Consider the following 144179-nt stretch of genomic DNA (forward strand, 5'->3'; position numbering starts at 1 on the left):
AACTTCACATGCCACAAATGCAAGCTTGTGTCCCTGTTGGAGGAAAAGTTGCAAAATCTCGAAGAGAGGTTAGCTACGTTGAAGATCATTAAGGAAGGTGAAGAGTTCTTGGACAGAGCACAATTATCTCTTCATGTTACAGAAAGGGAAGAAATTCGAAGTGCACCTGAAGAAACAGAGGAATGGAGACATGTGACCCAGAGAAGCAGGAGGATCAGGAGGCAGTCAGCACCCATACTGCTCAGGAACCAGTACCAGGCTCTCACGCAGGAAAACGATGAAGAAATACATCAGGATAAGACTTTGCCAACAAACAGCAACCTTGTACGCCCTCAGAGTCCTCCTGGATGGAGAAAGAAAAATGTTGTGAAGAAGAAACGGAGAGTGGTGGTCATGGGGGATTCCCTGCTGAGAGGAACAGAGGCCGCTATCTGCAGACCGGATATAACTACAAGAGAAATGTGCTGTCTTCCAGGTGCAAAAATTAAAGATGTGTCTGACAGGATATCAGGACTCTTCAGACCTACAGATGACTACCCATTCCTGCTACTACATGTGGGGACAAATGACACCGCAAGAAACGACCTGGAAACCATCTGCAGAGACTTTGAAGACTTAGGCAAGAAAGTGAAAGAACTGGGAGCGCAGGTGGTCTTCTCTTCCATCCTACCAGTGGATGGCCATGGAACAAGGAGGTGGAATAAGATTCTGCAGGTGAACAACTGGCTACGTCGATGGTGCCGTCAGCAACGATTTGGATTTCTGGATCACGGAGTGAACTACTTATACGATGGACTACTTGCTAGAGATGGGGTGCACCTTACGAAGACTGGAAAGCATGTATTTGGAAGTCGCCTTGCTACACTTGTAAGGAGAGCTTTAAACTAGAACAACATGGGAAGGGAAGCAAAAGACCAGAAAAAGCCATACACCTGACAAATGCTATTGAGAACTCTGCTATTAGAAGTGGAAAGGAAGAACAAAGACAAAAGAATCTAATTAATAAAAATATTGGAGAAAGAGAAACCAATCACAAACTAAAATGTTTCTATACTAATGCACAAAGCATGGGCTACAAACAAGGAGAATTGGAACTACTAACACAGGAACAGAAATATGATGTAATTGGAATCACTGAAACTTGGTGGGACAATACACATGATTGGAATACAAGACTAGAAGGATACAACTTATTTGCAAGAAACAGACTTGATAAACGAGGAGGGGGTGTCGCATTGTATGTTCGAAACGCGTATATCTGCACAGAGATTGAAGCTTCAGAGACTGGGAGTTCTGTGGAAACTGTTTGGGTAAGAATACAAGGACAGAACAATGGAAAGGACACCATTGTAGGCATTTACTACAGGCCGCCTGTGCAAGCCGAAGATATAGATGAACTCTTTATGCATCAGATGGCCAAGTTCTCCAAAAAATATGACATAGTTGTCATGGGAGATTTCAACTATCCAGACATTTGTTGGGAATCTCTCTCAGGCAAAACTAACAGGTCAAGGAAATTCTTATCCTCTCTTGCTGACAACTTTATCTTCCAAAAGGTAAGGGAGAAAACAAGGGGAACTGCTACCTTGGATCTAATCCTTATAAACAGGGAGGAAATGGTTGAGGAGGTAAAAGTGGCTGGGACCCTAGGAGGTAGCGACCATGCTATTTTAGAATTTTGGATTACTAGAGGTGGAAGACCTGTGAAGACTCAGACGTCAAGGTTAGATTTCAGAAAGGCAGATTTTAAGGGATTCAGAAAGAGAATTGGAGGGATCCAATGGCTGGATATCCTTAAAGACAAAAATGTCCAGGAAGGATGGGAAATCTTGAAAAATGAAATTCTCAAAGCACAGTTGTTAACAATTCCGAAAAGAGGGAAGAATAGGAAGCATTTAAGGAAACCAGGATGGATGAACACAGAACTTAAGCACATGCTAAAAAGGAAGAAAAAAATGTTTATAAAATGGAAAGAGGGAGGCATATCTAAAGAAGAATATAATGCTGTCTGCAGAACCTGCAGGGCACAAATCAGATTAGCTAAAGCTGAAAATGAACTGAGGCTTGCAAGAGATGTCAAAAGCAATAATAAAGGATTTTGGGGATATGTCAAAAGTAAAAGAAAAGTCAAAGATGCTATAGGATTTTTACAGGATGAAAATGATGAAATGGTAAGACAGGATGTTGAGAAGGCTGAACTTTTAAATTCCTATTTTGCATCTGTTTTCTCTCAGAAAGGAAATGCAACATCAACTGTTATTCACTGTCCTATTAAGGGAATAGAAGAATCCAGGATATCTATAAACAGAAAGATAGTGAGGAAACACTTAGCTAACCTAAATGAATTCAAGTCTCCAGGTCCAGATGAATTACACCCCAGAGTACTGAAGGAGATAGCAGAAGAAATTTTTGAACCCCTCTCCATAATCTTTGAAAATTCTTGGAGAACAGGAGAAGTGCCAGAAGACTGGAGAAGAGCAAATGTTGTTCCTATCTTCAAAAAGGGGAAGAAGGTGGACCCAGGCAACTATAGGCCGGTGAGTCTGACTTCTATACCAGGAAAGATCTTTGAACAAATTATTAAACAACATGTATGTCAATACCTGGATAAGAATGAAGTGATTAAACAGAGTCAGCATGGGTTTCTAACTAATAAGTCATGTCAGACTAACTTAATTTCCTTCTATGATGGTATCACTGATTGGGTGGATCAAGGAAATGCTGTAGATATAGTATATCTTGACTTCAGCAAAGCATTTGACAAAGTCTCTCATACAATCCTTATTGAAAAAATGACTAAGTATGGAATGGACAAGGCAACTGTTAGGTGGATTCATAACTGGCTTAGTGATCGGACCCAAAGAGTGGTCGTAAATGGCTGCACATCCAGTTGGAAGAATGTCTCAAGTGGGGTACCACAGGGCTCTGTCCTGGGCCCTGTATTGTTCAACATCTTTATCAACGATTTAGATGAAGGAATTGAGGGTAAACTGATTAAATTTGCTGATGACACAAAGCTAGGAGGGATAGCTAATACTAGAGAAGAGAGAGAGAGGATTCAAAAAGATTTAAATAAACTGGAGAAGTGGGCAGCAACTAACAGAATGGTTTTTAACAGGGAGAAATGCAAAGTACTACATCTGGGCAATAAAAATAAAAAAAGCATATATAGAATGGGAGGAATAGGGCTAAGTGACAGCACATGTGAAAAAGACTTGGGTATACTAATAGATCACAGACTGAATATGAGTCAACAGTGTGATGCAGCAGCAAAAAAGGCAAATGCAATTCTAGGATGTATTAACAGAAGCATACAGTCTAGATCACGTGAAGTCATTATTTCCCTCTACTCCTCTTTGGTCAGACCTCATCTGGAATATTGTGTCCAGTTTTGGGCACCACATTTTAAAAAAGACATCAACAAACTGGAGCAAGTTCAGAAAAGAGCGACCAGAATGGTGACCGGTCTGCAAACCCTGTCTTATGAGGAAAGGTTGCAGGATTTGGGAATGTTTAGTTTGCAAAAGAGAAGACTGAGAGGAGACTTAATAGCTGTCTACAAATATCTAAAGGGCTGTCACATTGTAGAAGGATCAACTTTATTCTCATTTGCACAAGGAAAGACTAGAAGCAATGGGATGAAACTGAATGGGAAGAGACACAGATTAGATATTAGAAAAAACTTTTTGACAGTTAGAGTGATCAATGAGTGGAACAGGCTGCCACGAGAAGTGGTGAGTTCTCCTTCAATGGAAGTCTTCAAACAGAGGCTGGACAGACATCTGACTGGGATGATTTAGCGAATCCTGCTTTGAGCAGGGGGTTGGACCAGATGGCCCAGGAGGTCCCTTCCAACTCTACGATTCTATGATTCTATGAAATACCGTAATGCTGCACAACAGGTATACCCCCATAAATGCTGCACAGTGAGTAATGGTGGCCCAAATACAGTAATGCTGCACAACAGGTATGCCCCCATAAATGCTGCACAGTGAGTAATGGTGGCCCAAATACCGTAATGCTGCACAACAGGTATGCCCCCATAAATGCTGCACAGTGAGTAATGGTGGCCCAAATACCGTAATGCTGCACAACAGGTATGCCCCCATAAATGCTGCACAGTGAGTAATGGTGGCCCAAATACCGTAATGCTGCACAACAGGTATGCCCCCATAAATGCTGCACAGTGAGTAATGGTGGCCCAAATACCGTAATGCTGCAGAACATATGCCCCCATAAATGCTGCACAGTGAGTAATGGTGGCCCAAATACCGTAATGCTGCACAACAGGTATGCCCCCATAAATGCTGCACAGTGAGTAATGGTGGCCCAAATACCGTAATGCTGCACAACAGGTATGCCCCCATAAATGCTGCACAATGAGTAATGGTGGCCCAAATACCGTAATGCTGCAGAACATATGCCCCCATAAATGCTGCACAGTGAGTAATGGTGGCCCAAATACCGTAATGCTGCACAACAGGTATGCCCCCATAAATGCTGCACAATGAGTAATGGTGGCCCAAATACCGTAATGCTGCAGAACATATGCCCCCATAAATGCTGCACAGTGAGTAATGGTGGCCCAAATACCGTAATGCTGCACAACAGGTATGCCCCCATAAATGCTGCACAGTGAGTAATGGTGGCCCAAATACCGTAATGCTGCACAAGGTGGCCCAAATACCGTAATGCTGCACAACAGGTATGCCCCCATAAATGCTGCATGATTTATTGGCCAAGTGATAGGATTACCGGTAATCCTATCATGTTGCTGCTGCCCCTGCTGGAATTAAAAAACAAAACAAAACACTATATACTCACCTCCGTTGCTGACAGCTGCTCCTGAGCGTTACCGGCTCTTCAGTGACTCAGGCAGAGGGCGCGTGCTATCCACGTCATCGCGCCCCCTGCACGTCACTGCCGGAGGACGGGAGAGAGCGGCGCTGGGAGAGACTTGTAACGCCACCGCCGCCGGGACACTGACAGGCTGCAGGGGACCGCAGACACATACCGGGGAACGCGGAGACGACGGGGACCAGGTAAGTTTGAACCGTGACCCGAATATAAGTCGAGGGGGGTCTTTTTCAGCCCAAAAAGGGGGCTGAAAAACTTGACTTATATTCGAGTATATACGGTATATATATACACCTACATACAGTATATATATATATATATATATATATATATATATATCAAAGCAGAAACGTCCAGCAAACGGAAACTTCAGGTAATTTAAAAAAATCCAAAAATTTATTGTAGATGAATTAAAATTTATCCAGAGTTCAGTAACAAGATGCAGACATAATGCTCAACAGACTACGCGTTTTGGCGGAAAAGAAACTGCCGCCTTCTTCACGGTCTCAAGCTCTGCATCTTGTTACTGAACTCTGGGTATATTTTAATTCATCTACAATAAATTTTTGGATTTTTTTAAATTACCTGAAGTTTCCGTTTGCTGGACATTTCTGCTTTGATTTCTACATTGTTGGACTAGTTCCCAGTCCTGGTCCGTGCAATACAGAGAGAACAGGTATTTATCATCCAGAGTTTGGAGGACAGCTGGTCCAATTTGTGTTTTGTATGTATGTATGTATATATATATATATATACATACATACATACACACACATATACGGTATATACACACACTGCCTAAAAAAAAATAAAGACTAAACTCTGAAATCCCACATCCTTGATATCACTGAATGAAATATTCTAGTTGTAAATTTTTATTTATTACATAGCGATATCCAAGCATTATCCTTTCTCCTTGCGGATATTAACGTGCTAAGCATGCAGAGATGAGGAGACTTAAAGCCACAACGCTCCACTGGGAAATATGCAACTTGTCTTTTCAGAGAGGAAGAGGACTAGAACTCTAGTGCCACCTATTGGAAGTAGCAATCCTTAAAGTCATTGTCGACCCTTTAATTGGACCAACCGGTCTCCAAGAAACAGGTTCGGGCATTTCTGGGTATTATGGGATACTATCGTCGATTTATCCTGAATTTCGCCATGATAGCCGCACCCCTGAACAACCTTCTTAAGGGCATGAAGACATCAATGGCCAAATGGTCCCACTGAAACAGAGATGGTTGAAGCTCATCCTATGTAAACAACCGATCTTGGTGGCACCTGACTTCAGTAGAGAATTTGTGGTTCAGATGCCTCAGAGGTCAGGGTGGGAGCCTTGTTCTCCCAGGAAGTAAACGGGCAGGAACATCCAGGCCTAATATCTGAGTAAGAATCTCTCATACTATGAGAAACCTATGCAATTACAGAAAAAGAGTGCTTGGTCATCAAATGGGTAATGGACACCATGAGGTACTAACTGTTAGGTCAGAAGTTCAAGCTAGTGTCAGATCATACGCCCCTGAGATGGATAAGGGAAAGGAACGATAAGAATGCCTGGGTGACTAGATGGTTTCTAGGACTACAGGGCTTCATCTTTCATGGGCAGCACAGGCCCGGGATACTACACGGTAATGCAGATGCCTGTCTAGACTCCTCTGTTTAGTGACTGATGATGCCAAAACCCCTGGTAAAATACTGGACAGGGTTATGTGTCACTTAGGATGTTGGCCTGAGTCATAGGAACCTGGAAAAACACCCCAGCACATTAAGTACTATGAGGTGTTAATCGGCCATGTTTAGGGCTAGGATGAGTGAACAGCTGTAGAGTAGGTGGGAGGCTGTACACCATATCTCCACCCCAGGGTGGGGTCCAGAGGATAAATACACAGTCTTCTTGCATTAGTGTTGTGTGTTTCTGGAGATGGGCGCTCCAAAGCTGTGTGTGAAGATGAAGAAAACTTGGAACTTTTTTCACCAATGTTTGTTTCCACAGCGGGCGGATCCGCCACAGCAACCCGGCTGTGCCATTTGTTTTGTTTTATTTTTCTGTTAGGCCATAAGGCTGTTTTTATGTTGCTAACCCGACCCTGGTTTATGCTTTACCTAAATAAACCAGTTTAAAATTTAAAGAGGCAGTGTTCCTGTGTGTACCTCTACCTCTACCAAAACACACACACACATATATACACAAGTGACGGATCTCGGCCGCTCCTCTTATAAAGCTTCAGGATGATTATAAATCAGAGGCTCGGTAAGACAGTTCTTTATTGATTGTTATCAGTCGCTGCACTTTCTGCACATCGATGTTTCGTCTTCATACACACTTTGCACTTTAATGTCATTTTTCTCATTTCTTCCACTTCTGTTACTTCATGCCATGATTTCCTCCGGCGTCTGCCACATTATGTGCAAAACGCGATGAACACAGAGCAGATGAGGATGATGAGCAGCAAGGAGCTTGTGGCCACTTTTGGTGCCGCGGAGGCATTCACCGTCCTCTTGGTGTAGATATACGGCTGAGCCTGTAATACAGAGGCGAATATCAGCGACTAATGCCGCAGTGGATGCAAATGGAGGCAAAGTTTGATGCAGTGCTATCAATTCTTCCATATAACCGCTCACATCAGCCACATGATCATCGCACCATAATCCGCCGCCGCAGTTAGACCCCCATCACCAAAATATTTTACGAAATGGAGCACAGCAGCAGCTGACTGTATGGACTACAAGTACTAGGAGGAAAAAAATTAGCCACTGCGCAGCCGCCATCACGTTACCTGGGAAGGACACAGCAGCTCCAGGTCTTCAGAGAACGTCCGCAGATGAGACTTGTTTCCTTCTCTCTGAAGCTGCAAAAATGAAGAAAAGTGAAAATGTCATCAGAGATGATGAGAGACTGATATCAGGGGCCTGTACCTTTCAGGCCAGATTTCCACTTTCATCACATAACTGGGTGTGGCCTAAAGCAAATAAAGAGTCCGGTGGGTGTCACAAGTGTGTCAGATGCTACAGACTGTCACTCTGCATCTGGCTGCAGAAGGTCTCTGCGTTTTGCACTACAGACGCCTTCTCAATCCTTCTGACTTTTGGACCCAGTAGCAACCTCCCTCCGGCTCTAGTTGACACACCTGGACTTGGGTGTTTATAGCCTCTCAGTCTGCTACAGGGAGTCACCTGTGATATTCACATTTTCCACTTGGAACTATTGTAGTCAGCTAAGTTCCTCTCTGGTGCTGTTGGAGGACGTTTCGTGTTACCTCTCTGAGTCTGCTCAAGATAAGTTGGTTCCACTTTGTTTGTCTCCCTTCTTGTCCTTAGTGTACAGTGGGGACTGACCAGTGCTCATATCCCCCTTCCCTTTTTAGAGCCTAGCTCTAGGGATATGCAGGGCTTAGGTTCATGCTCAGCGGTTGGTGTGGAACCAATATAGGGATGGTAGGGGAGGCAGGGTGCTATTAGATCTGCATAGGGGTCTCCACTCCCCCTAGCATTTGTACTTCCTTTCCCTCTTCCCCTCGTGTTGCACTTAGTCTTCCCACACTGTGCGTAACAGCGAGTCTCAGATGTTCGGTCCCCTAGTTGCCCGTTCTCTCCATACCCCATGGTGCGTGTAGGAGTACAGCTCCCAGGATGCCTGCCCCTGTGGATGCTGCTGAGGCTCAAGGCCTTGGTACAAGCAGGACATGATTGCAGCACCGCATGGTTACCATATTGTTCCACAGTCCTTTCGCCATTTGTTCGTGACCTTTGACAGTGAGATGGAAACAATCCGGAGAGAAGAAGGAGAAATCGATGAGGCCGTTCTGGAAAAGAAGAGATGAAGAATGAAGCTGGAGGAGACGGAGGACGAAGCTGGAGGAGACGGAGGACGAAGCTGGAGGAGACGGAGGACGAAGCTGGAGGAGACGGAGGACGAAGCTGGAGGAGACGGAGGATGAAGCTGGAGGAGACAGAGGTCATCATGGCCCCAGCTCTCAGGATCATCTCTGAATATGTTCATTCTCAGCTTGGCCATCGGAGGTGCTCCAGCTCCCATTTCATTCTCCTGGCAGCAGTCCTGCTATTGCAGAGTCCTGGTGATGACTGACGGGAGACGTCTGCTGTCAGTGCTATCCAGGATCCCCAAACATCGTGGAGGGACGGTTACTATTCAGGACCCCCAAATATCGTGGCCTCATGTTACTATCCAGGCCCCCCAAACACCACGACCTCATGTTACTATCTGGGACCCTAAAACATTGCAGCCTCATGTTACTATCTGGGACCCTCAAACATCGTGTCCTCATGTTAGTATCCAGGCCCCCCAAACACCATGGCCTCATGTTAATATCCGGGACCCTCAAACATTGCAGCTTCATGTTACTACCCAGGCCAACCAAACACCGCAGCCTCATGTTACTATCCAGGCCCCCCAAACACCGTGACCTCATGTTACTATCTGGGACCCTCAAACAATGCAGTCTCATGTTACTATCCAGGCCTCCGAAACACAGCGGCCTCATATTACTTTTCGGGACCCCCAAATACCGTGGCCTCATGTTACTAATGACAATCACTGTTCATTAACATCTACATAATCTTTTCCCTGAGTGCCTTGTACAGTTCATCCTGCTCTTCCTGGTTCATGAACAGTATACCGGAATTTCAGTTGAGATTGACACACAGCAGCCACAGCACCAGAGAAAGCTGATAAAATAGCCTGACAACTTTTCAGGGTCTGTAAAATGCTGAGTGACCGTAACGGCGGCCATTAGGGGTGATCCTCCATATCTGGTAGTTTAGTGGAGGACAGGGGCGCTTATCTGTAGATTTGGGGGAATGGCACTACAACTGAGTCATCGGTGTCTTTCCACAAGTTCAAATTCACCTCCGTGCATGAATTCCAGAGGGACATCTCATCGCCCCATCCTTCTCACCTGGTCCACAGCCGGTTCAATGTCCTGCAGAAATGGCTGCAGCACCACCGCAAAGTCCTTCTTCCCATCGTATCTTCCTGATGTCTGAACGAGCTGCCGCAGCCGCTCCTGGAGGTGGAGGAGACAAGATGGTGAACAACAAGGTCCAGAGATCCATGAACCAGAAAGTGGTCTGAATGCAGGAGGGGCGATACTGAGCCCGAGGAACGACCCGAAGAGTGGCCGCAGATCTATAGGACCTGGAGATAAGAGGACAAGAGGCCGTGTCACTAATAATATAGGCCTGAGAGTACGCCTAGAAGGATCAGTCACTGCTGTGATCTATGGGAAAGATACGATGCAGGACCCCTCACCTGGAGCTGAGCGCACGTCTAGAAGGATCGGTCACTACTGTGAACTATGGGAAGGATACAACACAGGACGCCCCCCCCCCCCTGGAGCTGAGCGCACGTCTAGAAGGATCGGTCACCGCTGTGCTCTATGGGAAGGATACGACGCAGGACCCCCCCCCACTCCCACCTGGAGCTGAGCGCACGTCTAGAAGGATCGGTCACCGCTGTGATCTATAGGAAGGATACAATGCAGGACCCCCCCAACTGGAGATGAGTGCACGTCTAGATGGATCGGTGAACGCTGTGAGCTATGGGAAGGATACGACGCAGGACCCCCCACCCCCACCTGGAGCTGAGTGCACGTCTAGAAGAATCGGGAACCACTGTGATCTATGGGAAGATACGACGCAGGACCCCTCCACCCCGACCTGGAGCTGAGTGCACGTCTAGAAGGATCGGGCACCGCTGTGACCTATGGGAAGGATACAACGCAGGACCCCTCACCTGGAGCTGAGCACACGTCTAGAAGGATTGATCACCGCTGTGATCTATAGGAAGGATACGATGCAGGATCCCCCCACCTGGAGCTGAGTGCACGTCTAGAAGGATCGGGTACCACTGTGATCTATGGAAAGGATACAACGCAGGACCCCTCACCTGGAGCTGAGCGCACGTCTAGAAGGATCGGGCACCGCTGTGATCTATAGGAAGGATACGATGCAGGACCCCCCACCCCGACCTGGAGCTGAGTGCATGTCTAGAAGGATCTGCACCGCTGTGACCAATGGGAAGGATACGACGCAGGACCCCTCACCCCCACCTGGAGCTGAGTGCACGTCTAGAAGGATCGGGCACCGCTGTGATCTATGGGAAGGATACGACGCAGGACCCCCCAACCCCGACCTGGAGCTGAGTGCACGTGTAGAAGGATCGGTCACCGCTGTGATCTATAGCAAGGCTACGATGCAGGACCCCCCAACTGGAGATGAGCCCACGTCTAGAAGGATCGGTGAACGCTGTGAGCTATGGGAAGGACCCCCCACCCCCACCTGGAGCTGAGTGCACGTCTAGAAGGATCGGGCACCGCTGTGATCTATGGGAAGGATACGACGCAGGACCCCCCCACCCCCACCTGGAGCTGAGCGCATGTCTAGAAGGATTGGTCACCGCTGTGATCTATGGGAAGTATACAACGCAGGACCCCTCACCTGGAGCTGAGCGCACGTCTAGAAGGATCGGTCACCGCTGTGATCTATAGGAAGGATACGATGCAGGACCCCCCACCCCCACCTGGAGCTGAGTGCACGTCTAGAAGGATCGGTCACCGCTGTGATCTATAGGAAGGATACGATGTAGGACCCCCCAACTGGAGATGAGCGCACGTCTAGAAGGATCGGTGAACGCTGTGAGCTATGGGAAGGATACGATGCAGGACCCCCCACCCCCACCTGGAGCTGAGCGCACATCTACAAGGATCGGGCACCACTGTGATCTATGGGAAGGATACAACACATGACCCCTCACCTGAAACTGTCGGTTCACCTCCAGAAGCTCCAGCAGCTCCAGGGAATCATCTTTCGGTTGCACCACACAAGGGCAGAAGAACCTGGAAAAGAAAGCAGCAAATAGAGAAGTGTCTGCAGCCACCATGATGGACAATGGAAAGTGACACACACTACAACTCCAATCATCAGCACAGACAGAAGACGATGCTCTGAGGAAGCCTGCTCTAGCATCAGGGAACTACAAGTCTCAGCATGGTCAGGGGGTTCATTCCTTGATCCTGCACTATAGACCTGGTATAATGAAAGAGGAGAGTTATCACCTCTGCAGAATGCAGCCGAGACGCGGATCCTTCACCTGCCGCAGGCGATCAATGCGGAACAGCTGCACCACATTCACGAAGCATCTAGGCAGCTGAGAAGACACAGATGAGATACCTCATCAATGATGTATCAAAGCTGCAAGACGTGTCACACAGGATAGGATTAGATACACGGCTCAGCAGACAGTATCACACAGGATAGGATTAGATACTGTACACAGCTCAGCAGACAGTATCACACAGGATATGATTAGATACACAGCTCAGCAGACAGTATCACACAGGATAGGATTAGATACACAGCTCAGCAGACAGAATCACACAGGATAGGATTAGATACACAGCTCAGCAGACAGTATCACACAGGATAGGATTAGATACACGGCTCAGCAAATAGTATCACACAGGATAGGATTAGATACACTGCTCAGCAGACAGTATCACACAGGATAGGATTAGATACACGGCTCAGCAGACAATATCACACAGGAGAGGATTAGATACACAGCTCAGCAGACAGTATCACACAGGATGAGATTAGATACACGGCTCTGCACAGTATCACACAGGATAGGATTAGATACACAGCTCAGCAGTCAGTATCACACAGGATAGGATTAGATACACAGCTCAGCAGTCAGTATCACACAGGATAGGATTAGATACACTGCTCAGCAGACAGTATTACACAGGATAGGATAAGATACACAGCTCAGCAGATTGTATCACGCAGGATAGGATTAGATACAAGGCTCAACAAATAGTATCACACAGGATAGGATTATATACACTGCTCAGCAGACAGTATCACACAGGATGAGATTAGATACATGGCTCTGCAGACAGTATCACAGAGGATAGGATTAAAGATTAAATACACGGTTCAGCATACAGTATCACACAGGATAGGATTAGATACATGGATCAGCAGTCAGCATGACACAGGAAAGGATTAGATACATGGTTCATCAAACAGTATCACACAGGATGGGATTAGATAAAGGGCGCAGCAGACAGTATCACACAGGATAAGATTAGATACATGGCTCAGAAGACAGTATCACACAGGATAGGATAGATACATGGCTCAGCAGACAGTATCACACAGGATGAGATTAGATACATGGCTCAGCAGACAGTATCACACAGGATAGGATTAGATACACGGCTCAGCAGACCGTATCACACAGGATAGGATTAGATACACGGCTCAGCAGACAATATCACACAGGATGGGATTAGATACACAGCTCAGCAGATAGTATCATACAGGAGAGGATTAGATACAGCGCAGTAGCAGGCGTGCTGAGTGACCCGCAGACTTTTCACCTCCGCCTGCAACAGATCCAGGGCTTCACTCATGTACTGGATGAAACTGTCTGCAGAGAACAGCACCTGGAGAGGACAGAGGACAGGACATTACTAATTGTGCACCACGCGGAGAATGATCACACGGCAGTCAGCCCATCAGATCTCTGTCGTCAGCAAAACCCATCCTGACCTCGGGCACAATGCAAGAGACCACCCATCAATATCAGACAACAGTCTACTGAGTATGGCAGCCTCATCATCTGCAGTGTACAGAGGAGCCTGGAGGAAGAGGATAGAGGAGCGTGGAGGGCAGAGGAGCCTGGGGGGAAGAGGACAGAGGAGCGTGGAGGGCAGAGGAGCCTGGGGGGAAGAGGACAGAGGAGCCTGGGGGAAGAGGACAGAGGAGCCTGGGGGAAGAGGACAGAGGAGCCTGGGGGAAGAGGACAGAGGAGCCTGGAAGAAGAGGACAGAGGAACCTAGAGGACAGAGGAGCCTAGAGAAACCTGGAGGACAGAGGAGCCTAGAGAAAGAGGACAGAGGAGCCTGGGGGACAGAGGAGCCTGGGGGACAGAGGAGCCTGGGGGACAGAGGAGCCTGGGGGACAGAGGAGCCTGGAGGAAGAGGACACAAGTGCTTGGTGGAGGAGGACAGAGGAGCCTGGAGGAGGTGGGCAGAGCAGTCTGGAGGAGGAGGGTCGGGGAACCTGGAGGGCAGAGGAGCCTGGAGGAAGAGGACTTGGGAGCCTGGAGGACAGAAGAGCCTGAAGGAAGAGGGCAGCGGAGCCTGGAGGAAAAGGACAGAGGAGCCTGGTGAAGGAGGACAGAGGAAACTGGAGGAAGAGAACAGAGGAGCCTCACGGAAGTGGACAGAGGAGCCTGGAGGAGGAGGGTCGGGGAGCCTGGAGGACAGAGGAGCGTGGAAGGCAGAGGAGCCTGGAGGAAGAGGACTTGGGAGCCTGGAGGAGAAGGACAGAGGAAACTGGAGGAAGAGAACAGAGGAGCCTTGCGGAAGTGGACAGAGGAGCCTGGAGGAAAAGGACAGAGGAGCCAGGAGGAGGAGGATGGAGGAATCGGCCAGTAGCTCTCTCAGAAAATACAGGAGCACTAGGTGGTGCTGAATGTTCCTGTGTATAGAGGGATTGGGGGAGAGGCGTAAGGCCGAGCAATTGTTTGGCTGAACTATCTAATGCGTAAGAGGGGCCGTTAGCCGTCATCCCACAGCTGAGGGTTTGTCACAATTAGTGCAGGCAATTTTCTGTGAGTTAAACAGACCAGCACAAATCTCTCTCCTGTTCTGAAGGGTTGTTACAAAATGTCCTTTATCACTTTTGGGCTTAACATGTTTCCTCAGCACAAGCCCATCAGCTGTGTGAGCAGGACTAAGCCAGGACAGGATGTCACCAAGTACTAACAGTAAGTAGGCAGAGATCTAGAATATGGTTTGAAGGTTGAAATGTGCAGAACTTATCACGATACGATGACAGGGACCAGAGGGTGACGATCTGTAAGGAGGAAGCACAGAGCGGTGGGTGACAAGGGGTTAATCCGCTGCGCACCTTATCCTTGCAGTAGTCGCACAGATCGTTAGAGCCGATGAATATGGTGACTACTTTCCAGTCTTCCTGGAAGTTGATTTCCTGGAAAGACACAGAGAGGTTGTGAGCAAGCGCCCTGGCCATTGCCCAGCAGAACAGCTGACAGGAGACACACGTACCGGCAGAAGCTTCAGGATGGCGATCAGACGCCGCACCTGTTCTGGGAGCAAACTGAAAGAAAGCAGAAGATAAAACTGCTTACACAGCTGAGGGTTTGTTACAATGTGTCCAGGCCCAACAGCAGAACAGTTTATTATGATGGATCATATTGAAGTTTACAGAAGATTGTGTACACTGATACAAAGTAACAAAGCTTCAGCTGTGGAAAGTAACAGGTAAGCACAGATATTTAGTCACTGGGTGTAATTAGAACTAATTACAACCGAGAACAGGCTGCACCTGCCGTACCCACCAGAGGAAGACCCACGGTAAGCAGTGCCCCCTCCACTTTGTATTTGGCCCCCCCTGCCCCTTGCGGTGCGAAGCACCCCCTCCACTTTGGATGCAGTCCCCCTCCTGCACCTCACGGTGCACAGCACCCCCTCCACTTTGTATACGGCACCCCCTGCCCCTCGTGGTGCGCAGCACCCCCTCCACTTTGTATACAGTCCCCCTCCTGCACTTCTCGGTGCACAGCACCCCCTCCTGCTCCTTGCGGTACGCGGTGCCCCCTCCATCCACTTTGTATACGCCCCTCTCCTGTGTACCCCCTCCTCTCTATATATGACCCCCTCCTGCCCCTCATGGTATATGGCCCCCCGTGATGCCCCCTCCTCTTTGTATACAGCATTCCATCCTGCTCCTCGCGGCACGCAGCACCCCCTTCTCCATGTATACAGCCCCTGCACCTCAAGGTATGTGGCGTGCCCTGTCTTGTGTATATGGCCTCTCCTCCTGCCCCTCATGGTAATCGGCTCCAGTTATATGCGGCGACCTTCCTGCTCCTTCCTTCCTCCCCCCTCAACATATGGCCCCTCTTGGTATGCAGCAACCCCTCTTCCCTAATGTATGGCCCCTTGCAGCACACAGCCTCCTCCCAAGCTCCTCGTGGTAAGCAGCACGCCCTCCTCTCCATAAACAGCCCCTCGCAGTATGCAGCCCTCCCCTCAGCTCCTCGGGGTACGCGGCCCTCCTCTCTTGCCCCTCGCAGTACGCAGCCTCCCTTCCTGCCCCCTCGCAGTACGCAGCCTCCCCCCCCTTCCTGCCCCTCGCAGTACACAGCCTCCCCCCAGCTCATCAGGGTACGTGACCCTCCCCTCCTGCCCCTCGCAGTACGCAACTGTGGGGAAGGTGACCTGACGGACGGACTTGTCAGCAAGAAAAAGAGATGGGTTGTGCACTGTGGGCGTATATTTGTAATTACACTAGGGAAACAGCTGGGAAAAGTGTAGATCAAGTGCAGTATCTTGGGTTGACCACAAGATGGCAGGGGAGAGTGAGTTCAGGACCTGACAGCAGCTTATGGCTAGAGAAACCATTGGTCATGGGGGGCGGAGTTATAGGGAACCGGGAACGTTATAAATAGGACAGAAGGGTTCCAGAAAGTTCCAGTCCCGGGAGGAGCTCTGAGGAGAAGAGTCAGTGAAGGAGTATGTGCTGTGAGGGGAGCTCAACTAGGGGACTGAGGAGAAAGCAAGTCAGGGGGGTGGCCCTGACACGAAGAACCGCAGAACAGACGAGGCCCCGGGGGAAACATACCAAATTGACGATGACCTCTGATCAGTAAAGTGCTGTTGGTGAACAGACCTAAGGCAGCCACAGTGGCCGAGCTGGGAGGAATGTCACTAAGCTAAAAGTACGGTGTATGTACCCGGGCCTGGAAACGGAAGGCTGTGGAAGAATTGCGGTGTACTGCTGAGATCATCAGGCGGACGACTAAATAAACTTGGACCTGTTGTACCGGAAATCTGCCTCCATCTTGTGTCTGTGACGTCTGCGCGGTAAATGAGGGACCATCCCCCAGTCTGGCCCACCCTACCTACACAGCCTCCCCCCCAGCTCCTCGGGGTATGCGGTTCTCCCCTCCTGCCCCTCGCAGTACGCAGCCTCCCTTCCTGCCCATCACAATACGCAGCCTCCCCCCAGCTCCTCCCCTCCTTCCCCTCGCAGTACGCAGCCTCCCCCCAGCTCCTCCCCTCCTGCCCCTCACAGTACGCGGCTTCCCCCACAGCTCCTCAGGGTACGATATCCTCCCCTCCTGCCCCACACAGTACGCGGCTTCCCCCACAGCGCCTCAGGGTACGATATCCTCCCCTCCTGCCCCTCTCAGTACGCAGACCCGCCTCCTACACTTACAGGGTGTTGGCTCCGGTCACAGCGAGGTTCAGCCCCGCGTCCTCCAGGGCGGCTGGTCTGTAGCTCACGGTGCTACTTTTCCCAAATCCAACAAGATGAGGGTTAAAAATTTTGAGAATATCTAGAAAATAAAGTAAAAGTGGTAAGGATGATCGGAAGCGACTGAACATAGCGGGTACTGCTTGGGGAGACACAGCAGAACAACGCGGTGAATGTACTCACTGGGCAGCGTAATAGTGTCGGACAGGTTGCCGTAGCCCCCGATACTGCAGGAGAGATGATAGTTACTATGATGACATGCTGCTTGACATCTTATAGCATGGTCACCCCTTTTATTGTACTATAGGGGGCACAGGGAGCATTCACCCCCAGGCCCTGAGCACTGAAGGCACCTCTGCTACACAACAGCATTACACCCGGCCCCTACCTGGCATCAGGGCACAGGAGCCTCAGCAACTGCCGATTGCACCCGGTAGATGTTGCCAGGCCGATGGCGCCCGGTAGATGGAACTTAGTAGATAGTGACCAGCCAATTGCTCCCAACAGATAGCGTTCGGCCAAGCGGTAGATGGCACCCGACAGATGTCTGCCCAGCAGATGGTGCCTGGCAGATGGCTCCTTGCAGAAGATGCCCGATAGATGTTGCCCGGCCTCCTACCTCCAGGACAGCTGCCGAAACTCCGTTGGAATCTCTAATACGTTTGTTGCATTTGCACCAATTGCTGCCTGTAACAAAAGAGAGATGAGGAAGTTTTAGGACGGGAGACCCTCATATACCCACTGTGCCGTCATACCGTCAGGGAGTCCCCCAGGGCCGCCACGATCTTCACATCTCCCGGTCTCACGCGGTCGGCTGCGGAGAATCAGACATTATCATCGTCTGCGGAGGATCCCTGAGCGCTCCCACCTCAGTATATGGGGGTCTCACTAACCTGTGGTGGGGGGTTCAGGGGAGGGCGAGGTGTCTGGACAATCAAATCCTCTGCCGTCATGGCTCCAGTCTGTGGATTTCTCAGGAAATTGCTGCAAATTGAAAGAAAAAGGAGAAATTGCCAACAGACGGATTCCGGGGACAAATTACTGCATCTCAAAGGCCAGAAAATGAGGCAAAACAACCGGGGGACTGACTGTATCCTCACAGCTGAAGGGTTGTTGCAAAGTATCAGTGGAGGCAAAACACCGCTGCTACTGACAGCCAGCAGAGAGCTTAAAAATGAGGAGCACCCGATCGCAGTGTGGAGGGAGAAGTCGTCACCAACAACGTAGGCGATGAACAAATCACGGGATCATTACCTGCAGCCCGAACTCCGACACCTGATGCTTCATCCCGTCCATGTAACTCGCCATCCAGTCCAAACCTGTGGAGCACGGACAACCAGGTCACAGGCCTGGGTGCAATAATCTGCAGAATACATCACTATGTATCTGTCAGGAGGTGGAGGAGTGATGTTCTGCAGATCTGTAGAGGTCATTGGTGTAATAATCTGCAGGATATATCACTATATATGTCAGGAGGTGGAGGAGTGATGTTCTGCAGATCTGTAGAGGTCAGTAGTGTAATAATCCGCAGGATATATCACTATGTATCTGTCAGGAGGTGGAGGAGAGATGTTCTGCAGATCTGTAGAGGTCAGCAGTGTAATAATCCGCAGGATCTATCACTATATCTGTCAGGAGGTGGAGGAGTGATGTTCTGCAGAGAGGTCAGTAGTGTAATATTCTGCAGGATATATCACTATATATGTCAGGAGGTGGAGGAGCGATGTTCTGCAGATCTGTAGAGGTCAGTAGTGTAATAATCCGCAGGATATATCACTATGTATCTGTCAGGAGGTGGAGGAGAGATGTTCTGCAGATCTGGAGAGGTTAGTAGTGTAATAATCTACAGGATATATCACTATGTATCTGTCAGGAGGTGGAGGAGCGATGTTCTGCAGATCTGTAGAGGTCAGTAGTGTAATAATCTGCAGGATATATCACTATATATCTGTCAGGAGGTGGAGGAGAGATGTTCTGCAGATCTGTAGAGGTCAGCAGTGTAATAATCCGCAGGATCTATCACTATATCTGTCAGGAGGTGGAGGAGTGATGTTCTGCAGAGAGGTCAGTAGTGTAATATTCTGCAGGATATATCACTATATATGTCAGGAGGTGGAGGAGCGATGTTCTGCAGATCTGTAGAGGTCAGTAGTGTAATAATCCGCAGGATATATCACTATGTATCTGTCAGGAGGTGGAGGAGAGATGTTCTGCAGATCTGGAGAGGTCAGTAGTGTAATAATCTACAGGATATATCACTATGTATCTGTCAGGAGGTGGAGGAGCGATGTTCTGCAGATCTGTAGAGGTCAGTAGTGTAATAATCTGCAGGATATATCACTATGTATCTGTCAGGAGGTGGAGGAGTGATGTTCTGCAGATCTGTAGAGGTCAGTGGTGTAATAATCTGCAGGATATATCACTATGTATCTGTCAGGAGGTGGAGGAGCGATGTTCTGCAGATCTGTAGAGGTCAGTGGTGTAATAATCTGCAGGATATATCACTATGTGTCTGTCAGGAGGTGGAGGAGCGATGTTCTGCAGATCTGTAGAGGTGAGCAGTGTAATAATCTGCAGGATATATCACTATATCTGTCAGGAGGTGGAGGAGCGATGTTCTGCAGATCTGTAGAGGTCAGCAGTGTAATAATCCGCAGGATCTATCACTATATCTGTCAGGAGGTGGAGGAGCAATGTTCTGCAGATCTGTAGAGGTCAGTGGTGTAAATCTGTAGGATATATCACAATGTATCTGTCAGGAGGTGGAGGAGCGATGTTCTGCAGATCTGTAGAGGTCAGTAGTGTAATAATCTGCAGGATATATCACTATGTATCTGTCAGGAGGTGGAGGAGCGATGTTCTGCAGATCTATACAGGTCAGTGTTGTAAATCTGCAGGATATATCACTATGTGTCTGTCAGGAGGTGGAGGAGCGATGTTCTGCAGATCTGTAGAGGTCAGCAGTGTAATAATCCGCAGGATATATCACTATATCTGTCAGGAGGTGGAGGAGCGATGTTCTGCAGATCTGTAGAGGTCAGCAGTGTAATAATCCGCAGGATCTATCACTATATCTGTCAGGAGGTGGAGGAGCAATGTTCTGCAGATCTGTAGAGGTCAGTGGTGTAAATCTGTAGGATATATCACAATGTATCTGTCAGGAGGTGGAGGAGTGATGTTCTGCAGATTTGTTAAGGTCAGTGTAATAATCTGCAGGATATATCACTATGTATCTGTCAGGAGATGGAGGAGCGATGTTCTGCAGATCTGTAGAGGTCAGTGGTGTAATAATCTGCAGGATATATCACTATGTGTCTGTCAGGAGGTGGAGGAGCGATGTTCTGCAGATCTGTAGAGGTCAGCAGTGTAATAATCCGCAGGATATATCACTATATCTGTCAGGAGGTGGAGGAGCGATGTTCTGCAGATCTGTAGAGGTCAGCAGTGTAATAATCCGCAGGATCTATCACTATATCTGTCAGGAGGTGGAGGAGCAATGTTCTGCAGATCTGTAGAGGTCAGTGGTGTAAATCTGTAGGATATATCACAATGTATCTGTCAGGAGGTGGAGGAGTGATGTTCTGCAGATTTGTTAAGGTCAGTGTAATAATCTGCAGGATATATCACTATGTATCTGTCAGGAGATGGAGGAGCGATGTTCTGCAGATCTGTAGAGGTCAGTGGTGTAATAATCTGCAGGATATATCACTATGTATCTGTCAGGAGGTGGAGGAGCGATGTTCTGCAGATCTATAGAGGTCAGTGTTGTAAATCTGCAGGATATATCACTATGTATCTGTCAGGAGGTTGAGGAGTGATGCTCTGCAGATCTGAGGTCAGTGGAGTAATAACCTGCAACATGCATCACCATGTACCTGTAGGTAGAGCAGCGATGCTCTGCAGACACTTACCACACACCTGGTGCAGGTACACGCAGCAGATGACCACCTCTGTCGCCCTCATCTTCTTCCCTACCTGGCAGGTGCAGTTCTGGGCAGTGGGTGATGGCCGCTCACTCACTGAATATACAAAGTCCACGGTGCTGGACGGGCGATTCGCTGTTTGGGGACTGGCACTTATTACCCACCTGGCAGGGAATCTGCAGTTATTGCCCCGTTATCAGGAGCAGGGACTAATTCTGCGGCATCAGCACAAACCCACATAATGGCAGGACGGAAACCTCCTGGAGGGGCACAGCGCACAATGGAAGCCCCTCACAACCCACCAGAAGCCTCAGAGTCCTGCAGCATCCATGCATGTGGCTGTATCAGGTCTGCAGCCATGCGGTCACGCACCTCCAGACCCTGGGTACCATCCGCACATGAAGTGCTCACTTTACGCATGGTGGACATAGCCACATGCGTAAAGTGAGTGTTTCAAAGCAATCCTATGGCGGCAGAATCGCCACGATTCTGCAGAATTAATGGACATGCTGCAGATTTTTCCACTATGCGATTCCGCAGCAGAAAAATCCGCAGCATTGGCAAAGGAACTGTGGAATCCCATAGGATTGCATGGGAATGCATTTTGTTAGCGGTTTTTTAAGCGCTTCCGCAGTGGCAAAAACGCAGCGGAAACGCTTAAAAAATGCAACATGGACACACAGCCTAACTATAGTAAAATGGTAACATCAGGCTTTTAATCATTATTATGATACAATAATCAAGCCATTTAGATAAAATATATTTATTGGAATACAACTTTAGAACAGAAACTTTTGCATATTTACAGTTTATTATACACTCTGCAGTAAGTGGAAAAAAAACAGTTTAAAAAAAACTGAATAACATTTGTGCAGTCTATGAATTTGTTCTGAGAAATAGTATCCATCAGATCCTCCTTCATAGATGACCTCAAATCTGACCTAATAATTCTAAGGCTAGAGAACAACCTCTCTACACTAACTTGGGTTGGTGACAAAGCCGTAACCACATGGGCAGCATCTCTAACAATATCCGGGTATATAGGAATTGCCTCGTGCACAGTCAGTTTTGGTGAACGGTTGAACTCTTCTACTTCTTTGAGAGCAAGTGAAAAATGTTGCTGAAACATGGTCAATCTGTTTTCTATGGGAGTGGAATCTTTTTCCCTGCGGCAACGCTTTGTCTGCTCCATGTCGTCCAAATACTTTTCGAATTCAAACTCTTCATCCGATGAGGATGAAGGAACGGCAGCAGCTCTGGCAGGACACGAGTCCTCTTGCTCTTGGCCATCCTGTAGCCCACTCATCCTAACTGCTACCTCAATCGGAGCTTCTTTTCCTTTAGTAAGCTGTTGATCATCAAGCAATATACGATGACTCGGGTCCACATAAACAGCTGCCAGAAGAATTTTATTTTCTAATAGCAGTGTCTCTCTCCATTTCATTGAAGCAGAAATACCATCTGCGATTAAACCTCCTCCTTGGGTCAGGCAAAACAACAAGTTCTTCACTCCTTTATAAAAATTCCAGGAGTTAAATCCTCAGCTTGTAACTTTTTAGTCACTGTAAATGGGTGATGAAGCAATTCCTTCAATTCAGCCACCTGTGTCCATTGACCTTCATGTAGTGTTACCTGAGGGTTGGTCATATCTACAAGGAAGGGTTTCAGCTCAAGCAATCGCTCAAACAGTAAATAGGTGCTGCCCCACCGAGTGGCTTGATCCACAATTGCCCCTTTTCCAGCATGTCTCTTCAAGATGGAATCAATTTTAGGCGTTCTGGCAGCAATAGCCAATTTCCTCACTTTGCTAATCAGAGTTCCAGCATGTCCCTCTTGCAGACTATCTCTTATTGCCAGCTGCAGCATGTGCACAACACAGCGCATGTGATGAATAGGAAAGAGGTGTGAAGCAGCTTCACCAAGATCATCTAATTGTAAAGAATAATTTTGCTGTTCTTCTGTAGTAATATCTGTTTGTTCCTGCATTATGGGAACAGGACTGTGGCCTTTCATCTCCAACATACTGAATGTGAAATGTTCTTCTAGCTGTTGTTCACCTTCATTACTCTCATTCATCAGTTTAATTGTACTTATGTTTGAAGCATTATCAGTTACAATAGAAAGAACCTGCGCTTTTTTGAGTTTGTAATCTTGCTGAACTTTTTCCACTAAGATCTGGAAAAACTGGCTGCTGTGATGAGCTTTAGTATCTTTTAGGATATGTTTCCACATAGCGGAAAAATTCAGGATTAGCTGCGGATTGAACGCTGCGTCCTGCCGCAGCATTAATCCGCAGCGGCCAGATGTTACAGCATAGTGGAGGGGATCTTATGAAATCCCATCTCCACTATGCGTCCGATTACGCGGGTGACACACCCACGAAACCGGACATGCGACGCGTCTTTTTAGACCGCAGCATGTTGGTTTACCTTGCGGAGACGCTCAGTCTCTGCAAGGTATGGCTGGGTTCACCTTGCATCAAAGGTGTGCGCGTCTATCGCATCCGTTACATAGCGGCATTAACGCTATGTAACGGATGCGCTGACGCATCCATAGACTGCTATAGACAAGCGCATCGCTAACACATGCCATAATTGGCATGCGTTAGCGATGTGCCGTCATTCTGTGACGGACCCTCGGACGTGGTTTGCAGCGTTCGAGGGTCCGTCACTTCTAGCGCAGATGAAGCATAACAGATGAAGCATAACGCGATCACAAATCAGGAGTAGCGTTAACGCAGTCCACCAACGCTATGCGTTGAGCGGACTGCATTAACACAATGTGAACCTAGCCTAAATAGCCTACTCTATGGCTACGCTGCGGCGATTCCGGATGTGTTCAATGAGCACATACGGAATCACCGCATGTACAGAAGGGGGCGGGGCTTTGGGCGGAGCGAGGTTTCCGCTCCGTCCAAAGCGCTGTGTTAACGGTACGTGGAAACATACCCTTACTGCCAGCGTCTTAGTAACAATTTTTTTGTTGTCACAAACATATCAAACGTTGATAGCAAAATAGTTCACTCTGTGACGTGTGCAGGCATCCATTTTAAGAAATACAAAGGGTCTCTTGAGTCTTTTTAGGCTGTGTTCACACGTAGCGTTTTTTTTACTGTATTTGCCAAAAAATCTGCTCAAAAAACGCTTAAAATAAGCTTCCCATTCATTTCTATGCATTTTGCACTTTTTGTGCATATTGATGCGTTTTTTCCCCGCAAAAAAACGCTTTGCGGTAAAAAGCAGCATGCTCATTAATTTCTCAGAAAATTCCGCATTTCTAGCTATTTTCTATGGGTCTGGAAACGCGCGGAAAAAACGCACATTTTTTGTGCCAAAAACGCGCAGAAAACGCGCTGAAAAAAACGTGCGTTTTCTGGGAAGGGAGTCCGGTTTTTATGCAGAAATTTCTGCATACGTGTGCACATAGCCTTAAGATTTTCCTTTTGGTTAAGGGCTTCTTCAGTCACTAATTTTCTAATACTTTTTCTTTCCAGAGAAACACCAAGTTTGCGGCCATTTCTCCATTAAGAGCTGTGAAAGCTGGTTGTGCAAATAATGATAATGGTACACCGTCCTTCACAACAAGCTGTATGTGCTGTCTTTAAGGCTGAGTTCACAAGTGGCGTTTTTTTCGCGTTTCCGCGGCGGTTTTAACCGCGAAAAATAAGCATCCCATGCATTCCTATGGGATTCCGCAATGCTGTGCTAATGCTGCGGTTTTTACCGCGGCGGAATCGCTTCGCGGTAAAAACCGCAGCATGCTCATTAATTTTGCGGAATCGCGGCGATCCCGCACCCATAGGAATGCATTGTTCCGCTTACTTCTCGCATGTGGCTGTGCACACCATGCGGAAATGCGGAAAGTAAGCAGAACATTAGCGGATGGTACCCACGGTCCGGAGGAGAGGAGACTGTCCTCCGGGCTTTGGGTACCATATCCCTGTAAAAAATAGAATTTAAAATAAAAAATATTGTTATTCTTACCTTCCGGCGTCCCGCGCAGCCTTCCCGCTTCTCTCCATGCTCTCGTTCCCAGTAATCCTTTGCGAAAATGCCCGCGATGACGTCCGTTCTCGCGGTCATCGCGAATAACCGCGAGACGTCACAATCCCGCGAGAACGGACGTCATCGCGGGCATTTTCGCAAAGGATTACTGGGAACGGCTGCGCGGGACGTCGGAAGGTAGGAATAACACCATTTTTTATTTTTTTTTACATTTTATCTTTTACTACTGATGCTGCATAGGCGGCCTCAGTAGTAAAAAGTTGGTCACACTTGTCAAACACTATGTTTGACGAGTGTGACCAACCTGTCAATCAGTTCTCCAAGCGATGCTACAGATCGCTTGGAAAACGCTAGCATTTTGCAAGCTAAATACGCTTGCAAAATGCTAGTTTTTCCACGGGAAAATCGCGGGAATTTAAAATGCGATTTTCCCGCGGAATGGAATTCCGGAACTCTCGCGGTAATCTCCGCGAGAGTTCCGGTACGTGTGAACTTAGCCTTAATGTCTTACTGCCAGCTGACGGACTAGTATGTCAGCTGGCAGTATCCCCAGCTTTGAGGTGGGCGTCGGTGGTGAGCCCACCTCAAAACCGGGACATGTCAGCTGTTTTAAACAGCTAACATGTGCCCGCAATAGGCGAGAACGGAATCGCGATCCACATGTGCCTATTAACTAGTTAAATCCCGCTGTCAAACGCCGACAGCGGGCATTTAACTAGAGCTTCCGGCGCACGGCCGGAAATACGTGCACCGACGACCCCAGTCACGTGATCGGGGGTCATTGGTGCGTTGCCATAACAACCTGAGGTCTCCTCGACCTGTGGTCGGCGTTTATAGTAATGCTGTAATTCAACTACATAGAGGTGATCTATGCATCACCTCTATGTAGCAGAGGCGATCACGCTATGGCAGCTTCTAGCCTCCTATGGAGGCTATTGAAGCATGCTAAAAGTAAAAAAAAAAAAGTGTTTAAAAATTAAAAAAAAAAAAAAAAAAGTATTAACCAGATAGCTAAACGGCGTAGCGAGAAAAAAATCTAAATGCCAGAATTACGTTTTTTTGGTCACCACAACATTGCATTAAAATGCAATAACAGGAGATCGAAAGAAAGTATCTGGACAAAAGTGTAATAATTAACCCCTTCACCCCCAAGGGTGGTTTGCACGTTCATGACCGGGCCAATTTTTACAATTCTGACCACTGTCCCTTTATGAGGTTATAACTCTGAAACGCTTTCATGGATCCCGCTGATTCTGACACTGTTTTCTCGTGACATATTGTACTTCATGTTAGTGGTAAAATTTCATTCATATAACTTGCGTTTATTTGTGAAAAAAACGGAAATTTGGCAAAAATTTTGAAATTTCGCAATTTTCCAACTTTGAATTTTTATGCCCTTAAATCACAGAGATATGGCACACAAAAAACTTAAGTAACATTTCCCACATGTTTACTTTACATCAGCACAATTTTGGAACCAACATTTTTTTTGTTAGGAAGTTATAAGGGTTAAAAGTTGACCAGCGATTTCTCATTTTTACAACACCAGTTTATTTTTAAGGACCACATCACATTTGAAGTCACTTTGAGGGATCTATATGATAGAAAATACCCAAAAGTGACACCATTCTAAATACTGCACCCCCTCAAGGTACTAAAAACCACATTCAGGCTGTGTGCCCACGATGCGATTTTTAAGCGTTTTTGCCGCAACTTTTGGCGTGAAAACGCTGCGAAAACGTTTAAAAATCTTGTACAGAACGCCCCCCATGCATTCCTATGGCATTCCGCACATGCTGTGCTTTTATCTGCGGCGGAAACGCATCGCGGAAAAAATCGCAGCATGCTCATTTTTTTGTGCGGAATCACAAAGAATTGCCGCGATTCCGCACCCATAGGAATGCATGAGAATCGCTTACTTCCCGCATGTGGCTATGCCCACCATGCGGGAATCGTCTCATGTGCGGTTGGTACCCATGGTGTGGAGGAGACGAGACTGTCCTCCAGGCCCTGGGTACCATACCCCTGTAAAAAAATAAAAAATCAGGGTATATTTACCTTCCGACGTCCCGCGCTGCATTCCCGGCCTCAGCGTTCCCAGTAATGCCTTGCGGCAAGGTCCTGTGATGACGTAGTCTCGTGAGATCGCTATAGCAACGCGAGACTACGTCATCACAGGTCTCGCAAGGCATCGCTGGGAACGCTGAGGCCCGGGATGGCAGCGCGGGACGTCGGAAGGTAAATATACACCGATTTTTTATTTTTTTATTATTTTTAACATTCTATCTTTTACTACTGATGCCGCTTAGGCAGCCTCAATAGTAAAAACCTGGTCACACTTGTGAAACACTATGTTTGACGAGCGTAACCAACCTGTCAATCACTTTCCAAGCGATGCTTCAAATAGCTTGGAAAGTGCTTGAATATCGCAGGCGAAAATCGCGGCAAAATCGTGAACATAATCGCGATGAAATCGCGGTAAAACCGCGCGATTTCTGGGAAGGAGTCCGGTTTTCAGTGTCCGGATTAAAACGCTACGTGGGCACATAGCCTCAAGAAGTTTATTAACCCTTCAGGTGCTTCACAGGAATTTTTTGAATGTTTAAAAAAAAGTGTGCAAATTGCCTCTTCAGAGAAAAAGAGGACTTGAACTCTATAGCGCCACCTGTTGGTAGTAGCGATCCTACAAGTCACAATCAACCCTTTAATGAGTCTTGTATTGGCAATAGCTCAAAACACCGTGTCTGCAAATTGAGATTATGATTTGGCTTTTATCCTAAGTCACATTACAAGACTCGTTAAAGGGTTGATTGTGACTTGTAGGATTGCTACTACCAACAGGCGGCGCTATAGAGTTCAAGTCCTCTTTTCCTCTGAAGAGGCAATTTGCATATTATTTTCCCAGAGGAGCATTGCACGGCGAATAAGCCTCCTTACCTTGACAAGCCAGAGCAGGCATGTCACTCTCCACAAGGAGAAACCTTACCCCTAAAAAAAAATGAACATTAACTTTTTTTCACACAAAAAAATTACTTCAGGTTCAATTATTTTATTTTACCAAGGGTAACAGGAGAAATTGGACTGCAAAAGTTATTGTGCAATTTGTCTTGATTACGCTGATACCTGATATGTTGGGGGGAACCACTGTTTCAGCTTCAGATCGGATGCCATGTCACGTTTGGAGAGCTCCTGATGTGCCTAAACAGTGGAAACCCCCCACAAGTGACCCCATTTTGGAAACTAGACCCCCCAAGGAACTTATCTAGATATGTGGTGAGCACTTTGATCCCACAAGGGCTTCATAGAAGTTTATAACGTACAGCCGTAAAATTAAAAAATCATTTTTTCCACAAAAATGATCTTTTCACCCCCAATTTTTATTTTTCCAAGGGTAACAGGACCCCAAAAGTTATTGTGCAATTTGTCCTGAGTACGCTGATACCCCACGTGTGGGGGTAAACCACTATTTGGGCGCATGGCAGAGCTCGGAAGGGAAGCAGCGCCATTCGACTTTTTTGGCTGGAATTGAGACCGGACGCCATGTTGCATTTGGAAAGCCCCTGATGTGCAAAAACAGTGGAAACCCCCAACAAGTGACCCCAATTTGGAAACTAGACCCCCCAAGGAACTTATCTAGATGTGTGGTGAGCACTTTGAACCCCCAAGGGCTTCACAGAAGTTTATAACGCCCGGGCGTGAAAATAAAAAAAATAATTTTTTCCACAAACATGATCTTTTAGTCCCCATTTTTTTATTTTCCCAAGGGCACAGGAGAAATTAGATCCCAAAAGTTGTCCAATTTGTCCTGAGTACGCCGATATCCCATATGATGGAGAAAACAACTGTATGGGCACACGTCAGGGCTCGGAAGGGAATTAGTGACGTTTTGGAATGCAGACTTTGATGGAATGGTCTGCGGGTGTCATGTCGCGTTTGGAGAGCCTCTGATGTGCCTTATTTAGATGTGTGGTGAGCACTTTGAACCCCCAAGTGCTTCACAGAATTTTATAACATAGAGCCATAAAAATAAAAAAATAATTTTTTTCCACAAAAATGATATTTTTGCCCCCAATTTTTTATTTTCCCAAGGGTACCTGGAGAATTTGTACCCCAAAAGTTGTTGTACAATTTGTACTGAGTATGCTGATACCCCATATGTGGGGGTAAACCACTGTTTGGGCGCATGGCAGAGCTTGGAAGGGAAGGAGCACTGTTTAACTTTTTCAATGCAGAATTGGCTGGAATTGAGATCAGACGCCATGTTGCATTTGGAGAGCACCTAATGTGCCCAAACAGTGGAAACCCCCCAATTATAACTCCAACCCTAACCCCAACACACCCCTAACCCTAGCCAGAAAATGGAAATACTTTTTTTGTATTTTATTATTTTTTCCTAACTAAGGGGGTGATAACGGGGGGTTTGATTTACTATTTATGGCAGTTTTTATGTTTTGCAGCTGTCACACGCTAAAAGACGCTTTTTATTGTAAAAATATTTTTTGTATCACCACATATTGAGAGCTATAATTTTTCCATATTTTGACCCACTGAGTCATGTGAGGTCTTATTTTTTGCGGGAAGAGTTGACGTTTTTATTTGTACCATTTTTGGGCACGTGACCTTTTTGATCGCTTTTTATTCCGATTTTTGGGACGCAGAATGAACAAAAACCAGCATTTCATGAATTTCTTTTGGAGGGTGCATTTACACCGTTGCGCGTGCGGTAAAATTGATTAGGCGGTTTTATTGTTCGGGTCAGTACGATTACAGCGATACATCATTTATGTCATTTTAATATTTTGGCGCTTTTATGCAATGAAAACAATTTTATATAAAAAATAATTATTTTTGCATCGCTTTATTCTGTGAGCTATAACTTTTTTATTTTTTCGCTGATGATGCTGTATGGTGGCTCGTTTTTTGCGGGACAAGATGACATTTTCAGCGGTACCATGGTTATTTATATCCGTCTTTTTGATCGCGCGTTATTGCACTTTTTGTTCGGTGGTATGATGATAAATCATTATTTTTTGCTTTGTTTTTTATTTTTTGAGGGGTTCAATAAAGGGGTTAACTAGTGGGACACTTTTATAGGGCAGGTCGTTACGGACGCGGCGATACCAAATATGTGTACTTTTATTGTTTTGTTATTTTTATTTCCAAAAAATGAATTAGGGAATTTTTTTTTATTTAGCGTTTTTTTATTTTAAAATAAATTTTTACACTTTTTTTTAAACTTTATTACATTGTCCCGGGGGTGGGGACACACACACACACACATCACTGTCATATGTCAGATCGCTGATCTGACACATCACACAGCGCTGTGTCAGATCGACCAAATTTCACAGTGGGTGCAAGATACTGTGGCTTGTGCTCCTCGCCAGGTCTCCGTCTAACCATTAGACGACGAGGTGTTGGGCAAAGCTGAGAATTAGACTCTTCAGAGAAGATTACTTTACTCCAGTCCTCTATGGTCCAATCCTTATGGTCTTTGGCAAACTGCAGTCTGGCTCTCCTTTGCTTCTCATTGATGAAAGGCTTTTTTCTAGCTTTACTTGACTTGAGCGATCTAAGAGCCTGTTATGAACTGTTCTTGCTATGCACTTCACCCCAGCTGCCATTTACCATTCCTTCTGTAGGTCACTTGACGTCATTCTGCGGTCGCTGAGTGACATTTGAATAAGATGATGGTCATCACGGTCAGTGGAGAGTCGTTTTCACCCTCTGCCGGACTGTAGCCTTGTTGTTCCCAATGTCTGCTGCTTGACCTTGTTGTAATGGACTGCCGTCTTATAAATTTTAAGGATGGAGGCTACATGACGCTCACTGTATCCCTCTGCTAGTAAAGTCAGAATTGAGCCTCACTCAAGACTTTTCAACTTTTTTGACATGGTTAAAAGTAAATTTTTCATTCCTATTACTTTTGGGATATTACTAGCACTTGTTTTGCCATCCAGCTTGTCCTATTGCAAGAGGATTGTGAACACCACAGCAGGGTTGTTTATACTTTCCTTCGTTAAATAAGATTTGGTTCAGGTGATCACCTAATCAGAAGCACATTAAGTAGAATGAGGTGTACTCTGGTTGGAATTCAACTGACACTGGAATGGAATGGCTGTCAGACATGTAGAGAAGCTGATTTTTATAAAACTGTGCAGTGGTCTCTTAATTTTTGCCAGAGCTGTATATTTTTGGAAGTGGAGTCCGTCCATTTTATACCGACTTCAACTCCACCAAAATGGGCTCCAACTCCACGACTCTGACTCCACAGTCCTGGCGGCTAGTGAAGTGGGCCTAGTGTAAATGTTTGGGGACTTCATGACAAGCTGCACATGGGAGAAGAGGCCCCGACATATCATAACGCATTAGGGTATGTGCACACTTTGCGGTTTCTGCTGCGTTTTTTTTCCGCAGCGTTTTTGGCTCTGCAGAAACGCAGCAGATTCTGCCGCGTTGTACAGTACTTTTATTTCCTATGGAAATAAAAAAAAGCTGTGCACATGCTGCGTTTTTTTCCGCGCGGTTTTCAAAACGCAGCATGTCAATTGTTTGGTGCAGAAACGCTGCAGTTTTACACCTCATCCATTATGAGGTGTAAAACCGCAGGGCAAAACCGCAGATAAACCACAGAAAAACCGCAGCACTTGGTCCTGCGGATTTCCTGCGGTTTTCTCTACAAAATCCGCAGAGACGAAAAACTATGTGTGCACATACCCTTACATGACTTCAAAATCTCCAGATGGCGGAGGGGCCCAGAAGGGAGGACTGACGGCCAGGGCTGTGGAGTCGGTGCTCATTTTGGTGGAGTCGGTATAAAATGGTCCAACTCCTAAAATATATAATAAATTGGGTACAGTAGTTCAATGCAGAATGTGCTGAATATTTTTTCATAGGAATTTGGGAAAGTTATGAAATGTCCTATAAATGGCTGTTCTATTCCTGATCTAAGGCTACATTCACACACAGCGTTTTTCCTGCATTTTTTGAGGATACTGTTTTCAGCTGCAAAAGCAGATCAGCTTTTTAAAAAACTGCATCATCTGAAAGGTTTTTGAGTTCATAATGTTTTCAATAGCAAAAGCAGATTAGAAATCTGCTCTATCCATTTATCCATATCTGTCTCCATATCTTATCTGTACCAAAAAGAATGAAAGCCGGGTAGCACACGCTGCGGATTCTGCTGCAGATTTGGCCCTGCGGATCCGCAGTGTACAGTATTATGTTATCCTATGGGTTTTCAAATCTGCAGTGCACATGCTGCGGATTTTTCCATGCGGAAAAGCTGCGGTTTGAAATCCGCAGCATGTCAATTCTTTCTGCGGATTCCGCTGCGGTTTGACACCTTTTCCATTGTCCAGGTGTCAAACCGCAGGGGAAAACCGCTGGCCAATACACAGGAAAACCGAAGGTCACTTTACCTGCGGTTTTACCTGCGGATCCGCATAGAAAAATCCGCAGGTGAATCTGCAGCGTGTGCACATAGCCTAACACTCCTTTTTTTTTTTTTAATTTTTTTTTAGCATCAGTCAGGTACACCTCATAGCTGCCCAAAAGGATGCCCAGGACAGGCATTGCTCGTCTTCAGTAACACATCAACATCAACTGATAGTTGGAATAAATAGACTGCATTCATCACCACATCTTCTTAAGTTGCAGGCTTTATTTTCAAGTGTAGGGGTGTGAAGTATGAGGTTCTGCAGCAGCTGAGGTGTGCAGTATGAGGTTCGGCCCCCCCCCCCCCAGGTTTGATATATTAAATATATATTAACACATGTAGAATTATTTAATTAACAAAAAAGTGTGAAACAACTGAAAATACTGTATATCTTATATTCTAGGTTCTTCAAAGTAGCCACCTTTTGCTTTGATTACTGCTTTGCACACTCTTGGCATTCTCTTGATGAGCTTCAAGAGGTAGTCACTGGAAATGGTTTTCACTTCACAAGTGTGCCCTGTCAGGTTTAATAAGTGGGATTTCTTGCCTTATAAATGGGGTTGGGACCATCAGTTGTGTTTGTGCAGAAGTCTGGTGAATACACAGCTGATAGTCTTACTGAATAGACTGTTAGAATTTGTATTATGGCAAGAAAAAAGCAGCTAAGAAAAGAAAAACGAGCGGCCATCATTACTTTAAGAAATGAAGGTCAGTCAGTCAAAAAATTGGGAACATTTTGAAAGTGTCCCCAAGTGCAGTGGCAAAAACCATCAAACGCTACAAAGAAACTGGCTCACATGAGGACCGCCCCAGGAAAGGAAGACCAAGAGTCACCTCTCCTGCGGAGGATAAGTTCATCCGGGTCACCAGCCTCAGAAATCGCAGGTTAACAGCAGCTCAGATTAGAGACCAGGTCAATGCCACACAGAGTTCTAGCAGCAGACACATCTCTACAACAACTGTTAAGAGGAGACTTTGTGCAGCAGGCCTTCATGGTAAAATAGCTGCTAGGAAACCACTGCTAAGGACAGGCAACAAGCAGAAGAGACTTGTTTGGGCTAAAGAACACAAGGAATGGACATTAGACCAGTGGAAATCTGTGGTTTGGTCTGATGAGTCCAAATTTGAGATCTTTGGTTCCAACCATCGTGTCTTTGTGCAATACAGAAAAGGTGAACGGATGGACTCTACATGCCTAGTTCCCATAGTGAAGCATGGAGGAGGAGGTGTGATGGTGCTTTACTGGTGACACTGTTGGGGATTTATTCAAAATTGAAGGCATACTGAACCAGCATGGCTACCACAGCATCTTGCAGCGGCATGCTATTTCATTCGGTTTGCGTTTAGTTGGACCATCATTTATTTTTCAACAGGACAATGACCCCAAACACACCTCCAGGCTGTGTAAGGGCTATTTGACTAAGAAGGAGAGTGATGGGGTGCTACGCCAGATGACCTGGCCTCCACAGTTACCAGACCTGAACCCAATCGAGATGATTTGGGGTGAGCTGGACCGCAGAGTGAAGGCAAAAGGGCCAACAAGTGCTAAGCATCTCTGGGAACTCGTTCAAGATTGTTGGAAGACCATTTCCAGTGACTACCTCTTGAAGCTCATCAAGAGAATGCCAAGAGTGTGCAAAGCAGTAATCAAAGCAAAAGGTGGCTACTTTGAAGAACCTAGAATATAAGACATATTTTCAGAGTGAATCTACAATTTTCATAGTCATGAAAATAAAGAAAACTCTTTGAATGAGAAGGTGTCCAAACGTTTGGTCTGTACTGTATATATGTAATCGATATTACATTTACAATTTATTACAGTTTTATGTTCTAAAGTTGTATTCTAATAGAACATAATATATTTATCTATATATCTTGATTATTGTATCATAAAAATGATTAAATGTCTGATGTTCACATTGTACAATACATTTTTCACTTAAATATAAGCAATATATGAGAGTCGGAGTCGTGGAGTCAGAGTAAGGGAAATTGAGGAGTCGGAGTTGCAGGTTTGGCTTACCGACTCCACAGCCCTGCTGACGGCGGAGGGGCCCGGGAGGGAGGACTGACGGCGGAGGGGCCCGGGAGGGAGGACTGACGGCGGAGGGGCCCGAGAGGGCGGACTGACGGCGGAGGGGCCCGGGAGGGAGGACTGACGGCGGAGGGGCCCGGGAGGGAGGACTGACGGCGGAGGGGCCCGGGAGGGAGGACTGACGGCGGAGGGGCCCGGGAGGGAGGACTGACCGGTGCGTCTGGGGACAGGGAAAATCAGTCAGGTTGTACAATACATGCAATGCAGGAAACTGCTCAGTGTAAATCAGCTTTTGCCCTAGGATAACGCTCTGTTATCAGCACCTTCTCCTGGATGGACCTTACTCCATCCCTGAACCTTGTCCGAGGCTCTGATAACATTGGGACCATGGCCCCAATACCAGGAAAACAAAAAACATTCACGTTTCTTTTCTGATTTTATTACTTAAATAAAACTCACAAGCCAAAGTGAACGATGACACCGCGAACTACAGACCACCGCGGCACCGCTCGTCCCACTGGAAAGTTCAATATATTTATCTGGGAGGATGGCCGTCACACAGAATACTCTAGCTGCTCCGCATGGCAGAGGATGTAGAGGATAGACAAGTCCTTGATGCATTACAATACGGGAGGCAGAGGAACATGGTGTCCATCATCCCCATAGCCGCTCACCGCTGCTATCAGCTGGCGTCTGTGAGCTGCAATATGATGGGAGCCTCATTTTCAGCCGACAGGGGGCAGCAGACAGAGCCCCTCACTATACAGAGTGCAAGGTACCACCCTAATGACCCTCAGCTAGTGCGGCCTGGCACAGTGCGGATCTCAGGACTCAGGAAAAATTCTGGGGTTGGTGGTCACCGAGGCTCAGACAAAAGGGGAATTTTTGTTCCACTGCATCCCATAAAATGAAGGGAAGAAAAGGGGCGATGTGAATTCATAGTGCACACACAATCTAGAAAAATAATCATTTAGAAATGGTGGCTGATGAACACAGAGGGGTCTGCCGTACAGAGGAGTCCGCCATAGAAAGGGGTCCGCCACTACCCATAGTCAGATAAACAGCTTGCGAGCGGATCGGGACACCTTGGTGAGCGGACCCTGCAGTAGTGGCATCAGCAGGACGGCCGGGGAAGCAGTGGCTGAACCGTCACCAACTGCAGATATTGGGGGGGGGGGCTTTATAAAAGCTCAGGTTTTGGCCCAATAATAAAAATAAACTCTCCCAGAACAGTCAGGTGATGATCCGAAGAGTCCGGCAGATGGATCAGTAATAAATAGTGGAATTCCTCTCGGACTACCATCCGCTGAGAGACACATTTGTACACAGCGAAGAAGACGGGGAGAACAGCAATAATCCTTTTCCTGGTGTCACTCGGAGTTGCCACGTGGTGACACGTGTCTTGAGTGGACTCTGGAGTTGGCAGCTCTCCTGGAAGCCATGGTGTGTGTTTTTCTTCACAGGCTGTGGTGATGTCACTGAGGCGGCAGCGGCTCCTGAGCGTCCTGTGGCGGGTGCTCTTGCTGTGGAGGGTCCTGCGGTGCTGCTCTTGGGGCTGGTGTCGGAGGTCTTGGAATCACCTGGGGTTGCCTTTGCCGATAAGCAATGACAGTCCCGAGCAGCAGTGCTATGATGGTCATGAGGTAGAGGTCCCACTCCGGTCCCAGCAGCTGATCCATGTCCACCTGAGACATCATCTCCTTCACCTAATCAACGGAGGGGACAGACAAATGATCACAAGAAGAGTCCACAGAACCCGATGCTGAGCTTGAGAGGTAAACCATCCCGGGGCAGGGGTTTGACACCTCAGAGACAGACGGATCAGTAGATCAGGTGGGGGCAGCCTACAGTGAGCGCGCACAGGCAGTATTCTGAATGCGGGGCAGTATAGTGAGCGCACACAGGCAGTACTCTGAATGCGGGGAAGCATTCAGGCAGTATTCTAAAAGAGGGGCAGCATACAGTGAGCGCACCGGCAGTATTCTGAATGCAGGGAAGCATACAGCGAGCACCCAAGCACTATTCTAAAAGAGGGTCAGCATACAGTGAGTGCACACAGGCAGCATTTTAAAAGCTGGGCAGCATAAAGTGAAACAGGCAGTATTCTGAACGCGAGGTGGCATACAGTGAGCACACACGGGCAGTATTCTGAATGTGGGGTAGCATACAGTGAGCGCAGAGGCGGTATTCTACATGCAAGACGGCATACAGTGAGCGCACACAGGCAGTAATCTGTATGCAGGGTAGCATACAGTGAGTGCACACAGGAAATAATTATAAAAGCGGGGCAGCATACAGTGAAACACACAGGCGGTATTCTGACTGCATCTCAGCACGGGTCTCGGCAGGTCCCCACCCAGCAGGTATTTCACCCCATGTATCGGGGGAGATGCAGGTTGTGATAAAGGATCTGAACCGTACAAGGACCCTATCTACATTGGAAGATTTCAGCAGGTGAGCCGCTGCGAACACGGGGAGGTCAAAGGGGGGTTGAACCTGCTCATCACTGTTTTCTATATACAGAATATTACACCACATGTTATTTGATTTACACTCACATTCAGCTCCTGCAGGAATTGCAGCGAATACAGCAAGCCGAGCTTACAAAGTGCGAGGAAGACCGGGACCTGGGCATCAGGACTGGCCTCAGCTGCCATGTCATAAAATCGCTTAGCGAGGTGGATGTCCTGTACAAGAGACAAGAACACGAGACTGAAGAAAACCGCTAAATCCTACAGATCACATAACCTACAGCATAGTCACCTCATAAGACATTACTGATCCAGAGCTGCACTCACTATTCTGATGGTACAGTCACTGTGTACATACATTACATTACTGATCCTGACTTACATCCTACATTATACCCCAGAGCTGCACTCACTATTCTGCTGGTGCAGTCACTGTGTACACACATTACATTACTGATCCTGAGTTACATCCTGTATTATACTCCAGAGCTGCACTCACTATTCTGCTAGTGCAGTCACTGTGTACATACATTACATTACTAATCCTGAGTTACATCCTGTATTATACTCCAGAGCTGCACTCACTCTTCTGCTGGTGCAGTCACTGTGTACACACATTACATTACTGATCCTGAGTTACATCCTACATTATACTCCAGAGCTGCACTCACTATTATGCTGGTGCAGTCACTGTGTACATACATTACTGATCCTATCCTGTATTATACTCCAGAGCTGCACTCACTCTTCTGCTGGTGCAGTCACTGTGTACACACATTACATTACTGGTCCTGAGTTACATCCTGTATTATACTCCAGAGCTGCACTCACTATTCTGCTGGTGCAGTCACTGTGTACACACATTACATTACTGATCCTGAGTTACATCCTGTATTATACTCCAGAGCTGCACTCACTATTCTGCTAGTGCAGTCACTGTGTACATACATTACATTACTAATCCTGAGTTACATCCTGTATTATACTCCAGAGCTGCACTCACTCTTCTGCTGGTGCAGTCACTGTGTACACACATTACATTACTGATCCTGAGTTACATCCTGTATTATACTCCAGAGCTGCACTCACTATTCTGCTGGTGCAGTCACTGTGTACACACATTACATTACTGATCCTGAGTTACATCTTACATTATACTCCAGAGCTGCACTCACAATTATGCTGGTGCAGTCACTGTGTACACACATTACATTACTAATCCTGAGTTACATCCTGTATTATACTCCAGAGCTGCACTCACTATTCTGCTGGTGCAGTCACTGTGTACATACATTACTGACCCTGAGTTACATCCTACATTATACCCCAGAGCTGCACTCACTATTCTGCTGGTGCAGTCACTGTGTACATACAGTGAAGGAAATAATTCTTTGATCCCTTGTTGATTCTGTAAGTTTGCCCACTGACAAAGGCATGATCAGTCTATAATTTTAAGGGTAGTTTAATTTTAACATTGAGAGATAGAATATGAAAAATAAAATCCAGAAAATCACATTGTATAAATTATATAAAATTTATTTGCATTTTACAGTGAGAATTAAGTATTTGATTCCCTACCAACCATTTAGAGTTCTGGCTAGACCAGTTATACACTGCTAATTAACTTGTTTTGGTACCCGCATTAAAGACAGCTGTCTTACATAGTCACCATTATAAAAGACTCCTGTCTACAGACTCAATTAATCAGTCAGACTCTAACCTCTACAACATGGGCAAGACCAAAGAGCTTTATAAGGATGTCAGGGACAAGATCATAGACCTGCACAAAGCTGGAATAGGCTACAAAATCATAAGTAAGACGCTGGGTGAAAAGGAGACAACTGTAGGTGCAATAGTAAGAAAATGGAAGAAATACAAAATGACTCAATCGACATCGATCTGGGGCACCATACAAAATCTCACCTCGTGCGCCATCCTTGATCATGAGGAAGGTAAGAGATCAGCCTAAAACTACTCAGGGGGAACTTGTTAATGATCTCAAGGCAGCTGGGACCACATTCACCAAGAAAACCATTGGTAACACATTATGCAAGGTCTCCCTGCACAAGAAGGCACATGTGCAGGCCCGTCTGAAGTTTGCCAATGAACACCTGGATTATTCTGTGAGTGTTTGGGAGAAGGTGCTGTGGTCAGATGAGACAAAAATTGAGCTCTTTGGCATTAACTCAACTTGCTGTGTTTGGAAGAAAAGAAATGCTGCCTATGACCCATAGAACACCTTCAGCACTGTCAAGCATGGAGGTGGAAACATTAGGTTTTTAGGGTGTTTCTCTGCTCCGGGAAAAAGGACAACTTCACCACATCAATGGAAAATGGATGGAGCCATGTACCGTAAAATCCTGAGTGACAAACTTCCCTCCGCCAGGACATTAAAAATGTGTCGTAGCTGGGTCTTCCAGCAAGACAATGACCCAAAACATACAGCCAAGGCAACAAAGGAGTGGCTCAAAAAGAAGCACATTAAGGTCATGGAGTGGCCTAAACCTTAATCACATAGAAAACTTATGGAGGGAGTTGAAGCTCCGAGTTGCCAAGCGACAGTCTCAAAATCTTAATGATTTAGACATGATCTGCAAAGAGGAGTGGACCAAAATTCCTCCTGACATGTGCACAGACCTCATCATCAACTATAAAAAAACATCTGGCTGCTGTGCTTGACAATAAGAGTTTTGCCATCAAGTATTAAGTCTTGTTTGCCAGAGGAATCAAATACTTATTTCTCACTGCAAAATGCAAATAAATTTATAAAAATTTACACTGATTTTCTGGATTTTATTTTTGATATTCTATCTCTCAATGTTTATAATTTTAAGGGTAGGTTATTTTAGACTGTTCATGTCTATGTCAGTTTGCAAACTTACAAAATCAGCAAGGGATCAAATAATTATTTCCTTCACTGTACATTACTGATCCTGAGTTACATCCTGTATTATCCTAGGTGGTCAGAGTTGGAAAGGACCTCCAGGGTCCTTGTGCCCAACCCCCCCTGCTCAATGCAGGATTCACCAAACCATCTCAGACAGATGTCTGTCCTTCCACTGAAGGAAAACTCACCACCTCTCGTGGCAGCCTGTTCCACTCATTGATCACCCTGTCAAAAAGTTTTTTCTAATATCTAATCTGTATCTTTTCTCTTTCAGTTTAATTCCATTGCGTCTCGTGGTTCCATGTGCAAATGAGAATAATGATGATCTCTCTACACTGACAACCCTTCAGATATTTGTAGACAGCTATTAGCTCTCCTCTTATCCTTTTTTTGCAGCTAAACTTTCCCAGATCCTGTAACCGTTCCTCGTAGGATATAATTTGCAGTCCGCTCACCATCCTGGTCGCTCTTCTCTGAACTTGCTCCAGTTTTCCAATGCCTTTTTTAAAATGTGGTGCCCAGAACTGGACGCAGTATTCCAGATGAGGCCTGACCAAGGAGGAGTAGAGGGGGATAATTACTTCACGTGACCTAGACTCTATGCTTCTCTTAATACATCCTAGAACCACACGTGTTTGCATTTTTTGCTGCTGCATAACACTGTTGACTCATGTGCAGTCTGTGATCTATTAGTACACCCAAGTTTTCACACTTTCTGTTGCTTAGTTCTATTCCTTCCATTCTGTATATGCAATTTTCGTTTTTCTTGCCCAGATGTAGAATTTTGCATTTCTCCCTGTTAAATACCATTCTATTAGTCGCTGCCCATTGTTCAAGCTTATCTAAATCCTTTCTCTGTCTTCTCTAGTGTTTGTTACCTCTCCTAGCTTTGCGTCATCTGCAAATTTGATTAGTTTACCTTCAGTTCCCTTATCTAAATCATTTATAAAAATGTTGAACACTGGGACCAGGACAGGGCCTTGAGGTCCCCACTTGAAATACTCTTCAAATTGGATGTCTATCCTCACTCTTTGAGTACGATCACTGAGCCAGTTATGAATTCACCTAACAGTAGCCTTGTCAAGTCCATACTTGGTCATTTTGTCTATAAGGATAGTTTGAGATACTTTATAAAATGCTTTGCTTAAGTCGAGATATACTATATCTACCACATTTCCCTGATCCACCCAGTCAGGGATTCCATCATAGAGCTTTGAGCAGGGGGTTGGACCAGATGGCCCAGGAGGTCCCTTCCAACTCTACGATTCTATGATTCTATGAGAGCGAAATTAGATTTGTCTTGCTTGACTTGTCTTCTACAAACCCATGCTGGCTCTGGTTAATTACTGTATTCTTATCGAAGTATTTACAGTGGGTATGGAAAGTATTCACACCCCTATACATTTTTCACTTTGTTTCATTGCATCTATTTGGTAAATTCAAAAAAGTTCATTTTTTTTCTCATTAATGTACTCTTTGCACCCCATCTTGACTGAAAACTCAGAAATGTAGAAATTTTTGCAAATTTATTAAAAAAGAAACTGGCCAAGGAGCTCAGAGACAATTGTGGCAAGGCACACATCTGGCCAAGGTTACAAAAGAATTTCTGCAGTACTCGTTTCCTAAGAGCACAGTGGCCTCCATAATGCTTACATGGAAGAAGTTTGTGACCACCAGAAGTTTTCCTAGACCTGGCCATCCAGCTAAACTGAGCAATCGTGGGAGAAGAGCCTTGGTGAGAGAGATATAGAAGAACCCCAAGATCACTGTGTCTGAGCTCCACAGATGCAGTAGGGAGATAGCTCCACAAAGTCAACTATCACTGTAGCCCTCCACAAGTAGGGAGTTTATGGCAGAGTGGCCCGATGGAAGACTCTCCTCAGTACCAGACATATGAAAGCCCACACAGAGTTTGCTAAAAAACACATGAAGGACTCCCAGACTATGAGAAAGAAGATTCTCCAGTCTGATAAGGCGAAGATAGAACTTTTTGGTGACAATTCTAAGCTGTATGTGTGGAGAAAACCAGGCACTGCTCATCATCTGCCCAATACAATCCCAACAGTGAAACATGGCTGTGGCAGCATCATGCTTTGGGGGTGATTTTCAGCTGCAGGGACAGGACGACTGGTTGCAATTGAAGGAAACATGAATGCGACCAAATACAGGAGATATCCTGGAAGAAAACATCTTCCATAGTGCTCTGGACCTCAAACTTGGCCAAAGGTTCACCTTTAGAGATGGGCGGACACCTGGATGTTTGGGTTCGGCCGAACAGTTACAAAAATTGCGGGCTCGGGTACCAGAACAGTACCCGGACCCCATTCACTTGAATGGGGGGCCCGAACATCCAGTGTTTGCTGCGCTGTAATGTGCATGACAGCGTGGCAAACACCGCTTCTGATGGGCGAAGAAGTCATCCCCGCCGGTCAGAGAGCTGCGGTTGCCACACTGTCAGAAGACCGCATGAGCGCTCAGCTGCGATTGGAGGTAAAAAGTTTACCTCCGGTCACTGGTGTCAGCTAATGGAACTACTGATCCCATCATCCAACACCTGCTGCTAATTACAGTGAGAGCAGGAACGGCGGATGGGAGTATTCAACAGCCACTCCCGTGCTGTAAATAATTTAAACAACAACAACAAAAAAAAACAAAAAACGGTGCGGGTTCCCTTGTGTTTTTGATAACCAGCCAGGCAAAACTCAACCCTTAGCAGTTAGCTTCAGCAAGGCTAGTTATCAAAAAAATGGCGTGGGGTCCCCCCCATTTTTGACAACCAAATTTGCTAAAGCAGACAGCTGGGGGCTGGTAGTCTCAGGCTTGTAAGGGGCCATGGATATTGCCCCCCCGCCCCAAGCCTAAAAATAGCAGCCCACAGCTGCCCAGAAACGGCACATCTATTAGAAACGCCAATTCTGGCGCTTTGCCAGGCTCTTCCCACTTGCCATGTAGCGGTGGCAACTGGGGTTCATATTTGTGGAGTTGATGTCACCTTTGTATTGTCCAGTGACATCAAGCTCCAAGGTTAGTAATGGAGAGGAGTCTATAAGACGCTCTATTACTAACACCCATGGTCACATTGTATGAAAACACAGACACAATGAATAAAGTCCTTTAATTGAAAAAAAATGACACAGACTCCTTCAATAATCTCAATTAACCCATACTTACGACCTCGCCTAATTCCTCCGAAGCCCTCGTTCTCCTGTAATGAACCAAAACTAATAAAACAATATACTACATACCTGTCTGTCATTCTGTCCCATGCCATAATCCATGTCTGGGGAAGAAATAGTTTTCAACCTGGATGGTGCTAAGATGCGACAGTCCAGGCTGAGAACCACTGGTGACTGAACTGCTGCAAGTGCAGCGTCAGTGACTAGCGGTGAGGTCACTGAGGCTGCGTTCCCAGCTGGGCTGAACTGCGGTGACATCCCCGCTAGGACCGTGAGAGTTTTGCAGAGTGTAAATTAATGAGAAAAAAAAATGAACTTTTTTGAATTTACCAAATGACTGCAATGAAGCAAAGAGTGAAAAATTTAAAAGGGGTCTGAATACTTTCCGTACCCACTGTACATACATGCGGTTTAATAATTTGTTCAGAGATCTTTCATGGTATAGAAGTACGGCTCACTGGCCTGTAATTTCCTGGCTCCATCTTCTTTCTTTTTTGAAGATCGGGACAACATTTGCCCTTCTCCGATCTTCTGAGACTTCTCCTGTTCTCCAGGATGTTTCAAAGATTCTGGCTATTAGTTCTGCAGTTTCCTTTGCGAACTCTTTCAGTACCCTAGGATGTAATTCATCTGGACCAGGAGAAGTAAATTCATGTAAATTAACTAAGTGTTCCCTCACCATCTCTCTGTTTATAGATAGTGGGGATTATTTTATTCCTTCGATGGCACCGTGACGATTAGTTGATATTATATTTGCTTTTTTTACAGTTAACTCAGGATCAGTAATGTATCTAGACAGTGAGCGCACCAGCAGAACAGTGTGTAAAGCTCTGAAGTATAATACAGGATGTAACTCAGGATCAGTAATGTATGTACAAAGTGACTACCAGCAGAATAGTGAGTGCAGCTCTGGGGTATAATACAGGATGGAATTTAGAATCAGTACCTTTCTTGCAGAGTGAGCATGATCTCAACACTCACTTGTTTGATGCCCAGGCCTTTTTCATGCATGTACCCCAGATTAAACATGGCTTGTGCGCTGTGTTGCTGCTCGGACGCCAGGCGGTAATGGATAAAAGCAGTTTCGTAATCTATCTCGGTCCCGTAGCCGTAGAAATGGTAATCGCCAAGCTTCAGCCGAGCCACAGTATAACCTAAAGACAGCGGGCAGAGAACAGGACAGAGCATCACTTAATGCAATCATGACTACTCTGATTCCCATATACAGGTATCCCGATGAGAATGTGGATGATGTGGGAGTGCAGCTGTTGTCTATTATCAACACATTATGGCTGAGGGGATCCTTCTCCATAATACAAGTCACACATGGCCAAAGACTAAAATGGAGCGGAGGCTGCCGCCTGGATTTTCTAGGTGTCATGAGAGTACCAACCTTGTGCAGCTGCCCGGTTCCAGTGCAGGAGCGCTCTCGGGTAAGTCTCGTTCTCACCAAATAGATTGGCTTCTTCTGAAGGAGAAGGGATAACAATGAAGCACAGAAGAACATGGTCCTTCTGGGGGCGGCTCCTTCATTTCACCTCTATTTACTACAGACTAAAGACTAATTGGGATTCTTTTATTCTCCTCATCACCATAAATGGGTATTTCGCATTACACAGCATATGCCATAAATGGAGGCAGCAGCACGCCCGATTAACCCACCTCATGGGCAGTCACTCACTTTGGTCCAGGATGAAGGCTGCGTTACTCTGAGCCACCTCGTATCCCTGCTCAGCCAGTAACAAGTACTGGACCACAGCGGCGTTGGAATTTCCACTCTTGTAGCCGTTGTATGCAGTCATCAGCCTTTCAGACCATCGGCCGCGTTCACACACGTTCTTAAATAGCTGGAAAAAGAGAGATTGCTCTGCTGGAGATTCACGCCAGGAGCTCGCTGTACATTTACATTATGCAGCATTTAGGGGTTCACTTACTTCCACCGCGGTCTGGCAGGATCGCAGCACTCCAGTGCCGGTGGCGTGCATCTGAGCCAGGTTGTAGAAAGCCAAGATGTGCCCGCCCTGAGATGCCAGGTTAAAATACTTCAGGGCCTGTTTGTAATCTTTCTTCACTCCGACACCATCTGCAAGAAGTCAAGATGGCAGACTTATTATTCATCTGTGCCACCACTAGGCATCACCTCCCCTGTGTTGTGCTGCTGCTCGTCTTTGCCAGCGCCTTCCATATGTTGTGCCGCCAGTCTCTGCCAGCGCCTCCCATATGTTGTGCCGCCGCCGGTCTCTGCCAGTGCCTCCCGTGTGTTGTGCCTCTGCCTGTCTCTGCCAGCGCCTCCCATGTGTTGTACCGCTGCCAGTCTCTGCCAGCGCTTCCCATCTGTTGTACCGTTGCCAGTACGTCCCGTATGTTGTGCTGCTACCCGGCTCTGCCAGCACCTCTTGTATGTTGTGCCGCTGTTCAGCAGATGTCGGACATAAAGCATCCGCCACTACCGACCGTAAATCACTGTACTGCATATATCTGGAGAACTCACAGGTCAGTGAATGGCGTAGGAGGAGCTGATGCTGCGCCATACATGGGGCACTGTCTGGGTTATACCGCCATCACCTGAGTCTGACACCAGAGACCGGTCCAATCACTGTTCATAATCACTTACATGCCGGGCTCAGTCTCTGACACACAGTTACTCCGCTCCGACGCTCCACGATACAAGTCTTAGGCTAGTTTCACACTAGCGTTTATTTCCTGCAGCGCACGGCGCCGCTAAGCCCCGCCCCCTGCTGGCTCCCTGCCCGCCCCATCCGGTCACCGGCGGCTACTAGCGCACATGGACGCTTGCGATCTGCGCACCCTATCTTTAGCATAGGGTGCGCAGATCGTGCGCTAGTAGGATTTTAGTGTGCGCTGCGCACTTTTGAAGGTACGCCGTGCGCGCCAAAATGCAACATGCTGCGTTCGGCGCGCACCTTCAAAAGTGCGCAGCGCACGCTAAAATACTACTAGTGCACGGCCAGCGCACCCTATGCTAAAGATAGGGTGCGCAGATCGCAAGCGTCCATGTGCGCTAGTAGGCGCCAATGACCGGATGTGGCGGGCAGGGAGCCGGGAGGGGGCGGGGCTTAGCGGCGCCGTGCACTGCAGGAAATAAACGCTAGTGTGAAACTAGCCTTCGATTTACCAGTTTTATGTAAAGTTTGATGAAACGGCAGTGACCAATGAAAGGGTTAATACATGTCGGCCACTTGCGCCACAGCGGGCTGCACCTGCACTTACTGTAGTACATGGACCCGAGCTGCAGCTGGCCGTCAACCCAGCCCTGCTCTGCTGCTTTCTGGAAATACTTCAGAGCCAGATCATAATTCTACAAGAAAAGAGAAGGCAGAAAGTGAGGGGCCGAAGTGGCCACAGACCAAACAATGTGCGGGCACTCACCACAGGAACGCCCCTGCCGTACAGATAAGCCATCCCCAAACCGCTCTGTCCAACCGGGTTCCCCTGACAGCGGAAAGTAAGAGAGAATGAGGTGGTGTAAGTTATCCTCATACTGCCACCTGGTGGCCGCAGGTAACACTGTCACACCACCACCTGGTAGCCCCAGTCAACATTGTCACTCACACTGCCACCTGGTGGCCGCAGGTAACCGTCTCACACTGTCACCTGGTGGCCCCAGGCAACATTGTCACTTACACTGCCACCTGGTGGCTGCAGGTAACCATCTCACACTGTCACCTGGTGGCCACAGGCAATATTGTCACTCATACCGCCACCTGGTGACCACAGGGAACATTGTCACTCATACCGCCACCGGGTGGCCACAGGGAACATGGTCACTCACACCGCCACCTGGTGGCCACAAAGAACATTGTCACTCACACCGCCACTTGGTAGCCGCAGGTAACCTTGTCACTCACACCGCCACCTGGTGGCCACAGGGAACATTGTCACTCAAACTGCCACTTGGTAGCCGCAGGTAACCTTGTCACACCGCCACCTGGTGGCTGCAGGTAACCTTGTTACACCGCCACCTGGTGGCCGCAGGTAATATTTTCATACTGTCACCTAGCGCTCGCAGATACCATAACCAGACCCTGCACTGGCACCGCATGCATCAGACACAACACATTATCATCTGTACAGTGCAGGAAACCGCAGTCTAAAATATAAGATGGTAATAAGCTCTATAAATGTGCCGCCATCATACAGACCATGCGGTCCCCGCACACACAGATGTTAGGGTGCAGAGGTCAATACACATACCATGTCTGCCGCTTTCTTGAAGTACTGCAGGGCTGTTTCATTGCTCTGCCGAACTGTGTCGCTGCCCTCCGAATACATCTGTAACAAAGTGACGCCCTGCATGAGATCCGTTATACACCAAGATGGCGACTACCCTCCGTATACAGTACTATATACACCGGGACAGAGGCTGCCCCCGTGTACAGCACCACATACACCAGGACGATGGCTCTCCACGTGTACAGAACCATATACACCAGGACGGAGGCTCCCCCCGTATACAGCACCATATACATCAGGACGGAGGCTCCCCCGTATACAGCATCATATACTGTACACCAGGACGAAGGCTCCCCCCATATACAGCACCAAATACACCAGGACGAAGGCTCCCCCATATACAGCACCAAATACACCAGGACGGAGAATCCCCCGGATACAGCACCTTATACACCAGGACGGAGGCTCCCCCCCGTATACAGCATCATATACATCAGGACGGAGGCTCCCCCGTATACAGCATCATATACTGTACACCAGGACGAAGGCTCCCCCCATATACAGCACCAAATACACCAGGACGAAGGCTCCCCCATATACAGCACCAAATACACCAGGACGGAGAATCCCCCGGATACAGCACCATATACACCAAGACGGAGGCTCCCCCAGTATGCAGCACCACATACACCAGTATGAGGGTTCTCATGATGTAGGAGGACCTCACCTTTCCAAGGAAAGCCATTGCGTGCGAATTCCCAGCGTTGGCAGCTTGATTGAAGTATTCAAATGCTCTCTGTGCAAGAATGAAAATAATAATAATAAATTTTATTTCTATAGCGCCGACATATTCCGCAGCACTTTACATTTCAGAGGGGATTTGTACAGACGATAGACATTACAGCATAACAATAATCACATAGATCATAACAGATACCAAGAGGAATGAGGGCCCTGCTCGCAAGCTTACAATCTATGAGGAAAGAGGTAAACACGAAAGGTGGGTATTAACAGTTGCCCTGATTGTAAAGAAAATCATTGCAAGGTGTTCCAGGGTCCTTGACCATCTGTGTAATGCCAGCACATGACCTCAAATGTGTAAATCGCAATATAAGCAGGCATGTGACAACCCCCACACGGGGCACATAGAGGGGTCCTGAGCCGGCAGCCGGGGGTCACACAGATACACAACTTAGTTATTTTTCCATCAATATGGCCATGTTAGGGCTTGTTTTTTGCGGGTCGAGTTGTACTTTTCAACAACACCATTGGTTTTACCATATAATGTACTGTAAAATGGGAAGAAAATTCCAAGTGCGGTAAAAGTGCAATTCCACAATTTTTTTTTTTTTTTTTACCAGGTTCACAAAATGCTAAAACTGACCTGCCATTATGATTCTCCAAGTAATTATGAGTTCGCAGACACCAAACATGCATAAGTTCGGTTTTGTTTAAATGTCGAAAAAAAAAATCCAAAAGTTTGTAAAAAAAAAAAAAAAAAAAAAGTCGCCATTTTCAGAGACGCATAGCGGCTCCATTTTTCGGATTCTGAGGCTGGGTGAGAGCTTATTTTTTGCTGACGTTTTTGATACCATTTGGGGGTGGGTACGATGTTGAGATCGACCATTATTATATTTTATTGCAATGTTGCAGAAAAAAAAACAAAAACCTGGATTTTTGGTTGCTTATCGTAAAATCTGTTTCTCGAAGCCTTCATTGGGGGACACAGGAACCATGGGTGTATGCTGCTGCTACTAGGAGGCTGACACTATGCACATAAAAAAAGTTAGCTCCTCCTCTGCAGTGTACACCCCTCCGACAGGCATTAAGTTAATCAGTTAGTGAGAAAGCAGTAGGAGAAGCAACAAGATAGAAAGGACAGACAACTCAAACTGTAACAATAGCACACAGAAGAACAAGAGATGGTGCTTCTTCGGCACTACAAACAGGTTTGAATAGAATCCTGTGGAGCGTTCTTGTTCTGGGACGGGAACGATAACCTCCGAACTGAGAAGGGAGGCGATGGACGCAATGAAACCCAGAACCAGAGCAGGATCTCTTGGAGGACGGGATTCGAAGAACCGATCTCGGGGCCGCAAACTATTTTGGATCCTGAGGATACCACCTCCCTGACCCATGCGTCCTCCACCGAGGCGAGCTAAACGTCCCTGAAAAACAGGAGACTACAACCTAGCCTGGGAGATACGCTGGGTTCTTGATACGAGTCATGCCGAGGAAGATCTGCCAAGTCTGGGTCTGGTGGACCTACTGTGTGAGCTTTGAGGACGCTAGGAAGAAGTGGGCTTGAAGGAAGCCTTTTTCCTGACCTGGCGAGTCTACAGCCTGCGCTGACCGGAAGAATCCTCAGTCGCCGCAAAACTGCCTCTTCAGGGATGGCCGGCGAGGTCTGGACTGGGGAAGAAGGGAACTCTTGCCCCCCGTGGCCTCTTTAATAATCTGGTCCAACATGGAGCCAAAAAGCCAGGCCCCCTGGAAGGGGTGGCTGGTAAGCAACTTCTTTGACAAGTCCACCTGCCATGCTTTGAGCCAAATATTCCACCGGATGGTCACCATACTGCTGGATGCCAGAGCTGCGCAGGACGCGGCATCCAGGGAGGCAGATACCAAATATTTCCCTGCATAGGAAATCTGGTCCGCAAGGTCAACTAGCTCCCCCGGACGAGCTCCCGCAAGGATGCCCTTAAAGCTTTTTGGCCCATCTAGAAATGGCCTTTGAGACCCAGGTAGAGGCAAAGGCCGGGTATAATGTAGAAGCAGCTGCTTCAAAGGCTGACTTTGCCAGCGATTCTATAATCCTATTGTTGGAATCCTTGAGGGATGCTGCATTAGAAAGCGGAAGGATCGTGCTGGAGGACAGTCTGGAGACAGGTAGGTCCACAGGTGGGGAAGCCGTCCAGGTAGCGGTGAGCTCAGGGGAGAAGGGATATAGGATGGCGATGCGCTTCCCTTTTTGAAAGTGTCTGTTAGGGTTCACCCTTTCCCTTGTGAGTACCTCCACAAATTCAGTGTGGGGCAAAGACCTTGCAAGGTGGTTTTGACAGTCTAAAGGAAACCGCCTGATCTGCGGGTTCCGTAGAGATATCCTTGATGCCTAAGGTCTGGTTGACCGCAACAATAAGGCTCTGGACCAAATCTCTCATGTTAGAGGCCTGTTCTGAATCTAGGTCCGAATCATCCTCTAAAAGCGCGTCTGAAGACGCCCCGCCTGACTTGGGAGAGGAGGATCTGGAAGAGGAATTTTGCCATGAAAGACAGGGTGGTGAGATGGACCGGGAAGAGGACCTAGAACAGTGCTCCTGTCTGGGTCTCTTGCAGCCTGTGTTGGAAGGGCCAGAGGGATAATCCTGTGACCCCCACTGGCGACTGCAGGGGCAATCTGTCAAGCACGGACACCAGGGTCTGTGATACCCTGGTGAGGTCCACCACAGACTGTGACAGAGAGGAAGCCCACCCTGGGATAAGGGTCTCTCTCGCCTGGGGTAGGAAGGTACTCCTGGGCAGTGGGATTATTGCAGCCCTGACAGAGGGGAGAGGACTGACCTGAAGGGAGTTTGGTTTTGCATGCAGAGCACGCCAAGTGTCTAACCAGAGTAGAGGAAGGAGGACGAGCAGGCTCGCCTTTGTGCTTAGGCATGATGAGTAGACCCACTAACTGATGCCAGAAGGGACAGAAAAGATGCAGAGGAGAGGGTCAGTCTGCAGAGCAGAGCTACTCACAGTATCCTGTCGTCTGCTCCCAGGCTGTAGCTGCGATGAGTACACCGAGCGCAGAACCAGGCAGGCAAAACGCTGTCCGGGTGCACCAGTCGGAAGATGGTGTCCTTAAGGAGGATACAGGGGACCCAGCCTGTGAAGGCGCGCTCTGCAGACAAGGATCCCACTCTCAGAAGCCCGAAGAGAGGCGGGACTAGTCGCAGGGTCCAGGGGGAGCAAGATGGCGGCGATTCCAGAAGACTGAGGAGGCTGGGAGTAGCGGGCGTAGCTATCCGCCACGCGCAGGAAGGGGAGAGAGAAAGAGACGGGCGGGAGAAAAGCCTGCCCCGAAAGCGGAGAGGACAGGGGGCGGATCCAGCGCTGTAACTAGGCCCGAGAGAAGACGGGACCTAGATTACAGCCAGTGGCCGCCGGAGAATGGGGGGGCAGCGCGGAGGTCACCACAGCGGCGCAAAACCAAGCGCCGGGTCCAGGCTGCAGAGTGGCACATAGACCAAGGAAGCCCCGGTGCCCCAAACATCCAGATCACACCAAAGATCCATGGTGGAGCGGCGCGGAGGCCCCGAAAACACTGCTAAGAGGTATGCCCGGAGCCCTCGGAATTAAAGGGGACATACCTCCAAATGCCCTCTTGAATCAAGGAAAAAAAGATTTATTTTTTTTTCCCCCCATCATCCTCTTCCCTGATCTTCTACACTCACTTTCCCTTGCGAGGGTCCTCCAGCACCTGGGGGGAAAAGGGACGGGAGAGAGAGGGAAAGTACCTCCCCATCCATGAAGATAGGACGTCCGAAATCCGTGTTGCGGGACGTCCGCGTCTCCTCAAACCAACAGGCTCTGGTGGGCGAGTGGGTAGGGGGATGGAGACAGGACCGGGTCCGGATCACCTGAACACGCTTCTGTGTTAGGGGTCCTGCCAAACAGACGTATGAGGATACGTGGTGGCAGTACACGCCGTACTCAGTCTCTGTGTGGGAGTACAGTAGTGACTATTCACACTGTATCCCTCTGGAAACCTGAAAAGAAACGACGCACATTAGGTAGATATGGGTCTCAAGAAATTCCCTTGTCCACCTCCTACTGACACTAAACTAAAACTGATTAACTTAGTGCCAGTGGGTGGGGTGTATACTGCAGAGGAGGAGCTAACTTTTTTTTTTTTTTTATGTGCATAGTGTCAGCCTCCTAGTGGCAGCAGCATACACCCCATGGATCCTGTGTCCCCCAATGAAGCGATAGAGAAACCTTAATTCTGGAATTAGATTTTTTTTCTCGTTACTCCGTTTACCAATCAGATTAATTATTTTAATATATCGATTGGGTGATTCTGAACATGGCAATACCAAATGTATATTTTTTAGTTTTTTTTTAAATTATTTTAAATGGGGAAAAAGGGGGGTGATTTGAACTTTTATATTTGTTTATATTTTTACATTTATTCTTTTTACTGTGTTTAATAGTCTCTTTAGGAGACTTGAAGCTGCGATCTTCTGATTGATTGTCCTACACATAGGGCTTCAGCTCTGCTATAGGTAGCAGTAATGCTCATCTGCCATGAACACCAGCCACGGGGCGGCGCTCATAGCAGATCAGCAATGACAAGTAAGGGGTATCTGCATCTATTCCCCCTCCAACCGGCTGTCATCTACCGCCCTCCAGAACTAGCCATCTCCATCTTTCTCGACCACTTCACCACCTGGCTACTCAATTTCCTTTCTGCTGACATCCCCACCATCATCATGGGCGATTTCAACATCCCCATTGACACTCCCACCCCGGCTGCCTCTAAACTTCTATCGCTCACGGCTTCCCTCGGCCTCACTCAATGGTCCTCTGCGGCCACTCACAAAGATGGTCACACACTGGACTTTATCTTCACCAGTCTCTGTTCCCTCACTAATCTCAATAACTCACCCCTCCCCCTGTCTGACCACAACCTACTGACATTCTCTTCCCTCTCCTCTCCTACTGCGCAACCACCGCTCCATAAACTCGCTCACCCTCGCAAGAAACTCAAACACCTCAATTTACAATCACTCTCTGAGTCCCTTCTTCCGCTTACCGACATAGCTTCCCTTCATGACACAGATGCTGCCGCCACTTTTTATAACACCACAATAACAGCAACACTTGATTCGGCTGCCCCCTCACGCAGAGCAAAACTCGAACATCAACAGGCAGCCCTGGCTGACCAGCCTGACCAAAGAACTGAGACGGGTTTCCAGGGCCGCTGAGCGGAAATGGAAGAGAAGCCATTCTACTGAGCACTTCAACGCATGCAAGCAGTCCCTTGCCAGCTTTAAGTTCACGCTCTCTGCCGCAAAACAAACTTACTTCGCATCTCTCATATCCTCCCTGTCTCACAACCCTAAACAGCTCTTCAACACTTTCAATTCTCTACTTTGTCCCACAGCACCTCCTCCACCTCCTCTCATTTCTGCTGAAGACTTTGCCTCATTCTTTAAGCAGAAGATCGACATGGTCAGAAAAAAACTTTGGCCCGCAGCCCCCAATGCCCCTCTTAGCCGCTCAGCCCTGTTCTGCAAAAGCCAGCCAGCTTCTCCACCATGACAGAAGATCAGCTCTCCACCCTTCTGTCAAGATCACACCTCACCACTTGTGCCCTCGACCCACTCCCGTCTCACCTCATCCCTAACTTGGCCACAGTCTTCATCCCATCTCTAACACACCTATTCAACCTTTCACTTACAAATGGTGTCTTTCCCTCATCCTTCAAACATGCCTTAATCACACCCATCCTCAAAAAGCCCTCCCTTGAACCATCCTCTGTGTCTATCGCCCAATATCTCTTCTCCCTTACGCCTCAAAACTACTGGAGCAGCATGTATATCTTGAACTGTCCTCCCACCTCTCCTCCTGTTCCCTCTTTGACCGGTTACAATTTGGCTTCCGACCGCATCACTCAACTGAAACTGCCCTAACTAAAGTCACTAACGACTTACTAACCGCCAAGAGCAAGCGACACTACTCTGTCATTCTCCTGGACCTGTCCTCTGCCTTCGACACCGTAGACCATTCCCTCCTGCTACAGACTCTCTCATCTCTTGGCATCACAGACTTGGCCCTATCCTGGATCTCATCATACCTAACAGACCGAACATTTAGTGTCTCCCTCTCACACACCACCTCCTCACCTCGCCAACTGTCTGTCGGTGTTCCTCAAGGCTCTGTCCTAGGACCCCTACTATTCTCCATCTACACCTTCGGCTTGGGACAGCTCATAGAATCCCACGGTTTGCAGTATCACCTCTATACCGATGACACGCAGATCTACCTATCTGGACCCAACCTCGCCTCCTTACTGACTGAAATCCCACAATGTCTGTCTGCTATCTCAGCCTTCTTCTCTGTTCGCTTTCTCAAACTGAACATGGACAAAACAGAATTCATCATCTTTCCCTCCCATCTCACTCTACCCCTCAATGGCTGCTCTCTTTCCCCAGTCCCGCAGGCACGGTGCCTTGGGGTGATCCTCGACTCCGCGCTCTCTTTCAAACCACATATCCAAGCCCTTGCCTCCTCCTGCCGCCTCAAACTCAAAAATATTTCCCGGATCCGCTCATTCCTCAACCACGAAACCACAAAAACACTAGTGCATGCTCTTATCTCCCACCTCGACTACTGCAACCTCCTACTCTGGCCTCCCCTCTAGCACCGCTCCAGTCCATCCTACACTCTGCTGCCCGACTAATCCACCTGTCTCCCCGCTATTCCCCAGCCTCCCCCCTATGCCAGGCCCTTCACTGGCTTCCTATTGCCCAGAGGCTCCAATTCAAAACCCTAACCATGACATACAAAGCCATCCACAACCTGTCTCCTCCATACATCTGTGACATGGTCTCTAGGTACCTACCCGCATGCAACCTTCGATCATCTCAAGATCTCCTTCTCTACTCCCACCTTATCTCTTCTTCCCACAACCACATACAAGACTTCTCCCGTGCTTCCCCCATACTCTGGAACTCTCTGCCACAACACATCAGACTCTCACCATCAACGGAAACCTTCAAGAAGAACCTGAAGACCCACCTGTTCCGACAAGCCTACTGACTGCAATGATCCTTGGTCTACTGAACCACCGCACAACCTGCTCTACCCTCTGCTACTGTATCCTCACCCATCCCTGTAGACTGTGAACCCTCGGGGGCAGGGTCCCCTCTCCTTATGTACTTGTGTGTCCCTTGTCTTACATATGTTTATTATACTTGTCTATACTTCCCCTTTTCACATGTAAAGCGCCATGGAATAAATGGCGCTATATAAATGCATAATAATAATCTCCTGCAGAACCTCGGTTATCATGCCATCCCATCAGTGCCCCGCGATCATGTGACAGGGCACCGATGAGTGGCATTTGTGAAGTGTATCCGGAATGCCGCAGATTGATAGTGGCATTCAACATGTTAAAATCAGAGGCTGTTAAGGGCATATGGTGGCAGCTTAAATCAGCTGTCATGTGAAGGAAAGATGCGGCACCAAAGAGGGGCAAGCGACCTATGACGTATCCATAAGTCATATGTCTTAAGGGAGATAACATTATCACCGGGAATAAAAGATGTCACTAGTGGAAAACCTTAATCTACGACGAAGTCAGGGGCAATAGGAGCAGTCGCCTGCAGAAGGCTCCATTCACACCAAGCAACAAATGCAGAGATGTAAATATAAGCGCTGAGCAATGGTGAGGAAGCGTCCCGATAATAGGGGCATAGGGCTGGGCCCCGATGTCAGGGGTAGGGCGAGGGGGACAGGGCCAAGCCCCAATATCAGGAAAAGGCAAGTGGACAGGGCAGGGTCCCGAAGTAAGGGGAAGGCGAGGGGGACAGAGCCGGACCCCAATGTCAGGAGTAGGCGAGGGGGACAGTTGGGCCCAAATGTCAGGGGAATGCGAGGGCGGGGACAGGGCTGGGCCCCAACGTCAGGGGAAAACAAGTAGACAGGGTCTCGAAGTCAAGGGAAAGCGAACGGGGACAGGTCCGAGCCCCGATGTCAGGAGAAAGCAAGGGGGACAGGGCCACAATGTCAGGGGAAAGCAAGGGGGACAGGTCCGGGCCCCGATGTCAGGAGAGAGCAAAAGGACAGGCCCCGATATCCAGGAAAAAGGACAAGGCTGAACTCACAGTCTATTCCTTGGGCCTGGCCATGTCCGGCCCCTGCAGTGACGTGTGGATGTCACCGTGCAGAACGTGTCCCGGCAGGAAGGAGCAGGGGGCTCATCACCTAGGTAGGAGGAACCTGGAGATATAGATGAAGGACGTACCTGATGGTTCTGCTCCACACCTCGTCCACCGTGCAGGTGAAGTTGTCCCAGTCCCACCTGGGAAAAGAAGATCTGCATTAAAATCCAGCTGCATACGACAGTCTGGAGTCACAGGACACCTCGCAGGATGTACAGCACTAAATCATGTGTTACACCCCGTGCTGAACGCCAGAGCTGCAGTCAGAATGCAGAGCTGAAATTTCCCGGCACTCCTCCAAAGGTCAGTGACTGAGCACAACCACAAAACTCTTCATTACACAAGCGCGTCTGTCTACAAGACTGCCAAAAACCAGCAGAACTGTAAATGCAGCTCCGGAGAATAACATAGCATGTAACGCATCACTGACACTGACATTTCTGCAGGAATACAGCTCTGTTCACAACATGCTAATGGCCTCCATCTAATATACATGCCAGGACGTATAGAAAGTGACCGGTCAGCAGTCAGGAGAATTTGCTCTCACTTCATTCCTGCTGCTCCCGAGTTTTCAGTTTTATTTTCTATAAATGCACCATACGGTTCTCAGGACATGGGGCCTTGATCGTTGATTCTTACTTTCATTGCAAGGGGATGGGGCTCACAGGATTCCTCAGGGGTGTATCCTTAGACTAAGCTGCATAATTACATAGTGAGCCACACCCCTTTGTCAGCCAATAAGAATCAGCACTGAATAAAAAGGCCAAAATCTCCAGAACAGTATGGCAGACGTACAAAGGAGAGAAAAAAAAACAAAAGCAGAAAAACTCCAGGAAGAAATGGGAATAAAAGAATTCTGACGCTCCCGACCTGGTGACACATTGTATAAAAAAAAAAAAAAACTTAGAAAATACTTAAATCTATGTAGTAGAAAAACTGCTTGTAGTGCACCACGATTTGTACACCGCTGACATCTACGTGTCTGGTGGAGCACAAACACGTCTCTCCCTCGTGCGGCCCTACAGATCCAGATATCAGGAGGGCACTGGTGTCGGGGGGCTGACCTGAGCCTGGACGTCCCCTTTCTCAGCCAGGAACTGGTAGTACTGGATCAGGTCCTCCTCCAGCATACCACTGGCCATCCCGGGGTTCTCCAGCTCATCAGGCAGGCGAATCCTCTGGACGACGGTCCCTCCGGTGAGCGAGATGTCACTGGCCACTGCAGAGAGAAGGTACAAGCAGATGATGACAGCAATTTCTGCCTTCTCCCTGCCTTTGTCTTCCTAATTAGTTGCAGATCATTATATTATGGACTTTGTGAAATACGATGGCTCGATGTAATGTACACACACGACAGTTATAGAATCCCCCCGAATCTCCCGACACGTGCACAGTGAGAATCTCTGCGGAGCAGGAACAACACTGTGAATATATTACCATGATTGGCGACCAGACGGTAATGAGTTAGGGCCGATTCACAGCTCTGCAGAACACCAATCCCAGCCCAGTAGCGATAACCCTGCAACAGAGAGATGGTGTGTCAGATCCTGCAGTCAGTGTGCAGTACCACAGCTCCTGGCGGGTTTATGGGGTCATTACAGCAATAAATGTCCATAGTCCACACACTCCATGTGGCAGTCATGCGTTTTCCATAGGCGCAGCACTAGATGCGCTGGGTCCTATGGTTCTACAGGAGGCATCATAGTGGAATCTCCTGTGATGTAAAGCATCAGTCTGAACTCACCAGAACCATGTGGGCAATCAGATTCCCTCCTAATGCTCCAAAGGTGTAATAGACGAGAGCCTGAAACAGAAGCCACAAGGATGTCAGACCGTGAGCAAACAGCAACCCGCCAACACAAGGGAGACATGTTGGTACCTTGGCCTGACTGGAGTTCACACCAAGACCGGAAGCATAGAGAAAGCCCAGCGCCTAAACACAGAGGAAGACGTTACTCCGGGGTCAGAAGTCACTGCAAGCAACCAGCCTGGGGAGAAAGCAGACTGCGAGCTCTGGGGACAAGGACTGAGCTCCTTCGGATTTATGTCAGCTACAGCTGGCACCAGGACAGCAGCAGTTAAGTGCAAACTTGCCCTCCTGGGTCTGACGCCAGCTCCCCGCCGCTGCTGTATTGGAACGCTGCAGCCAATACACAAAAACCAAAGTGGTGGCAATGATCTGGCACTGAATCCCAAGGAGGGAGAGTACTGTCTGATTTAATCACATCAATGGTTAATAGAGGCCAAGTACATCTAAGTGGAAAATCCCTTTAATCTCAGGATGCGGTGTCTTACCATCTGCCCTCTGGGGGACCCCTGCTCTGTCAATTTCTCCAGAAGAGCCTTGGCTGAGGGGATATCCTGCTTCAAGGGATCCCCGAATAACAGCGCATAGGCCACCTTCTCCATGGCTTTACTGTGATTCACTTCGGAGGCCCTCAAGAAGTACTGGAACGCCCTGGAGAAGGGAGGCCAGCGTTAGGCCATGGGCAGAGGCCATAGGCAGGGTATCACGCAGGGGCACAGGACTCACTCTCTCCGCTGCGACCTCTTTGTGCTCTCATTCAGTATCTTCATCCCCTGCTGGTAGAGATCGTCCGCCTCCTGCATTTGCCGTCTCTGCGTAGCATGTTCCTCTGCTAAAAAAAAAAAAAGCAAGCAGACAAGTGATGTGAAGGCTAAAGGACGGGAAGTAAGGACAGAAGAAAGCAGCAATAGTCTGCAGCTGCTGAAGGGCTCACAGGCTAGTCCGCCCACACTGCACAAGTGTTCATTCCATGTCACCTTCTTATCTCCAAGGGGCACTTACTTTCGCAGAAGCCCCATTTTAAGTCGCGCTTGTAGTCGTAGGTGGTGGCGCACCATAACCTTCCGTCTTCCCGTCCGTCTGACGTGCACTTATCGTATTTCTTCTCCATGAAGAGGAAGGGGAAGTGGCACGGCTCTCCCTCCGATGTCCCTCCGATGGCAGTAATCACTGATGGGAGAGGGGGAGAATAGTGACGTTGCCGGCAACAAAGGGATCGGGTGGCGGATCCCTCTCCTCAATCTGGGCTACAAAATGTCACTGTAGAACCAAGAGAAGATGCAAGTAAGCCACAATGGTGCAATGAGACAAAGTCTGTGCTGCGGAGACCCCACCAAGTGCAAGAGATTCAGTGATGTAGACTCTCCTGATAATGCAGAATATCTAATCTGGCACTATTCCTACAGGTGTGAGGGCTGTCCTGGTACAAGGAGGGAGAATGTCTGCACGCCGGGGGTCTCCATTCTGTGGCTGATCTCTATGACTACATACAACAATCCAGATTTCAGTCACTTCTTGTTTACATTAATCTGCCTCCTGGAACAATCAGCTCGAGGGGAAGTGGTGACGCGGCAGACACCTGCCAGGGCCCTGTACGTGACCGCTGACAGATTGAGGGTTCACACAGACATCTGGATGATGAAACTCCATACACAAGTTACGGCCCTGAACTCGAGGCTGCTGACATGGCACAAGGAGACATCATACACATACAGCCCCAGCTCTGTGGATCCAGCCACGAGAGTGGGATCAACCCTGGGCTGCACGTCAGCAGAGCTGCTCAGTCTAACAGCAAAGCTAGACCCTTCCCCATTACAGCTAATGTATATTAAGAGAAGGGGCTGGCTCTGGTATTCGTGTGAGCAGCAGCCATCCCCCTACACATATAGGTGCTTCGAACAAAATTAGAATATCATCAAAAAGTTAATCTCAGTTCTTCAATACAAAAAGTGGATCTCATATTATATATAGAGTTATTACAGACAGAGTGATCTATTTCAAGTGTTTATTTCTGTTAATGTTGATGATTATGGCTTACAACCAATGAAAACCAAAAAGTCATTATCTCAGTAAATTAGAATTAACAAAAACACCTGCAGAGGCTGCCTAAGGCCAGGGTCACACTTGCGAGTGCAATGCGAGTAACTCGCGCTCGTCTCTTGCATCATTACCCAGCACTGCCGTCAGCACTCGAGACCGGAGCATTCAGCTGCATAGAATACATGGAGCCGCACACTCCGGTCCCAAGTGCCGGTGGCAGTGCTGGGTATTGATGTGCGGGTTTCTCGCATCATACTCGCAAGTGTGACCACGGCCTAAGCGTTTAAAAGGTCCCTTAGTCCGTTTCGGTAGGCTCCACAATCATGGGGGAAGACTGGTGACTTGACAGATGTCCAGAAGGCAGTCACTGACACACTCCACAAGGAGGGTAAGCCACAAAAGGTCATTGCTAAAGAAGCTGGCTGTTTACAGAGTGCTGTATCCAAGCATTTTAATGGAAAGTTTAGTGCAAGGAAAAAAAAGTGAGGTAGAAAAAGGTGATACCTCATACCTCAACCGGGATAATCGCAGCCTTGAAAAAATTGTTAAGGAAAGGCCATTCAGAAATTTGGGGGAAATTCACAAGGAGTGGACTGCTACTGGAGTCATTGCTTCAAGAGCCACCACACACAGACATATAAAGGACATGGGCTACAAGTGTCGCATTCCTTGTGTCAAGCCACTCATGACCAATAGACAACGCCAGAAGCGTCTTACCTGAGCCAAGGAGAAAAAGAGCTGGACTGTTGCTCAGTGGTCCAAGGTGTTTTCAGATGAAAGTAAAGTTTGCATTTCATTTGAATATCAAGGTCCCAGAGTCTGGAGGAAGAGTGGGAGGCCACAATCCAAGCTTCTTGAGGTCTAGTGTGACGTTTCCACAATCAGTGATGGTTTGGGGAGCCATGTCATCTGCTGGTTTAGGTCCACTGTGTTTTATCAAGACCAAAGTCAGCGCAGCAGTCTACCAGGACATTTTAGAGCACTTCATGCTTCCCTCTGCCAAGCTTTTTGGAGATGGACATTTCATTCTCCAGCAGGACTTGGCTCCTGTCCACACTGCCAAAAGTACCAATACCTGGTTTACAAAGGACAGTATCACTGGGCTTGACTGGCAGCAAACTCGCCTGACCTTAACCCCGTAGAGAATCTATGGAGTATTGTAAAGCGGAAGATGAGAGACACCAGACCCAACAATGCAGATGAGCTGAAGGCTGCCATCAAAGCAACCTGGGTTTCCGTAACACCTCAGCAGTGCCACAGGCTGATCACCTCCATGCCACGCCGCATTGATGCAGCAATTGATGCAAAATGAGTCCCGACCAAGTATTGAGTGAAGTTACTGAACATACATTTCAGAAGGCCAACATTTCGGATCTTAAAATAATTTTTCAAGCTGGTGTAATAAAGTACTAGCTGAAGAGCCCGGCGTTTCCCGGGCATAGTATCCCCTGTATATAGTATACACCTGCATGTCATCTCCCCCCTTTATATAGCATACACCTGTATGTCATCTCCCCCCCTTATATAATACACACCTGTATGTCATCTCCCCCCTTATATAATACACACCTGTATGTCATCTCCCCCCCTTATATAATACACACCTGTATGTCATCTCCCCCTTTATATAATATACACCTGTATGTCATCTCCCCCCTGTACATAGTATACACCTGTATGTCATCTCCCCTATATATAATATATACCTGTACGTCTCGCAGGGTCCCTCCCATCTGTACACGGTGGAGGCACAGTCTCTGCTGAGACATTTCAGTGGCCCTTGAGGAAGCAGCTCTTGCCTCCCTTTCTACCATTTATGTACTCCTTTCTGTAAGTCTTGCTCATTGAGGCGTAATACAGTTTTTCTCATACAGAAAGCAGATTTCAATACCATTTACTTTGAAATTGTAAAAAAGGACTAATTAAGGCCGGTTTCACATTCGCGCTTTTGAGCGCAGCGACGGCCTGCGCACGGCCGCCGCTAAGCCCCGCCCCTGCCCCGCCTCCACCAGTATCTCCGCCTCCGGGCGCATGACGTTGCATGCGTCCCCCATCTTCATCACAGAGGGCGCAGGCCGTGCGCAGTTTGCGCACAGTCTGCGTTTGTCGGCGCATGCGTCCTTTTGACGGTGCGCCGAGCACAACCAAAATGCAACAGGTTGCGTTTGGCGCTGCTCGGCGCACCGTCAAAAGGACGCATGCGCCGCCAAACGCAGACTGTGCGCAAACTGCGCACGGCCTGCTCCCTCTGTGATGAAGATAGGGGACGCATGACGCATGCAACGTCATGCGCCCGGAGGCGGAGATACTGGTGGAGGCGGGGCAGGGGGCGGGGCTTAGCGGCGGCCGTCGCTGCGCTCAAAAGCGCGAATGTGAAACCGGCCTTAGAGTGGCATTAGTTGTAGCTGTATAAATAAGTTTAAAGCGAACGAGGCATTGTCAGGTTGATGCTGTTAAACCGATTAAAATGATACCTGGGTTGGAGAAATCCATCTTGTGTTTCTTTTTTAATTTGTATTTGAATTTTTAAGTAAATGAGATGCTTCATGCCAGACAAAGAACTTCCTGATTCTGGGCTCCCCCCTGCAGTCTGTGTTGGCACAGTAATAAATTGTGATAAGCCAGGTTCACATAGCGTTAACACAGCCCGTTCAACGCATAGAGTTGACGGGCTGCGTTGACGCTATAGCATAACGCGATATGCGCTATGCTATACCGCTAGCGCTGATGCTTCATCAGCGCTAGCAGTGACGGAGCCTCAGACGCTGCAGCCCGCGTCCGAGTATCTATCAGTGAATAAAGGCATGTCGCGAATGCGTGCCGCTTTACGGCATACGTCGCGATGCGCCACATAATGGGGGTCTATGGCGGCGCTAACGCACTGCCATAACGCAGTGTGACCCCGGCCTTATTTCCAGCTTTACAGGACGATAACACCATAGAAATTATAAGAATAATCAGTTACCACAACTGTCTACAAGGAAAACTGTTGCTCATAGCAACCAATCACAGCTCAGCTTTCATCTTTTAAACAGGTCTGGTGAAATGAAAGATGCTAAGCGATTGGTTGCTATGGGCAACAAAGGCAGTGTAACCTGTTGTGGTCAAAAAGATGTGCCTATAAAATTATATATATTTTAGATGTTTATTATACGGGGCTCGGCGTGTGGAGTGGGCGTGGCTTGATTATATATATATATATATATATTTTTTTTTTAATTTACTGAGATAATGACTTTTGGGTTTTCATTGGCTGTAAGCCATAATCATCAACATCAACAGAAATAAACATGTGGAATTGATCACTTTGTTTGTAATGACTAAATGATATGAGATTTACTTTTTGTATTGAAGAACTGAAATTAATTAAACTTTTTGACGATATTCTGATTTAGTGAGAAGCACTTGTACATCTCAGGAGCTGCTGCACTGTCAAAACCCACCCTGAAGGTGAAGAGGAAACATGAACCACACCAGTCAGGAGAACTAACCCCAAGCAGAAATTAACTCCATTTTTTTTATAACTGGAAGGATTCTTTAAAGGAAAAACACCAGCAAAAATTAAGAGTTTAGCCGTGACAGGAGTGCTGTGGTACGGATCTGAATTGTGAGGGATACATACATCCACATTACCTGGTCCCACTGCTACGGAGAAGCAAATTTTAGGAAACAAAAAAAAAAAAAAAAAAAGAGAAAAAGAGAAAAATGACGCTCTCTCTAGATATAAAGAAAAAAATATAAGGACAGAAGGATGACCGCAGCTCACAGGAGCAGGGCTAGGATTATCTGTAGGGTGGAATCTACACCAGTCTCTTCTGGCCGGTGTCACCACGCTCCGGGTCAACGATCAACTGGCTGTTTATACAAGGTCTGCCGCATGGCCGCCGCCGTGTCTTGCTCTGCGGTAAATGTGCCATAAAGCGCGACCAGTGCCAAACTCACACAGAGCTCCCTTCCACCAATAATCACAGGCCACGCCCCTGAGCTACCCCCTAATAATCACAAGCTAAGCCCCGAGTTACTGCTGCTTCAGTGGCTCTGATCATAATAAGTCCACTGCTCTGGCGTTGTATCCGTCACTCTCGTCTCACATTTCCGTTTGGTTTTGAGATGCTGTGAGACAGACGACCCTTAGATAACCCTTCCTTCTAGCATGATGGGGGTGACCTATGGGAAGTACCTGATTTTTGGGAGTCTGCTTTGTCCACCTCGTTCTTCTCCTCCTGTTCAGGCCAGGAGCCAGCGTCCGGAGCCCCCGATCCCCCCTCCAGGCTGTCTGTGTTGTCCAGGAAGGTGACCGTCTGTGTGCTCGTCTCGGCCTCGTCCTGTGGGTCTCCCCGGTCTGGAATGTGGGGTGCAGGGGTCTGGGGATCCTCTACAGTTGCAACCTCTTGGGTGTCCTGTGGGATGTCATTCTCTGTCCACCACGCTGACCTCTCAGCATCCGGCTCCTCGTACAGCACCTGCTCACCAGTGGGGTAGTGTGGCTCCAGGATCTCCTAATAATGAGGGGCCACAGTCAGGAAACTAGACATAGCAGCAGCTATGTCTCCAAACAGATGTCAGGGTGTAAAGGAAGAGACCGGCTGTCACCGCCCCAGATCTCCCCCTGCACCCCCAACTGTCCCGTCACACATTCACATATAGGACACAACAAAACGCAGAACCCAGAGAAAACTCACCGAGGTCTCATCATCCTCCCCGTCATCATCTGCAAGAGGAAAGAAGTCCATCATCAGCAACTCATGCAGCCCCTTATAGGGGTGGGTCTCTCCTATCAGTCGGGGGTCTCTCCTGTCAGGCTCGAGGTCTCTCCCATCAATCAGGGGATGTCTCCTATCAGTCGGTGGGGGTGTGTGTTTCTCCTGAGTGTGTGGGGGTCTCTCTTATAACTTGGGTGGTGGGGGTGTCTCTCCTGTCAGTCGGCGTGGGGTCTTTTTTTTTTTTTTTTTATCAGTGTTGGGGGGTGTGTGTCTCTCCTGTCATTCGGAGGGGGGGGGGGTCTTATCACTTGGGTGGCAAGGGTGTCTCTATTGTCAGCCAAGGGGTCTTTCTTATCAGTGAGTCGGGGTATCCTGTCAGTGGGGGGGTCTATTTCACATTTTTTATCAGTTGGGTGGGAGGGGTTCTCTCCCGTCAGTCTGGAGGTCTCCCAGGTTTTCTGTCACTTACCGGCCGCAGTCCGCGAAATCCCGTAGCCGAGCAGGGCCGTTATGACCCCGAAGTAGAGACCCAAGAGTAGCAGAACCCCTACACTCCGACCCCCCATTCTTCCGCGGACCTGTTCCACCTGTGAACCTGACTGACAGTCCCGGGCTCCGGCCGCGGCCTAAACCAGAAGCGAGAACCACCCAAGCAGAGAAACCAACGAATCAGCTGCCAACGCTTTTCCACCTGGACCAATGAGGATGCGGCACCCGCAGGTCAGCCAATCAGAAGAGCCGGGAGGGACCTCAGACCTGGAGAGCTCGTCATCTGCGCTCGGCTACATGGCCCTCTGTGATTGGCTGATAAGCTAGATAGTAAACAAACTACAATTCCCGTCAGCCTCTGCTTGTCACTGAAGTAAGCAAGGCTCATGGGAAATGTAGTCTTCAAGAATGAATTATCTGCATCCACGAATATACAACGGTGCAATAACAGTGAAGAGTAGTCACCAATCATGCGACGGCTGCAGAGTGAAGTACTGAGGGGTCTCTAATGTGCAGCACATAGTGTAGGGTAACTTTAAGAATGAAAGCTCATCTTCAGTTGGTTGATTTGGTAAAATGAAAGCTAAGCTGTAATTAGTTTCTGTGATAAATGTTGATCATTTGCTTTAGTCAAATGTCAGCTGCGCTTTGATAGGTCGGTATTGCCAATAAAAACTAGACTTTGGTTGCTGTGGGCAATAACGAGCATGTCACAGTGGTAGTCCTGTAGGGAGCGGTGCTGTGGCCCCAGGGACCAGAAGTCACGGTCCATAGAAGGGCAAGGACATTTTAAATACTCGACAAATGTCCAGAATGATTCTCCGGGCGCTGCTGACCGCTGCAGGCCGGGCAGACAGAGGACATAGCACCAGAACTACCCGCCGTCTACTAACCAGCGCAGTGGGGATATAGCACCAGAACAACCCGCCATCTACTGACCAGCGCAGTCCGGGCAGACAGAGGACATAGCACCAGAACAACCCGCCATCTACTGACTAGTGCAGGCCGGGCGGACAGAGGACATAGCACCAGAACAACCTGCCGTCTACTGACCAGTGCAGCCGGGCAGACAGAGGACATATCACCAGAACAACCCACCGTCTACTGACCAGCGCAGTCCGGGCAGACAGAGGACATAGCACCAGAACAACCCGCCATCTACTGACCAGTGCAGGCCGGGCAGACAGAGGACATATCACCAGAACAACCCGCCATATACTGACCAGTGCAGGCCGGGCAGACAGAGGACATAGCACCAGAACAACCCGCCATCTACTGACCAGCGCAGTCTGGGCAGACAGAGGACATAGCACCAGAACAACCTGCCGTCTACTGACCAGTGTAGGCCGGGCAGACAGAGGACATATCACCAGAACAACCCACCGTCTACTGACCAGCGCAGTCCGGGCAGACAGAAGACATAGCACCAGAACAACCCGCCATCTACTGACCAGCGCAGTCTGGGCAGACAGAGGACATAGCACCAGAACAGCCCGCCATCTACTGACCAGTGCAGGCCGGGCAGACAGAGGACATATCACCAGAACAACCCGCCATCTACTGACCAGTGCAAGCCAGGCGGACAGAGGACATAGCACCAGAACAACCCGCCATCTACTGACCAGCGCAGTCTGGGCAGACAGAGGACATAGCACCAGAACAACCCGCCATCTACTGACCAGTGCAGGCCAGGCAGACAGAGGACATAGCACCAGAACAACCTGCCATATACTGACCAGTGCAGGCCGGGCAGACAGAGGACATAGCACCAGAACAACCCGCCGTCTACTGACCAGTGCAGGCCGGGGCGAACAGAGAACATAGCACCAGAACAACCTGCCGTCTACTGACCAGTGCAAGCCGGGCGGACAGAGGACATAGCACCAGAACAACCTGCCATCTACTGACCAGTGCAAGCCGGGCGGACAGAGGACAGCACCAGAATAACCTGTCGTCTATTGACTAGTGCAGGCCGGGCAGACAGAGGACATAGCACCAGAACAACCTGTCGTCTACTGACCAGTGCAGGCTGGGCAGACTGAGGACATAGCACCAGAACAAACCACCGTCTGCTGGTCAGTGCAGGCTGGGTAGACTGAGGACAGCACCAGAACAAACCACCGTCTACTGACCAGTGCAGGCCGGGCAGACTGAGGACAGCGCCAGAACAAACCACCATCTGCTGACCAGTGAAGCCGGGCGGACAGAGGAAAGCACAAGAACAACCCACCATCTGCTGACCAGTGCAGGCTGGCGAACAGAGCACAGCACCAGAACAAACCATCGTCTACTGACCAGTGCAGGCCGGGCAGACCGAGGACATAGCACCAGAACAAACCACCGTCTGCTGACCAGTGCAGGCCGGGTAGACTGAGGACAGCACCAGAACAAACCACCGTCTGCTGACCAGTGCAGGCCAGGCAGACTGAGGACAGCACCGGAACAAACCACCATCTGCTGACCAGTAAAGGCCGGGCGGACAGAGGAAAGCACAAGAACAACCCACCATCTGCTGACCAGTGCAGGCTGGCGAACAGAGGACAGCACCAGAACAAACCATCGTCTACTGACCAGTGCTGGCCGGGTAGACTGAGGACAGCACCAGAACAAACCACCATCTGCAGGGCGGGCATACTGAGGACAGCACCAGAACAAACCACCATCTGCTGACCAGTGAAGGCCTGGTGGACAAAGGACAGCACCTGAATAACCTGCCGTCTACTGACCAGTGCAGGCTGGGCGAACAGAGGACATAGCATCAGAACAACCGTCTGCTGATCAGTGCAGGCCGGGCGAACAGAGGACATAGCAACAGAACAACCTGCTATTCATTGACCAGTGCAGGCTGGGCAAACAGAGGACCGCACCAGAACAAACCACCATCTACTGACCAGTGCAGGCCAGGCAGACTGAGGACAGCACCAGAACAAACCTGTCTGCTGACCAGTGGAGGCTGGGCGGACAGAGGATAGCGCCAGAACAACCTGCCGTCTGCTGACCAGTGCAGGCCGGGCAGACAAAGGACATAGCACCAGAACAATCTGCCGTCTGCTGACCAGTGCAGGCTCGGCGGAGAGAGGACATAGCATCAGAACAACCTGCCATCTATTGACAAGTGCAGGCTGGGCGGACAAAGGACAGCACCAGAACAATCAGCTTTCCGCTGACCAGTGCACGCCGGGCGGAAAGAGGAGAGCACCAGAACAACCCACCATCTGCTGACCAGTGCAGGCTGGGCGGACAGAGGACATAGCACCAGAACAACCTGCTGTCTACGGACCAGTGCAGGCTAGGCAAACAAAGGACATAGCACCAGAACAACCTGCCATCTGCTGACCAGTGCAGGCCGGGTGGACAGAGGACAGCACCAGAACAACCCGTCATCTACTGACCAGTGCAGGCTGGGCGGACAGAGGACATAGTACCAGAACAACCTGCCGCATGCTGACCAGTACAGGCCGGGCGAACAGAGGACATAGCACCAGAACAACTTGCCGTCTGCGGACTAGTGAAGGCCGGGTGGACAAAGGACATAGCACCAGAACAACCCGCTAACTGCTGATCAGTGCAGGCTGGGCGGACAGAGAACAGCACCAGAACAAACCACAGTCTGCTGACCAATGCTGTCCAGGTGGACAGAGGACAGAATCAGAACAAGATGACGTCTACTGACCAGTGCAGGCTGGGTGGACAGAGGACAGTACCAGAACAACCCGCCGTCTGCTGGCTAGGCGGACATGACAACCTGCCACTTGCTGACCAGTGTAGGCAAGGAGGACAGCACAGCACCAGAACAACCCGCCATCCGCTGAGCAGTGCAGTCAGGGTGGACAGAGCACAGCACCAGAAAAAACCCGCCATCTGACCAGTGATCTGATGGTGACAATATGGCAGCCACTCCGCTCCCTGAGAATCATCACCGCCAATTCTACAGCGCCCAGGAGCGGCGGACTCTGGGGGGACGCGTGGATCTGCCATGTTTGATTTTAGTTATCTGATTCTACATTGTCTCTTCATAAGTCCTGTATACGCAGAACAAGGCAGTGATGGCGCTCTAATACAGTGTGAGAGGAAAGCGGAATGTTCACCACCAATATGTGCGATCGACAAGTCTTCCCCCGTGGCGGTAATGGAGAGATGGCGATAAGGCACCAGGAGTGGGAAGATAGGAGTCATAATTTCTCCCATTAGTACAAGCTCACTGATGACTTCTCAATCACCTCATTCTGTAGCCAGGACTGGACAGTGCCACGCAGAGGCTGTAGACTGCAAATGTTTTCATGAAACCAAATTGTAAAAATGATTTTTAGCCAAAACTATAAACATTTAAGAAGAAAAAAGTGTCCCCGATGATGTCCACATCCCACAACTAACTGCACGTTGGGTAGTTATGAGGCTGTAAGGAGATGGACAGATTGCCCAACGTTCCCCCATATTGCCCGATTATGATATGCGATAATATTACAGGTGCTTCTCACAAAATTAGAATATCATCAAAAAGATAATTTATTTCAGTTCTTCAATACAAAATGAGAAGCTCATATATTATCCCCTTTACCCCCAAGGGTGGTTTGCACGTTAATGACCGGGCCATTTTTTACAATTCTGACCACTGTCCCTTTAAGAGTTCATAACTCTGGAATGTTTCAACGGATCTTGGCGATTCAGAGACTGTTTTCTCGTGACATATTGTACTTCATGATAAGGATAAAATTTCTTCGATATAACTTGCGTTTATTTATGAAAAAAAAACGGAAATATGGCGCATATTTAGAAATTCTGCAGTTTTCAAACTTTGAATTTTTATGCCCTTAAAACAGACAAATATGTGACACAAAATAGTTACTAAATAACATTTCCCACATGTCTACTTTACATCAGCACAATTTTGGAAACAAAATTTTTTTTGTTAGGAAGTTATAAGGGTTAAAAGTTGATCAGCGATTTCTCATTTTTACAACAAAATTTACAAAACCATTTTTTTAGGGACCACCTCACATTTGAAGTCACTTTGATGGGTCTATATGGCAGAAAATACCCTAAAGTGACACCATTCTAAAAACTGCACCCCTCAAGCTACTCAAAACTACATTCAAGAAGATTCTTAACCCTTCAGGTGTTTGACAGGAGCAGAAGCAACGTGGAAGGAAAATATGAACATTTAACTTTTTAGCACTGATGTGCCCAAACAGTGGAAACCCCCCACAAGTGACCCCATTTTGGAAACTAGACCCCCTAAGGAACTTATCTAGCTGGTATTCTATCTGCAATGGAGTGGCCAGCGCAGTCACCAGATCTCAACCCCATTGAGCTGTTGTGGGAGCAGCTTGACTGTATGGTATGCAAAAATTGCCCATCAAGCCACACCAACTTGAGGGAGAGGCTTCTGGAATTATGGGGTGAAATTTCTCCAGATTACCTCAGCAAATTAACTGCTAGAATGCAAAAGGTCTGCAATGCTGTAATTGCTGCAAAGTGAGCATTCTTTGCCAAAAGCAAAGTTTGAAAGAGAAAATTATTTCAAATAAAAATCTTTTTTTTCAAACCTTGTCAATGTCTGGACTAGATTTTAAATTCATTTGGCAACTCATTTGATGAATAAAAGTATGAGTTTTCATGGAAAACAGAAAATTGTCTGGGTGACCCCAAACTTTTGAATGGTAATGTATGTGGGGGGAACCACTGTTTGGGCACATGGTAGGGCTCAGAAAGGAAGGAGTTTGACTTTTTCAACCTAAAATTGGCTGGAATTGAGATCGGACGCCATGTCGCATTTGACGAGCCCCTGATGTGCCTAAACAGTGGAAACCCCCAACAAGTAACCCCATTTTGGAAACTAGACCCCCTGAGGAACTTATCTAGATGTGTGGTGAGCACTTTGAACCCCCAAGGGCTTCATAGAAGTTTAAAACACCTGGGCGTGAACATAAAAAAATATTTTTTCCCACAAAAATGATCTTTTAGTCCCCGATTTTTTATTTTCATAAAGGTAACAGGAGAAATTGGACCCCAAAAGTTGTTCTCCAATTTGTCCTGAGTAAGCTGATACCCTATATGTGGGGGAGAACCACTGTTTTGGTACACGGCAGGGCTCGGAATGGAAAGAGCGCCGTTTTACTTTTTCAACCGAAAATTGGCTGCAATTGAGATTGGACGCCATGTCGCGTTTGACGAGCCCCTGATGTGCCTAACCAGTGGAAACCCCCCACAAGTGACCCCATTTTGGAAACTAGACCCCCTAAGGAACTTATCTAGATGTGTGGTGAGAACTTTGAACCTCCAAGGGCTTCACAGAAGTTTATAATGGCCGGGCGTGAAATTAAAAAATCATTTTTTCCACAAACATGAATGTTTAGTCCCCAATTTTTTATTTTCCCAAGGGTAACAGGAGAAAATGGACTCCAGAAGTTGTTTTCCAATTTGTCCTGAGTACGCGGATACCCCATATGTGGGGGAGAACCACTGTTTGGGCACATGGCAGGGGTCGGAAGGGTAAGTGTTATGAGTGGGTCACCGAGGAGAAAAAAAGCAAAACAAGCTAAGTCACAGAAAAACAGAGAGGTTGGTGTTATGAATGAGTCACCGTAGCAGGCAAAAACAGAAATACTAGCTAAGTCCAGAAAACCAGAGAAGTTGGCAGCTATCGGACTGCAGACCCCTGAACCTATCAACAATAACTAGCAGTAGCCGTGGGGGGTTCCTACGATGCCCTAGACCCCTCGATCACAGCCGGAGAACTAAATAGCCCAAAGACAGAAAGGGAAATCTAAACTGCCCCAGAGCAGACCCCAAAGCAATAGGCAGCCCCCAACATATAATGACGGTGAAGCAAGATGAAAAAACACTAACACAGATAGAAAGATAGGCTGAGCAAATGATGGGGCCCAAGCTAACTAAATAGGACAGAATAGAAAAGCTGCTGTCTGCAATCCACAAAAACCCTATCAAAACAAGAGCCAACAGACTGATAGGGAAAAAAGCCCTGAAGACGCTAGGCTTCAAAAAGACTATATCAGTACTCAGGTATTTTCTGAAGACAGAGCAAAAAGGAATTCAGCTCACCCCAGCAGGGAATGGCAGAAATCCAGAAAAACAAGGCAAAACAAAACCAAAACACAAATGCAAAAAGCAGAGCAGAAAACTTAGCTTTTGAGGAGCAGGAATCAGACTGGTCTCCTAGAATCCCTCAGAGAAATCACCCGCAAGGCAGAAGGGCGTCGGCTGCCTTATATCCAGTCAGCAATTCCAGTCACCCAGTCATCATCATTCTGCTCAGGTGCTTGGTAATCAGCCTCACTACCTTCCTTCACCAGAAGAGGGAGTTCATCAGAGCTCAATGGTGAAGGGGAAAATGAACTCACAACAGGTTGATAACTATGCATATTGCAGATCCCTGATCCTACCACACAACTAGCAGCAGCCGTGGAGCGTACCTATGATGTTCTTAGACGTTTCATCACAGCCGGAGGACTAAATAAGCCTGAAGCATGAAAAGGGGAAAACTAACTGCCCCAGAGCAGACCCCAAAGGAATAGATAGCCCCCACACATGTATTGACGGTGAAACAAGATGAAGGCACAAACACAGGCAGGAAAATAGGCTGAGCAAACGATGGGGCCCAAACTAACTAGAAAGGAAAGGAAAGACACTGCAACCTGCAAAAAACCCTACAAAAAATAATGTCCAACACTTCTGATAGCAAAATTAACCCTGAAGTCACTAGACTTCTCCCACTATATCAGCACTCTGAACTATTCTGAGACAGAGCAAAAAGAGACCAAACTAGTAAGGGACAAAAAGCAAATTGGCAAAATACTGATAAATAAGAGTGGAAATTCAGCACAGCCCCCAGCCGGGGCTGGCTGACCACACAAAAAAATGAATAGACCAACAAAATCAAGTGTGAACATTAGCAGAAAAACTTAGCTTTAGATGACTGGAACAGAGCTGAAAACCAAGAGCTGACAAGCCAGAAGGAATCACCAGCAACTGAATAGGGCGTCGGCTGTCTTAAATCCAATCTGAGATTCCTGAGGTCCAATCGTCATCCTCATTCTCAGGGGGCAGATCTCTACCGATCAAATCAGCCTCACTACCTCCTGTTACCACCAGAGGGAGTCTGGAAGGAGAACTCACAACTGGTGAACCAGAGAATGAACTCACAACAGTACCCCCCTTGAGGAAGGGTCACCGAACCCTCATCCACGCCACCAGGCCGATCAGGATGGGCCCGGTGAAAAGCACAAACCAATCTATTGGCATGAATATCGGAGGCAGAGACCCAAGAATTATCCTCCTGACCATAACCCTTCCATTTGACCAAATACTGGAGTCTCTGTCTAACCAAACGAGAATCCAATATTTTCTCTACCTCATATTCCACATTGCCTTCAACCAACACAGGGTCAGGAGGTGCTGCCATAGGAACCACTGGCTCAACAAACCTCTTCAACAGAGATTTGTGAAATACGTTATGGATCTTGAACGTAACTGGAAGAGCCAATCGAAATGAAACAGGATTAAGAATTTTCAAAATCTTATAGGGACTAATAAATCTTGGCTTAAATTTTGGAGATGTAACCTTCATAGGAATATTCTTAGACGACAACCAAACCATATCACCCACTTTAAACCGGGGACCAATGGTCCTATGCCGGTTGGAAAATCGCTGGGCCTTTTCCTGAGAGAGTGACAACTTATCCACCACTTGGTCCCATATCTGCTGCATTCTCTTAACCACAGTGTCCACACCTGGGCAAGACGAAGATTCCACTTGCCCTGAAGAGAATCGAGGATGAAACCCAAAATTACTGAAAAAGGGTGACATCAAAGTGGCAGAACTAGCTCTATTGTTCAGTGCCAATTCGGCCAAGGGCAAAAATGACACCCAATCATCCGGATCAGCAGATATAAAACATCTCAAATAAGAATCCAAGGTCTGGTTTGTTCTCTCAGTCTGTCCATTGGTCTGGGGATGAAATGCGGAGGAGAAGGATAACAGAATTCCCAGAATGGAACAAAAGGCTTTCCAGAATCTGGAAACAAACTGGACTCCTCTGTCAGACACAATGTTCTCAGGAATCCCATGTAACCGAACCACCTGTTGTAAAAACCAGGGCACCAACTCAGCGGAAGATGGCAACTTTGGGAGTGGTACAAGATGGACCATCTTCGAAAATCTATCACAAATCACCCAGATAACAGTCATTCTCTGAGATACAGGAAGATCAGAAATAAAATCCATTGAGATATGGGTCCATGGCCTCTTGGGCACCGGCAAGGGCATCAGCAAGCCACTAGAACGAGAACAGGGTTTAGACCGAGAACAAGTCCCACAGGACTGTACAAAATTCCTGACGTCACGAGATAAGGCAGGCCACCGAAAGGACCGACTCACCAAATCTCTGGTACCAAAAATACCTGGATGACCAGCCAATGCGGAGCAATGAATTTCAGACATCAATCTCTTTCTCCACTGGTCAGGAACATACAATTTTCCCATAGGGCAACGCTCAGGTTTATCCTCCTGAAATTCCTCATGTCATGGTCACGTGTGTCGGGACGCAGATGATACCGCAAGGCGGACCCATAACACACGTGACCCTGGATACAGCGCCTCCAGTGGGGCGAATTTAAATAATAATACGTGCAGGTGGATACGCCGCCTCCACCTGGCGAATTTAGGTATTACACGTAAATAAACATTCTGGAAACCCCGCCTCCAGTATGGCGAATTTAAATAATAAGGGGGACCTGGGAAACATTAACAATGGTGGGCCCTGCTATAGGGAAAAGGGAATTGGAGACCTCCTGAGCTCCCCTGAGCCAGTGTCCCTGCACTCCTAACAATCCCTATGCCGGTTTCGCACCGGGCGCCGCACGCGTACCTTAACGCCCTTGCTCACCCTGACCCTAAACCCTCACTAGGGAATGGGTCGGTGCGGAGACTAATCCCACCACTGCACTAATAACACACATGAGGAAAGAGACAATACAGGGGAAACACCACTTAGCTTTGCTCTGTTGCGTGCGCTCCTAGCAACAGAGCCCTCCACCTGAGTGCATCTTCTCCTCCACCCGGATCCATCACCATAACAGGATCCTTCACCTTAGTGCAACCTTGGAGCAGAGTCCAACACCAGTTGTAGCTGCTTAGAACCAGAGACCCAAGGATGAGTTCAGCTGCTGACACGAAGTCGAGCATGCTGGAGTCCAGCTCAGCGGCCAAGTCCCACATGGTGAGTGCCACTCTCCATAGTCGCCACTCCACCAGCCCATGCAGACACTTCCCGCTGACACCATCACTGCGACTCCACCACGCCATGCCAGCCCTTCGTCCAGACACCATAGCTGAAACACGTCCCCCCTGGCTAAGCTGCGCAGGACTCCTCACCAGCTCCATCCTTCATCCAGGCTCTCCAAAAACAGAGTGAACACAAACTCACAATATCACAGGCAGTGATTGCACACCTCTAGCACACCTTTATAGGGTGTAACACCTAATACATGATTAAGTGCACAAAACCTAAAGTGCAATATCAAAACCACCACCGGGGACAGTCAAGACACATTGGAACTTTCCAAAGTAAAAAAAGTTCACCCAGTGATTTAAAACTGTCAGATCACTTCAGATCATGACACCTCCAGGGCGCGTCTCAAATCGGGCGAAATGCCAGTAAGAACTATCCCCTCACCTAGGATGGTAGTAGGCTCGGTCACACTAAGAGAATCGGCAAAGAAACTCCTAGAAAGGGCGTCTGCCTTAACATTCTTAGTGCCCGGAAGAAAAGAGACTACAAAATTAAAACGCGTGAAAAACAAGGCCCATCTAGCCTGTCTAGGATTCAAGCGTTTGGCCGACTCCAGATAAATCAAATTCTTGTGATCGGTGAGGACCACAACTTGATGTCTAGCTCCCTCCAACCAATGTCTCCACTCCTCAAATGCCCACTTCATGGCCAACATTTCCCGATTCCCCACGTCATAGTTGCGCTCAGATGGGGAGAACTTTCGAGAAAAGAAGGCACAGGGATTCATCTTAGAAGTCACAGGGTCTTTTTGGGACAAAACAGCTCCTGCACCAATCTCAGAAGCATCTACCTCCACCTGAAATGGAAGTGAGACATCAGGTTGCCGTAAAACTGGAGCTGAAGTAAATCTCTGCTTAAGCTCCAGAAATGCTGAGATAGCCTCAGGAGACCAATTCAGCACATCAGCGCCCTTCTTGGTCAGATCAGTCAGTGGTTTGACAATACCAGAAAAATTACCTATAAATTTACGATAGAAATTAGCAAAACCCAAAAACTTCTGGAGGGCCTTCAAAGAAGTAGGCTGAACCCAATCATAAATGGCCTGTACCTTGGCCGGGTCCATTTCAATGGTCGATGGAGATAAGATAAATCCCAAAAATGAAATCCTCTGTACACCAAAGAGGCATTTCGATCCCTTAACAAACAGGGAATTCTCCCTCAAAATCCGGAACACAGTCCGGACGTGTTCCACATGAGAATCCCAATCACTAGAAAAGATCAAAATATCATCCAGATAGATGATCAAAAACTTATCCACAAAGTCACGGAAAATATCATTCATAAAGGACTGGAAGACAGAAGGGGCATTAGTGAGCCCAAAAGGCATCACCAGGTACTCAAAATGTCCCTCCGGAGTATTAAACGCCGTCTTCCATTCATCCCCGTGCTTGATGCGAATAAGATTATACGCCCCCCTGAGGTCAAGCTTAGTAAACCAGCAGGCACTCTTAACTCTGGAGAATAAATCAGACATCAGAGGTAACGGGTACTGATAATTAACCGTCATCTTGTTAAGGGAACGATAATGCACGGTCTTAATGAACCATCTTTCTTGGCCACAAAAAAAACCCAGCATCTAAAGATGACGAGGATAGTCTAATATGACCCTTCTCCAATGACTCCTTAATATAGGATCGCATAGCATCATGTTCAGGTACTAATAAGTTGAAAAGCCGACCCTTGGGAAATTTACACCCAGGCATCAACTCAATTGCATAACTCCTATGAGGAGGCAAAGACGCAGACTTGCTCTCACTAAATACATCAGAAAAATCGGCTAGATAATCAGGAATATCATGAGATGGAGGAGAGGTGGAGAAAACAGGAGCGTCCCTTAGGACACACTGACAACCCCAACTCACCACAGACCCAGATTTCCAATCCAAAACTGGATTATGAGTTTGCAACCAAGGAAAACCCAGAACAATAGTATCATGCAAATTATGCAGCACCAAAAATTTACAATTTTCTTGGTGGTCTGGGGCAACTCGCATTGTCACCTGGGTCCAAAACTGAGGTTTATTCTCCGCCAAAGGAGTAGCATCAATACCCCTCAAAGGAACAGGCGTCTGCAGAGGCGTCATGGAAAAATCACAACGTTTAGCAAAGTCCAAATCCATCAGATTCCATGCTGCTCCTGAAGCCTTCGTGGAAAACGTGGATAAGGAGCAGATCAGAGTAATTGTCAAAAGAAACTTAGGTTGTATACTGCCCACAGCAATGTGTGTACAAAACGTTTCTCTCGTTTTGGGCACACAGAAATAATATGAGAGGCGTCTCCACAGAAAAAACACAGCTTATTACGACTTCTAAACTCCTGACGTTGCGCCCTAGACAAAACCCCATCACATTGCATAGGTTCAGACGTTTGTTCAAAAGGTGGCAGCGCCTCCTGTGTAGCTTTATGTTCACGTAAACGCCGATCAACTTGAATGGCTAATGACATAAAATCATCCACAGAGGGAACAGGAAATCCCACCATAACATTTTTTACGGTCTCTGATAAACCCTTCCGAAAGAGAGCTGCCAATGCACTATCATTCCATGTAGTAAGGACCGCCCACTTTCGGAATTTTTGACAGTATAACTCTGCAGAATCCTGACCCTGGTTTAATGCCAACAGGGTTTTCTCAGCTTGATCAACAGCATTAGGTTCATCATACAACAACCCCAAGGCTTGAAAAAATCCACATTAGTCAGAATAGGATTTTCAGGTGTCAGAGAAAAAGCCCAATCCTGGGGATCGCCGCGCAGCAAGGAGATGACAATTTTAACCTGCTGCACAGAGCTCCCTGATGAGTTAGGCTTCAAGGCCAGAAGTAATTTACAATTATTCTTAAAATTCAGACCGATCTCCAGAAAACACATCAGGAGTAGGGATCTTAGGTTCAGCAGCATGTGACCGAATGAGGTAGGTGGAAATTCCCTGCACTTCAGCAGCCAGCCGCTCCATACGATCAGACAATTGCTTAATCTCCATTAGGAAAAAGAAAAAAAAAATCCTCCTGCGGCCCCAGAGAAAAAAGAGGAAAAATATAAAAAAAAGAAAATTCTGACTTTTTTTTTTTAAACAACTTTTTCCTGCTTTTGAGTACCCTAAAATCTGCGGTACGGCTGGTGATTCTGTTATGAATGGGTCACCGAGTAGAAAAATAGCAAAACAAGCTAAGTCACAGAAAAACAGAGAGGTTGGTAACTATGCAGATTGCAGATCCCTTATCCTACCACACAACTAGCAGCAGCCTTGGAGCGTACCTACGATGTTCCTAGACGCTTCGTCACAGCTGGAGGACTAAATAAGCCTGAAGCATGAAAAGGGGAGAACTAACTGCCCCAGAGCAGACCCCAAAGGAATAGATAGCCCCCACACATGTATTGACGGTGAAACAAGATGAAGGCACAAACACAGGCAGGAAAATAGGCTGATCAAACGATGGGGCCCAAACTAACTAGAAAGGAAAGGAAAGACACTGCAACCTGCAAAAAACCCTACAAAAAATAATGTCCAACACTTCTGATAGCAAAATTAGCCTTGAAGTCTCTAGACTTCTCCCACTATATCAGCACTCTGAAATATTCTGAGACAGAGCAAAAAGAGATCAAACTAGTAAGGGACAAAAAGCAAATTGGCAAAATACTGATAAATAAGAGTGGAAATTCAGCACAGCCCCCAGCCGGGGCTGGCTGACCACATAAAAAACTGAATAGACCAACAAAATCAAGTGTGAACATTAGCAGAAAAACTTAGCTTTAGATGACTGGAACAGAGCTGAAAACCAAGAGCTGACAAGCCAGAAGGAATCACCAGCAACTGAATAGGGCGTCGGCTGTCTTAAATCCAATCTGAGATTCCTGAGGTCCAATCGTCATCCTCATTCTCAGGTGGCAGATCTCTACCGATCAAATCAGCCTCACTACCTCATTTTACCACCAGAGGGAATCTGGAAGGAGAACTCACAACTGGTGAACCAGAGAATGAACTTACAACAGGTAAGAGCGCCGTTTGACTTTTTCAACCTAAAATTGGCTGGAATTGAGATTGGACGCCATGTCGCATTTGACGAGCCCCTGATGTGCCTAAACAGTGGAAACCCCCCACAAGTGACCCCATTTTGGAATGTAGACCCCCTAAGGAACTTATCTAGATGTGTGGTGAGCACTTTGAACCCCCAAGTGTTTCACTAAAGTTTATAATGCCCGGGCGTGAAAAAAAATATATTTTTTTTTCACAAAAATGATCTTTTAGTCCCCAATTTTTTATTTTCCTAAGGGTAACAGGAGAAATTGGACCCAAAAAGTTGTTCTCAAATTTGTCCTGAGTATTCTTATACTCCACATGTAGGGGAGAACTACTGTTTGGGCACACGGCAGGGCTCGGAAGGGAAAGAGCGCCGTTTGACTTTTTCAACCTAAAATTGGCTGGAATTGAGATCGGATGCCATGTCGCGTTTGACGAGCTCCTGATGTGCCTAAACAATGGAAACCCCCAAGTGACCCCATTTTGGAAACTAGACTCCCTAAGGAACTTATCTAGATGTGTGGTGAGCACTTTGAACCCCCAAGTCTTTCACTAAAGTTTATAATGCCCGGGCGTGAAAAAAAAAAAAATTCACAAAAATTACCTTTTAGTTCCCAATTTTTTATTTTTCCAAGGGTACATGGAGAAATTGGACCCCAAAAGTTGTTGTCCAATTTGTCCTGAGTACGCTGGTACCCCATATGTGGGAAAAAACTACTGTTTGGGAACACGTCGGGGCTCGGAAGGGAAGTAGTGACGTTTTGGAATGTAGACTTTGGTGGAATGGTCTGCGGGTGTCATGTTCCGTTTGCTGAGCCCCTGATGTGCCTATACAGTAAAAAAACAAACAAACAGGTGACATCAATTTGGATACTAGACCCCCAAGGAACTTATCTAGATGTGCCCCCTTTGGAATTAATCTGTTTCCTGTAAAGTAAATTAGTAATGCATGGAGGTGTGGTACAATTTGAAGCAATCCTTCATACACAGGTCAGGTTTTTCGGGGCAGGTGTCGCATTAATAAATGGTGTCCTTGCGTATTCCCCTTTTGTAACACACTTGGCATCTTTTTTGCGGCTTACCTTTTCTTCCAGTTGGCGGGACCACCCCCGAAAATGCTGACCTGGTACGACATGAACACCTTTAGTTCAGGAAGTACTGGGGCCAGCTCTTTCCAGAGTGCCAAACATCAGGGCCTTAACCACTACCACCTGGAACTGAAGGCACGACGTATCGGTGTGGCGTGCACATCATGACAGCAGGAAAGCATTGAACATTGCCATTTGTATGATGTGCACGGCCAGCTTTTTGTACCACACCCTGGCCTTTCTGTGAGCATTGTATGGTTGGAGGAGTTGATCAAAGAGATCAATGCCCCCCATGTTTTTGTTGTACCCCACTACACAGGTCGGTTTGCTGACCTGTGTAGAGGTACCCCGTACAGTACTGAGGGCGCTGCCATCACCATTTATGGTGGTCAAGAGAAGGACATCCCTCCTGTCCTTGTACTTCATCATCAGCAGGTGGTCGCTACATGGGGCTCTGCTCTCACCTTTTCTGAGCATCTGCCCAAGTAGCATCTTCGGGAGACCTGATTTTTGCGGACAGTAACACAGGCTACAGTACATTGCGCAGAGAGGGATTTGTAGAGTGGGACACTGGTATAAAAGTTATCAGTGTAGATGTGATAACCTTTATCCAGCAGTGGGTGCACCAAATCCCACACAATTTTCCCACTCACTCCCAGGACAGGAGGACACTCAGGGGGTTCAATCCTGGTGTCCTTTCCTTCGTACACCCTAAACCTGTGAGTGTACCCTGAGTTACTCTCACAAAGTTTATAGAGTTTGATTTCGCACCTGGCCCTCTTATTGGGCAGGTATTGACGGAATGAACTAAGGACTCATCCACGCAGATGTCCCTTTGGGGCATGTACACTTCAGCAAACTTTTTGTTGAAGTGTTCGATGACCGGCCGAACTTTGAACAGATGGTCAAAGTTGGGGTCATCTCGTGCGGGACCATGTGCATTATCGGTATAATGCAGGAATTTGGGAATGGCCTCAAAACGCGTCCGGGCCATGACCATTCGGAACACTGGAGTGTTGTATAAAATATCAACAATCCAATATTGCGTAATTTCCGGCTTCTTCAGTATCCCCATGTGGAGGACCAGGCCCCAAAACTGCATAATTTCAACTGCGTCTACAGGAGACCAGTTAGAATATGATGAACGGGGGTTTTGAGCCAAAAATTGACGAGCGTCCAAATTAGTTTGCTCCACCATGAGTTTAACAAAATCCTTAGAAAAAAAGACTTTGAAAAAGTCAATTTCTGTGAGGCCGGTGGTGTCAAACTGGATTCCTGATTCTGCCACAAAATCAGGAATCAGTGTCTCGTAATTTTCGGGGGGTGAGGTCCATACAGGGTCTGCTTATTCAACTGAGGGCATGGTGGGCGCTGCCCATTTTCTGTCCTGGGGCGTCTGCGTGGCGGTTCCGCAGGACTCAAGGAGGAAGATGAGAAGGGGGAAGAGGATGAAAAATCAGAAAAATAAAGAAAAGTGGGATCTCTCTTGCTATCAGTGTCAGAGGCTAGGAAAGAATATGCCTCCTCCATTGAATAGCGCTGTTGGGACGAACGTGACAATTGGGACTTTTTTTTGTGAATATGGTGCTTGGGTGTACTTTTTATTTATAACTATGTGTATGTGTGGGGGAGGCTAGTGATTGGTGCAAACTATTCTGAAAAGAAAAAGCTAAAAGAAATAAAGCAAATGGGGAGAAAAAAATACCTGTGGAAAAAAATGGAAATCGGCAGGCACAAGCTCTGATAAGTGAACTGTGTCACTTATCAAAGTTTGGCGGCTGTGGGATGCGAATACGGAGTTGGCGCAAAGGAGGCTGAGGAAAAAATAAAAGTGAGCATGAGTGTTGATCGGTGAACTGCATCACCAATCAATGCTCGGCGGCTGCTAAATGTGCGCACGGAAGCGGCGCAAAGGGGAGGTAGAGGGGAGTAAACAGAGGGGTAAGGGGGGATTGGGGTGTATGAAGAGGGATCAAGGATTAGCACTTACGCTTGTAGTCAGGTGGCGCAAAGGGGGGGTGAAAAAAAAGGAAATCGGCAGGCACAAGCTCTGATAAGTGAACTATGTCACTTATCAAAGTTTGGCGGCTGTGGGATGTGAATACAGAGTTGGTGCAAAGGGGGCTGAGGAAAAAAAAAGCGAGCACAAGTGTTCGGTGAACTGCGTCACCAATCAACGCTCGGCGGCTGCTAAATGTGCGCATAGTGGCGGTGCAAAGGGGGGTGGAGGGGGTAAAAAGAGGGGGAAGGGAGAAGGGGGATTGGGGTGGATGATCGGACAGGGATCAGGGATTAGCACTTACGCTTGTAGTCAGGTGGCGCAAAGGAGGGGTGAAAAAAAGGAAAACGGTAGGCACAAGCTCTGATAAGTGAACTGCATCACTCATCAAAGTTTGGCGGCTGGGGGATGCGAGTACGGATTTGGTGTAAAGTGGGGTGAGGGAAAAAAGTAAGCACGAGTGTTGATCAGTGAACTGCATCACCAATCAACGCTCGGCGGCTGCTAAATGTGAGTGCGGAGGCAGTGCAAAGTGGGGTGGAGGGGGTAAAAAGAGGGGGTAGGGGGATGAAGATAGATTGGGGGGTGAATATAGATTGGGTGGTGAAGATAGATTGGGGGGCTGAAGCTAAATTGGGCAGGGATCGGGGATCAGGTAACACTTACAGTTGGTGTTTTTTCTTTCTTCTCTCTTCTTTCTTCAGCACGGATTGTGGTGCTACAGGCTGCTGTGGCACAATACCCAGCACAGCAGGAGATCCAGCAGTATGACCACTCTGTAGGGAATCCTCAGCTAGTGTGAGGACCCCTGCAGAGCAGTCATACAGGTCACAGGCAGGTCAGGGACAGGTCACAGATAGAGTTGAGCGAAACGGGTCGAAAAATTTCAAAAGTCGCCGACTTTTGGCAAAGTCGGGTTTCATGAAAAGAAACCCGACCCTAGGATGAGGTCGGCCACGAGGTCGGCGACTTACGCGCCAAAGTCGCGTTTCAAAAGTTTGTTTTGCGCTCTTTTTCAGCCAATCAGGATCCACGGACACTGTGGGCAACGTGATGACATAGGCACGGGTCACCACCATCTTTCAGAAGGGCATGCAAGTGATTGGCTTGCTTTGGTGGGCGTCACAGGGGGTATAAAAGGGCGTGCACGCCGACCGCCATCTTACTTCTGCCGATCTTAGCATAGGGAGAGGTTGCTGCTGATTCTGTAGGGAGAGTGTTAGGCAGGGAAGAAGAAAAAAAAACTGCTTCTGCTGCTAGCGATTGTGCCTGTACAACACACCAGTCACTGTGTGTGCAGTGCAAGGGGAGGCTATATTGTGGTGTATCAGTGGTGTTGGTTGTTGGGCTGCCTTCTAAGGCTTCCTGACAGCTGCATTGCTGTTTACCCACTGCTCTGCAAACTGCTTTTTTAAAAGCAATCCCAATTTTTTTTTTTGTCCTGCTGAGGTACTGAGCGTGCATTTTTTCACACCATACAGCGGTGTACGCTCCTCACACAGTACCGTGTAACGGCTGTTATCACAGCCACAGTGAAGCTATCTGTGTCACTCTGTGAGAATAAGTCGAGGACATGTTCCGTTCTTACAGACCTGCACTCTAGGGAGATTCCTACTCTGCCCAATTCTGCATACACCTTGTAGTTTGTGATACACTAGCCAATTTCTGCCTGTGACATAGCGCTGTGATATTCAGTGGGCCTCACACAATCCAAAAGTGTCCAGTGTCCACAAGTGTCTGCAGAAATTCAAAATCTCCCTTATCCTCTAGTCACTTTGGTCACAGCTGTGCCATCGAGCCTGTGACATAGCGCTCAGATATTCAGTGGGCCTCACACAATCCAAAAGTGTCCAGTGTCTGCAGAAATTCAAAATCTCACTTATCCTCTAGTCACTTTGGTCACAGCTGTGCCATCGAGCCTGTGACATAGCGCTCAGATATTCAGTGGGCCTCACACAATCCAAAAGTGTCCAGTGTCCACAAGTGTCTGCAGAAATTCAAAATCTCACTTATCCTCTAGTCACTTTGGTCACAGCTGTGCCATCGAGCCTGTGACATAGCGCTCAGATATTCAGTGGGCCTCACACAATCCAAAAGTGTCCAGTGTCCACAAGTGTCTGCAGAAATTCAAAATCTCACTTATCCTCTAGTCACTTTGGTCACAGCTGTGCCATCGAGCCTGTGACATAGCGCTCAGATATTCAGTGGGCCTCACACAATCCAAAAGTGTCCAGTGTCCACTAGTGTGAGCAGAAATTCAAAATCTCACTTATCCTCTAGTCACTTTGGTCACAGCTGTGCCATCGAGCCTGTGACATAGCGCTCAGATATTCAGTGGGCCTCACACAATCCAAAAGTGTCCAGTGTCCACAAGTGTGTGCAGAAATTCAAAATCTCACTTATCCTCTAGTCACTTTGGTCACAGCTGTGCCATCGAGCCTGTGACATAGCGCTCAGATATTCAGTGGGCCTCACACAATCCAAAAGTGTCCACAAGTGTCTGCAGAAATTCAAAATCTCACTTATCCTCTAGTCACTTTGGTCACAGCTGTGCCATCGAGCCTGTGACATAGCGCTCAGATATTCGGTGGGCCTCACACAATCCAAAAGTGTCCAGTGTCCACAAGTGTCTGCAGAAATTCAAAATCTCACTTATCCTCTAGTCACTTTGGTCACAGCTGTGCCATCGAGCCTGTGACATAGCGCTCAGATATTCAGTGGGCCTCACACAATCCAAAAGTGTCCAGTGTCCACTAGTGTGAGCAGAAATTCAAAATCTCCCCTGTCTTATAGACACCTTGTACCTTGTTTTACATTACTATATAGTTTGTTGGATTTTGTCTACATTTCTACCAAAAATGAGGAAGGCTGGTGGAAGAGGCCGTGGAATTGGGCGGGGGTTGACAGCTGGTAATGATGGTGTTGGTGGTGGATCTGATGGTAGTGGCAAGAGCAAAAGAGGACCGAATGCAGGAGGTGTTGAGCCTGCGTCATCGTCTGGCTCCATAAGGCTTCGAAGGCTTAGTTTTCTAGGAGTTGGCAAACCGCTTTTAAAGCCAGAGCATCAGGAAAAAGTTTTGTCTTACATTGCTGACTCAGCCTCCAGCTCTATCGCCTCCTCTTCTTCAGTTGTAAAAAGTAAAAGCACTGAGTCGTCATTGGAGGCTCATGTTCATGAACCACATCTTTCCTTGTGTCCTTCACCCCAACCAAGATTGAAGGATGACGCAGGCCATACTACTGATTACTCCATGGAGCTGTTTTCACATACCATGCCTGGATTATCAAGTCAAATGGTGAATTACCCAGGCCAAGATGAATCTGACATGGAGTGCACTGATGCACAGCCGCTGATGGATGATTCTGCTGGTACATTCACTCAGAGCACTACATTGTCCTCGCAGTGTACAGAGCCAGATTCTGACCCTGATGAGACTCAGGTGCCCCGTCCCGCACACTATACCACCATACACGGTGACACAGAGGAAGGTGCACATGACATTGAAGAGGAGGTGATGGATGACCCAGTTGTTGACCCAGATTGGCATCCATTGCTGCTTCCAATAGCTCAGATGAGGAGCATCCACAGCAGACATCGACATCGCAACAGCTATTATCTGGCAGGCCCGGAGCACTCCAAAGACAGGTTCCAAAAATCAAAAGAGTTGCTGGACAGCTTGTCCAGAGGGTCAAAAGATCACAGCGTGCTTGGCCGCAAAATGTCTGCCAAAGTAGGAAGAGTGCAGTGTGGCACTTTTTTGAACAAAATCCTCATGATCAGGCCAAGGTTATCTGTAAGAAGTGCGCAAAGACCTATAGCCGAGGGAAAAATCTGAAAAATTTGAATACCAGTTGCATGCTTAGACATTTAAACACCATGCACTTGCAAGCGTGGACACAACACCAAACCTCAAGTGCCACATGTGCAACTGATCACAATGAAGGTAGTCAGCAACGCTACATTGTTTCCCCCACTGTAAGCCCACCGGTTAGCACAGCAGCAAATGTTGAGGTGTCGTTGCAAGGCCACAGCAGTCAGGGAATCCCACTGTTATATCAACGAAAGACTGATTCTAGGCCATCAGAAAGAACACCAACTCCATCACCATCATCAACCCTCTCTCAGTCCGCCCTGTCCACCGCTACTTCCACCATATGCAGCTCTCAAGTCCAGTTCACCCTCCCAGACACTATGAGTAGGTCAAGAAAGTACTCAGTCTCTCATCCGCGTACACTGGGTTTGAACGCCCACATTGCCAAACTAATCTCGTTTGAGATGATGCCCTTTCGGTTGGTGGAATGCGCAGCTTTCCGCGAACTCATGGCCTATGCAGTACCACGCTATGACCTACCCAGTCGCGACTTCTTCTCTCGCAAAGCCATCCCAGCCCTCCACCATCATGTGAAAGACCGCATTGTCCATGCACTCAAGCAGTCAGTGAGCGGAAAGGTGCACCTCACAACTGATGCATGGTCCAGTCGGCATAGCCAGGCCCGTTACGTGTCCATCACTGCGCACTGGGTTAATGTGGTGGATGCAGGGTCCACAGGGGACAGCGGAGGTGGGACAGTGCTGCCTAGCCCACGGTATAGGAAACAGTTGGCTGTAGGCGTTCGACCCTCCTCCTCCTGCTCCTCCAGAAGCGAAAGCTCTTCCACAGAGCGCAGTCGTACGAACACTCCATCTGCAGCTGCCACTGTTGCACACGAGGTGTCCCCCATCGAGCAGCTAGTGGAAAGCGTCAGCAGGCTGTGTTGCAGATGATGTGTTTGGGCGACAGACACACCGCCGAGGTGCTGGCCGAGTACTTGAAGCGACAAACTGAGTCATGGCTGGGCAGTGTACATCTTGAGGCAGGCAAGGTAGTTAGTGATAACGGCCGTAATTTTGTGGCAGCCATAGCCCTTTCAAAACTCAGCCACATACCTTGCTTGGCTCACACCTTGAACCTGGTGGTGCAGTGCTTCCTCAAAAATTATCCGGAGTTAACAGCCCTGCTCCAGAAGGTGCGAAGACTGTGCGCGCACATCCGCCGGTCGCCTGTACACTCCGTTCGTATGCAGAAGCTGCAGCGATTGCTCCACCTTCCCAACCACCGCCTCATTATCGACATTGCAACAAGGTGGAACTCCACCCTGCACATGGTGGAGTGGCTGTGCGAGCAGAGGCAGGCCATAATGCATTTGTGGGAGGATACACGGCCAGGCACTTTGAGAGCAGACATGGAGTTGACAGGTGTGCAGTGGTCGAAGCTGAAAGACCTCTGTAAAGTCCTTCAGTGTTTTGAGGAATGCACACGGCTGGTAAGCGCAGACGACGCCATCCTAAGCATGAGCATCCCACTTATGCGTCTGTTCATGCAAACTTTGACGCACCTTAAGGAGCAGGCTTCTGCAGCCATTGTTGATGAGGAGGAAGAGGAGGAGGGAATCCTTGATGACATTCAGCCATTGTCTGCTCAGGGACCTCTCCTGGACGAGGTGGAGGAAGAAGAGGAGGAGGAGGAGGAGGATGATGGGGATGATTACTTAGGGGAGGAGGATGCATCTCGTGGGGCAAGTGAAAATGTTGGCGTGGCAAGGTCTGGTACAGGGTTTGTGCGTGACTGGAGGGATGTGGATTTGCCAGAAAGTGCTCCTCCAACCAGCACTCGCAGTGCATCATTGACACCGGGAACATTGGCCCACATGTCAGATTATGCCTTGCAGATCCTAAAAAGGGACCCCCGCATTGCCAAAATGATGAACGATGACGACTACTGGTTGGCCAGCATCCTGGATCCATGCTATAAAGGCAAATTACAAAACATCATGCCACAGGAGAACCTTGACCTAATATTGGCTAATAAACAAGCAACTCTGGTAAATCGGTTGCTTGAGGCATTCCCAGCACACAGCAGCGGTGATGGTTCTCACACGAGCCGTACGGGCCGGGGTCAGCTTGGCAGAAGTGTTCGTGGTGCACACAGCAGAAGTGGCGTTGGAGACAGGGGTTTCATGACAATGTTGTGGACTGATTTTTCAAGTACCGCTCACACAACTGGTAATACTGCATCGATGGAAAGTGACAGGAGACAGCAGTTGTCAACTATGGTTACAAACTACTTTTCCTCCCATATCGATGTTCTCCCACACAGGTCATTCCCCTTTGACTATTGGGCCGCTAAACTGGACACCTGGCCTGAATTGGCCCAATATGCCTTACAGGAGCTCGCTTGCCCAGCTGCAAGTGTGCTATCGGAAAGAGTCTTCAGTGCAGCTGGATCAATCCTGACAGAAAAAAGGACCCGTCTGTCAACCCAAAATGTGGATGATCTAACCTTCATTAAAATGAACCACGCATGGGTTTCCAAGGATTTTGTCCCACCTTCCCCTGATGACACATAGGGTGACAGAAAAATGGCTTGCTTTGGTCCACCTCTTCCTGGGACTTGACCTATTTCACCTTTTGCATCAGCTGAATGTCCAACATCAACATATGCCACTTTCTAAAACTCCCTAACTGTGCTGCCTCCCCCCCCCCCATGGCCGGGGTCACCACCTAGCGCACGACACCGTGCGAGTGCCGTTGCCCTGGACAGGTGGGTAGGCCGACTCTTGGGCGCGGGCACTGGCACAGGGTCCCTCATAGTGCAATCAAGTGTCTCTGACGGTGGTGGTGCACACCCGCCGTCAGACACACCGCCGTACTATGAGGGGCCCAGTGTCAGTACCGACGCCCACGAGTGGGCCCCCCTTGCTTGGGCAGGGCCCCAGCATTTGCAATCTTTACCTCTCCCTGCTCCTCCGCTGTGTAGTCTGGGCCGTCAAATCCATACTGTGCCTGACACCGTTTGAGCCTGCCTCCTGATGTATAGACATATATTTTGAATGTGTACACTATCCATACATGTTATCTGGGGATACGGTACCCTTTCTCACCTTTGTGCAATCACGTGCAATCCATACTGGGCCTAACACCGTCTGAGCCTGCCTCCTGATGTATAGACATATATTTTGAATGTGTACTCTATCCATACATGTTATCTGGGGATACGGTACCCTTTCTAACCTTTGTGCAATCACGTGCAATCCATACTGGGCCTAACACCGTCTGAGCCTGCCTCCTGATGTATAGACATATATTTTGAATGTGTACGCTATCCATACATGTTATCTGGGGATACGGTACCCTTTCTCACCTTTGTGCAATCACGTGTAATCCATAGTGGGCGTGAGAACGGCTGGCGAGCTGTTAAGCAAGCTACAGCACCTGTGGTTTGCACACGTAAGTTTTTCATTTTTTTCAGGAATGACGGTTAGGCCTAATTCCGGAACTGCGGTTGACCTGCACTTACTGGGAAATCATTGTTCGCGGGTAATAATTGTAATCAGTGATCCCCATCACTAACGTTGTTCAGCGGGTTATCTGCACCTGTAAGCGACAAACGCTGGCCTTTTCAGTGTAGCGCACATGCAGCCACGGACATGTAAGGGCATGACACACCAGTTATTGGCCAATCTCATGTGCCAGAACCTCACGTGTCCCTCTAGTAAGCCGGACTCGGACCGCGGGGCATGACGGAGTCTCGTTCGTTAACGGAATTAAGCTTGCAATGTGTGCATCTGTTCTGTAGCTGGCATGGTTGAGGTTTCCCAGGTGGAGTTGAATTTAACCGTAGGCTCCACTCCTGGTGGTGCCCTTCTGGACATTCCTTTAAGGCTCAGCTTTGCAACCATTCTGCCCACGTAAAACAAACACTTTGCCTTCATGAACGCTGTTTGGAGGGTCATGACTAGAGTTGAGCGATACCGTCCGATACTTCAAAGTATCGTATCGGATGGTATCGGCCGATCTTTAAAAAAAGTATCGGTATCGCCGATTCCGATACCGGAAGTCCCATTCAAGTCTATGGGACTTCCGGTATCGGAATAAGAAAAACCCTTTCCTGCCCTTGTACAGCCTCTCTGGGGTCTGTACGGGCCTTTCGGGGGGCTGTGCCGGCCTGCCAGGGGGTCTGTGCAGGCTCCGGTGGTCTGTGCCGGCCTGCCGGTGGTCTGTGCAGGCTCCGGGGGGCTGTGCCGGCCTGCTGGGGGGCTGTGCCGGCCTGCCGGGGGGCTGTGCAGGCTCCGGGGGGCTGTGCCGGCCTGCCGGGGGGCTGTGCAGGCTCCGGGGGTCTGTGCAGGCATCGTCCGATGGGACTACAAGTCCCATCGGGCGATGCCTGCTACCATGACAGTGATTGACACATTAGCCAATGATGGGACAGTAGTAGTCCCATCATCCGGCTAATGTGTTAAATGTAAAAAAAAAAAAAAAAAAAAAAAAATTACATGCTACATACATACAACATGCATACTACATACATGCTACATTCATACTACATACTACATACATGCTACATACATACTACATATATACTACATGCATGCTACATACATACTACATGCTACATACTACATGCATGCTACATACATACTACATGCTACATACTACATATATACTACATGCATGCTACATACATACTACATACATACTACATATATACTACATGCATGCTACATACATACTACATGCTACATACTACATATATACTACATGCATGCTACATACATACTACATACATACTACATATATACTACATGCATGCTACATACATACTACATGCTACATACTACATGCATGCTACATACATACTACATGCTACATACTACATATATACTACATGCATGCTACATACATACTACATGCTACATACATACTACATATATACTACATGCATGCTACATACATACTACATGCTACATACATACTACATATATACTACATGCATGCTACATACTACATGCTACATACATACTACATATATACTACATGCATGCTACATACTACATGCTACATACATACTACATATATACTACATTCATACTACATACTACATATATACTACATACATACTACATACATACTACATACATACTACATGCATGCTACATACATACTACATGCTACATACTACATGCATGCTACATACATACTACATGCTACATACTACATATATACTACATGCATGCTACATACATACTACATACATACTACATATATACTACATGCATGCTACATACATACTACATGCTACATACTACATATATACTACATGCATGCTACATACATACTACATACATACTACATATATACTACATGCATGCTACATACATACTACATGCTACATACTACATGCATGCTACATACATACTACATGCTACATACTACATATATACTACATGCATGCTACATACATACTACATGCTACATACATACTACATATATACTACATGCATGCTACATACATACTACATGCTACATACATACTACATATATACTACATGCATGCTACATACTACATGCTACATACATACTACATATATACTACATGCATGCTACATACTACATGCTACATACATACTACATATATACTACATTCATATTACATACTACATATATACTACATACATACTACATACATACTACATACATACTACATGCATGCTACATACATACTACATGCATGCTACATACATACTACATGCATGCTACATACATACCACATATATACTACATACATACAATACATTCATACAATACATACATAGACATACAGTACATATAACATAGAGTAACATACTTACCAATACTTGTCACATTGTTCCCCGAAGCCATTGTCTTTTCCGGGATAAATATTAACATAACAAACCACAAAAATACTCACCCACGATCCGAAGCAGTCCACGAGTGTGTCCCACGACGATCTTGGGTAGAGAACTTCAGCATCAGATGATGCTGCCGTTCTCTACGGGCTGCAGGAATCCAATGACGGAAGGTAGGTATCCTTCCGCACTGTATTCCTCCGCCACTTAAAAAAAAAAAGTCCCTAGTCTCACTTTATGCCATTGCTGTGTGGGAAATTCCCACACAGCAATGGCATAAAGTGAGACTAGGGACTTTTTTTTTTTAAGTGGCGGAGGAATACAGTGCGGAAGGATACCTACCTTCCGTCATTGGATTCCTGCAGCCCGTAGAGAACGGCAGCATCATCTGATGCTGCAGTTCTCTACCCAAGATCGTCGTGGGACACACTCGTGGACTGCTTCGGATCGTGGGTGAGTATTTTTGTGGTTTGTTATGTTAATATTTATCCCGGAATAGACAATGGCTTCGGGGAACAATGTGACAAGTATTGGTAAGTATGTTACTCTATGTTATATGTACTGTATGTCTATGTATGTATTGTATGAATGTATTGTATGTATGTAGTATATATGTGGTATGTATGTAGCATGTAGTATGTATGTAGCATGCATGTAGTATGTATGTAGCATGCATGTAGTATGTATGTAGCATGCATGTAGTATGTATGTAGTATGTATGTAGTATGTATGTAGCATGTATGTAGCATGCAGTATGTATGTAGCATGTATGTAGTATGTATGTAGTATATATGTATTATGTATGTAGCATGTAGTATGTATGTAGCATGCATGTAGTATATATGTAGTATGTATGTAGCATGCATGTAGCATGTATGTAGTATGTATGTAGTATGTATGTAGCATGCATGTAGTATGTATGTAGTATGTATGTATGTAGCATGCAGTATGTATGTAGCATGTATGTAGTATGTATGTAGTATATATGTAGTATGTATGTAGCATGCATGTAGTATGTATGTAGTATGTATGTAGCATGCAGTATGTATGTAGCATGTATGTAGTATGTATGTAGTATATATGTAGTATGTATGTAGCATGCATGTAGTATGTATGTAGCATGCATGTAGTATGTATGTAGTATTTTTTTTTTTTTTTTTTTTTTTTTTTTTAACATTTAACACATTAGCCGGATGATGGGACTACTACTGTCCCATCATTGGCTAATGTGTCAATCACTGTCATGGTAGCAGGCATCGCCCGATGGGACTTGTAGTCCCATCGGACGATGCTTGCACAGACCCCCGGACATCAGCACAGCCCCCCGGCAGGCCGGCACAGCCCCCCGGCAGGCCGGTACAGACCCCCACAGGGTGCACAGACCACCGGCAGGCCGGCACAGCCCCCCGGCAGTCCGGTACAGACCCCGGGCAGTCCACACAGCCCCCCGGCAGGCCGGCACAGCCCCCCGGCAGGCCGGCAGAGACCCCCGGAAGGCCCGAAATGACGGCGCATCATGATGCGCACACACCGCGCATCATGATGACGTCAGGCCGTCAATCAACTGAACTTCCGATTCCGATGCCGAATTCCGATATTGAAAAAATATCGGAAGTCGGTATCGGAATTCCGATACAGCAAGTATCGGCCGATACCCGATACTTGCGGTATCGGAATGCTCAACACTAGTCATGACTCGTGGGAATAACGCCGCCCAGTCCAGTGCCCATATACCCATCACACATCCTCCATCCCATAGTCCCGTGCCCATATACATATCCGCCATCCCATAGTCCCGTGCCCATATACCCGTCATACATATCCTCCATCCCATAGTCCAGTGCCATATACCCATCACACATCCTCCATCCCATAGTCCCGTTCCCATATACCCATCATACATATCCTCCATCCCATAGTCCGGTGCCCATATACTCATCACACACCCTCCATTCCATAGTCAACCATTATGACATCATAATGAGTGGCAGCAGGGCTTGCAAACTTTGATGACATCAGCGTCGCCATGGCAACCATTGTGACATCATAATGAGGGGCGGGGCTTGATACGCACACACTGCTTCCCCAGTATGCAAATAGGGGCATTATGACATCACAATGAGGGGCGGGGCTTGACGCGCGCACACTTTTTCCCCCAGTATGTAGATAGGGGCAAAATTGTTTGGTGAATTGGAACGCGCGGGGTTAAAATTTCACCTCACAACATAGCTTAGGACGTTCTCGGGGTCCAGACGTGTGACTGTGCCAAATTTTGTGGCTGTAGCTGCGACGGTGCGGATGCCTATCCCGGACATACACACATACACACACACATACATACATACACACATACATACACACTTTGAGCTTTATATATTAGATTTATTGAACATATAAATCCAAAAAAGGTGCCACAAGAAAATGGGTTCAAATTAATATAGATGAAACACCCAACGTTTCGACCCTCCCAGGTCTTAGTCATGGGGTTGCTTGGTTTCAGGTATGTATATACCTAGACAGGTCCTCCGTTAAACAGACAGCCACCAGCAACAGGAATCAAATATATGCCCAAGCACTTGGGGAATTTACAAAAAAAGAGGCTTCTCATCCCCTCTCTCTGCCTCTCGCTATATATACCTGAAACCAAGCAACCCCATGACTAAGGCCCGAGAGGGTCGAAACGATGGGTGTTTCAGCTATATTAATTTGAACCCATTTTCTTGTGGCACCTTTTTTGGATTTATCTGTTCAATAAACTCATTAGAATTTTTGCCAATTATCTAAAGAGTGTGCAGTGAATTCTAGTTCTTATCTCTGGGACTGCAATAGACAGCTCCACCAGCACATCGCAGTCTAGACCTGAGTACACACCAATTCTTGCTCAAAGAAGAATATGAGAGACACCAGACCCAAAAATCAAAGCAACCTGGGCTTTCATAACACTACATGACATGTGACATGCAGTGTCACAGGCTGATCGCCTCCATTCCACACTGCATTGATGCAGTAATTGATGCCAAAGGAGCCCTGACCAAGTATTGAGTGCATTAAATAAACATACATTTCTGTAGGCCAATGTTTCGGATTTTAAAATCATTTTTTTAAGCTGGTGTTATAAAGTATTCTAATTTACTGAGATAATGACTTTTGGGTTTTCACTGGATGTAAGCCATAATCATCAACATTAACAGAAATAAACACTTGTAGATCATCTGTTTGTAATGACTCTATCTAATATATGAGTTTCATTTTTTGTATTGAAGAACTGAAATAAATTAACTTTTTGATGATATTCTAATTTTGTGAGATGCACCTGTATGCATTGTGTGTTGCCCGACAGTAGGGAAAGTAAGAGTTTGGGAGTAGCCCAGAGTGGGTGGGTGGAGAGAAGTTAAGCTGAATGGACTGCGGGAGTTTCCTGTCAGAAATAGCCCAATATGCATAGAAAGCAGACCTAAAGTCTGATGTGAGCAGTGTCGCATGATGTGGGTGTCCCTAACAAGAGAGGAGACAGAAGATAGTGAGATCCTAGCGGAGAGCTAGAGGGAGAGTGACTGAAAGAAAAGAGTGATTGATCGGAGACAGGTCCTGGGTCAGGACGCCTAGCCGTACGGCCCAGAGTTTATAAGTCACAGAGCCAAGACGGGACATAACATAAGATGAAGAGAGTGCCCCGAGCGAGAGCGACAGACGATTAGTAAGATGAAAAGAGTGCCCCGAGCGAGAACGACAGACGATTAGTACTGGCCATACTGGCAACATGGTTCCCTAGAGGGGAGAGAAGACGCAGAACCGCGCGTTGAGAGTAAGACTCTTACTACTGACCTGGGATGTGGTACTGAGCGGGGCTGTGATACTGAGTGGGGCCTGTGGTACCTAGCGGGGCTGTTGTTACTGAGCGGGGCTGTTGTTACTGAGTGGAGCTGTGGTACTGAGCAGGGCCTGTGGTACTGAGCGGGGCTGTGCTACTGACCTGGGCTGTGTTACTTTGTGGGCTGCGCTACTGAGTGGGCTGCGGTACTGAGCTGGGCTGTGCTACTGAGCGGGCTGTGGTACTCAGCTGGGCTGTGGTACTGAGCTGGGCTATGGTACTGAGCGGGCTGTGGTACTGAGTGGGGCTGTGGTACTGAGCTGGGTTTTGGTGCTGTGGTACTGAGCAGGGCTGTGGTACTGAGCGGGGTTGTGTTACTGAGCTGGACTATGGTACTGAGCTCGGCTATGGTACTGAGTGGGGCTGTGGTACTGAGCGAGGCTGTGATACTGAGCTGGGCTGTGCTACTGAGCTGGGCCGTGGAACTGAACTGGCTCATGGAACTGAGCTGGGCTGTAGTACTGAGCAGGCTGTGGTACTGAGTGGACTGTGGTACTGAGCAGGGCTGTGATACTGAGCTGGGCTGTGCTACTGAGCTGGGCTGTAGTACTGAGCTGGATTGTGGTACTGAGCGGGGCCTGCGGTACTGAGCTGGGTTACTGAGCGGGCTGTGGTACTGAGCTGGGCTGTGGAACTGAGCTGGGCTATGGTACTGATGGGGCTGTGTTGCTGTGTTGCTGTGGTACTGAGTGGGGCTGTGGTACTGATCTGGGTTTTGGTGCTTTGGTACTGAACAGGGCTGTGGTACTGAGCGGGGCTGTGTTACTGAGCGGGGCTGTGGTACTGAGCTGGACTATGGTACTGAGCTCAGCTATGGTACTGAGTGGGGCTGTGGTACTGAGTGGGGCTGTGGTACTGAGCTGGGCTGTGCTAGTGAGCTGGGCCGTGGAACTGAACTGGCCCATGAAACAGCTGGGCGGTAGAACTGAACTGGCCCATGAAACTGAGCTGGGCGGTAGAACTGAGCAGGCTGTGATACTGAGGTGGACTGTGGTACTGAGCTGGATTTTGGTACTGAGCGAGCTGTGGTACTGAGCGGGGCTGTGGTACTGAACGGGGCTATGGTACTGAGCGGGGCTATGGTACTGTCAGGAAGATATGAATATGTTTACATTCTATGTACACTTCCATGGCTCGTGCTGCCCCTCCCCCATTATGTTTGTACCATGCAGCACTGAGCTCTCATGTGCAGGCACATAGCTGCAGCGTCCAACCCCCTCCCTCTCCCCACCCCTGTTGGAATGTCCACTCACCCCTCCCTCCAGGTACAGTTGTGGCCAAAAGTATTGACACCCCTGCAATTAATAAATAAATAAATAATCTTTATTTTTATATAGCGCTAACATATTCCGCAGCGCACATATTATCATCACTGTCCCCGATGGGGCTCACAATCTAAATTCCCTATCAGTATGCAATTCTGTCAGATAATACTCCGTTTCTTCCTGAAAATGATTGCAAACACAAATTCTTTGGTATTATTATCTTCATTTAATTTGTCTTAAATGAAATAACACAAAAAGAATTGTCCTAAAGCCAAATTGGATATAATTCCACACCAAACATAAAAAAGAGGGTGGACAAAAGTATTGGCACTGTTCGAAAAATCATGTGATGCTTCTCTAATTTGTGTAATTAACAGCACCTGTAACTTACCTGTGGCACCTAACAGGTGTTGGCAATAACTAAATCACACTTGCAGCCAGTTGACATGGATTAAAGTTGACTCAACCTCTGTCCGGTGTCCTTGTGTGTACCACATTGAGCATGGAGAAAAGAAAGAAGACCAAAGAACTGTCTGAGGACTTGAGAAACCAGATTGTGAGGAAGCATGAGCAATCTCAAGGCTACAAGTCCATCTCCAAAGACCTGAATGTTCCTGTGTCTCCCGTGCGCAGTGTCATCAAGAAGTTTAAAGCCCATGGCACTGTGGCTAACCTCCCTAGATGTGGACGGAAAAGGAAAATTGACAAGAGATTTCAACGCAAGATTGTGCGGATGTTGGATAAAGAACCTCGACTAACATCCAAACAAGTTCAAGCTGCCCTGCAGTCCGAGGGTACAACAGTGTCAACCCGTACTATCCGTCGGCGTCTGAATGAAAAGGGACTGTATGGTAGGAGACCCAGGAAGACCCCACTTCTTACCCCGAGACATAAAAAAGCCAGGCTGGAGTTTGCCAAAACTTACCTGAAAAAGCCTAAAACGTTTTGGAAGAATGTTCTCTGGTCAGATGAGACAACAGTAGAGCTTTTTGGGCAAAGGCATCAACATAGAGTTTACAGGAGAAAAAAAGAGGCATTCAAAGAAAAGAACACGATCCCTACAGTCAAACATGGCGGAGGTTCCCTGATGTTTTGGGGTTGCTTTGCTGCCTCTGGCACTGGACTGCTTGACCGTGTGCATGGAATTATGAAGTCAGAAAACTACCAGCAAATTTTGCAGCATAATGTAGGGCCCAGTGTGAGAAAGCTGGGTCTCCCTCAGAGGTCATGGGTCTTCCAGCAGGACAATGACCCAAAACATACTTCGAAAAGCACTAGAAAATGGTTTGAGAGAAAGCACTGGAGACTTCTAAGGTGGCCAGCAATGAGTCCAGACCTGAATCCCATAGAACACCTGTGGAGAGATCTAAAAATGGCAGTTTGGAGAAGGCACCCTTCAAATATCTGGGACCTGGAGCAGTTTGCCAAAGAAGAATGGTCTAAAATTCCAGCAGAGCATTGTAAGAAACTCATTGATGGTTACTGGAAGCGGTTGGTCGCAGTTATTTTGGCTAAAGGTTGTGCAACCAAGTATTAGGCTGAGGGTGCCAATACTTTTGTCTGGCCCATTTTTGGAGTTTTGTGTGAAATGATCAATGTTTTGCTTTTTGCTTCATTCTCTTTTGTGTTTTTTCATTTAAGACAAATTAAATGAAGATAATAATACCAAAGAATTTGTGTTTGCAATCATTTTCAGGAAGAAAATGAGTATTATCTGACAGAATTGCAGGGGTGTCAATACTTTTGGCCACAACTGTATGTATGTGTGTATGTCCGGGATTGGCATCCGCACCGTCGCAGCTACAGCCACAAAATTTGGAACAGTCACACGTCTGGACCCCGAGAGTGTCCTAGGCTATGTTGTGAGGCAAAATTTTAACCCCGTGCGTTCCAAATCACCAAAAATTTTTGCCCCTATCTACATAATGGGAAAAAGTGTGTGTATCAAGCCCCACCCCTCATTATGATGTCATAATGGTTGCCATGGCGACGCTGATGTCATAATAGGTTGCAGGCCCCGCCGCTCATTATGATGTCATAATGGTTGACTATGGGATGGAGGATGTGTGATGGGTATATGGGCACTGGACTATGGGATGGAGGATATGTATGACGGGTATATGGGCACGGGACTATGGGATGGAGGATGTGTGATGGGTATATGGGCACTGGACTATGGGATGGAGGATATGTATGACGGGTATATGGGTACGGGACTATGGGATGGCGGATATGTATGATGGGTATATGTCATGTCGGACGCTATTCACACCACAACGTCCGACAGGCAGCGGTAGTTCCATCTCCGTCCACTATAGCCTCAGTGGCGCCGGCTTGATTTTACTCAGGTTACCTGGGGTTAATCTAGCTGGAAATCAGGTGGGATGTTTGGTCACGCCCACGATCTTTAAATAGTCGTGCTGGCCTGTGGGCGTCGCCGATTATAGCTTGTGTTTTAGGCCAAGTGGTTCCGGTCTGGAGAGGAGGTGATGGAGAGAGAAATTCATATCTGGTGTCGTATGATCCGTTGTTACCTTTTCGCCTTCCTATATTTGTGCTTTGTTTTGCCCTGTTCACATTACAGTATTGTCCTGTGTGTTTGCGGCGCGGTGTGGTTTAAGTTCTCCCTGTCTGTCATTACTGTGTGGGGCTTTGGTGGTTTGACAACTCACTGGGTGGAGGGTGGAGGGTTCAGCTTAGGGCTGAGCAGGAGATAAGGAAAGGCTGGAGGCTCAGGCATTTGCACCATTAGCAAAAACCCTGGGTTGAGGGTCAGACAGGGTTTTCCCTAGTTTGAGGGACTCCGCAGGGGCCCCGGGTATTTCAGCCTTCTTTGACCTAAGCCCCGCATAACATTATAATCAGCCTAACATTTTTCCATGGATTCCATGACTTCCATAAACCGCCAGTTGGCGGCGCTGTCCTTACAGGTCACCGAGTTGAAGGGGGCAGTTCAGCAGCAGGGCCTGGTTGTAGCTAATGTGCAGGCGGCTTCTGCTGGTGCAGGTGCAGAGCCTAAGATTCCGCTGCCTGAACGATTTTCTGGGGAACGCAGCAAATTTGTTATCTTTCGGGAGGCCTGCAAGTTATACTTTCGCATGCGCCCGGTCTCCTCAGGTAATGAGGCTCAGCGGGTGGGTCTGGTGTTATCATTACTGAGTGGGGACCCTCAAGCATGGGCGTTTTCCTTACCAGCCGACTCTGCTACGTTTCATTCGGTTGAGAATGTTTTTTCAGCACTCGGGCTCATTTATGATGATCCCGACAGATTGGCTTTGGCGGAATCTAAAATGCGCGCCCTCCGTCAGGGGGAACGTATGGCGGAAGACTATTGTTCAGAATTCCGCCGTTGGGCAGTAGACACACAGTGGAACGACCAGCGCTGCGGAGTCAGTTTATTCATGGGGTTTCAGGAAGAGTTAAACAGGCCCTCCTGATGTATGAGACTCCTGCATCGTTAGAGTCTGCCATGAGTTTGGTTATTCGTATTGATCGCCGTTTGTGTCAAGGGGCGCAGGAGACGCTGCCCCTGGGGGAAAGCAGGGGTGCCAGTGTGGTTGCTGCAGGTGAGCCCACGGAACCTATGCAAATCGCTGGGGTATCACATGTTAAGCGTCGCGTTCCTGGGTTCAGGAAGCAAGGAGCATGTTTTTACTGTGGTAAAAGAGATCATTATGTAAATGCTTGTCCTGTGCTACCTAAGAAAGTCGCACCGGCGGAAAACTGGTAAGCTCAGAGGGTATGGAGGAGGCCCAACTGAGCGTATGCATATCCTCCATGATGGTATCTCAATGTATGCTCCCTGCCAGGGTTATTATTTCGGGCAGAGAGCTACCAATATCAGTGTTTGTGGATAGCGGTTCCACCACCAATCTCATGGATGAGGAGTTTGCACGCATGGCAGGTTTCAAGATCGAAAAACTCCCTCATCCTATTCGCGTGGTTACCATTAATGCCGCTCCCCTCCCACAGGGGGAGATTACTGAGTTTGTAGCTGAGGTTAAACTCCACATTGGGGTCCTACATTCTGAGTGGGTTACATGTAGGGTACTCAATAATCTCCCAGCACAAATGGTCGTGGGTTCCCCATGGTTGTCCAAGCACAACCCGGTGATTGACTGGAGAACCCAGGACATAGTCCAGTGGAGCAGTTTCTGTCAGGAAAATTGCTTGGCCACATGTGTGTCCGCCGTGAAGTCCAGCCTTCCGGAGGCATTGCTGGATTTTGCAGACGTATTCTCTGAGAGGGGTTGCTCAGAACTACCTCCACATCGAGCCTATGACTGTCAGATTAGGTTAAAACCCGGGGCTAAATTGCCAAAGGCGAGGATGTTTAGTATTTCTGGTCCGGAGAGACAAGCTCTTAAAGACTACATCGCGGAGAGTTTAAGTAAAGGGCACATCCGGCCTTCATCCTCACCTGTAGCAGCGGGGTTTTTCTTCATTAAGAAAAAAGATGGGGGGTTACGCCCGTGTCTGGATTTCCGGGAGTTAAACCAGATTACGGTCCGTGATCCCTACCCGATGCCTCTGATCCCTGATTTGTTCAACCAGGTGGCTGGTGCGAAGTGGTTTTCCAAACTTGACCTCAGGGGGGCATATAACCTCATAAGGGTCCGTCAGGGGGATGAGTGGAAGACGGCATTTAATACCCCTGAGGGTCATTTTGAAAGCCTAGTTATGCCATTTGGGTTGACAACCGCTCCTGCTGTGTTCCAACATTTCATAAATGATGTATTCGCTCATGTGCTGGGGAAATTTGTGATTGTGTACCTGGATGATATCCTCATTTATTCGAGCGACCAGGACACTCATTTAGAGCATGTCAGGCAGGTGTTACAGTTGCTCCGTGAGAATAAGCTCTATGCTAAGCTTGAAAGATGCGTATTTTTTGTTCAGGAGTTGCCTTTTTTGGGATATATTGTGTCCGCCGCAGGGTTTAAAATGGACGCCGCGAAGGTGCAAGCGGTGCTGCGATGGGAACGGCCTGATAATCTAAAAGCGCTCCAGCGGTTCCTTGGGTTTGCCAACTATTATAGGAAGTTTATTAAGAATTTCTCTACTATAGCCAAACCGCTCACGGACATGACGAAAAAAGGTACCAATCTCGCTATCTGGTCTGAGGATGCGGTGCGTGCATTTGAGCTTCTGAAGAACCGTTTTGCTTCAGCCCCCATTCTGGTGCAACCGGACGTATCTAAACCTTTTACGGTGGAGGTCGATGCGTCTGAGGTGGGAGTGGGGGCAGTACTGTCACAGGGCTCGTCCTTGAGCAATATGCGTCCATGCGCCTACTTCTCCAAGAAGCTGTCGCCTGCCGAACGGAATTACGACATCGGCAACAGGGAGTTGTTGGCCATCAAATTGGCTTTTGAGGAATGGCGACACTTCTTGGAGGGGGCGGCCCACCAGGTCACAGTCAATACCGACCATAAAAACCTGCTCTATCTGGAGTCGGCCAAGCGTCTGTCTCCCAGGCAGGCTCGCTGGGCATTGTTTTTTACACGTTTTAACTTTCTGGTGACTTACCGTCCTGGGGCTAAAAACACCAAGGCGGATGCCTTGTCCAGGTGTTTTCCGGGGGGAGAACCTCGGGAAGATCCGGTACCCATCCTCCAGGAAGGTGTAGTGGTTTCGGCTCTCACGACTGAGGTAGAGGCGGAGATTGCCGAGGCCCAGGAGGAGGTACCACCAGGACTTCCCGCTAATAAGTCGTTCGTACCCCTTCATCTTCGTCTTAAAGTGTTGGGGGAACACCACGATTCGGTCCTGGCCGGTCATCCAGGGGTTAGGGGCACCTTGGAACTGGTATCGCGCCGCTTCTGGTGGCCAAAAATCCGGCAGGACGTGGTTTCGTACGTGACAGCTTGCATCACGTGCGCCAGGGCCAAGTCGCCCAGAACCCGTCCTGCTGGCACTCTACAGCCTCTGGGGATACCTAGTAGGCCATGGACAGAAATCTCCATGGACTTTATCACGGACTTGCCTGCCTCGGCCGGGAACACGGTCATCCTGGTGGTGGTTGATCGATTTTCGAAGATGGCGCATTTTGTGTCATTGCCTTCCTTGCCCAACGCGAAGACGTTGGCTCAGGTCTTTGTGCAGGAGGTGGTCAGACTGCACGGAGTTCCGTCGGACATAGTGTCTGATAGGGGTACCCAGTTTGTGGCGAAGTTTTGGAAAGCTTTTTGCTCACGATTGGGGATCAAGTTGTCTCATTCGTCGGCGTTTCATCCGCAGTCAAATGGTCAAACTGAGCGCATGAACCAAAATCTGGAGCATCATTTGCGATGTTTTGTGTCTGACAACCAAGAGGAGTGGTCGACGTTCCTTCCCTTGGCTGAGTTCGCATTAAATAATCACCGCCAAGAATCATCGGGAGAGTCTCCGTTCTTTTGTGTTTATGGGCACCATCCTCAATTTTGTACCTTGCGTCAGGGGGGCTCTGGGGGCGTCCCAGAGGAGGACCGGTTAAGAGCTCAACTATCATCAGTCTGGAGGAGTGTGAAACAGCGATTGCTGAGCATGAGTGCAAGGTACAAACGTGTGGCTGACACTAGACGCGTGCCAGGTCCGGACCTGTGTGTGGGTGATTGGGTGTGGTTAGCTACTAAAAACATAAAACTCAAAATTCCATCATTGAAATTGGGTCCAAGGTTTATTGGCCCTTTTAAGATTGCTGCCATCATTAACCCGGTTGCTTATCGGTTGGAACTTCCTGCGGTATACAGGATACACAACGTGTTTCACAGGTCTTTATTGAAAAAGGTGGTAGGCTCTGTGGACACGACGCCGATGCCACCTCCAGTCATGGTGGATGCCGATTTAGAGTTTGAAGTCTCCAAGGTGGTGGACTCTCGAGTACTGCGCCGTTCTCTTCAGTATTTGGTACACTGGCGGGGGTATGGTCCGGAGGAGAGGTCTTGGGTACCAGCCTCGCACATACATGCGGATCAGCTGGTCAGTTCCTTTCACCGCCGTCATCCAGACAAGCCGGGTCCTATGAGTCTTGAGGGCCCTGGGGTCCCTCGTAGAAGACAGGGTACTTTCAGGTCGGACGCTATTCACACCACAGAGTCCGGCAGGCAGCGGTAGTTCCATCTCCGTCCACTATAGCCTCAGTGGCGCCGGCTTGATTTTACTCAGGTTACCTGGGGTTAATCTAGCTGGAAATCAGGTGGGATGTTTGGTCACGCCCACGGTCTTTAAATAGTCGTGCTGGCCTGTGGGCGTCGCCAATTATAGCTTGTGTTTTAGGCCAAGTGGTTCCGGTCTGGAGAGGAGGTGTTGGAGAGAGAAATTCATATCTGGTGTCGTATGATCCGTTGTTACCTTTTCATCTTCCTATATTTGTGCTTTGTTTTGCCCTGTTCACATTACAGTATTGTCCTGTGTGTTTGCGGCGCGGTGTGGTTTAAGTTCTCCCTGTCTGTCATTACTGTGTGGGGCTTTGGTGGTTTGACAACTCACTGGGTGGAGGGTGGAGGGTTCAGCTTAGGGCTGAGCAGGAGATAAGGAAAGGCTGGAGGCTCAGGCATTTGCACCATTAGCAAAAACCCTGGGTTGAGGGACAGACAGGGTTTTCCCTAGTTTGAGGGACTCCGTAGGGGCCCCGGGTATGTCAGCCTCCTTTGACCTAAGCCCCGCATAACAGTATATTGGCACGGGACTATGGGATGGAGGATATGTATGATGGGTATATGGGCATGGGACTATGAGATGAAGGATGTGTGATGGGTATATGGGCACTCTACTATGGGATGGCAAATATGTATGTTGGGTATATGGGCATGGGCCTATGGGATGGAGGCTGTGTGATGGGTATATGGGCACTCGACTATGGGATGGCGAATATGTATGATGGGTATATGGGCATAGGACTAAGAGATGAAGGATGTGTGATGGGTATATGGGCACTCTACTATGGGATGGAGGATGTGTGATGGGTATATGGGCATGGGCCTATGAGATGGAGGCAGTGTGATGGGTATATGGGCACTCGACTATGGGATGGCGAATATGTATGATGGGTATATGGGCATGGGACTAAGAGATGAAGGATGTGTGATGGGTATATGGGCACTCGACTATGGGATGGCGAATATGTATGATGGGTATATGGGCATGGGACTATGGGATGGAGGATGTGTGATGGGTATATGGGCATGGGCCTATTGGATGAAGGATGTGTGATGGGTATATGGGTACTCAACTATGGGATGGCGAATATGTATGACGGGTATATGGGCACAGGACTATGGGATGGTGGATATGTATGATGGGTATATGGGCACGGGACTATGGGATGGAGGCTATGTATGATGGGTATATGGGCATGGGACTATGAGATGAAGGATGTGTGATGGGTATATGGGCACTCGACTATGGGATGGCGAATATGTATGCTGGGTATATGGGCATGGGACTATGGGATGGAGGATATGTGATGGGTATATGGGCATGGGACTATGGGATGGAGGATGTGTGATGGGCATATGGGCATGGGACTATGGGATTGAGGATGTGTGATGGGTATATGGGCATGGGACTATGGGATGGAGGATGTGTGTTGGGTATATGGGCACTCGACTATGGGATGGCGAGTATGTATGATGGGTATATGGGCATGGGACTATGGGATGGAGAATATGTACATTGTGATGGGTATATGGGCATGGGACTATGGGATGGAGGAAGTGTGATGGGTATATGGGCATGGGACTATGGGATGGAGGATGTGTGATGGGTATATGGGCACTCGACTATGGGATGGAGAATATGTATGATGGGTATATGGGCATGGGCCAATGGGATGAAGGATGTGTGATGGGTATATGGGCACTCGACTATGGGATGGCGAATATGTATGATGGGTATATGGGCATGGGACTATGAGATGAAGGATGTGTGATGGGTATATGGGCATTCGACTACGGGATGACGAATATGTTTGATGGGTTTATGGGCATGGGACTATGGGATGGAGGATGTGTGATGGGTATATGGGCATGGGCCTATGGGATGAAGGATGTGTGATGGGTATATGGGTACTCAACTATGGGATGGCGAATATGTATGACGGGTATATGGGCACGGGACTATGGGATGGTGGATATGTATGATGGGTATATGGGCACGGGACTATGGGATGGAGGATATGTATGATGGTTATATGGGCATGGAACTATGCGATAAAGGATGTGTGATGGGTATATGGGCACTCGACTATGGGATGGTGAATATGTATGATGGGTATATGGGCATGGGACTATGGGCATGGGACTATGGGATGGAGGATGTGTGATGGGTATATGGGCACTCGACTATGGGATGGCGAATATGTATGATGGGTATATGGGCATGGGACTATGGGATGGAGAATATGTACATTATGATGGGTATATGGGCATGGGACTATGGGATGGAGGATGTGTGATGGGTATATGGGCATGGGACTATGGGATGAAGGATGTGTGATGGGTATATGGGCACTCGACTATGGGATGGAGAATATGTATGATGGGTATATGGGCACGGGCCTATGATATTGTGGATATGTATGATGGGTATATGGGCACGGGACTATGGGATGGAGGATACGTATGATGGGTATATTGGCATGGGACTATGAGATGAAGGATGTGTGATGGGTATAAGGGCACTCGACTATGGGATGGCGAATATGTATGATGGGTATATGGGCATGGGACTATGGGATGGAGAATATGTATGATGGGTATATGGGCATGGGACTATGGGATGGAGGATGTGTGATGGGTATATGGGCTCTCGACTATGGGATGGAGGATAGGTATGTTGGGTATATGGGCACGGGACTATGGGATGGAGGATAATTATAATTTGTTATAACTATCCACAGTTAGTTACTATGCCCGGGCAGCGCCGGGCTCTTCAGCTAGTTTTTGATAAAAGTGGAGGATAAAGGTGGGAATATTGTTATCTGGCTAGCAGAGATGCATTAAAAGGAGTTTAGGTGACAACTCTCAACATGGCCTGTTATCATAGTTTGCCCTCAGAGCCAACCCTAGTGTTTAAGGCCAAACTGGATGATATACTTATGTTGGCTTATCAACATGGCATTAACATAAAAAAAGGAGCATTATTTTCTATTACCCAGGCACGCACAATACTCACCTTTCACATGCTGCCACAAGTCCCTAGATCACCCCCTGAGCAGACCAATTGTTTTGGGTATTGACAGTCTCTATGAACATCTATGTACATATCTTGACTTTTATCTACAGCCTCTGTTTTTTTCCTTAGAGCCGTACATCAGAGACTCTTCACATTTGTGAAATTAATGTTCAGTCACATCCTGCAAATTCTCTGCTTGTTTCATTGGATGTTAAATCACTGTACACATATCACTGAACACAAACGTGAACTCCAGGCGCTATCATACTTTTTGGACAGATATTCTTCAGGAGACACAACGGTTTCCTTTTAGATCTTTTACAATTTGTACTAGAAAAGACTTTCTTTGTTTTTGACTGAAATTTCTATCTACAAGCCTCTGGCACTGCAATGGGCGCCCACTTTGCCCCATCCTTAGTCAACCTATTTTTAGATTGGTGGGAGGAGGAGCACATGCGCCCTTTTGTATCTTTCAAATCACACATCATTCGATAGTATCGATTGATCGATAATGTTTTAGATTTCTGTTCTGGCTCTTTAGTTTAATGCGAGACATTTATCTGTGAACTTAATTGCAGTAGAATATTATCAGCGATTGGGATATAAATGTACTTTTAATGATAGAAATTAAAAACAAAGCAATATTATTATTTTTTTATTATTATTATACATTTATATAGCACCATTTATTCCATGGCGCTTTACATATGAAAAGGGGAAATATAGACAAGTACAATAAACATGTGTAAGACAAGGGACACACAAGTACAGAAGGAGAGACGACCCTGCCCGCGAGGGCTCACAGTCTACAGGGATGGGTGAGGATACACTAGGAGAGGGTAGAGCTGGTTGTGCGGTGGTTCAGTAGACTGAGGTGCATTGCAGGCTGTAGGCTTGTCAGAACAGGTGGGTCTTCTGGTTCTTCTTGAAGGTTTCCGTTGCTGGTGAGAGTCTGATGTGTTGCGGCAGAGAGTTCCAGAGTATGGGGGAAGCATAGGAGAAGTCTTGTATGCAGTTGTGAGAAGAAGTGATAAGGGGGAGTAGAGAATGAGATCTTGAGAGGATCGAAGGTTGCCTGTAGGTAGGTACCGGGAGACCATGTCACAGATGTATGGAGGAGACAGATTGTGGATGGCTTTGTATGTCATGGTTAGGGCTTTGAACTGGAGCCTCTGGGCAATAGGAAGCCAGTGAAGGGCCTGGCATAGGGGGGAGGATGGGGAATAGCGGGGAGACAGGTGGATTAGTCGGGCAGCAGAATGTAGGATGGACTGGAGTGGTGCAAGAGGGGAGGCCAGAGAGTAGGAGGTTGCAGTAGTCGAGGCGGGAGATAAGGGAGTGCACTAGTGTTTTTGTGGTTTCATGGTTGAGGAATGCGTGGATCCAGGAAATATTTTTGAGTTTGAGGCGGCAGGAGGAGGCAAGGGCTTGGATATGTGGTTTGAAAGAGAGGACAGAGTCGAGGTCAAGGCACCGAGCGTGCGGTACTGGGGAAAGCGAGCAGCCATTGACATTGATGGCTAGGTCTGGTGGAGGGGTAGAGTGAGATGGGGGAAAGATGATGAATTCTGTTTTGTCCGTGTTCAGTTTGAGAAAGCGAGCAGAAAAGAAGGCTGAGATAGCAGACAGACATTGTGGGATTTTGGTCAGTAAGGAGGTGAGGTCAGGTCCAGATAGGTAGATCTACGTGTCATCGGCATAGAGGTGATACTGCAAACCGTGGGATTCTATGAGCTGTCCCAGGCCAAAGGTGTAGATGGAGAAGAATAGGGGTCCTAGGACTGAGCCTTGAGGAACACCGACAGACAGGGAGTGAGGTGGGGAGGTGGTATGTGAGAGGTAAACACTAATTGTTCGGTCTGTTAGGTATGATGAGATCCAGGATAGGGCCAAGTCTGTGATGCCAAGAGATGAGAGAATCTGTAGCAGGAGGGAATGGTTCACGGTGTCGAAGGCAGAAGACAGGTCCAGGAGGAGGACAGAGTAGTGTCGCAAACCGCAAAGTGCAAGGACTAGCATACAGTACATAGAGAAATGGTATCCACAATAAATTGTGTAGTGCTTCCACTTAAATTCCAAGTGGGACTGAAGGAAAGAAGTAATGTAACTAGTAGATACAGAGGTACACACCCCTTACAGACGGGATCTTTTAATCTATGCCTTGATGTTTAAAAAATTCAGTGGAAGATCAAACCTCTTATATAGTGACTAAATACTCCTCTAACATAAGCGAGTCTGGGTATAATACCAATCAACCGTGTGAAAAAACAAATTGTGTACAGAGCAACAGTAAACCAGCAGAATTGTTAAGAGCAACAGTAAACCAGCAGAATTGTTAATAGGAACCATTTGCAAATGTGTATAGTCACAGAGTCTGTCCGGTAGAAATAAACATGAAGTATCATAGAATCATAGAATCGTAGAGTGGGAAGGGACCTCCTGGGCCATCTGGTCCAACCCCCTGCTCAAAGCAGGATTCGCTAAATCATCCCAGTCAGATGTCTGTCCAGCCTCTGTTTGAAGACATCCATTGAAGGAGAACTCACCACTTCTCGTGGCAGCTTGTTCCACTCATTGATCACTCTAACTGTCAAAAAGTTTTTTCTAATATCTAATCTGTGTCTCCTCCCATTCAGTTTCATCCCATTGCTTCTAGTCTTTCCTTGTGCAAATGAGAATAAAGATGATCCTTCTACAATGTGACAGCCCTTGAGATATTTGTAGACAGCTATTAAGTCTCCTCTCAGTCTTCTCTTTTGCAAACTAAACAATCCCAAATCCTGCAACCTTTCCTCATAAGACAGGGTTTGCAGACCGGTCACCATTCTGGTTGCTCTTTTCTGAACTTGCTCCAGTTTGTTGATGTCTTTTTTAAAATGTGGTGCCCAAAACTGGACACAATATTCCAGATGAGGTCTGACCAAAGAGGAGTAGAGGGAAATAATGACTTCACGTGATCTAGACTGTATGCTTCTGTTAATACATCCTAGAATTGCATTTGCTTTTTTTGCTGCTGCATCACACTGTTGACTCATATTCAGTTTGTGATCTATTAGTATACCCAAGTCTTTTTCACATGTGCTGTTGCTTAGGCCTATTCCTCCCATTCTGTATATGCTTTTTTCATTTTTATTGCCCAGATGTAGTACTTTGCATTTTTCCCTGTTAAAAACCATTCTGTTAGTTGCTGCCCACTTCTCCAGTTTATTTATATCTTTTTGAATCCTCTCTCTCTCTTCTCTAGTATTAGCTATCCCTCCTAGCTTTGTGTCATCAGCAAATTTAATCAGTTTACCCTCAATTCCTTCATCTAAATCGTTGATAAAGATGTTGAACAATACAGGGCCCAGGACAGAGCCCTGTGGTACCCCACTTGAGACATTCTTCCAACTGGATGTGCAGCCATTTACGACCACTCTTTGGGTCCGATCACTAAGCCAGTTATGAATCCACCTAACAGTTGCCTTGTCCATTCCATACTTAGTCATTTTTTCAATAAGGATTGTATGAGATACTTTGTCAAATGCTTTGCTGAAGTCAAGATATACTATATCTACAGCATTTCCTTGATCCACCCAATCAGTGATTCCGTCATAGAAGGAAATTAAGTTAGTCTGACATGACTTATTAGTTACAAACCCATGCTGACTCTGTTTAATCACTTCATTCTTATCCAGGTACTGACATACATGTTGTTTAATAATTTGTTCAAAGATCTTTCCTGGTATAGAAGTCAAACTCACCGGCCTATAGTTGCCTGGGTCCACCTTCTTCCCCTTTTTGAAGATAGGAACAATATTTGCTCTTCTCCAGTCTTCTGGGACTTCTCCTGTTCTCCAAGAATTTTCAAATATTATGGAGAGGGGTTCAAAAATTTCTTCTGCTATCTCCTTCAGTACTCTGGGGTGTAATTCATCTGGACCTGGAGACTTGAATTCATTTAGGTTAGCTAAGTGTTTCCTCACTATCTTTCTGTTTATAGATATCCTGGATTCTTCTATACCCTTAATAGGACAGTGAAGAACAGTTGATGTCACATTTCCTTTCTGAGAGAAAACAGATGCAAAATAGGAATTTAAAAGTTCGGCCTTCTCAACATCCTGTCTTACCATTTCATCATTTTCATCCAGTAAAAATCCTATAGCATCTTTGACTTTTCTTTTACTTTTGACATATCCCCAAAATCCTTTATTATTGCTTTTGACATCTCTTGCAAGCCTCAATTCATTGTCAGCTTTAGATAATCTGATTTGTGCCCTGCAGGTTCTACAGACAGCATTATATTCTTCTTTAGTTATGCCTCCCTCTTTCCATTTTATAAACATTTTTTTCTTCCTTTTTAGCATGTGCTTAAGTTCTGTGTTCATCCATCCTGGCTTCCTTAAATGCTTCCTATTCTTCCCTCTTTTCGGAATTGTTAACAATTGTGCTTTGAGAATTTCATTTTTCAAGATTTCCCATCCTTCCTGGACATTTTTGTCTTTAAGGATATCCAGCCATTGGATCCCTCCAATTCTCTTTCTGAATCCCTTAAAATCTGCCTTTCTGAAATCTAACCTTGATGTCTGAGTCTTCACAGGTCTTCCTCCTCTAGTTATCCAAAATTCTAAAATAGCATGGTCGCTACCTCCTAGGGTCCCAGCCACTTTTACCTCCTCAACCATTTCCTCCCTGTTTATAAGGATTAGATCCAAGGTAGCAGTTCCCCTTGTTTTCTCCCGTACCTTTTGGAAGATAAAGTTGTCAGCAAGAGAGGATAAGAATTTCCTTGACCTGTTAGTTTTGCCTGAGAGAGATTCCCAACAAATGTCTGGATAGTTGAAATCTCCCATGACAACTATGTCATATTTTTGGGAGAACTTGGCCATTTGATGCATAAAGAGTTCATCCATATCTTCAGCTTGCACAGGCGGCCTGTAGTAAATGCCTACAATGGTGTCCTTTCCATTGTTCTGTCCTTGTATTCTTACCCAAACAGTTTCCACAGAACTCCCAGTCTCTGAAGCTTCAATCTCTGTGCAGATATACGCGTTTCTAACATACAATGTGACACCTCCTCCTCGTTTATCAAGTCTGTTTCTTGCAAATAAGTTGTATCCTTCTAGTCTTGTATTCCAATCATGTGTATTGTCCCACCAAGTTTCAGTGATTCCAATGATATCATATTTCTTTTCCTGTGTTAGTAGTTCCAATTCTCCTTGTTTGTTGCCCATGCTTTGTGCATTAGTATAGAAACATTTTAGTTTGTGATTGGTTTCTCTTTCTCCAATATTTTTATTAATTTGATTCTTTTGTCTTTGTTCTTCCTGTTCTTCCTTTCCACTTCTAATAGCAGAGTTCTCAATAGCATTTGTCAGGTGTATGGCTTTTTCTGGTCTTTTGCTTCCCTTCCCATGTTGTTCTAGTTTAAAGCTCTCCTTACAAGTGTAGCAAGACGACTTCCAAATACATGTTTTCCAGTCTTCGTAAGGTGCACCCCATCTCTAGCAAGTAGTCCATCGTAAAGGTACCTCACTCCGTGATCCAGAAATCCAAATCGTTGCTGACGGCACCATCGACGTAGCCAGTTGTTCACCTGCAGAATCTTATTCCACCTCCTTGTTCCATGGCCATCCACTGGGAGGATGGAAGAGAAGACCACCTGCGCTCCCAGTTCTTTCACTTTCTTGCCTAAGTCTTCAAAGTCTCTGCAGATGGTTTCCAAGTAGATACACATTAATATAGATATATGCACCCTAAGCAATTTGCCTTCATTATTCAAACATAACTTATAACAGTGGTATAATAGTTAGGCATACATATCAAAACTGTAGCATATGTTGATGTCTAAAACCTGTAACCACCAAATATCATCACCATATTGAGCGCTGCGGTGATCGGGTGCGGGTGTCAACTGTATGTGACAACTGACACTCTGCAGCAACTCCCACAATCGGTGCTAGCATAGAGCATAGGCATTTAACCCCTCTGATGCCGATGTCAGTACTGACAGCAGCATAGAAAACAATCGCGCAGGGAGAGGGCTCCCTGCGCTCTCCCACCAGAACGAGATGCGATTGTGTTGTTCCTGTGGTCTCCATGGAGACCCCCGGCTCCAAGAGGCCGTGGGGTCCTTCAGTGAGTTGGCTTGTCAGTGCCTGCTCTCCAGGCACCGGCAAGACTCTTAGACTGCCTGTCAGATTGCTGATCTGACACAGTGCTATGAAAAGCGTCAGATCAGCGATCTGACCTTATATAGTGATGTATCCCCAAATAAAGAAAAAATATATATATTTTACGGATAAATACATATATTTATGTAACTAAAAAAAAATAAAATCAATAAAAGTACACATATTTTGTATCGCCATGTCCGTAACGACCCAACCTATAAAACTGTCACACTAGTTAACCCCTTTAGTGAACACCGTAAAAAAAATAAACGAGACAGAAAACAATGCTTTATCATCATACCGCCGAACAAAAAGTGGAATAACACGCGATCAAAAAGATTGATATAAATAAATGTGGTACCGCTGAAAACATCATCTTGTCCCGCTAAAAACAAGCCGCCATTCAGCGTCATCCGCGAAAAAATAAAAAAGTTATAGCTCTCAGAATTAAGCGATGCAAAATAATTATTTTTTCTATAAAATAGTTTTTATTGTATAAAAGCGCCAAAACATAAAAAAATTATATAAATGAGGCATCTCTGTAATCGTACTGACCCGAGGAATAAAAATGCTTTATCAATTTTACCACACGTGGAACAGTATAAAGGCCCCCCCAAAAGAAAATCATGAATTGCTGGTTTTTGTTCATTCTGCCTCATAAAATTTGGAATAAAAAGCGATCAAAAACTGTCATGTGCCCGAAAATGGTACCAATAAAAATGTCAACTCGTCCCGAAAAAAACAAGACCTCACATGACTCTGTGGGCCAAAATATTGGAAAACTATAGCTCTTAAAATGTAGTAATGCAAAAACTATTTTTTGCAATAAAAAGCGTCTTTTAGTGTGTGACAGCTGCAAAACATAAAAACCCGCTATAAATAGTAAATCAATTAGGGTTAGGGTTGGGGCTAAAGTTAAGGTTGGGATTAGGGTTAGGTATGTGGTTTGGGTTATGGTTAGGGTTACGAGTAGGGTTAGGGGTGTGTTGGGGTTAGGGATGGAGTTAGAATTGGGGGTTTCCACTGTTTAGGCACATCAGGGGCTCTCCAAAGGCGACAAGGCGTCCGATCTCAATTCCAGACAATTTTGCATTGAAAAAGACAAACGGCGCTCCTTCCCCTCCGAGCACTGGCATGCGCCCAAACAGTGGTTTACCTGCATATATGGGGTATCAGCAGGGCTGCCACTAGGAATTTCGGGGCCCCATACTGGTAAAATTTTCGGGGCCCCCTTGAGACTCCGCCCAGGCTCCACCGCTCGAACTGTCCAAAGTCCCACCGCTCGCTCTTGGAAAAACTCCACTTCTCACCAATCACACATTAACAGTTCCCATCACCAGATCACACATATAGCCGGCAGCTTTTGTTTTGGCCAAAAGATTTTTTAAGCCGCCACCATAACAGGGTAGACTCTTTTGGCCAAGCTCTATTCTACTGTAACCTATTAAATATTTGTTAAAATATGTGATACAATTTAGGTTTTTTTCTATTTTTCAATTTTTAAAATGACCAATAATATCACATACAAGGGGAAAATACCACCGTACCATGTCCAAACCACATAGTGACCTATAATAACACACAAGGAACAAATACCGTCAGACCATGACCACATATTACCAACACAGTGACCGAATAATATCACATACAAGGAACACCACCGCACCATGACCAGACCACATATTACCACCACAGTGACTGAATACTACAATACTGATCAGTAATAAAAAAATACACAATACTATCACCATAAGTGCCATTATACACAGGAGATCTGTACTTAGTATGCAGTGTCTGTGTACAGGTAATACAGTGATCAATGACATTATACACAAGGCCTCTATACAGTGTATAGTGTCAGTGTATAGGTGACACACTAACTCACCAGTGACGTCTCTAGGTGAAGTCCTTCATCTTTGCTTTTCATCTTTCATCCAGCACAGACCACCATCATGTCTTCCAGCCAGGGCTCGTCTCTGCAGGAAATAACACAGTTACCTAGAGCTCCGCTTGCAGAACATAATACTAGTGTTGAGCATTCCGATACCGCAAATATCGGGTATCGGCCGATATTCGCGGTATCGGAATTCCGATACTGAGTTCCGATACTTTTGCATATCGAATACCGGAATTGGAAGTTCCCATAATGCTATCAGCCAGTTTGATTTGATTCAGCCAATGAGGAATCCTCAGAAGTGTGGGCACATCCTGTTAGGCATGTAGGCATGTTATCTAATGGCATGGCTATGATTGGCTGCTGAAATGATGTCATGATGCACTATAAAAGCCGCCGCTGCCATTTAGGGTTCACTCTGCTGTGAATTCAGTTAGGGACAGGCTGCTGTTCAAGACTCTGAGGGACAGTTAGAGATAGCGATTTTCCAAATATTGTGCTTTACCCAGGCTACATTATCAATCAGTGTAGCTTTCTTTTGCCTTGCAGCGCTGTTCACAGCTGTCTGCAAGGTCTGTGTGAGTGCAGCTCACGCTGTGTAGTGTGTCCTGCAGCCACCTCTGGTTGTAGGCCCCTCAGCGTGCGTCACTGCCTCATACATATTTTTCCTTTTTTGCTGCTCATTTTTCATTAATTCTTCTATTAGTGTGCATCCATCCGTATCCATATACATTGGTTGCAAACACTATAGGAGTAGACAGCGGAGCCTTTTTGCAGCCTTTCAGTGCTAGTGCCCAGTTATCTGCACTGTTCACGGCTGTCTGAGAGGTCTCTGTGTGTGTGCAGCTCACGTTGTAGTGTGTTCTGCAGCCACCTCTGGTTGTAGTCCGCTCAGCGTGCGTCACTGCCTCATACATAGTCCTTTTTTTGTTTTATTGCAGCTCATTTTTCCTGATTTTTTTCTTCTATTAGTGTGCTTCCATCCGTATCCATCTACATTAGTTGGTTGCAAACGCAATATAGGAGTAGAAAGAGGAGCAGCTGAAGCCAGATTAGTATTAGCCTATTTTTTGGAGCCTCATCTATTGCATTGTAGGTTACCTTCCTGCATTGTAATAGCTCCAAAAAGTTTGTGATACTATCGCTTTCACATCTTTGGTCACATCCTTTTTGTTTTTTTGAAAAAAAAAACACGTAAATAAAGTTCACCAAACACTCCAATTGACAGTTGTGAAGGCCACATTAGCTCATATTAAAGTGTAGTCCACACACTTTATAAAATTAGTGTTTCTTATACCTGTTAGAAGCTGTTCAGGAATAAGCACACTAAGCCCCCTCTTTGTACTTTTCTGCCTATCCTTATCAGTCTACCAAGATGAAGAAGGCAGGGAGTAAGGCACGTGGTCGTGGAGTTACAGCAGGGTGAGGACGTGGGGATTCAGCAGGGAGAGGACGTGGGGATTCTATGCCTGCTGCGGGCACCACTGACTCAGCATCCCCCAATTTTACCAGGCAACAGTCCTTTATGCGCAGCTTTGTAGGACCTCGCCGTACCCCACTGCTGCGGGACGAACAAATTGAGGCCGTTGTCGGATGGATGGCAGCTAACGCATCGACGTCAATGACTTCCACATCCTCTCAGGGCCAGAGCACTGAAGAGCAACCATCTGTCTCTTCACCACCTGCCAAATTGCCCAGGCAGTCAGAGAGCCCTGTACAGGAGCCATCTCATTCTCTACTTCTGTTCTCTGAATCTGTTGGGTTGGAAAGAGGGGGCCAGCCAAGCAGCATTCTAGAATGTGAAGAAGAGGGAGTATGCAGTGATGCGCAACTGCTTTGTCCCTCTGAATCTGAAGAGGCGGGTGGGCCAGTGCCTATGGTCAGCACACCTCAGTACGCATCAGATGATGAGACTCAGGTGCCACTTTCTGGTGCGTACGGTGCTGCCGAGACTACCCAGGAGAAGCAGGTGTTTGAAGAGGGGAGTGTAGATGATGAGGTCCTTGACCCATCATGGCTTGAGGAACAGTAAGGTGGTGGGAGCAGCTCTGAGGAAGTGATACTCCGAACGGCCAAAACAGGAGGGAGAGGGAGGGGGCAGACTTGGTTGCCTGTAGCCTCCACTTCGGCACCAGTTAGGAGCATTCCTCTTCCAAAAGCCAAAACAGGCGCTCCCAGGACTTGCAGTGCGTGGTCCTTTTTTGACACAGTTGCAGATGACATTTGCTTTGTCAAATGCAAGCTGTGTCATCAGAAAGTCAAAAGAGGGAAAAGTGCCAGCAACCTCAATACCACAAATATGTGGAAACATGTGCGGATCAAGCACGTGGTGGAGTTACAAAGACACACTGAAGACGTAGGCCAACCTACAGCACCACCTACCACCTCTTCAGCTCGTGTTGTAGCTTCCTCCAGCTCACACACAGCTGGTTCGGCTTCCTCACAGGATCGCCATGGAACAACCTCTGGCACTGTTGTCCAGAGACCCAGTGACATTCCACCCACAGCACCACGTTCCCTGTCATCCTCACACTCCCAGGCCACTACAGCCATCGGTAGCACAGGCATGGGAGAAAAGGCGAGCATACTCGGCAAACCATCCCCGAGCACAGGCTCTGAATGCTGGCATTGCCAAACTACTGGCCCTTGAAATGCTCTCATTCAGGCTGGTGGAGACTGACACCTTCCGTAAATTCATGGCATTGGCAGTCCCACAATACACCGTGCCCAGCCGCTTTTAATTCAGCAGGCAAGCTGTCCCTGCCCTGCAAAAGCATGTGGAGGGAAAAATTAAACATGCGCTACTAAACACCGTCAGTAGCAAGGTCCACCTGACCACCGATGCGTGGACCAGTAACCATGGACAGGGACGATACCTTTCCCTCACTGCCCATTGGGTCAATGTTGTGGAGCCGGGTACAGATCTTGAGAGTGGCGCTGTACGTGTTCTGCCAACTCCAAGGATTGCAGGAATCCAGTCTGTACAGTGACTCCACCTTATACTCCAGTTCCTCAGAATCAGCGCTGCAGGAGCCTGTTACGACCGATATGAGCACAGCCGTGGTCAAACGTCAACAGGCCGTACTGAAATTAATTTCTTTGGGGAATCGAAGCCACACAGCGCAGGAGCTCTAGAATGCCATCAAGCAGGAGAGCGACGTGTGGTTTGTGCCAGCGAATCTCCAGCCAGGCTTGGTAGTGTGTGACAATGGCCGAAATCTAGTGGCAACTCTGGGCCTAGGCAACCTCACACACATCCCATGTCTGGCACATGTGCTCAACTTGGTCGTGCAGAGCTTTCTGAGGGACTATCCGGATCTTGATACACTGCTGTACAAGGTCCGCATAGAGTGCGCTCACTTGCGGCGTTTCAGCATGGCAAGATTGCGCATTGCAGCTCTGCAGCGCCGATTCCGCCTTCCGGAACATCGCATCATATGTGACCTACCCACCAGGTGGAATTCAACGTTACATATGTTGGAGCTGTTGTGTGAGCAGCAGGCAGCAGTAATGGAGTACCACCTGCATCAGGCGCAAACAAGTCACACTGTGCGCCGTTCACACTTCAGCACCACTGAGTGGGCCTCTATGAAGGACATCTGCCTTGTTTTGCGTGCCTTCGATGATTCCACGCGGATGGCGAGTGCTGATGATGCACTAGTCAGCATGACTGTCCCCCTTATCTGTCTGCTTCAAAAAACACTGCAAGCACTAAGGGAGGAGGTTTTGGAAGAGGTGGAGGATGAGGAGTCACAAATGCCATCTGCTTTTGGACAGTCTGCGCAACGTGGTTCCTCACAAAGGCCTAGGCAGGGGACACTTTGTGAGGAGGATGAGGAGGAGTCAATGGAGGAGGAAGCCATCTCTCCAGAGGAGGGAGGTACACAATGCTCTAGTAGTCAGTATGTACAGCGAGGGTGGGGTGATGCAGAGCTGGCAGAGATGACGCCTCAAGCAGGGGACAGCGTTTCTTGGGCAGTTGGGAGTCTGCAGCACATGGTTGATTTCATGCTGCAGTGCCGGAGAAACGACCGCCACATCGCCCACATTCTCAACACGGCTGATTATTGGGTGTACACCCTCCTAGATCCTCGCTACCGGGATAACTTACAAAGCCTCATAACACCGTTGAACCGGGAGAGTAAAATGCGGGAGTACCAAGACACACTGGTGCATTCCATCATGTTCTCCATTCCACCAGACAGCAGTGCTGCCAGTGCTTTACAAAGCAGCTCTGTGCGTCGAGGCAGTGGAGGAAGCTCTGCACAAAGAGGGAGCAGCACAAGGCAAGACCAGTATGGCCCAAATGTGGCAAAGTTTTGTGTGCCCGCCACAAATGTCTACACCATCACAGACGGCTCCAGTCAGCAGGAGGCAACGTTTCCGTCAGATGGTGATAGACTACATGTCTTGCCCTGTCAGTGTACTCCCAGACGGCTCTTCCCCCTTCAAGTTTTGGGTCTCTAAGCTGGGTACATGGCCAGAGCTCAGCCAGTATGCATTGGAGGTGCTGGCTTGCCCTGCTGCCAGTGTATTATCGGAACGCGTCTTTAGTGCCGCAGGTGGTGTACTAACAGACCATCACACGCGACTATCCTCCAATAACGTTGACCGGCTTACTTTTCTGAAAATGAACAAGGCCTGGATCTCACCGGAATTTGCTAGTCCTCTTCCAGAATAAATAATTGGTTGGCAACAGTATCCAGGTCTCCTGTTGTGTTCATGTTTCCACCACCTGAACTGTAATCCCTGGGCTTCAACACCACCAGTTGTTGCTCAGAATTGCCGTCTGCACAGAAAAAAATACATGCTCCTGTGTTAGTGGGGTTCAGTAACGTCAGCTGCTCCCCTGCTGTGTGTCCGGCAATATCTCTTGCTCCCTCCAAAATCACACTACATCAGATTTTAAACTTGCTGCAAGTAGGCCTCAGCCTACACCATGATTGTTCCTGGGCTCCAACACCGCCAGTTGTTGCTCAGAAGTGCTGTCTGCACAGAAAAAAACACTAACTCCTGTGTTAGTGGGGTTCAGTAACGTCAGCTGCTCCCCTGCTGTGTGTCCGGCAATATCTCCTGCTCCCTCCAAAATCACACTACATCAGATTTTAAACTTGCTGCAAGTAGGCCTCAGCCTACACCATGATTGTTCCTGGGCTCCAACACCGCTAATTGTTGCTCAGAAGTGCCGTCTTCACAGAAAAAACACTAGCTCCTGAGTTAGTGGGGTTCAGTAACGTCAGCTGCTCCCCTGCTGTGTGTCAGGCAATATCTCCTGCTCCCTCCAAAATCACACTACATCAGATTTTAAACTTGCTGCAAGTAGGCCTCAGCCTACACCATGATTGATCCTGGGCTCCAACACCGCCAGTTGTTGCTCAGAAGTGCCGTCTGCACAGAAAAAAACACATGCTCCAGTGTTAGTGGGGTTCAGTAACGCCAGCTGCTCCACTGCTGTGTGTCCGGCAATATCTCCTGCTCCCTCCAAAATCACACTACATCAGATTTTAAACTTGCTCCAAGTAGGCCTCAGCCTACACCATGATTGATCCTGGGCTCCAACACCGCCAGTTGTTGCTCAGAAGTGCCGTCTACACAGAAAAAAACACTAGCTCCTGTGTTAGTGGGGTTCAGTAATGCCAGCGGCTCCCCTGCTGTGTGTACGGCAATGTCTCCTGCTGCCTCCACATTCAAGCTACATCACATATAAAACTTGCTGCAATTAGGCCTCAGCCTGCTCCATGATTGACCCTGGGCTCCAACATCGCCAGTTGTTGCTCGGAAGTGCCGTCTTCACAGAGAAAAACACATGCTCCAGTGTTAGTGGGGTTCAGTAATGCCAGCTGCTCCCCTGCTGTGTGTACGGCAATGTCTACTGCTGCCTCCACATTCACACTACTACTGATTTCAAACGTGCTCCAATTATGCCTCTGGCTCCACTCTGTCTCTAGTATTTACCCTGTTAGTGGGAATGTGGACAGAGCAGGAGACATTGCCGGACACACATCAGGGGATCAGCTGACGTTACTGAACCCCAGTAACACAGGAACAGGTGTTGATTGTGCAGACGGCACTTCTGAGCAGCAACTGGCGGTGTTGGAGGCCAGGGTAAATACTAGAGACAGAGTGGAGCCAGAGGCCTAATTGGAGCATGTTTAAAATCAGTAGTAGTCTACAACAGATATTAAACTTGATGAAATTAGGCCTCAGCCTACACCATGATTGACCCTGGGCTCCAACATCGCCAGTTGCTGCTCAGAAGTGTCTTTGGCATGGGTACTCCCTCCTGCCCAGCCTGGGTCCAGCACGCCTGCTGTTTCCGGGTAGTGTCAACGTCACTTTACCACCAATACGTTGTCCTGTCGTGTTGCGGTCGGGTTAGCCGAGTCTATGGTGCCTGCAGTTTAAGTGCTTCCTATGTGGGCTGCGGGTTCTGGTAATAAAGGCTGGTTCTGTAGTGCCAATAGGACAAGCACCCCCTGTAACGACTGTGGGTTTCGGTAACTGCGACCAGCTCGCGGCCTTGCAACTTTGTTTTTCATGGGTACCTTCTGCTACCCATCCGGGTTCCAGTACCATCAGCTGGTTTTCGCAGTGCCTTTGGCTGAGGTGCCTCCTTCTCGGTATCCGAGTTCCAGCAACGTCTGCTGGTCCTTGGTAGTGCTTTCTAGCACAGGTACCTCCTGCTTAGTAACCGTTTTCCAGCACCGTCAGCTGGTCCACTGTTGTGCCATTGGCTCTTGTTCCTTCTGCTGCCCCTTCGGGTTCCAGCACCGTCAGCTGGTCCTCACTAGTTCCATTAGCTCTTGCAGCTTCTGCTACCCATCCGGGTTCCAGCACCGTCAGCTGGTTCTCGGCAGTGCCTTTGGCTGAGGTGCCACCTTCTCGGTATCTGAGTTCCAGCAACGCCTGCTGGTCCTTGGTAGTGCTTTCTAGCACAGGTACCTCCTTCTTAGTAACCGGGTTCCAGCACCGTCAGCTGGTCCACGGTTGTGCCATTGGCTCTTGTTCCTTCTGCTGCCGCTCCGGGTTCCAGCACCGTCAGCTGGTCCTCGCTAGTTCCATTAGCTCTTGCAGCTTCTGTTACTCATCCGGGTTCCAGTACCGTCAGCTGGTTCTCGGCAGTGCCTTTGGCTTAGGTGCCTCCTTCTCGGTATCAGAGTTCCAGCAACGTCTCCTGGTCCTTGGTAGTGCTTTCTAGCACAGGTACCTCCTGCTTAGTAACCGGGTTCCAGCACCGTCAGCTAGTCCTCAGTAGTGCCATTGGCTCTTGTTCCTTCTGCTGCCCCTCCGGGTTCCAGCACCGTCAGCTGGTTCTCGGCAGTGTCTTTGGCATGGGTACTCCCTCCTGCCCAGCCTGGGTCCAGCACACCTGCTGTTTCCGGGTAGTGTCAACGTCACTTTGCCACCAATACGTTGTCCTATCGTGTTGCGGTCGGGTTAGCCGAGTCTATGGTGCCTGCAGTTTAGGTGCCTCCTATGTGGGCTGCGGGTTCTGGTAATAAAGGCTGGTTCCCTAGTGCCAATAGGACAAGCACCCCCTGTAAGGACTGTGGGTTTCGGTAACTGCGGCCGGCTCGCGGCCTTGCAACTTTGTTTTTCATGGGAAACCTTCTGCTACCCATCCGGGTTCCAGTACCGTCAGCTGGTTCTCGGCAGTGCCTTTGGCTTAGATGCCTCCTTCTCGGTATCCGAGTTCCAGCAACGTCTGCTGGTCCTTGGTAGTGCTTTCTTGCACAGGTACCTGCTGCTTAGTAACCGGGTTCCAGCACCATCAGCTGGTCCACGGTTGTGCCATTGGCTCTTGTTCCTTCTGCTGCCCCTCCGGGTTCCAGCACAGTCAGCTGGTCCTCGCTAGTTCCATTAGATCTTACAGCTTCTGCTACCCATCTGGGTTCCAGCACCGTCAGCTGGCTCTCGGCAGTGCCTTTGGCTGAGGTGCCTTCTTCTCGGTATCTGAGTTCCAGCAACGTCTGCTGGTCCTTGGTAGTGCTTTCTAGCACAGGTACCTCCTGCTTAGTAACCGTTTTCCAGCACCGTCAGCTGGTCCACTGTTGTGCCATTGGCTCTTGTTCCTTCTGCTGCCCCTCCGGGTTCCAGCACCGTCAGCTGGTCCTCACTAGTTCCATTAGCTCTTGCAGCTTCTGCTACCCATCCGGGTTCCAGCACCGTCAGCTGGTTCTCGGCAGTGCCTTTGGCTGAGGTGCCACCTTCTCGGTATCTGAGTTCCAGCAACGCCTGCTGGTCCTTGGTAGTGCTTTCTAGCACAGGTACCTCCTGCTTAGTAACCGGGTTCCAGCACCGTCAGCTGGTCCACGGTTGTGCCATTGGCTCTTGTTCCTTCTGCTGCCGCTCCGGGTTCCAGCACCGTCAGCTGGTCCTCGCTAGTTCCATTAGCTCTTGCAGCTTCTGTTACTCATCCGGGTTCCAGTACCGTCAGCTGGTTCTCGGCAGTGCCTTTGGCTTAGGTGCCTCCTTCTCGGTATCAGAGTTCCAGCAACGTCTCCTGGTCCTTGGTAGTGCTTTCTAGCACAGGTACCTCCTGCTTAGTAACCGGGTTCCAGCACCGTCAGCTAGTCCTCAGTAGTGCCATTGGCTCTTGTTCCTTCTGCTGCCCCTCCGGGTTCCAGCACCGTCAGCTGGTTCTCGGCAGTGTCTTTGGCATGGGTACTCCCTCCTGCCCAGCCTGGGTCCAGCACACCTGCTGTTTCCGGGTAGTGTCAACGTCACTTTGCCACCAATACGTTGTCCTATCGTGTTGCGGTCGGGTTAGCCGAGTCTATGGTGCCTGCAGTTTAGGTGCCTCCTATGTGGGCTGTGGGTTCTGGTAATAAAGGCTGGTTCCCTAGTGCCAATAGGACAAGCACCCCCTATAAGGACTATGGGTTTCGGTAACTGCGGCCGGCTCGCGGCCTTGCAACTTTGTTTTTCATGGGAAACCTTCTGCTACCCATCCGGGTTCCAGTACCGTCAGCTGGTTCTCGGCAGTGCCTTTGGCTTAGATGCCTCCTTCTCGGTATCCGAGTTCCAGCAACATCTGCTGGTCCTTGGTAGTGCTTTCTTGCACAGGTACCTGCTGCTTAGTAACCAGGTTCCAGCACCATCAGCTGGTCCACGGTTGTGCCATTGGCTCTTGTTCCTTCTGCTGCCCCTCCGGGTTCCAGCACAGTCAGCTGGTCCTCGCTAGTTCCATTAGATCTTACAGCTTCTGCTACCCATCTGGGTTCCAGCACCGTCAGCTGGCTCTCGGCAGTGCCTTTGGCTGAGGTGCCTTCTTCTCGGTATCTGAGTTCCAGCAACGTCTGCTGGTCCTTGGTAGTGCTTTCTAGCACAGGTACCTCCTGCTTAGTAACCGTGTTCCAGCACCGTCAGCTGGTCCACGGTTGTGCCATTGGCTCTTATTCCTTCTGCTACCCATCCGGGTTCCAGTACCGTCAGCTGGTTCTTGGCAGTTCCTCAGCCTTCTTGTACCTTCTGCTACTTTTCCAAGTTCAAGCTTTTGGAAATGGTTTTTGGTTATCACTCTGGATCTCCCTGACGACGACCCTGAAGACGACGACCCGGAAGACCACCCCGAAGAAGACCAAAAAGATGACCCTGAAGAAGATGACCAAGATGAAGAAGGCAGGGAGTAAGGCACGTGGTCGTGGAGTTACAGCAGGGTGAGGACGTGGGGATTCAGCAGGGAGAGGACGTGGGGATTCTATGCCTGCTGCGGGCACCACTGACTCAGCATCCCCCAATTTTACCAGGCAACAGTCCTTTATGCGCAGCTTTGTAGGACCTCGCCGTACCCCACTGCTGCGGGACGAACAAATTGAGGCCGTTGTCGGATGGATGGCAGCTAACGCATCGACGTCAATGACTTCCACATCCTCTCAGGGCCAGAGCACTGAAGAGCAACCATCTGTCTCTTCACCACCTGCCAAATTGCCCAGGCAGTCAGAGAGCCCTGTACAGGAGCCATCTCATTCTCTACTTCTGTTCTCTGAATCTGTTGGGTTGGAAAGAGGGGGCCAGCCAAGCAGCATTCTAGAATGTGAAGAAGAGGGAGTATGCAGTGATGCGCAACTGCTTTGTCCCTCTGAATCTGAAGAGGCGGGTGGGCCAGTGCCTATGGTCAGCACACCTCAGTACGCATCAGATGATGAGACTCAGGTGCCACTTTCTGGTGCGTACGGTGCTGCCGAGACTACCCAGGAGAAGCAGGTGTTTGAAGAGGGGAGTGTAGATGATGAGGTCCTTGACCCATCATGGCTTGAGGAACAGTAAGGTGGTGGGAGCAGCTCTGAGGAAGTGATACTCCGAACGGCCAAAACAGGAGGGAGAGGGAGGGGGCAGACTTGGTTGCCTGTAGCCTCCACTTCGGCACCAGTTAGGAGCATTCCTCTTCCAAAAGCCAAAACAGGCGCTCCCAGGACTTGCAGTGCGTGGTCCTTTTTTGACACAGTTGCAGATGACATTTGCTTTGTCAAATGCAAGCTGTGTCATCAGAAAGTCAAAAGAGGGAAAAGTGCCAGCAACCTCAATACCACAAATATGTGGAAACATGTGCGGATCAAGCACGTGGTGGAGTTACAAAGACACACTGAAGACGTAGGCCAACCTACAGCACCACCTACCACCTCTTCAGCTCGTGTTGTAGCTTCCTCCAGCTCACACACAGCTGGTTCGGCTTCCTCACAGGATCGCCATGGAACAACCTCTGGCACTGTTGTCCAGAGACCCAGTGACATTCCACCCACAGCACCACGTTCCCTGTCATCCTCACACTCCCAGGCCACTACAGCCATCGGTAGCACAGGCATGGGAGAAAAGGCGAGCATACTCGGCAAACCATCCCCGAGCACAGGCTCTGAATGCTGGCATTGCCAAACTACTGGCCCTTGAAATGCTCTCATTCAGGCTGGTGGAGACTGACACCTTCCGTAAATTCATGGCATTGGCAGTCCCACAATACACCGTGCCCAGCCGCTTTTAATTCAGCAGGCAAGCTGTCCCTGCCCTGCAAAAGCATGTGGAGGGAAATATTAAACATGCGCTACTAAACACCGTCAGTAGCAAGGTCCACCTGACCACCGATGCGTGGACCAGTAACCATGGACAGGGACGATACCTTTCCCTCACTGCCCATTGGGTCAATGTTGTGGAGCCGGGTACAGATCTTGAGAGTGGCGCTGTACGTGTTCTGCCAACTCCAAGGATTGCAGGAATCCAGTCTGTACAGTGACTCCACCTTATACTCCAGTTCCTCAGAATCAGCACTGCAGGAGCCTGTTACGACCGATATGAGCACAGCCGTGGTCAAACGTCAACAGGCCGTACTGAAATTAATTTCTTTGGGGAATCGAAGCCACACAGCGCAGGAGCTCTAGAATGCCATCAAGCAGGAGAGCGACGTGTGGTTTGTGCCAGCGAATCTCCAGCCAGGCTTGGTAGTGTGTGACAATGGCCGAAATCTAGTGGCAACTCTGGGCCTAGGCAACCTCACACACATCCCATGTCTGGCACATGTGCTCAACTTGGTCGTGCAGAGCTTTCTGAGGGACTATCCGGATCTTGATACACTGCTGTACAAGGTCCGCATAGAGTGCGCTCACTTGCGGCGTTTCAGCATGGCAAGATTGCGCATTGCAGCTCTGCAGCGCCGATTCCGCCTTCCGGAACATCGCATCATATGTGACCTACCCACCAGGTGGAATTCAACGTTACATATGTTGGAGCGGTTGTGTGAGCAGCAGGCAGCAGTAATGGAGTACCAGCTGCATCAGGCGCAAACAAGTCGCACTGTGCGCCGTTCACACTTCAGCACCACTGAGTGGGCCTCTATGAAGGACATCTGCCTTGTTTTGCATGCCTTCGATGATTCCACGCGGATGGCGAGTGCTGATGATGCACTAGTCAGCATGACTGTCCCCCTTATCTGTCTGCTTCAAAAAACACTGCAAGCACTAAGGGAGGAGGTTTTGGAAGAGGTGGAGGATGAGGAGTCACAAATGCCATCTGCTTTTGGACAGTCTGCGCAACGTGGTTCCTCACAAAGGCCTAGGCAGGGGACACTTTGTGAGGAGGATGAGGAGGAGTCAATGGAGGAGGAAGCCATCTCTCCAGAGGAGGGAGGTACACAATGCTCTAGTAGTCAGTATGTACAGCGAGGGTGGGGTGATGCAGAGCTGGCAGAGATGACGCCTCAAGCAGGGGACAGCGTTTCTTGGGCAGTTGGGAGTCTGCAGCACATGGTTGATTTCATGCTGCAGTGCCGGAGAAACGACCGCCACATCGCCCACATTCTCAACACGGCTGATTATTGGGTGTACACCCTCCTAGATCCTCGCTACCGGGATAACTTACAAAGCCTCATAACACCGTTGAACCGGGAGAGTAAAATGCGGGAGTACCAAGACACACTGGTGCATTCCATCATGTTCTCCATTCCACCAGACAGCAGTGCTGCCAGTGCTTTACAAAGCAGCTCTGTGCGTCGAGGCAGTGGAGGAAGCTCTGCACAAAGAGGGAGCAGCACAAGGCAAGACCAGTATGGCCCAAATGTGGCAAAGTTTTGTGTGCCCGCCACAAATGTCTACACCATCACAGACGGCTCCAGTCAGCAGGAGGCAACGTTTCCGTCAGATGGTGATAGACTACATGTCTTGCCCTGTCAGTGTACTCCCAGACGGCTCTTCCCCCTTCAAGTTTTGGGTCTCTAAGCTGGGTACATGGCCAGAGCTCAGCCAGTATGCATTGGAGGTGCTGGCTTGCCCTGCTGCCAGTGTATTATCGGAACGCGTCTTTAGTGCCGCAGGTGGTGTACTAACAGACCGTCACACGCGACTATCCTCCAATAACGTTGACCGGCTTACTTTTCTGAAAATGAACAAGGCCTGGATCTCACCGGAATTTGCTAGTCCTCTTCCAGAATAAATAATTGGTTGGCAACAGTATCCAGGTCTCCTGTTGTGTTCATGTTTCCACCACCTGAACTGTAATCCCTGGGCTTCAACACCACCAGTTGTTGCTCAGAATTGCCGTCTGCACAGAAAAAAATACATGCTCCTGTGTTAGTGGGGTTCAGTAACGTCAGCTGCTCCCCTGCTGTGTGTCCGGCAATATCTCTTGCTCCCTCCAAAATCACACTACATCAGATTTTAAACTTGCTGCAAGTAGGCCTCAGCCTACACCATGATTGTTCCTGGGCTCCAACACCGCCAGTTGTTGCTCAGAAGTGCTGTCTGCACAGAAAAAAACACTAACTCCTGTGTTAGTGGGGTTCAGTAACGTCAGCTGCTCCCCTGCTGTGTGTCCGGCAATATCTCCTGCTCCCTCCAAAATCACACTACATCAGATTTTAAACTTGCTGCAAGTAGGCCTCAGCCTACACCATGATTGTTCCTGGGCTCCAACACCGCTAATTGTTGCTCAGAAGTGCCGTCTTCACAGAAAAAACACTAGCTCCTGAGTTAGTGGGGTTCAGTAACGTCAGCTGCTCCCCTGCTGTGTGTCAGGCAATATCTCCTGCTCCCTCCAAAATCACACTACATCAGATTTTAAACTTGCTGCAAGTAGGCCTCAGCCTACACCATGATTGATCCTGGGCTCCAACACCGCCAGTTGTTGCTCAGAAGTGCCGTCTGCACAGAAAAAAACACATGCTCCAGTGTTAGTGGGGTTCAGTAACGCCAGCTGCTCCACTGCTGTGTGTCCGGCAATATCTCCTGCTCCCTCCAAAATCACACTACATCAGATTTTAAACTTGCTCCAAGTAGGCCTCAGCCTACACCATGATTGATCCTGGGCTCCAACACCGCCAGTTGTTGCTCAGAAGTGCCGTCTACACAGAAAAAAACACTAGCTCCTGTGTTAGTGGGGTTCAGTAATGCCAGCTGCTCCCCTGCTGTGTGTACGGCAATGTCTCCTGCTGCCTCCACATTCAAGCTACATCACATATAAAACTTGCTGCAATTAGGCCTCAGCCTGCTCCATGATTGACCCTGGGCTCCAACATCGCCAGTTGTTGCTCGGAAGTGCCGTCTTCACAGAGAAAAACACATGCTCCAGTGTTAGTGGGGTTCAGTAATGCCAGCTGCTCCCCTGCTGTGTGTACGGCAATGTCTACTGCTGCCTCCACATTCACACTACTACTGATTTCAAACGTGCTCCAATTATGCCTCTGGCTCCACTCTGTCTCTAGTATTTACCCTGTTAGTGGGAATGTGGACAGAGCAGGAGACATTGCCGGACACACATCAGGGGATCAGCTGACGTTACTGAACCCCAGTAACACAGGAACAGGTGTTGATTGTGCAGACGGCACTTCTGAGCAGCAACTGGCGGTGTTGGAGGCCAGGGTAAATACTAGAGACAGAGTGGAGCCAGAGGCCTAATTGGAGCATGTTTAAAATCAGTAGTAGTCTACAACAGATATTAAACTTGATGAAATTAGGCCTCAGCCTACACCATGATTGACCCTGGGCTCCAACATCGCCAGTTGCTGCTCAGAAGTGTCTTTGGCATGGGTACTCCCTCCTGCCCAGCCTGGGTCCAGCACGCCTGCTGTTTCCAGGTAGTGTCAACGTCACTTTACCACCAATACGTTGTCCTGTCGTGTTGCGGTCGGGTTAGCCGAGTCTATGGTGCCTGCAGTTTAAGTGCTTCCTATGTGGGCTGCGGGTTCTGGTAATAAAGGCTGGTTCTGTAGTGCCAATAGGACAAGCACCCCCTGTAACGACTGTGGGTTTCGGTAACTGCGACCAGCTCGCGGCCTTGCAACTTTGTTTTTCATGGGTACCTTCTGCTACCCATCCGGGTTCCAGTACCATCAGCTGGTTTTCGCAGTGCCTTTGGCTGAGGTGCCTCCTTCTCGGTATCCGAGTTCCAGCAACGTCTGCTGGTCCTTGGTAGTGCTTTCTAGCACAGGTACCTCCTGCTTAGTAACCGTTTTCCAGCACCGTCAGCTGGTCCACTGTTGTGCCATTGGCTCTTGTTCCTTCTGCTGCCCCTCCGGGTTCCAGCACCGTCAGCTGGTCCTCACTAGTTCCATTAGCTCTTGCAGCTTCTGCTACCCATCCGGGTTCCAGCACCGTCAGCTGGTTCTCGGCAGTTCCTTTGGCTGAGGTGCCACCTTCTCGGTATCTGAGTTCCAGCAACGCCTGCTGGTCCTTGGTAGTGCTTTCTAGCACAGGTACCTCCTTCTTAGTAACCGGGTTCCAGCACCGTCAGCTGGTCCACGGTTGTGCCATTGGCTCTTGTTCCTTCTGCTGCCGCTCCGGGTTCCAGCACCGTCAGCTGGTCCTCGCTAGTTCCATTAGCTCTTGCAGCTTCTGTTACTCATCCGGGTTCCAGTACCGTCAGCTGGTTCTCGGCAGTGCCTTTGGCTTAGGTGCCTCCTTCTCGGTATCAGAGTTCCAGCAACGTCTCCTGGTCCTTGGTAGTGCTTTCTAGCACAGGTACCTCCTGCTTAGTAACCGGGTTCCAGCACCGTCAGCTAGTCCTCAGTAGTGCCATTGGCTCTTGTTCCTTCTGCTGCCCCTCCGGGTTCCAGCACCGTCAGCTGGTTCTCGGCAGTGTCTTTGGCATGGGTACTCCCTCCTGCCCAGCCTGGGTCCAGCACACCTGCTGTTTCCGGGTAGTGTCAACGTCACTTTGCCACCAATACGTTGTCCTATCGTGTTGCGGTCGGGTTAGCCGAGTCTATGGTGCCTGCAGTTTAGGTGCCTCCTATGTGGGCTGCGGGTTCTGGTAATAAAGGCTGGTTCCCTAGTGCCAATAGGACAAGCACCCCCTGTAAGGACTGTGGGTTTCGGTAACTGCGGCCGGCTCGCGGCCTTGCAACTTTGTTTTTCATGGGAAACCTTCTGTACCCATCCGGGTTCCAGTACCGTCAGCTGGTTCTCGGCAGTGCCTTTGGCTTAGATGCCTCCTTCTCGGTATCCGAGTTCCAGCAACGTCTGCTGGTCCTTGGTAGTGCTTTCTTGCACAGGTACCTGCTGCTTAGTAACCGGGTTCCAGCACCATCAGCTGGTCCACGGTTGTGCCATTGGCTCTTGTTCCTTCTGCTGCCCCTCCGGGTTCCAGCACAGTCAGCTGGTCCTCGCTAGTTCCATTAGATCTTACAGCTTCTGCTACCCATCTGGGTTCCAGCACCGTCAGCTGGCTCTCGGCAGTGCCTTTGGCTGAGGTGCCTTCTTCTCGGTATCTGAGTTCCAGCAACGTCTGCTGGTCCTTGGTAGTGCTTTCTAGCACAGGTACCTCCTGCTTAGTAACCGTTTTCCAGCACCGTCAGCTGGTCCACTGTTGTGCCATTGGCTCTTGTTCCTTCTGCTGCCCCTCCGGGTTCCAGCACCGTCAGCTGGTCCTCACTAGTTCCATTAGCTCTTGCAGCTTCTGCTACCCATCCGGGTTCCAGCACCGTCAGCTGGTTCTCGGCAGTGCCTTTGGCTGAGGTGCCACCTTCTCGGTATCTGAGTTCCAGCAACGCCTGCTGGTCCTTGGTAGTGCTTTCTAGCACAGGTACCTCCTGCTTAGTAACCGGGTTCCAGCACCGTCAGCTGGTCCACGGTTGTGCCATTGGCTCTTGTTCCTTCTGCTGCCGCTCCGGGTTCCAGCACCGTCAGCTGGTCCTCGCTAGTTCCATTAGCTCTTGCAGCTTCTGTTACTCATCCGGGTTCCAGTACCGTCAGCTGGTTCTCGGCAGTGCCTTTGGCTTAGGTGCCTCCTTCTCGGTATCAGAGTTCCAGCAACGTCTCCTGGTCCTTGGTAGTGCTTTCTAGCACAGGTACCTCCTGCTTAGTAACCGGGTTCCAGCACCGTCAGCTAGTCCTCAGTAGTGCCATTGGCTCTTGTTCCTTCTGCTGCCCCTCCGGGTTCCAGCACCGTCAGCTGGTTCTCGGCAGTGTCTTTGGCATGGGTACTCCCTCCTGCCCAGCCTGGGTCCAGCACACCTGCTGTTTCCGGGTAGTGTCAACGTCACTTTGCCACCAATACGTTGTCCTATCGTGTTGCGGTCGGGTTAGCCGAGTCTATGGTGCCTGCAGTTTAGGTGCCTCCTATGTGGGCTGTGGGTTCTGGTAATAAAGGCTGGTTCCCTAGTGCCAATAGGACAAGCACCCCCTATAAGGACTGTGGGTTTCGGTAACTGCGGCCGGCTCGCGGCCTTGCAACTTTGTTTTTCATGGGAAACCTTCTGCTACCCATCCGGGTTCCAGTACCGTCAGCTGGTTCTCGGCAGTGCCTTTGGCTTAGATGCCTCCTTCTCGGTATCCGAGTTCCAGCAACATCTGCTGGTCCTTGGTAGTGCTTTCTTGCACAGGTACCTGCTGCTTAGTAACCGGGTTCCAGCACCATCAGCTGGTCCACGGTTGTGCCATTGGCTCTTGTTCCTTCTGCTGCCCCTCCGGGTTCCAGCACAGTCAGCTGGTCCTCGCTAGTTCCATTAGATCTTACAGCTTCTGCTACCCATCTGGGTTCCAGCACCGTCAGCTGGCTCTCGGCAGTGCCTTTGGCTGAGGTGCCTTCTTCTCGGTATCTGAGTTCCAGCAACGTCTGCTGGTCCTTGGTAGTGCTTTCTAGCACAGGTACCTCCTGCTTAGTAACCGTGTTCCAGCACCGTCAGCTGGTCCACGGTTGTGCCATTGGCTCTTATTCCTTCTGCTACCCATCCGGGTTCCAGTACCGTCAGCTGGTTCTTGGCAGTTCCTCAGCCTTCTTGTACCTTCTGCTACTTTTCCAAGTTCAAGCTTTTGGAAATGGTTTTTGGTTATCACTCTGGATCTCCCTGACGACGACCCTGAAGACGACGACCCGGAAGACCACCCCGAAGAAGACCAAAAAGATGACCCTGAAGAAGATGACCAAGAGGACAAAGAACATGAAGACAACCACCAAGATACAGAACAACAAGAGACAGAAGACCAAGAAGCAGAAGAACAAAAAGCAGAAGAACATTAAGCATAAGACTAAAAATCAGAGCAAAAGATATTATCTAAATTATAAGCAGAAGAAGACTAAGCAGTGTATGGGGGTGAGTCCGTTCCTCCTCGTGGTGCCCCTGGAAAATGCCTGCTGCTGCAGGCCAAACTGAACGCGGACAAATCCTGTTGTAAATCTTTTGTGACAGGCAGAACGGAAGGTGTAATCTTCAATCTTTTATAGATAACAACTACAGGAATGCCTGTCACAAATAAGAATATGATGAAGAAGAAGAATAGGAAGAAGATGAAGAAGTAGAATATGAAGAATAATAGTTGAATAAGAAGAATATGAAGAATGTAAAAAAAAAGAATAATAGGAAGAAGGTGAAGAAGAAGATGAATAAAGTGAAGAAGAAGTTGATAAAAAAGATGCTGCTGCTGAGGATCAAGAAGGAGAAAGTGTGGGAGAAGTAAAAAAGAAGGTGAAGAGCATGGAAGTAGTGAAACATACATATCTGACAAAATATAAAAAAGCTTAACATAGTCAATATCTTTGTAACTCCGAGCGTCTTAAAAAAAAAAATAATTCCTGCTATTCCATTTGATTGGGCTAAACCTCTATGCCTTTAATGTCTCCTCCACCTCCCCCAATACATTCTACATTATTCTTAGTTGTTTTTCTTCATGTAGAATTAACCTACAAGGAAAGAAAGGGTTTTTTTTTATTCCGATATTTCTGTCCCATTGACTTGCATTGGTTTCCGGTATCGGAATCGGCGATACCCGATACTTTTTTGGTATCGGTCCGATCCAATCCGATCCGATATTTCACGATATCGGATGGTATTGCTCAACACTACATATTACTTAATTTTCCCAACTTCTACATTACATCACATGAAGAAAAAAAGGCAACATAGTGTCACTCTACACAGTAACAGGACCACCCTCCCCCCATTTAAAACAGTATACTCAAAAAATAAAATAAATACATCACTGCAGTAATAATATCCCTTAATTAGACCCTGTGGTAATAATATCCCCCATCCTAGCCCCCGTGTGACACATTCCTGGCTTCAGCCATCCGTTCTCCCATCCCGCCCTCATAAGTATCCATTCTGCCCGATATGATCTCCCCATCTGCCCCATCTGTCTCCACAGTATCCATCCTGCCCCATGGTCCTGCACGATCTGTCTCCAACCCTGCCCCATCTGTCTCCAATCTTGCCCCCAGTGTCTCCAGTCATGCCCCCATGTCTTCGATCCTGCCCCCTGTGTCTCCAATCATGCCCCATATCTCCAATCATGCCCCATATCTCATTCTGCCCCTTCCTGTGTCTCACTGTCCCATTCTGCCCCCATGCCTCACATTCTGCCCCCTCCTGTATCTCACTGTCACATTCTGCCCCCATGTCCATTCAGCCCCCTCCTGTGTTTCACTGTCACTTTCTGCCCCTATCGTGTCCAGCATTCTACCCCATCGTGTCCGGCATTCTGCCCCCATCGTCTCCAGCAATCTGCCCCATCATGCCCAGCAATCTGCCCCATCATGTCCAGCAATCAGCCCCATCGTGTCCAGCAATCTGCCCCATCGTGTCCAGCAATCTGCCCCATCGTGCCCAGCAATCTGCCCCATCGTGTCCAGCATTCTGCCCCCATTGTGTCCAGCATTCTGCCCCATTGTGTCCAGCATTCTGCCCCATTGTGTCCAGCATTCTGCCCCATTGTCACCAGCATTCTGCCCCCATCGTGTCCAGCATTCTGCCCCCATCGTTTCCAGCAATCTGCCCCCATCATGTCCAGCAATCTGCCCCATCGTGTCCAGCAATCTGCCCCATCGTGTCCAGCAATCTGCCCCATCGTGCCCAGCAATATGCCCCATTGTGCCCAGCAATCTGCCCCATCATGCCCAGCATTCTTCCCCTATCATGACCAGCAATCTGCCCCATCGTGTCCAGCCATCTGCCCCATCATGCCCAGCATTCTGCCCCATCGTGTAAAGCAATCTGCCCCATTGTGCCCAGCATTCTGCCCCATCATGTCCAGCAATCTGCCCCATCATGCCCAGGATTCTGCCCCCATCATGACCAGCAATCTGCCCCATCGTGTCCAGCAATCTGCCCCTATCATGACCAGCAATCTGCCCCATCGTGTAAAGCAATCTGCCCCATTGTTCCCAGCCTTCTGACCCCATCGTGTCCAGCAATCTGCCCCATCGTGCCCAGCATTCTGCCCCCATCATGACCAGCAATCTGCCCCATCGTGTCCAGCAATCTGCCCCATCGTGCCCAGCATTCTTCCCCCATCGTGTCCAGCAATCTGCCCCATCGTGTCCAGCAATCTGCCCCATCGTGTCCAGCAATCTGACCTATCTTGCCCAGCATTCTGCCCCTATCATGACCAGCAATCTGCCCCATCGTGCCCAGCATTCTGCCCCCATCATGACCAGCAATCTGCCCCATCGTGCCCAGTATTCTGCCCCATGTCCAGCAATCTGCCCCAGTGTTCATCATTCTGCTCCATGTCCAGCAATCTGCCCCCATGTCTCAGTCTCCCCCGGGCCCCCCGGATTGCCGCTCTTAAAAATTTAAAAAAATAAAAAAAAGTTCTTCTTACCTGGCCGTGGTCCAGTGGCGGGCGACGCTCGCGCTCTCTCCACACTGCAGCGCGTCCCAGCCGGCAACTGACAGTGACGTCAGACGCCGGCGAGGTGTGTGCTGAGGCTGACGTCAGCTGCCAGCCTCCTATTGGCTGGCGGCTGTTGACTATTGACGTGCGGGCCGGCGGGCCTGCATTGTCAATAGCGTTTAGCTGCGGCAACGCCGAGGGTCCGGTTTACCTACCGGTAGGGGCCCGGTGACCAGAGGATACCGGGCCCGATGCGGGCCCCCTCTGCCCACCGGGCCCCATATGCCAGTCAGGGCACTAATGCCCTAATGGCGGCCCTGGGTATCAGCATACTCAGGACAAATTGTACAACAACTGTTGGGGTCCGATTTCTTCTGTTACCCTTGGTAAAATAAAACAAATTGGATCTGAGGTAAATTTTTTGTGAAAAAAAAGTTAAATGTTCATTTTTTTTAAACATTCCAAAAATTCCTGTGAAGCACCTGAAGGGTTAATAAACTTCTTTAGGGTATGTGCACACGGTGCGTATTCTGCTTTGGAATTTTCTGCGCAGATTTCACTAAATCTGCAGGTCAAATGACCTGCATATTTCCTGCGTATTTAGTGCTTTTTTTGTGTGGTTTCACTGCATGTTTTGTGCAGTTTTCCCCTGCGGTTTTCCACCTGTGGATTTCTAGAATGGAGCAGGTGCTGCTTTTTTCATTCTGCACCAAATCCGCACAGAAAAAAAGCAGCATGTGAACAGCAGATTTTGTTTCACATAGGCTACAATGGTGCTGTACATCACATGCAGTTCTGCTCCGTATAAGCAGGGCCATATCTGCTGCGCATATGCAGCAGAAACGCATCATGTGCACATAGCCATAATGTGGTTTTGAGCACCTTAAGGGGTGCAGTTTTTAGAATGGTGTCAGTTTTGGGTATTTTCTGCCATATAGACCCCTCAAAGTGACTTCAAATGTGATGTGGTCCCTAAAAAAAAAATTGTTTTGTAAAAATGAGAAATCGCTGGTCAACTTAACCCTTATAACTACCTAACAATAAAAAATTGGTTCTAACATTGTGCTGATGTAAAGTAAACATGTGGGAAATGTTAGTTATTAAGTATTTTGTGTGATGTTTCTCTGTGGTTTAAGGACATGAAAATTCAAAGTTGGAAAATTGTGAAATTTACAAAATTTTTGCCAAATTTCATTTTTTTTCGCAAATAAACGCAAGTCATATCAAAGACACAATCTCAGAATCACCGGCATCCATTGAAGCGTTCCAGAGTTATTGCCTCAAAGGGACAGTGGTCAGAATTGTAAAAATTGGCCCGGGCATTAACATGCAAACCAGCCTCGGGGATAAAGGGGTTAACCCTCAGGTGCGTCACAAAACTGTATAACATTGGGCTGAGTAAATGAAAAATTACTGGTTTTTTTTTTCATTAAAATATTGCTTTGGCCCCAAATTATTTTAGGAGAAAACAAATAGTACAATTTCTTATGTAATTTCTTCTGAGTACGAAAATACCCCATGTGTGGTCGAAAACTACTTTTCAGGCACTGTGCAATGCTCAGACAGGAAGGATCACCATTTTCATGGCTTAGTTTTGGAATTTGATCCGCTGACCCATGGCTGCTTAGTCGGTTCCAGTGTCTGCTGGAGCTATTGCTTTTTCTTCCCTGTCCAAATGCTGATAGTTTCAAAGGCCAGCAAGCGCCGAGGTTTACTTACTGTTGGTGGTCGCCGGAATAGGTTAAGTATTCGGATTTCAGGTTTAGTAACATTTTGGATTGACTGGCACTGTAGTTGTTCAATAAGAAAATGAATCATCAAAAATACAAATTGCCTAATAATTGTGCACACAGTATGTAAAAGGCGCTAAAGAATGTGGGTCACCCAAAAATAATAGACATATAAGACGAAAATGTAAAAAGCCAAATTAAAATCTAAATAAAATACACCAATATCTTGATAGGCTATTTTCATAGTTATCATGGAATTTCTGACCTACTTTCCCTTCCCGGCAGCCTGGGACAGGTCCGCCTCAAACTAAGTGCAGGTTCCAATGGTGGGATCCACATCTATCAGGCATTTATGGCATAGAGATATGACAATTTTATTGTTAATGGTTACATTTTTTGTTATTTTTGTTAAAGATAATGAACTTATGATTAGCAAAAATCTACAATAGAAATTGTACCTGCTTTTAGTTTTTCCTGTCTATCACATTATCACATTTACATTGTCATTTTCCTACAGTATGAGCTCACCAGGTCTACAAGACTGGTATGTCTTCCACAGCAGTGCAAGGCATTTTTCTTCTGTCCAGTCATGAATAATCCTGGCCATAATCTATAGGTCTGCCTCAGGAATAGGATCATTAAAGAAGTCTCCTTTGATAAAGAAGGAAATACATTGTAAAGCATAAAAAATTAAGACAATAACGGCATAAAATAACAAATTGTGATTCTTCCAAAAGTCATAACTTTTTTCTATTTTTCCAAGTTGCAAGAATTCTTTCAAATACATGATTCTAAAGTTTTGAAAGGCATCATTCATTTGATGTTACATTAGTACCATTTTAGAGAATGTACATTTTCTTGATCGCTTTCTTGATCGATTTGCCGTTGTAAAATTCTGCGCGTATTCTGCTTCTCTTGGCAGAAAACGCAGTTGAAAATCTGCGCAGTTTTGATGCAGATTTTCATGCGGTTTTCTCTGTGGATTTGCAAGTTAAATAAAGATATGTTATTTATCAAAAAAAAAAAAATTATGTCATTTCCTTGTCCAACCTCTTCTTTTACATTCTCCATTGAAGACCATAATATCATTACATACCATGTTCAAATATAATGATTACACACACAAAACAAATATAAGTGAATATACAGGGTGGGACATTAATATGGATACACCTAAATAAAATGGGAATGGTTGGTGATATCAACTTCCTGTTTGTGGCACATTAGTATGTGATTGGGAGGGACTTTTCAAGATGGGTGGTGACCATAGCGGCCATTTTGAATCCAACTTTATTTTTTTCAATTTGAAGAGGGTCATGTGACACATCAAACATATTGAGAATTTCACAAGAAAAACAATGGTGTGCTTGGCTTTAATGTAACTTTATTCTTTCATTAATTATTTACAAGTTTATGACCACTTATAAAATGTGTTCAAATTGCTGCCCATTGTGTTGAATTGTCAATGCAACCCTCTTCTCCCACTCTTGACACACTGATAGCAACACTGCAGAAGAAATACTAGTCTAAGGGGGTCAGATTCCTTGTAGGAATGCTCGGACCTGACACCCATCATGTGGTGGTACACCATCTTGCTGGAAAAACTCAGGGAACGTGCCATCTTCAGTGCATAAAGAAGGCAACACATTATCATGTAGCAGTTTCAGATATCCAGTGGCATTGAGGTTTCCATTGATGAAGAATGCCCCCACTATATACCACACCATACCATCAATTATGGGTGTCAGGTCCGAGCATTCCTACATGAACAGATTACTGGAAAGTGGATTGGTCGTCATGGGCCAGTTGAATGGTCACCAAGGTCTCCTGATCTGACCCCCTTAGACTTTAATCTTTGGGGTCATCTGAAGGCAGTTGTCTATGCTGTGAAGATAAAAGATGTGCAGCATCTGAAACAACGAACACTGGAAGCCTGTGCTAGCATTTCTTCTGCAGTGTTGCTATGAGTGTGTCAAGAGTGGGAGAAGAGGGTTGCATTGACAATCCAACACAATGGGCAACACTTTGAATACATTGTATAAGTGGTCATAAGCTTGTAAATAACTCATGAAAGAATAAAGTTAAGTTAAAACCAAACACACCATTGTTTTTGTCTCGGCCCCCGTCGCACCTTTGTATACTTACCTCCCTGCGCCGCAGCCTCTCACCGCCCACCAGCCGCAGTGTCTGGTCCGTGGCCGACGGCGTCACTGCACGCTATGCGCCATAGGCCGCGGCTGCATCTCCCTCCTCCTCCTTGAGCTCCGGCGGTGCCCTGACCCGGAAGCACCACCGGACCAATGGGAGGCTAATAGCTGAGTATATCAGGCCACCCTCCTGTAATGGAGTCGCCTGATCTTTGTGTTTCTTTACAAGTTAGGCCCGCTACCCATTGCTCCTGAGTTCATATACTCTCTCTTGCTTGTGTCCCTGCAGTCCTACTCTGGTCCTGCCTCCTGTGTCCCTGCTCCGTCCTGCTGCCCGTGCTCCTCTCCTGCAGTCCTACTCCGGTCCTGTCTCCTGCGTCCTGTTCCGTCCTGTTGTCTCGTTCCCTCCTGCCGTCCTACTCCAGTCCTGCTTCCTGTTGCTCCGTGGTCCTCTCCTGCAGTCCTATTCCGGTCTTGTCTCCCGTTGTGTCATAGTCCACTCCTGCAGTCCTACTCCAGTCCTGCCTCCCGTGTTCTGCACCGTCCCGTTGTTCCATGGTCCTCAGATACAGTCCTACTCCAGTCTTTTCAGAGCCGCCCCTCTTGGTACCGGCTATCATGGTACTCGAACCTCTGGGCCTGCTACTAACGGTCCCTGTATAGTGGTCGGCTTCACATGGCTGCTCGCCCAGGGGCCCCTCGGTGCGTGATCCAGAGGGTCCACTCCTGGAGGCTTGCCGATTCGGGACGCTAACAGTTTTTCTTGTGAAATTCTCAATAAGTTTGATGTGTCCAGGGGTGAACCTAGCCTCTCTGCTGCCTGAGGCGAACAGCAAAATGACGCCCCAACCCCACACACAAAGTACATTTTCATATCTATCCTGTAAAACTGAGTTCAATAGTGGACATTTTGATTTAGATAAATAGAAAAAAAAGGTGTCCAAACACAAGGATGTCAGCGCCATCACACGCACATACAAGAACAACACAGAAGTATCCAGAACAAGGGCCATTAATGGCAATGGTAGGCCTGCCACAGGGCAGGACTGGGACAAAAATGCAGCCCTGCCACACAAATCCCACCAGCCCACAAACTATAGCACTCCTCACCCCGATCAGTGAATTTTTGCTATACTTTGTCGTCCCCATATCACTCTCTTTAAGGAGTTATTTGAAGAGCCACGTGTGAATGGCACCACAGTGCATATGATTGACCACAGCACCATTTACATGGTGCTCTTCAAAGCTACGTTTCCTAGGATCATGGGTGTCCCAGCGGTCAGATCCACAACAAACAGAAAGTCATTCCTTATCCCCACATAATGCTCCATACAGTATTATGGGCCCCATATATTACTGCATACAGTATAATGGGCACCATATACTACTTCATACAGCATAATGGGCCCCATATATTACTTCATACAGTGTAATGGGCCCCATATAATGCTCCAGACAGTATAATGGGCTCCATATAATTCTTATATTCTCCCCAAACCCCGCTGCTCTGGTCTCCTTAGTGTATTCTGATCCTCCGCACTGCTTGGCACAGGGACATCATTACCTTTACGTATATAATTGTCCACTTGGACTGATAGTAATAGTGATTTGTTTGTACACTGTTGTCTGGGGCTGGCCCTCTTTAAGGGGTGCTCAGGGCATATGATTATACACCAATAAAAAGTATGAGAGGCTCAAAGTGACCAGTGCCACCTAGTTTCCTACCCCCCTTATTCTACTGGTACTGTGGGCACGCTGACTGGTACTGAGGAAAAGAAACTAAGAACAGAGAGAAAACAGAAAACAGAGAGAAAGAAATAAAGAACAGAGAGAGAAAGAAAGAACAGAGAAAGAAAGAAAAGAAAGAAGAAAGAAAGAAAAGAAAGAAGAAAGAAATAACAGAGAGAGAGAGAAAGAAAAAAAGAAAGATTAGAGAGAATGAAACAGAGAGAGAAAGAAAGATTCTATAAAGATACTATAGCAGCCCGGCTCCCATTGTAGTGCCTACCTGAGCCTCCCGGTGCAGGACATATCATGATCCGCTCACATGGCCGGCATACCCGAGTTCAAGGCGATCCTACTATCCGCACTGTTGGAGGAGGACACGGTGATGGATCTGAAGCATTCCCTGAAGTGCCTCCATGGTTCCGTCACAATCTCCTCCCGAAATTACCTCATTTCCGGTCAGCTTCTAGCACATCACTTCTGGTGGAACGTCACGTGCGAATTTTAACCCCTTAACGACCGCCGATACGCCTTTTAACGGCGGTAATTAAGGATACTAAAACCACAGCGCCGTTAATTCACGGCGCTGTGATTTAAGTGAATAGCGCCCCCCAGTGTCGGATTTTCTCTGGGATCTCGGCTGCCAGGGGTAGCCGAGACCCCAGAGAACATGAATCGGTCGGTTTTTACCGACCCCCGCTTTTGCGATCGCCGTTATTAACCCTATAACGGCGACCGCAAAAAAAAAAAAAACGCCGCGATTTTACATTTAATTTCTCTCTCCTCTGATGTGATTGCACATCAGAGGAGAGAGAAATAGGGTCCCCGATCCCCCCCGGTACCTCTCCGTGGCCCTCCGTCCCCTCCCGGTGGTCCCACGTCCCGCCGGCATCCTCCGATGGGCGCCGCCATCTTGAAAATGGTGGGCGCATGCGCAGTGCGTCCGCCGGGAATCTGCCGGCTCCGGTTGGCAGATTCCATTCATTATTTTGATCACTATGATAAACGATCATAGTGATCAAAATAAAAAAAATAGTACATAACCCCCCCGTTTATCACTCCCTTATATAGGCCAATATAATGAAATAAAGAAAATATTTTTTTTTTCAGTTTTCCATTAGGGTTAGGGGTAGGGTTAGGGCTAGGGTTAGGGTAGGGTTAGGGTTGGGCTAGGGTTAGGGTTAGGGTTGGGCTAGGGTTAGGGTTGGGCTAGGGTTAGGGTTAGGGTTGGGCTAGGGTTAGGGTTGGGCTAGGGTTAGGGTTAGGGCTAGGGTTAGGGTTGTGCTAGGGCTAGGGTTAGGGCTCGGGTCACGACTAGGGTTAGAATTAGGGTTAGGGCGAACTAGAATTAGGGTTAGAATTAGGATTAGGGATTAGGGTTGGGATTAGGGTTAGGGTTGGGATTAGGGTTAGGGGTGTGTTCGGGTTAGGGTTGGAGCAAGAATTGAGGGGTTTTCACTATTTGCCAACTTTGGGGGTCTAAAAATTGGGGTCTAAAAAATCACTTTTGTGGAAATAAAAAAAGACTTTTTATTTTCACGGCTCTGTGTTTATAAACTTTTGTGAAGCGCTTGGGGGTTCAAAGTGCTCACCACACATCTAGATAAGTTCATTAGGGGGTCTAATTTCCAAAATGGGGTCACTTGTGGGGGGTTTCCACTGTTTAGGCCCATCAGGGGCTCTGCAAGCGCAACATGATGCCCGCAGACCATTCCAACAAAGTCTGCATTCCAAAATGGCACTCCTTCCCTTCCGAGCTCTCCCATGCGCCCAAACAGTGGTTCCCCCCCACATATGGGGTATCGGCGTACTCAGGACAAATCGCATAACAACTGTGCGGGTATGATTTCTCCTGCTACCCTTGTAAAAATAAAAATTTGAGGGCGAAAAGATCATTTTTGTGGAAAAAAAATGGATTTTTTATTTTCACGGCTCTACGTTATAAACGTCTGTGAAGCACTTGAAGGTTCAAAGTGCTCACCACACATCTAGATAAGTTCCTTAATGGGTCTAGTTTCCAAAATGGGGTCACTTGTGGGGGGGTTTCCACTGTTTAGGCCCATCAGGGGCTCTGCAAGCGCAACATGGCATCCGATCTCAATTCCAGCCAATTCTGCGTTGAAAAAGTCAAACGGCGCTCCATCCCTTGCGAGCTCTTCCGTGTGCTGAAATAGTGGTTTACCCCCACATATAGGGTATCGGCGTATTCAGGAGAAATTGAACAACAAATTTTGTGGTTGATTTTCTCTTTTAACACTTGTGAAAATAAAAAAAATTGGTTCTGAAGTAAATTTTTTGCAAAAAAAAGTTAAATATTAATTTTTTCCTTCCACATTGCTTT

General features: G+C 47.8%; 2 protein-coding genes across 3 annotated transcripts; both read right to left on the reverse strand.

Moving 5' to 3' along the window:
* Window positions 1-7105: 7105 nt before the first annotated feature.
* Window positions 7106-21132, reverse strand: LOC141099794 (phospholipase B1, membrane-associated-like). Its single transcript, XM_073587865.1, has 17 exons — window positions 21081-21132; window positions 18424-18488; window positions 18063-18153; window positions 17925-17983; window positions 17789-17856; window positions 17353-17396; window positions 17131-17251; window positions 16116-16199; window positions 14955-15006; window positions 14797-14877; window positions 13260-13325; window positions 11931-12022; window positions 11630-11711; window positions 9774-9881; window positions 8565-8660; window positions 7635-7706; window positions 7106-7379 (listed from the first exon to the last, which is right to left on the reverse strand). The coding sequence occupies exons 1-17, from the start codon at window positions 21130-21132 to the stop codon at window positions 7260-7262; spliced, it is 1353 nt and encodes a 450-aa protein (XP_073443966.1). The 3' UTR covers window positions 7106-7259.
* A 13860-nt stretch (window positions 21133-34992) lies between these two features.
* Window positions 34993-65446, reverse strand: SEL1L (SEL1L adaptor subunit of SYVN1 ubiquitin ligase). 2 transcript variants are annotated; one of them, XM_073587709.1, is made up of 21 exons: window positions 65247-65446; window positions 64757-64785; window positions 64255-64573; window positions 59037-59204; window positions 58761-58866; window positions 58523-58685; window positions 58107-58160; window positions 57972-58031; window positions 57665-57746; window positions 57292-57446; window positions 56311-56367; window positions 48025-48093; window positions 47319-47396; window positions 46494-46556; window positions 46335-46422; window positions 45038-45186; window positions 44785-44950; window positions 44497-44568; window positions 44085-44257; window positions 37128-37256; window positions 34993-36275 (listed from the first exon to the last, which is right to left on the reverse strand). In XM_073587709.1, exons 1-21 carry the CDS (start codon window positions 65341-65343, stop codon window positions 36045-36047), a joined length of 2508 nt encoding a protein of 835 aa, XP_073443810.1. In that variant the 5' UTR covers window positions 65344-65446; the 3' UTR covers window positions 34993-36044. The 2 variants fall into 2 exon arrangements, with proteins under 2 accessions (XP_073443810.1, XP_073443800.1); XM_073587699.1 differs by having other exon boundaries at window positions 44497-44571.
* Window positions 65447-144179: the final 78733 nt, after the last annotated feature.

Source organism: Dendrobates tinctorius, unplaced genomic scaffold (genome assembly GCF_039654945.1).
Source record: "Dendrobates tinctorius isolate UK_male_01 unplaced genomic scaffold, ASM3965494v1 ptg000010l, whole genome shotgun sequence".
NCBI lineage: Eukaryota > Metazoa > Chordata > Amphibia > Anura > Dendrobatidae > Dendrobates > Dendrobates tinctorius.

Bases quoted from the DNA above. Each gene is read 5' to 3' on its own strand.
- LOC141099794 (XM_073587865.1), bottom strand. From the start codon at position 21,132: ATGAGGGCGACAGAGGTGGTCATCTGCTGCGTGTACCTGCACCAGGTG. The intron at 17,984-18,062 runs GTTAGTGAGACC...GATTCTCCGCAG, and splicing joins CCCTGAACCCCCCACCACAG to CCGACCGCGTGAGACCGGGA. The intron at 14,878-14,954 runs GTACGTGTGTCT...GTGTCTTTCCAG, and splicing joins CCATCCTGAAGCTTCTGCCG to GAAATCAACTTCCAGGAAGA.
- SEL1L (XM_073587699.1), bottom strand. From the start codon at position 65,343: ATGGGGGGTCGGAGTGTAGGGGTTCTGCTACTCTTGGGTCTCTACTTC. The intron at 56,368-57,291 runs GTCAGCCCCCCG...TTCTTTTCCCAG, and splicing joins AAGGGGACGTCCAGGCTCAG to GTGGGACTGGGACAACTTCA. The intron at 45,187-46,334 runs GTAAGTGCAGGT...GACTTCTTGCAG, and splicing joins GCTCGGGTCCATGTACTACA to ATGGTGTCGGAGTGAAGAAA.